This window comes from Hippocampus zosterae, chromosome 5 (genome assembly GCF_025434085.1).
Source record: "Hippocampus zosterae strain Florida chromosome 5, ASM2543408v3, whole genome shotgun sequence".
Classification (NCBI taxonomy): Eukaryota; Metazoa; Chordata; class Actinopteri; order Syngnathiformes; family Syngnathidae; genus Hippocampus; species Hippocampus zosterae.
The window spans coordinates 567,730-703,884 of record NC_067455.1 but is presented as its reverse complement, the minus strand read 5'-3'; the positions used below and the strand labels follow the sequence as shown (position 1 = coordinate 703,884).

General features: G+C 50.8%; 10 protein-coding genes and 1 long non-coding RNA gene across 19 annotated transcripts in view; 8 read left to right on the top strand and 3 right to left on the bottom strand.

Annotated features, from left to right (window-relative positions):
• Window positions 1-33,644, top strand: part of LOC127600986 (mannosyl-oligosaccharide 1,2-alpha-mannosidase IC) — a 264,345-nt gene extending 230,701 nt beyond the window's left edge. The window contains exons 2-12 of one of the 2 annotated variants that reach the window (XM_052065940.1): window positions 13,279-13,377; window positions 18,911-19,026; window positions 20,107-20,187; window positions 29,144-29,238; window positions 29,366-29,489; window positions 29,620-29,713; window positions 30,560-30,675; window positions 30,775-30,994; window positions 31,080-31,252; window positions 32,340-32,455; window positions 32,667-33,644. In XM_052065940.1, the coding sequence (XP_051921900.1) occupies window positions 13,281-13,377; window positions 18,911-19,026; window positions 20,107-20,187; window positions 29,144-29,238; window positions 29,366-29,489; window positions 29,620-29,713; window positions 30,560-30,675; window positions 30,775-30,994; window positions 31,080-31,252; window positions 32,340-32,455; window positions 32,667-32,799 (1,365 nt within the window). In that variant the 5' untranslated portion in view covers window positions 13,279-13,280 and the 3' untranslated portion in view covers window positions 32,800-33,644. The remainder of the gene's footprint in view (window positions 1-13,278; window positions 13,378-18,910; window positions 19,027-20,106; window positions 20,188-29,143; window positions 29,239-29,365; window positions 29,490-29,619; window positions 29,714-30,559; window positions 30,676-30,774; window positions 30,995-31,079; window positions 31,253-32,339; window positions 32,456-32,666) is intronic. The other variant, XM_052065939.1, reaches the window with a different exon arrangement.
• Window positions 33,645-40,112: 6,468 nt separating this feature from the next.
• On the top strand, window positions 40,113-46,516 carry ifnlr1 (interferon lambda receptor 1). The gene is made up of 7 exons (XM_052065951.1): window positions 40,113-40,351; window positions 41,342-41,468; window positions 42,026-42,198; window positions 42,275-42,459; window positions 42,696-42,837; window positions 43,396-43,526; window positions 44,568-46,516. Exons 1-7 carry the CDS (start codon window positions 40,309-40,311, stop codon window positions 45,384-45,386), a joined length of 1,620 nt encoding a protein of 539 aa, XP_051921911.1. The 5' UTR covers window positions 40,113-40,308; the 3' UTR covers window positions 45,387-46,516.
• Window positions 46,517-48,968: 2,452 nt separating this feature from the next.
• myom3 (myomesin 3) lies at window positions 48,969-74,301 on the top strand. Its single transcript, XM_052065909.1, has 37 exons — window positions 48,969-49,076; window positions 50,661-50,786; window positions 52,250-52,354; window positions 56,599-56,752; window positions 56,959-57,116; window positions 57,293-57,385; window positions 57,468-57,556; window positions 58,036-58,080; window positions 58,280-58,411; window positions 58,482-58,643; window positions 59,469-59,610; window positions 60,507-60,706; window positions 60,774-60,827; window positions 60,980-61,107; window positions 62,799-62,982; window positions 63,274-63,448; window positions 63,536-63,657; window positions 64,754-64,941; window positions 65,237-65,363; window positions 66,004-66,185; window positions 66,365-66,479; window positions 66,851-67,007; window positions 67,268-67,374; window positions 67,704-67,748; window positions 67,852-67,988; window positions 69,948-70,092; window positions 70,762-70,821; window positions 70,946-71,013; window positions 71,101-71,211; window positions 71,290-71,377; window positions 71,547-71,585; window positions 71,697-71,802; window positions 72,855-73,018; window positions 73,093-73,129; window positions 73,209-73,231; window positions 73,408-73,463; window positions 73,539-74,301. The coding sequence occupies exons 2-37, from the start codon at window positions 50,680-50,682 to the stop codon at window positions 73,809-73,811; spliced, it is 4,278 nt and encodes a 1,425-aa protein (XP_051921869.1). The 5' UTR covers window positions 48,969-49,076; window positions 50,661-50,679; the 3' UTR covers window positions 73,812-74,301.
• A 1,693-nt stretch (window positions 74,302-75,994) lies between these two features.
• Window positions 75,995-77,092, top strand: fabp10a (fatty acid binding protein 10a, liver basic). The gene is made up of 4 exons (XM_052066013.1): window positions 75,995-76,144; window positions 76,252-76,424; window positions 76,825-76,914; window positions 76,998-77,092. Exons 1-4 carry the CDS (start codon window positions 76,078-76,080, stop codon window positions 77,046-77,048), a joined length of 381 nt encoding a protein of 126 aa, XP_051921973.1. The 5' UTR covers window positions 75,995-76,077; the 3' UTR covers window positions 77,049-77,092.
• An 82-nt stretch (window positions 77,093-77,174) lies between these two features.
• srsf10a (serine and arginine rich splicing factor 10a) lies at window positions 77,175-80,913 on the top strand. 4 transcript variants are annotated; one of them, XM_052066009.1, is made up of 6 exons: window positions 77,176-77,406; window positions 78,860-78,927; window positions 79,053-79,545; window positions 79,653-79,815; window positions 79,925-79,975; window positions 80,359-80,913. In XM_052066009.1, the coding sequence occupies exons 4-6, from the start codon at window positions 79,664-79,666 to the stop codon at window positions 80,633-80,635; spliced, it is 480 nt and encodes a 159-aa protein (XP_051921969.1). In that variant the 5' UTR covers window positions 77,176-77,406; window positions 78,860-78,927; window positions 79,053-79,545; window positions 79,653-79,663; the 3' UTR covers window positions 80,636-80,913. The 4 variants fall into 4 exon arrangements, with proteins under 4 accessions (XP_051921970.1, XP_051921969.1, XP_051921967.1 ...); XM_052066010.1 differs by lacking the exon at window positions 78,860-78,927 and having other exon boundaries at window positions 77,175-77,406; window positions 79,450-79,545; XM_052066007.1 differs by having other exon boundaries at window positions 78,860-79,545.
• A 1,052-nt stretch (window positions 80,914-81,965) lies between these two features.
• pnrc2 (proline-rich nuclear receptor coactivator 2) lies at window positions 81,966-87,083 on the bottom strand. Its single transcript, XM_052066005.1, has 4 exons — window positions 86,529-87,083; window positions 85,650-86,357; window positions 85,092-85,373; window positions 81,966-84,339 (listed from the first exon to the last, which is right to left on the bottom strand). Exon 4 carries the CDS (start codon window positions 84,315-84,317, stop codon window positions 83,838-83,840), a length of 480 nt encoding a protein of 159 aa, XP_051921965.1. The 5' UTR covers window positions 84,318-84,339; window positions 85,092-85,373; window positions 85,650-86,357; window positions 86,529-87,083; the 3' UTR covers window positions 81,966-83,837.
• Window positions 87,084-88,600: 1,517 nt separating this feature from the next.
• LOC127601044 (uncharacterized) lies at window positions 88,601-88,927 on the bottom strand. The gene is made up of 2 exons (XR_007962470.1): window positions 88,796-88,927; window positions 88,601-88,727 (listed from the first exon to the last, which is right to left on the bottom strand). It is a non-coding gene; the product is annotated as an uncharacterized LOC127601044 (long non-coding RNA).
• Window positions 88,928-88,971: 44 nt separating this feature from the next.
• Window positions 88,972-93,763, top strand: akirin1 (akirin 1). The gene is made up of 5 exons (XM_052066002.1): window positions 88,972-89,440; window positions 92,445-92,591; window positions 92,772-92,900; window positions 93,068-93,139; window positions 93,216-93,763. The coding sequence occupies exons 1-5, from the start codon at window positions 89,233-89,235 to the stop codon at window positions 93,224-93,226; spliced, it is 567 nt and encodes a 188-aa protein (XP_051921962.1). The 5' UTR covers window positions 88,972-89,232; the 3' UTR covers window positions 93,227-93,763.
• Window positions 93,764-94,692: 929 nt separating this feature from the next.
• rhbdl2 (rhomboid, veinlet-like 2 (Drosophila)) lies at window positions 94,693-98,165 on the top strand. 4 transcript variants are annotated; one of them, XM_052065988.1, is made up of 8 exons: window positions 94,693-94,822; window positions 95,748-95,978; window positions 96,078-96,226; window positions 96,624-96,736; window positions 96,849-96,949; window positions 97,038-97,098; window positions 97,175-97,236; window positions 97,847-98,165. In XM_052065988.1, exons 2-8 carry the CDS (start codon window positions 95,760-95,762, stop codon window positions 98,027-98,029), a joined length of 888 nt encoding a protein of 295 aa, XP_051921948.1. In that variant the 5' UTR covers window positions 94,693-94,822; window positions 95,748-95,759; the 3' UTR covers window positions 98,030-98,165. The 4 variants fall into 4 exon arrangements, with proteins under 4 accessions (XP_051921948.1, XP_051921949.1, XP_051921947.1 ...); XM_052065987.1 differs by lacking the exon at window positions 94,693-94,822 and adding an exon at window positions 94,861-95,282; XM_052065986.1 differs by lacking the exon at window positions 94,693-94,822 and adding an exon at window positions 94,862-95,282 and having other exon boundaries at window positions 95,713-95,978.
• Window positions 98,166-98,457: 292 nt separating this feature from the next.
• Window positions 98,458-100,505, bottom strand: LOC127601034 (c-Myc-binding protein-like). Its single transcript, XM_052066015.1, has 5 exons — window positions 100,268-100,505; window positions 99,896-99,968; window positions 99,496-99,544; window positions 99,261-99,390; window positions 98,458-98,893 (listed from the first exon to the last, which is right to left on the bottom strand). The coding sequence occupies exons 1-5, from the start codon at window positions 100,280-100,282 to the stop codon at window positions 98,849-98,851; spliced, it is 312 nt and encodes a 103-aa protein (XP_051921975.1). The 5' UTR covers window positions 100,283-100,505; the 3' UTR covers window positions 98,458-98,848.
• Window positions 100,506-101,476: 971 nt separating this feature from the next.
• Window positions 101,477-106,526, top strand: rragca (Ras-related GTP binding Ca). 2 transcript variants are annotated; one of them, XM_052065970.1, is made up of 7 exons: window positions 101,477-101,995; window positions 102,923-103,126; window positions 103,288-103,487; window positions 104,257-104,371; window positions 104,454-104,596; window positions 105,440-105,588; window positions 105,870-106,526. In XM_052065970.1, the coding sequence occupies exons 1-7, from the start codon at window positions 101,813-101,815 to the stop codon at window positions 106,025-106,027; spliced, it is 1,152 nt and encodes a 383-aa protein (XP_051921930.1). In that variant the 5' UTR covers window positions 101,477-101,812; the 3' UTR covers window positions 106,028-106,526. The 2 variants fall into 2 exon arrangements, with proteins under 2 accessions (XP_051921930.1, XP_051921931.1); XM_052065971.1 differs by lacking the exon at window positions 101,477-101,995 and adding an exon at window positions 102,359-102,474.
• The last annotated feature ends 29,629 nt before the right edge of the window (window positions 106,527-136,155 follow it).

Here is a 136,155-nt window from a genome sequence, read left to right as displayed (position 1 = left end):
GTCACAACACGGTAATCACACGCACCGCTTGCCTCCACCCCGCCGGCGCTCTCGAGCGCAGCCCAGAATCCGCGGGAGACGCCCGAAGACGGCCCGCGTTGAAAAGGTCGCCGGCGAGGCCCCCAAGAAGTCCACTCGACTTGGAGTTTGTCTCTCACTTGCGCTGGACCGGAGACCCGCCGTCGTGCTCGAGCCCCTCCAAGAAAAATCACAAGACGCCATTGAAGAAGTGAGAAAGGCACAGGGAGCCCCCCCCCACCCCCTCAGCCCCCCCTTGTCCATTGAGCGCAAGCATGCATGTTGTTTTCTGACCAATTAGGCAGCCATAAAAGCAGAGCAGTTTGGACCCGCCGGCTTGGGGCGGAGGGGGGGGGGCGGGGGCTTCTTGCATCTAGGCCAACCTCTTCAACGCTCTTTTGTTGGCGGGGAGGCGCAAACGGGGGTGTTGGCTAGAGTGCCATTGCGTATTTTTGTTCAAAAACATCCATTGGGGCGGGGTGGGGGTCAAGGACACCTTGCCAGGCAGGGGGCGGCAAGCCACCCAAAAGGTCGCATTTGTCATCAGTGAGTCGGAGGCGGAGCGACCGATCGCCGTTATTGACGAGGCCGACGCACTCCAGACAATTACGGAGCGAAGACGGCGCGTCACGTCATGATTGGGCTTCGCGCTGGGGTGTCATCCCGGAATTTCTGGCATTTGATGGCCGAGTCCGACACGTGACGGAAAAAGGTCCAAGCATGGCCGAAGAATTGAGATCTGCAGGAATTTCCGGCACGTACGGACTTGTGTCTCCACGCGACCGTGTGGAGTATTTTTTTTCTTTTCAAAAATCCTCCAGTCTTGCGTCAGCTTGGTTCCGTGTCGACTTGTATTCCGGGTTGCCTTGGCAACAGCCCTTTTCTCCCACCCTCCCACCCTTCATCGGGGCCCCGAGTAGAATGTGGTGGCCAGACCGGCTTGCGATTGAAGCGCTTAGGGAAGCGGCACGCTGGCATGAATTTGAACGGCCGTTGCCGTCAGTGGGCCAACTCCGGTGACGTCTCCATCAAGAGCCCTCGCTCGCACTCGGCTCCGTTTGTTTTGGTGGAGGCCTACCTTTTATGTTGTCCCCCCCCCCCCCCCCCTTTCCTCTGCTTTGTTAGCACCCTTTAGCTCGCTGCGCTTAACTGGTGTGGAAAGGAACAAGGCAGACTTTGCCGCCGGGCCAGAAAGGGGCCAGAAAAAAAGCAAACCTGAGTTTTTGTCTTTTGAAGGGAAGCAGCAGCTCGCCAGCACACGTAATGGCGATCCCTGATGTCTTTGTCCTCCACGTGACGGCGAAAAGAACCGGGTTGCCCGCCGAGCACCGTCCGTCTGTGACCCGCATAAATGCCACTCCTCGAGAGTCTCGCGGGATTTTCTCAAATGTCACGTTTCCCGCCGCTACGGTACAAAGCGGCGCTAACCTTTTGCGCGTGTGACGGCGCGCCGCTGCCTTGGTGGCTCGGCAGTTCTCACCCCACCGCGGCGGCTTCGCTGCGAGTCCCGCGGGGGGATTTTTTTTTTCAGGCCAGATCAACTCGGAGTGGGCGAAAACAAGGCCGGGCCGCCCCCGCCCCTCACAAACCGCGGTGGAAAGATCACCAACAACCCCGATCAGATGAGATGAGCGGGAAATTGCCTCTGATGATTCAACCCAACGCTCGCCGGTTGACTTTTCAACTGACCCCCCCCCCCCCCCCACCCATAAAATTCACCGCTTGACACTTCCAAGTGTGTCCTTGCTCAATACCTCCGTGTCTCAACAACACGCACTTGGCTGCTGACCTCAGTCGATTGGGACTTGTTGCCGATGTGTGACATCACAATCTGACCCCCCCCCCCCCACGGCCCCTCTCCTCCCTGTTGCTGGCTGTGTTCTACAACAATCTTGTCTGATAGGCCTTTAGAATTAAAAACAAGTCTCTGTGTTATTGTCACTGTAAAACCAGCCAATGACAATCTGGAGTGACAAATGAGCGACCAAAGCCTCAGGGGGGGGGGGGGGGGGATGCATGCTGATGGTGTGATGGATGGAGGGAGCAATTCTGGAGTTTTATTTTAATTTTTTCTGACAAATTGTCTCGCGATGTGGAGAAATCGTGACTTGGTGTTCACATATGTGGAAGTGGGCTGCTGACACCCCCCCCCCGACCCCCGCCCCCTCCTACATCATCATGGCTGACATGAATAATTCATGAGCAGGCGACACGATGGAGCGAGCGCACGCACGCGCTCCTCTCCGATCCAATTGCACACGTCTCGCTGTGGATTTCACATCACTTGCCTTGTCCTTTCTTCCCGTCTTGCCCTTCTCAATATGGCCGTCTTGGCTGGTCACTTTCATCCGCCCGAGGTCTTTTCGCCGGAGTGTATTGGTGGTGGGCGGGGGCAGAGGGAAGGAGAGAGACAGATGGTTTTCTTTCACGTCGGTCTAAGGGGCGGACGGAAGCAAGCTGACCCGTCGAGGCCCGCGCCGCCTCTCTGGCGTTCCGATTTTCGCAATTTTCATCGCGTCCGTCTGCTTACCGGCGGTGTCACAATCGGCTCGGATGGCCATTTTGAGCTTTTTCATTTTGGCTTCCGCCTTTGTGCATGTGAAGAAGTCAGAGACCGGTCATGGATTTGCCCGGTACACGTCGTAGGTACGGTGTGGAAGAGGGTCGTCCGGCCCAGCTTGTCTTTCAACTACAAGCTGCTCCACAACCGCAGTGACAAACGCCGGCCAGTGGATGGCGACGTTGCGCCGCTTTGGATTTGACGTGGGCCCAAATGTGGCCCGCCACCGCACCAAAGCAAGTTAAGCACGTTGACTCGGATGACGCTTGCTAAACTCCAGACTTGAAATTCTCCGATGTCGTCGCTAAGACTTCAACTATCGTGGCTCAAAAGCCTCTTTCTTGACTTCCCCCCCGCCCCCACGGTTTCACAGTGGGTGGGAACGGCAACGACAATGTGGCCCGCGATGAAAAATGAGTTTGACCCCCCGAGCTGACAGCATCTGAAGCCAAGCGTAGCGTTGATCATGCTTTGGATTTATTAAGGCCCGCGTAGAAAAGTTTCTGGACTGAATTTGACTTTTGGGAGGCCCCATGCTGACAACAAGGATGTCATCCAACGAGCTGTCTGCGGCAGGATGTGCTCTCGTCTTTCTCACGTCTGCCGGGCGGGCCAGGAAACAGGAAGTTGAGTCAGGGCCGACGCTTTCGCTGGTTGGGGTCAGAGTTCACCCAGCACCAGTTCCCGTCTTCTTGGACTCCACGTGGGGAGATTTAGGAGTCATGTGACGGCACAGAGAAACATTCCGCGTTTCTTAGCTAAAGGCCACCTCCAAGTCACCGTTCATCACTTCAGTCTTTTCGTGCGCCTCATAATCCCAATTATGTTTTTTTTTCTCCTTGCGGGGGTGGGGGCGGGGGGGGGGCTTGAGATTTGTTTCTCACTGCCGGCTGCCGCTTGGGCCACCGGTTTTGGACCGGCGACCTCTGGTCATCACGTTAGTGCAGAAGCATCCATCCATCCATCCATCTTCTACCGCTTATCCGGGGCCGGGTCGCGCGGGCAACAGCTTTAGCAGGGAAGCCCAGACTTCCCTCTCCCTAGCTACTTCTTCCAGCTCTCCCCGGGGGATCCCGAGGCGTTCCCAGGCCAGCTGGGTGACATAGTCTCTCCAGCGTGTCCTGGGTCTTCCTCGGGGTCTCCTCCCGGTGGGACATGCCCGGAACACCTCACCAGGGAGGCGTTCAGGAGGCATCCAAATCAGATGCCCAAGCCACCTCATCTGGCTTCTCTCGATGTGGAGGAGAAGCGGCTCGACTCTGAGCCCCTCCCGGATGACCGAGCTTCTCACCTTATCTCTAAGGGAGAGCCCGGACACCCTGCGGAGCTAGCTCTTGGGACATGGAGTGCAGAAGCAGTCCGAAGAAAAAGAAAATGGAGGCAAAGTCGGAGCTGACGGCTGGAGCTTTGCCGCAAAGAAAGCGTGTCGGCTGCTATCTCTTTCTGTCTTTTCACAGGCGTGAAAAGACGCGTCCGCTCGGGCCGGCGAATCCATTCGTCAGCTCGGTACGCACGCAAGGGAGCCCAATTTGATCTGATCACCGTCCGGCTCTTTCTTCTACGTCGCTCCGACGCAAATTTTTCAACGGCGCCGCTGGTAAAGTGGCGGCGGCAATCAATAAAGTGTTTTTTTTGCCTGACGCTTAGCTTATTTACTCCGGTGGAAAGGCTGATTGCCGGTCGATACGTGACCGAGTCCCTCCCTGAAATGCGACCGTTGGCGCCTTCTGCTAAAAGGCCGCGACGATAATGCAAAAGCGATCCAAGCGACACCTTTTGCATAACTACATTCATGACCCCTTATTTCCCCTAACTCAGAATCTGTGTGTGAAGCATTTTTTTTTTTCTCGCCACGCCCCAGATCGCAAACGGCCGAGACCGTGTCCATGACTGAGAAAGTCGCGAGCCGACAGTCTCTGCGCCCATTTATTGATCGCGGCCGCCAAACTTCCGCGCTGCTTGTTTCTACTGCTCCGGGCCGTCCGGCGTCTTATCGGCCGTCTGAGCCGTAAGATAAAGTCCTCCGTCTTCCCGTTTGTGGCCAAAACATGACATTTGGATAGACGCGGGCGGAAGGACGAGAACAGCCGCTTCAAACGATAAACGCGGTCCGGAGAATGCGGCGTGGGGTCGTCGCTCGCCTTTGTGTCCTGGCCGAGACGTCTCCCGGCGGCGGGAAGGATCTCGCCACGACCCCATGCCGCGTTCTCGTCTGCGCCTGTCGCCGTCGGATCGACGGAGAGCGGACAAAAGATGGCCTTTGTTTTAGTCTCTGTTCGGCATGGAGAGGCGGGGGGGGGGGGGGTGATTACGTAGTCAAACAAGAAAAAACAAAAACACAAAAACCCGTTGGGGGCTGGGGGTCGTCTCGGCAAGCCACGTATTTGAGCAAAGGGCCCTGGGAAATAGCTCGGGGAAGTCGAAAGAAGAGGCTTGGAGTGATCATTCCACCGGGCATGACATCATGCCCCCCCACCGCAACCCCCCCATATAAAGCAACAATTAGCTTGAGCTTTTTTTTAGGCTTTCAGGCAGCGGCAGGAGCGGGCTTCAGCGCCTTCCAACTGCCTGCCAAGGTGCAGTCGGGGTGGTTGTTGGCGTGTGTGTGAGGGGCCGATTGGGAGGTGGCGTTTTTTGGGGTCAAAGGTCCCAACGCAAAGTCGGGTCTGAGCAAGCCAACGTTTTGAATTGACAGCGCAGGAAATGCAAAAGCCTACAGTAAGATTCCGTCACCGGTTCGGTCGGGAAACTGTCCGAAAATTGGCCAAAATGTTGCCGGTTTGGATTTTCAAAATAAAAGCCAGACTTTGCAAATGTATTCTTTGAGCGGTTATTCGCCAGACTGGTAAATTGGTTACTGCGCGCTCGTATCGTCGCTTTTCTCCGCGAGACATACAGTGTCGACCTCCGGGTATCGCCGCGTCCCTACTCGGAGTCCGCCCACAAGCATTTAGTATCAGAAAGGGGGACGCCGCCTGCGTGGAAGGGGATTTCGGGACATTTTGTTCCTGATGTGAAGAATTGCTCGCAACTTTTATGACTTAAATGCAACCGGACAGTTTCTCCTTCATGGTTGCGTGTTGATTTCAGTTGGAAAGTCGATGCTGCAGTTTGTCGCCACGCTTCCACGCGGCTCTTTGTCGCGCGCTCGCTCGCTCAAATTGGCTTTTTTCCGGGGAGCGGCGCCGGCCTTCGCAACAAGTCGACATTGACAATTGGCATCTGCGCAGCCTGCGTTTCAAATCCCGTCATCACGCTTCCGCTTCCAAGCTGCCTGTTTGTACGCTCATTAAAAAAAAATGGATGCTTCTCTCCAGAGGGGGGAGGGGGGGGTGCTCGCAACTTTTTCCTGGGTGTGCGCGCGCAAAATTGTCGCTTGAGTCGCTTCACCCTGAAAACCGCCAAGCCCCGGCTGCTCCCTTTTTTGTTGTTGCATCTTTTACGACTAATTAACGGGGCTGGATGCCGCACGTTTGCACAACATGAATATTGATGAGCGTGGAAAATAACACGGGCGGCAGCTCGTTTATTCCAGCGTCACGGCAGTTCATTAAAATGGGGGGGCTGATGCGTGAAAAGCCTGATGGCGAGTTTTTTTTTTTTTTTTTAAGATACTGTCTGCTTGTCATGAGCATGCAAAAACAAACAAACCAAAAAAAAAAAACACGTCACCACCCTTGCAAATTCCTGCCGCGCTCGTCGCCGACTCGTTAGCGCTTCATTTTGCGTCCTCATCAGTGATCAGATCAATTTGACAGTTTGGCAAAGGAGACAACGGAAGCTTCCTATTGGACGCTCCAACTGATGATGCTCAACTCAAGTCCTCCTGACCTGACGCGCGCTCACACCCTCACGCCCCCCCCCCCCCCCCCCAGGCTCAGCCAGTCTATTTTCTTGATGGATACGCTATTGACTTTATGGCTTCTCGCTCCGTCTGCACGGGAGCCGACACGCTTAGTTTCCTGTGTCGGGAGGGAGCTCGCTGAGGCGGACGGATGATGGCGAGCATCCATAACTCTCATTTGCCGTCTGCTCCCCTGGAAGTTTTATGGCCGCCGCGCTGATGGGATGTCGAGGTTGCGGGGGCCGGTGAAGCGAGGGGGGAAGGGGGGTCGCGCCCTTCAAAAATCTCCCGCTCACGATGAACGCGTCAGCTGAGGATGACGAGCGGGCCGGCTAAATAGAACGTTTTGGGCTCCCAAACGTTCGCAACGAGGGCGAGATGAGACCGGATGACGCTAACCGGTGCAGGCAGAACATTTGTTGATCTGTGTGAGGTTTTTGTGGACACGTTGTTGTTGTTGTTGTTGTCGTTTGGCGCCGCGCTGTCGAACGCCGTCTTCCTGTCTCGGGATTTCTGTCCGTCACAAGAAGCGCATTCATTTTTGATGATGCTCATCCTTCTTTTATAGCGTCAAACCAGACGGCCTCGCGTGGCCCGCAGGCAGCCAAGAAATAAGATTTTGGACGGATTTTCTGCAAATTAGGGGTAACCTGGCGTAAGATCACGAACATCCATTCTTGCCAGCCTACCTTGAGTACGCTTTTGCGCTTGATCCGAACCCGGGCCAATGCGAGCGGTTGCAAATTTCGTTTTCAAAGTCGGCTTCACTTTCAAAGCTTGCCAAAAATTCCCTCCGCCTGCGCTTTGTAATGGCCCGTAATCGACTCGTTTGTCTAAATAGCGAAATGTGTCCCCCCCCCACCCCCCCTTTAACGTTATTGATGGAGGCCGGCGGAGGAGGCGCAGGCGGGCTTTTGCCATTTGTTGTTTTTGTGCGGCTGGCGCGGACTCTTAATGGTCTTATTGGATCAATTAGAGCGGCGCTCTGCAAAGCTAACTCACCATTTAGCCAGCCTTCATCAGCTTATTGGACTCGTTAATAGGCTTAGTCAGCCCGACTCTGTGTTTGTACTACTTGTATATTTGGGGGGGGGGGGGGTCAATGATCAATAAAGGTGGAATGGGTGTGAAAAAGCCCCCATTTTGGGGGCTCGCAGGAAGGAAGCAATTGTCCCCATTGTTGATGTTGTTGCATTTGGATTTTTGGTCAAAGTCTCCACTTGCAAGTTTTTTTGTTTTTTTTTTTTACCAGAGGAATGAATCCATCGCACGGTAAATTCTGCTTTTCAAAACGTTGCCTCAAATGTTTGTTGGCTTCGTACTGGATTTGAGTTGTCGTCGCTGCAAGATTTTTGTCCGTTCGGACATGATGAAAGCGGAAACCGTTGGTTTTCATATTGCCAAATGAGCTGCTGCGGCTAATCTGCCTAGCAACCGTTGCTCATGTGACATCACGAGGCAAAATGGCCATCAGGAATCGGACTCATTTTCTTCATTGAGTGCGCTGAAGAGCGGCGTACGCAAATTTCTTTTTGCCTTTTCAACGAGCTCCTTTTTTTTGCTCCGCCGAGGTAAAAACAACAAGAGGTCGCCAGGAGGTAGTTCGACATGAGCCGGCGAATGAGCGAGCGAGGGGGAGGCGCGTTTGATCACGGCTCGCGCCGTCAAGGCTTATCTCCTTCCGTGAAAAAGCTCGGCGTGTTGACGCGCACGTCGCAAATGAGATTACTCCCGTTCCCAAACGCGCCGACTCCCACTCGCCTCCCCCGCCGCTCCGCGTTTGGGAGCCATTGCGTCCATTTTCCCCTCCGCACTTCCCGTCGCGCATTGTTTTGGATTTGAAAGTGCCCCGCGGCCCGAGCGTGTTGGAAAGCGACAGCGCGCTCGCCGTTCGGCGGCGTTCAAAGCCGGCGGCTGCGTCGAGTCACAATCGGAATCGTGTCCCCGCACGTTTGCGCGGCGCCAAAGCAGCATCCAGGTGCTTTTTGGCTTTCCTTTGGGTTTCTTTTGGGCCCTGCGTTCCGGAGTGATGACTCGCGGTTCTTTTACTCGCCATACGTTGGGAACGTGATACAGACCCTTGAGGGATCCCATCATAGGCCACATGATTTACTCCAGTTTGTGTGTGTGTGTGTGTGTGTGTGTGTTTTCGTTCTTTCTTAAATTGGGTCACCGACAAGTTCCGACAAGCAGGATGAAGGGGAGGTAAGAGGAGGGGGGGGGAGGAAGGTGCTCATGCTGATAGTCGCAAAGGCTAGATTTGGAAAAATCCGAGCCGTCCACTTGCGGCCGTTTCTCGCTCGCTGTCTGGCGTGCAATAAAAGTGCCACCTGCACGGAGACCATTTTGTCGTCATCTGTCTCGCGCTCGTCGGTCCGTGTTGACTTTGCAAACGGGCTCCATTGCCCCCCGACGTAAATTTCTGGACCGTAAATTCCAAACAGCTTTCAGATGCTTCCGCGACGGGCCGCACGCAAATCGCCGCGGAAAAGGTCGGCGCTAGCGTGCAGCGCCGAGAAAATTGTGGAATTGTGGCCAAGCCTCAAGAGTTCATCAAGCGGGTGCCCCCCGTTAGCCTTCACCCAGAAGAAAATGCATCGATTGGGGAGGGGGGCTTTTAGCTGCACGCTGCGTCGATGCTGTTCAGTCGTCCGCCGCGCGTGCGCGCAAGCTTGCGATCACGCGCCGCCGGGAACGAGCGCTGGAGCCACATTCCGGCGGAAGCAAAATAAACATGAGCCGGCTTGATCTGCATGTTGCTCGACCACGACCAATCGCCCTCCTTTTAATCTGCGCGGGCCCATCTAGTGCACGCGTACGTGCATGTGTGTGTGTGTGTATGTGTGTGTGTGTGTGTGTGTGTGTGTGTGAGCGAGAGAGAGAGAGGATGTGACACTGCCCTCATTCCCAACTCTCCCTCCATATTTCCCTAACTCCTCCCTTCCGCTCTCTCTCGCCCCCTAGTGACATTTTCATCAAGTTACACTTTTATTGTCCCTGAAGCCGCCCCCCCACTGCCTTTTTATTCTTGCCAAGAAGCTCATCAAAACTGAATGTCACAGACAAGTGCGACCAAAAACAAAACAAATGGAACGGACTCCCCTGATTTGATTTTGACGCCGACGTCGTTTTGTTCTTGCTTTTGCCCTTCGAAGTCTTCTCAAGTTTGACATCCTGCCAAAATGCACGGTTGCAAAATGCGGGGGCCGCGAGTTCGATGTCAGCGCGACCCGACATCGAACTCCACGTCCGAACTCGAAGGAGCGCTTTGCCACGAGACGACAAACTCATTCCGATATGTCAAGCGGGCCACCGTTAATGGCTGTCCGAGGGGGGGGGGCCGGGGGAGGCGAGAGCTAAGGAAGTGGGATTATCCCCATTTCATGGAGGGAATAAAGCATCTCGAGGGCACAAATCCGCTTTGCGTCCGCCGTGCAGATTTCCATCGCACTGATGTGTGTGTGTGTGGGGGGGGGGGGGTCGTCTCGGTCAAGCGCTTCGGGGCCTGCCCGTTAACGGCGTGTACCGTTGCTGCCCAGGCGCCTTCCCGAGCCATACGGCAGCTCCGGCACATTTCCCCGTGAGACGCTTTGTCCGCTGTCAACAGAATGCAGCATTTCCATGGGGGGGCGGGGGGCGAAAGTGCCGCCTGTTAACGAAGCCAGAGCACTCGGCCGCACTCCTTTCTTTGATGCCACACCGCTCAGTCTGGCCGGAGGCCTTTTTTTTTTTGTCCGGGCGAGTGCGCGCGTGTCATCGGTGTGGGCGGGCGAGCAGGTTTTACACCGGGAGCCATCGGCATCACCCGGTCAGGATGATGACATGCCATGAAAGGCGCGGATTCCCAAACAGCTCCAGGGAAGGGGTCAGGGGGGGGGGGGGGCTTTTACCCACACAAACAGTAACTCTTCTCAAGCAAAATGAAAATAAAAGCTAAGTCGAAGCATTGAGATCATCTTTTCAGGAAACAAAGAGCGCTTATTTCTTGGTTGCTTTGAAAAGCACGTCTTTGGAGATGACGAGCGAATGGGAGACTGGAGAGACACTGGCGCTCTTTCAAGTCCAAATGTTGACATGACAACAAAACGAAACAAACCCCCCCACCCCCCGCCCACCCCCAGCATAATACAAAGTAGAACTTTAAAGACCGTGGCCATGGTACACGCTTAAGACGAAAGCCAGTCCTAATCCTCCCGATGTGTATCCTGGCGTACTGGATTATATTAGACTACCCCCTGGTGGCCAATGTGGGCACATCAGAAGGAGCAACACAATAACATTGATTGAAGCATTCATTCATTCATTCATTCATCTTCCTAACCGCTAAGCATTCAGTGACAAATTGGTTCCTTCCTTAATGATGTGATTCTTTTGCGTTTATAACGCCCATGATTATATTTATGCTCTTTCCCATCTTAAAAGAACAACACTTGGGGCAGTAGGCAGGGGGGGGGGGGGGACACCCCCCGCCCCGGTTGCCAGCCCATCGCGGGGCACACAGAGACAAACTGCCATCCGCGCTCACGCTCACACCGGGGGACAATTTCGAGCGTTCTATGAACCCGCCACGCATGTTTGGGAATGTGGGGGGAAAGCGGAGTACCCGCAGAAAAGCCACGCATGCCCCTCTGCACTGTGAGGAGGCCTCGCTAACCACCGCAACACTTTATCCGTCAAGAAATAGGACGACGGGGTGATCATTTTGAAGGTCCAAAAAGGAGTCTCTGCTTCCCGCGTTTTTCCCACGCAGCTTTGTTGATCAAGCGTTTTTCTTTGCGCGAAGGACGGCTGATGAAAAGAGTTCCCATCCAATTGAAATGGACGCATTCAGACACAAGCGCCGTGGGCGTCGTCCTCTGATTGCGAGGAGGACGTCTCGTCTGCAATCCGCTGCGCTTGCTCAACGACGGCGGACATGTTTTGACTTCCTCCACAAGGCTTTGACTTCCAAAACAAATTCCGGTGCCGTGGCATCGCAAACGAGGAGCCGCGCCAGCGCCTCCGCCAATTAGCGCTTATCCGTTTTGTCACCTGGAACGCGGGCGTTGTTAAACTGAGCTCAGCGTTTTCAGCGGCAAACAGCTGCTGGAATAAATTTCCCAGGTGTCTCCGTGTTTCCCCATGCGCGGCGACCAGTCCTCCCCTCGCCCATCCTCGCACTAATTAGCGGCCTCCATAATTGCCTTTGTTTTCCTTGCCCAAAATGTTTAGCCACGCCTTTTTTTTTCATCATACAGCCGGGGCGGCGAGGGAGAAGGTCGCGCGCGTTCATCGGAGTGGGAAAATCGATGCGGCGATTGAATGACTGACTGTCATCTGGGCGCCCGTTCGTCTCTCCCAAGGGTGGAATAACCGGAGCGGTGAAAAGCGGCGGCGCGCTGCCGCAGGTCATAAATCCCAGTCGCTGGCCTCGGTATTCACCGCACGTGTTTGAGACGCACGGCTTCAGACGTCCATCAAGTCGGGGAGGGCGGGCGGTTCTCTCTCTCCGTCAGATTGCAACATTGCAACAAAACTTCTCTCGGAATGAAAAAGCTTCTGGAAAAGCAATCACAAGACCGAGACGGCTACTCCAGTTCTCTGAGTGCTCGTTGATAAACCGCCGCAGTGGCTGCTAGCTGAAAACTATCATTTCCTCATTTGGAATTTACCTTTTTTTTTTTTTTTTAATGTAAAAAAATTACAGGATTTTTTTTTTTTGTAAATGTAAAAAAATTACAGGATTTTTTTTTTTTTTTGTAAATGTAAAAAAATTACAGGATTTTTTTTTTTTTTTTTTTTTTGAACATGATGTGATTAGAATGGGATGAACCGCAGCTTAAAAGAATCCAAATTCATTTCCTTCCATGTACTGGAGAGAGAAAAAAAAAATCCACTCAGCAAAGTCTCACAATCTCTGGCCGGTGCGGTTACCGTGGCAACCCCCTCCGGAGCCGTGCATCGATGACGCGTGTCTGTCAGCCGTGACCTCCGGCATTCCATTTTGAGTTTTCATCGCCGGGTGTCGCATCTTCCGAGCCGCTGGATCCTCACGAGGGTCGCGGGGGGTGCTGGAGCCGATCCCAGCTGTCTCCGGGCAGTAGGCGGGGGACACCCTGAATCGGTTGCCAGCCAATCACAGGGCACACAGAGACGAACAACCATCCGCGCTCACACTCACACCTAGGGACAATTCAGAGTGTCCAATCAGCCTGCCGCGCATGTTTTTGGAATGTGGGAGGAAACCGGAGCACCCGGAGAAAACCCACGCAGACCCGGGGAGAACATGCAAACTCCACACAGGGAGGCCGGAGCTGGAATCGAACCCGGTACCTCTGCACTGTGAAGCCCACGTGCTAACCACTGGGCTACCGGGCCGCCCCGCCGGGTGTCGCATCAAATGGAAAAACGAAGGCCACAAGACGCTCCCAAAGTCACTCGCTCAATTTGGCTTGACGAGCGCCAAATCCTTTCAAGAGGCCGTTCCGGAAAGCGCAAGTCCGCCATTTTTGCTTTCAAGTTGCCTTTTCAGTGGCCAGCCCCGGCGCTCCAAAAGCCGTGAAAGGCATCGAGGCCCGTTGTCATCGTTTGTTGCATTTCCCACATTGGAACCCGACGGGCGACTTCAATCCAGTGCGAATGGTTTTGCCACCTCCACCTTGAAGATGCGACAAAAAGTCGGGGGCCCATCTCGCGCAAAAATTATGTGATTTCATTATTTATTCCTGCGACGCGGCATCATTTGCGCGCTTGTCCTCTGCCGTGCCGATCGATAAACTATCATTCCGGTCGCCCGGAGCTCGACAAATTTAATTACATGTGCGCTCCGTCAAGCCACTCACTGCTGTGTGTGTGTGTGTGTGTGTCTTTGTTTTGCAGATGATGAAGTTTGCCTGGGACAACTACAAGCGGTACGCCTGGGGCAAGAATGAGCTTCGGCCTTTAACTAAGAACGGCCATGTTGGCAACATGTTTGGTAAGTCTTTTGTTTTTTCGTCTTTTTTGAAACGATTTCCTCGGAACGTTTGTCTCGCAATGTTTTCAATCACAAAGATGGGCTGCGATTCCCCAAAGAAAGCACGTAACAGCAAAATTAGCAAAAATATGTTGAAATCTGAAAAAAAAAAAATCATACTTCCAACAACAGAAGAAGGAAATTTTCCTCGACAGGATTTGGGGAAACGAGAAAATAATACTTGGCTCATCTCCACCACGGCAGTCTTGAAATGTGCATTTTGTCATTTTTCAAGCTGCCGGAAGTCGGCGCCAATCTCGTAAGGCAGTCGTTGCGGCGTCGGAAATATCGCAAGTACGGCAATTTCGTTGGTGGGTAAAATTCCCGTACGCGGGTGGCAGGTCGCGCTATTTTCATGTCGGCTCTGCCGAGGTGCAAGCAAAACCTGTTCGACACTCAGCCGGCGTAATACTCGGCGCGTCCGATCGCCACGCAAGGGCTCCGAGAGCCGGGTGGACCCCTCCCCCTACCCTTACCCTGACAATGATTTTTCACGTAAAACTCAAGCTTTTGTCAAAACGATATTTTTCATAACAGAATCTGCGAAATTTCACTGCCCTGTTTGAGAGTGTCGATTCGGCTTCCTACACGGGGGTTCGGGTTCGGGTTCCAAGTCAATTGGACACTCTTTTCGCATTTGGTTTTTAAAGCAAGGCTTGCTTTTCAGCTCGGATTCCAAGTTGAAAAAAAGAACATGTGTTAGCCTTTCGAGGAACCTTGACTTTTCCATAGTTGTCGTGTTTAGAAGAGGAGGCTTGAGAGGATTACGGTGGGCCAAGGTTCTGGTTGACCTAAAAAAAAAAGAAAAAAAATGAGGATTTATTTTAAAAAGATGTGCGAGATTCAATGGAGAAGCCAAAGTTTCACGAGGGCGAGGACGGGATTTCTCAGGGAGGGCCTCCCAAACGGCGCCCATAGTCAAGTCAAGTCAAGTCAACAGTATTTATAGAGCACTTTCAAACAGCCATCGCTGCATACAAAGTGCTGTACATGGAGCGATTTAACATATACAATAAACAGTAAGACGAATCAGTAATAAGTAATAAGGCGGTAGAAAGCACCAAGCAGTAAAACCAATAGCAAATCTAAGTCATGCTGAGTCAAACGCCAAAGAATACAAGTGAGTTTTGAGGAGGGATTTAAAGATGGGCAGCGAGGAGGCTTGCCGAATGTTCAGTGGGAGGTCATTCCAGAGAGATGGACCAGCAACAGAAAAGGCTCGATCCCCTCTGAGCCTCAGTTTAGTTCTTGGTACGTCTAGCAAAGACTGGTCCACAGACCTGAGGCGCCGGGCAGGGGTGTAGGGGCGTATGAGCTCAGAGAGGTAAGGTGGCGCGAGATTATTCAGAGATTTGAAAACAAAGAGGAGGATCTTAAAAATAATTCTAAAATGAATGGGGAGCCAGTGAAGGGATGCCAAAGTAGGAGTTATATGCTCCCTCTTACGAGTACCAGTCAAGAGGCGAGCAGCGGCATTCTGTACCAGCTGAAGGCGCTTGATGGAGGACTGGCTGACTCCAAAGTACAGGGCGTTGCAGTAATCGAGCCGGGATGTGACAAAGGCATGAATTACTGTCTCAAAGTGTGTTCATGTGAGAGTGTTCATAGTGGTTAGCCTGTAGCATTAGCGTGCGCTGGCGGAGCGAGAGGCTGGTTACCGTACGGCCGCTTTGCAACTGCGGGCCTTCCCTTTTTACATCCCGCAGGCTCCCCGTCATGGCGCACCAGAGATCATCGGTCTCCGCAGCAACCAGCATTTAGCTGACAAATAGCTCTCGTGTGCACCCCCCCTGCCCCTGGGAGTTCAGCCACATCGCCTCTTCTTCAAGTCATCAAGTGGGAAGTGCTGGCTTGGCATTTTTTTGTATTTTTTTTATGGGATGGATGTGAATCTCCGGATGATGATTGGAATAACGGCAAACACATAGCGAGTCACGATTTATACCGGAGCGTGTCCGGTCGGCTCGCGCCGGCCGTTCGTCTTCACTCGAAAAGAAACGGCGGGACCTTTCCGCGGGCCACCGGGTCGATGGCCATCGACGTGTCGGGCGAGCCGCAATTGACACCGACACACGAGGACCGCGCATGATCGCGTGCAGTAAAATGAGCACGTCGGATAGATACGACGGATGATGATCGGGATCTTCGATAAGACACCGGCGGGACACAATAGACGGCAAGTCGGTAGGACAGAGCGCAGCAGGCCGCCGGACGAGACGATTAGATAGGCTACAATGGGACGGGATGGGAGGCGGAAGCATCCGACGCGGCGTGGTTCCATTCGATTGGATATGACAGAAGACAAGGGAAGAGAGGACGTTAGCTGACGGCAAAGGAGACGCTTTGCTCCGTCAAACCTCTCAAATCGTGGTTCGCTCCTTTCGTCGGAAAAATTGGCAACAAGCGCACGCGGGGGGCACCGCCCGTCGTTATCAACGCCACCAAATGTGTCCTCTTTCTTGCGGGGATTACAACAAGCCCCCCCTCCCCCCCCTCAGGGGAACGCAGGCTCGTCGTCAAGCCTCCGCCAAGGGATTATCGCCAAGATGATGAAAATCGCGCCGCTCCATGTATGACCCAGCTGCCGGATTACCCGCGGATTGGGCTCCGTTTTCAAGTCGGGGCTTCCGCGGCAGGCGCGCGTCAACGAGGCGGAGGGTCCGACGGACGCAAAGCGCTCGATGTCGTCCCCCCCCCCCCCGCCAACCTGATGGCCTCGGGGCATCGCGGGGGCGCTCGGCGCCGACGTCACGACGAGCAGAGATGTGCCGGCGACTATTAATAACCTCGGCATGATTTAGAGTTGCGTCAGTGCGCCGCGGCCTTGACGCTTAATCGCGTTGAGCTGCCTTCACGGGCAAATATCCGCTCATCTCCATAAAAGCCGGCGCGTTTCTCAGAGCATCGCCCTCGTCGAGCCGCTCGCTTGCTTGTGTCTCGCGCCTGTAATGGCGGCAGCATTTTTCACAGCCCTGAAAGGAGCATTAGCGCGGAGCGCCGATGCGGATTTGGAACTGGCAGTCGCAGCTTGGAGTTTGAAGCGGATTACGTGGGACAGGAGAAGTGAACGCATCTCTTTTCGTCAATGGAGGCTACAGCTTGGTGTTTGCTTTCAAAATTTAGCTTGTGGCAGACGTGTGCACGTTTTTGGCATGACGTCTCTGATCCACTGGTGAAAGGACACTTTGATCCTCTCCTCTTTCATTGATAACTGCTTCGGACAACAAAGCTTGTGATGGAAGAGTGGTTAGAACTGCACGACTGTCCGTGTTTTAGGTGTTGTGTTATTGTTGTTATTTTGACTTCAAAATGGCGGCACGAGAGTGGCTGCCTTTCCAGCAGCTCCTACATTTTCTTCTTCTACTTCTTCCTTTCGTAACTTTGCTGCTGTGAATTGGGAATTTCTCCATTGCGAGACTAATAAAGCTTTTCTTATCTTATCTTATCTTATCTTATCTTTAATGCCCTGCGTCATGTTTGCTATTCCCAGCCGGGTGCCCCCCCGTGGGGCAAGATGAAGGGGGGGTAGTGGGGGGGACAGAAATACAGGGCGAAGATGCGTGAAGTGGATCGGCGAGGCACCTCGCTCGGCCATCCGGGCCGCGCTTGCGAAGTTTTTTGATTGGAGGCGGGTCGGGAGTGATCCCAAGTGGCCCCGAGCGCCCTGGCAAGGAAGGAGGGCCGCGCCGCAATCAAACAAAGCCTTTCCTCAAGGCTCCGATGACAAATATTAGGCCCTTCGCATTGGCCGGGTGTGAAAATGAAAGCAAAGGCGGCGTCCAAGGCGTCTCGCTTTCTGCCTCCTGAGTCAAGTGAAGGTCAAGCCCCCCCTTCCGGGCTCATCCGAAGGCTTGCTGCTGTCTTTTTGTCTTTTCAGCCTAATCAGATCTCGGGGCTTTTACCTCCCGTCAGAGTTTGCGGCTGGACAAAGTATCAGAAGCACGCTGACCGTCGCCGCCGCCGCCGCCGCCCCAGAGTGTGTTTGATCGATGCGCTGGAGGCTTACGGGCGGCGGGCGGGATGCGAGCGCTCGATAACACGCTGTAATCTCATCCGAGAGGCTGTCATATCAGCCATCCTGACACACACTTTTTCCCCGGGGCGGCAAATTAGCCGATTAGATTGAGGTGGAACGCCGAGACTGGAACGCCGGCTCCAATCAAGTCTGGGCTGGTTTGCGTGCCGTCTTAACCTTTGATTTTGTTCACGTGCCCAAGACGTTTGATCGCGTTTGCATCTGGAGCAAAAGCTGCCGGTCGGGGAAGGGTGGAGGGGCGGGGTGGCGGGGGGGCTGTTCGGCGCCTGCTTGTGGGGCCCCGGTCAAAAGTGCCAGTGGAGATCTAGCCAAAGGATGACGCAATGTAAAAGGCTTGACTACAAGGTGTTTTTTTTGGGGGGGGTAGGGGGGCATTGATCACCTTCCGGGGGCGGGGTGATCCTGACGTTTCTCCTTCTCACTCAGTTTTCCCAGCCGATATTCACAATTGTTAAAAATGATTGATACGATTGATTCTTACGATCCGTCCGCCGAATGCGCCGCATTTATGTGTCCTGAATAGCAAGCAGCTCGTCGTCGCCGTCGCCCCCGCCGCGCTGACTCATCTGCACGCTAACCCCGCTCCCATGGTGCCAGACGGCATTAGCGCTAACAAGACGCCCGTTGCCCCCCGCCCCTTTCCGCCATTGATAATTGGATGGCGGTAACCGCTGGCAACGGGGTGGCGTGATGACTGTGAATCCGGGCTTCCGCGGCTATTAGCATCCGCGGCTATTAGCAAAAGGCTCGACTTAGCTCGCCGAGGCATCTGTTGGATGACACTGGATGACGCCCTTTCCAATCAATCCAAATTCATTTGGATTGATTGATTGATTTTCTTCCTTGACAATCCGTTCTATGCGCCTCGACGAGTCTAAACACGACATTTGGATTCATCTTGGCTTTGTGGAAATGCGAGTTGAGCTACCCTCTCCGGGGGCGGCCATTTTGCCTTGAACTGCCACCTGCCGTCCACTGAAAATGACATCACATGCGCTCAGGGCACAATCAATCACAGTTGAGCTGATTTCTGATGCGCTGGCGACAACCTCCGGCGCGGCTTTTTGGCATTTTTATGTTCAGCCATCGAGTAGGTGGTCATGGAGGTGTCGTGCATGAAACGAATGATAGTCCATCTTCCCGATGACGAGCTCTGTGTCAGGAGGCCGCAGAAAGTAAGGAAGGAGTAAGGAAACATGCTCTTGGCTGACATGGGCGCCCCGAGAACAAACATTGAAGGATTGTCCTGGCTGGCGTGCAATCAATCTTCTTCACTTAAGGGTTGTTGTTTTTTTCAAATTTCTCACATTACGGACCAAACTTTCCAACACGTCCGCGTTCGTGTACATCGAATAAAATCCGACATTATGCTGCACTGACAAGCGATGAAGAAATGAGCTGCGGCGACGTAAATCACGGCTTGGCGACACTTTGTCAATTTGTCCGCTGTGCTTCCAGGTGGCCTGAGAGGAGCGTCCATCATCGACTCGCTGGACACGCTCTACATTATGGGACTGTTGGACGAGTACGAGGACGCCAAGGAGTGGGTCAGGAGTGACCTGGACCTGACCTCGGTGAGACCACCACCTTTTTTTTCCGCCCCCGCCCGTCCGGGTTTTTTTAATCAGCCCATACATCATCAAAATAAAAATAAAAATAAAGTCTCCAGTTGTTATTACATTTATTTTATAAGATTGTTGGCAAATAAAAAAGTGAAACATTACAGAGTGAAATTTGTTTTCAATATTTTTTTAAGCAAATAGTGACATGAATTAAAATGAACCCAAATTGGTCTGGCCCAGCTCTGGGGCAGACACGGCACGTACCTCAATGAATGATGGTCCTGCAGTGGCCCACATCTGGCATCCATGATGTGGCCCGCATTCGGCCCAGATCTGAGCCGCATTGTAAAACCATATCTGGCCCTACTGCGGCCCGACGCTGGGCCATAACAGGTTCCTGATATCAGCCCGAATTCACTCTCAACTAAGCCCTCCTTCATGAGCTTACTATACATGGTCATTTTTTTCCGGCTAAAAACGCTTTACTACACATGGTTGTTTTTTTGGGGCTAAAAATGCCTTACTTATACACGGTCGTTTTTTTGGGGCTAAAAACGCCTTACTATTCATGGTCGTTTTTTTCTGGCTAAAAACGCTTTACTATAAATGCTCGTTTTTTTCGGGCAAAAAAACGCCTTACCATACATGGTTGTTTTTTTTCGGGCAAAAAACGCCTTACTATACATGGTCGTTTTTTTCGGGCAAAAAACGCCTTACCATACATGGTCGTTTTTCCGGCTAAAAACACCTTACTTATACATGGTCTTTTTTTGGTCGAAAAATGCCCTACTATACAGTGTGTGTGTGTGTGAGTTAGTGTGGCACAGATATTGATTGATGTCAGTCAGTTTGCGTCTTGAGTGAGCCTCTTTGAGTTGACTTCTGCAGTTGTCGTTTATGCGCTGATTTCAGCGCAAGGCAAATCTCAGACTATCTAAATATACACATTTTGACCAAAGGAGGCCTACGAGTGAATTTGATTGACGACATTAGAAATGATCATGTGTGTTAATGCTTTGCTGTCATCTCCACGCTGACGAGCCTGAGAAAGTGACGCTCTCTCTCTCGCTCTCCTTCTCTCTCTCGCCACAGAACGGCGAAGCGTCGCTCTTTGAGGTGAACATCCGTTACGTCGGCGGGCTGCTGTCGGCGTACTATCTCACTGGAGAGGAGGTAAGATGAAGAAATGTCTCATGGTGTTATCCCGCTGCACTCCCTCCCGCCGAGACCCCCCCCCCACCCCCAGTCCATAGTTTGACAGATGAAAAGACGTCCTGGGAAGTTTGTGACAGTCTCGTTTTTGTGTGTTTTGTGTGTGTGTGATTGCCGAAAATGGACTGAGAAATTTTAGGGTTTTTTTCCACCCGCATAATATGTCAGGTGAATTGGATCTAATGACATCTGTCTTGTGTTGTTGAGATGGAAGTGGAAAAATGGATTGAGGTTCCACAGGCTGGAAACGTTAGCATGAACACTGCGTGTCTGTTTCGGGAATAGGAGACCGAATTTTTCAATTTTTTACATTACATTTCAATTTTTACATTTTCAACATGCCAAAAACATATGGAATGGAGGAAGTGAGGTTCCCCAGTCTGACAAAGTTAGCGCTAGGGTCTAAATTATACGTTGACAATAAAAGTACAAAATACCATATACTTTATACCAGGGGTGTCCAAACGACGGCCCGCCATCCATTTTAATGCCCGCGATATGACATTTGACATGGTCCACGAGGTTAGTTAAAAAAAAAATTGAAGGTGGACTGTGGAACTTTTCTCTATATTTCAGGACGCAAACGAAGCATTTATGATTCAAAGAATCACACAATTGATCTCCAAAACACTGCCCTGAATCAAGATCATTCAATTTGAGAGGCAAAAATAAATTTCTTCCGATTTGTGCTCGATGAAGACTTTAGCGTGTTGACAAATTTAAAAGGGGTCCATTTTTCTGTATGCGGCCCTCAAACCCAAACGTCTGGACACCCCTCACACCAGAGACAAATGGAAAATAAATACTTGGCTTGTGCTGCACGAATATGAAATAGCACACACAGTTACAAGGACTCATGGAAATTGGGTGACGTTCCCCAAATTTCGCCTCAATGTATCAGCATTGCACTGACGATGACAGAACAAATTGCTGGAAATTCAGATCAAGATTTACAACATGCCCGAAGCATGCTCAATAAGAGCGACACAGCGACACAGCGACACAGCGTCTCGATTCTTGTCGATATAAACGATTAAAAAGGCTGAAATAGCGTTTGTTGCAATGCAACGTGGACACGTTGAGAAAGAATGCAGTGAGGTTACCGAGACAAGCCTTCATTATCTCTGAAGACTGGCAGGAGGTGAGCGAGGCAACCGTAATGAGCATCTCCCTGCAGCAAAGACCACCGAGCCCTCCGCTCTCACTGCTCCCACCCCCACACCAGGGGTCGACTATTTTTAACAGCGACCACATGCACCGGCTGTGTACGAGCTCGTGAATTTTAGCTAGGAAGGTGATTGTGAAGTTAGCGTCTTCCATATTGTGGCCGCTGCTCTCCAATTTGAAGATTTTCTAACCACTCACGCCACGCTTGCCGCACTATTAGGTTAGCATGGCAGCTATTAACATGTTAGCATTAGCTTCCGTTCTCGCTCACACTCACACCTAGGGACAATTTAGAGTGTTCAATCAGCCTGCCACGCATGTTTTTGGAATGTGGGAGGAAACCGGCGCACCCGGAGAAAACCCACGCAGGCCCGGGGAGAACATGCAAACTCCACACAGGGAGGCCGGAGCTGGAATCGAACCCGGTACCTCTGCACTGTGAAGCCGACATGCTAACCACTGGACTACCGGGCCGCCCGTTAGCATGACATGTTGAGGTTAATGAAAAGTAGTTTATTGTACAAAGTGTAAGATCACAAAAAAAAATCTGAAAGTTTGCATTTTTATGGAACACCAAGCGGTGAATTTTAGCTAGGAAGGTGATTGTGAAGTTAGCATCTTCCATATTGTGGCCGCTGCTTTCTAACCACTCACATTTAATACTCTCTTGCCGCACTATTAGGTTAGCATGGCAGCTATTAACATGTTAGCATTAGCTTCCGTTCTCACATCATGTATTACCCGACTCCTGGGCATGATTTTAAATGTATTACCATCGTTCCTCGGAGTTGTAAGTGTGGCTATCTAGTGTTGGCATGTGAGCGTTCTACCTACCGCGGCGGAAATCTGCAAATCTGCTGTGCCGCCATTGTGACATGATGGCAAAAGTGGTTTGGATGCACATTCAGACAAACAGACTCAAGCTGCACTTTATTTCCGTGATTGTGACTCCATATCAGATGGGGAGGACGCGAGCAGTCCGCGTTAGCCACGTAATGAATATCAATTTGTTGCGCACGGCGAGTGGAGGTCAAGATGAGACAAACACAAATAATGTGATTGCAAGGGCGGATAAAACTGCACTAAAACACGCTCAAAGTCACAGTGGATTCCAATGTATCAGGGTTTACTGTCACCTAGTGGCATTTTATAGGTACTACCGGGATCAATACGTGCCATAATATTTAACGATTGTTCATTTGGAAGGTCCTCTGATGGATGAATTTCCAATGTTATTCTTCAAATAACTAAAAGATGTAATGAAACCATGAAGCCTTTTTCACCTATTTAATGACATAATGAATTCATTCGAGGTTAGAAGTAAATCCGATAACGGATGGAGGGAAAGTTATTACTCATGACAATACAAAACGTGAATTATTTGATTGTTCACGACTATGCTGCTCAAAACAACAAAGTGCAACACATGAATAAGGGAAATCCGGCGTGAAAGACGTATGACAATGGTGGCCTTACATATTCTCGATGCTGTCCTTTTATTTTGGTCGATTGCTTTTTTTATTTGAACACGATTGTCTTCACCAGAGGAGCGACGCTCCTAATTTCGTTGTATGCGTGGCTTAGAATGACCATGCCAGGCTTTTGATTTGATTGAAGATTTTTCTCCATGACATCAAACAAGATTGACAGCTGCGCTCAAATGCGGGAACGCGCAAAATAAAGTCACGCTAACGAAGACAATGAAAGCCAAACTTGAAAGCGCTGGTCATCTGTTCGTTGTATTCTCTCTGGCTTCAATTCAAGGCTTTCATATCTTCAGCCCTTTTTTTTTTTGTTATCTCTCACACGCGTACACAAAACAAAATCAAAAGAAGTCGGCTTTGGCGGCGCGTAATAGTCTGCGGAGCCACTTTTCATCTGGTCCAATTCTCACTCGCTCAGACGCTCATTAGCCATTTTCAAGGCTCTCCCCCTAGTTTATCGTTCGCCCTCTCCCTCGCCGCCTCTTCTCTTTTCCATCCCACTCCATCTGTCTGCCTCCCTAGCTAGCTATCCAGTTGTCAGAAATAATCCTGAACAATCTGCCGCAACACTTCCTGGACTGAAGTTGCTATCTTGCTAGCTGAAAGCGTAGCCGTGTTTTGCCTTCTGCCGTTGGGCCATTTCTCTTTTCAAATGCTCTCCGATTCCATACAGCACGGCGCAGAGCGTATTTGTCGAGCGGACGTAGCTTTTATTTATCAGGTTGCTATCTCGGTAGCATGTCGGCGTTCGTTTTAGGGTGAGGAAAAGCGCTTCGAGCGCCCACCGCTTCACGTCGGAAATATGCCGTTTGGTTCTTGGAAGTGGCGGAGGACGCTCTTGTTACTCGTACCTGCGGGCGGGCAACAACATGTCGCTAATGCCAGAACGGCGTCGGAACATCAAAGTAGCGGCGCACTCGAGCGTGTCTCTTTTACCAAGCGACCATGGCCGTTATTTAAATGTGCATATAGCAGGTTAGCTCACTCCAACGGATCAATTGAAATAAATAAGGAATGAACCCCGTTTAATTATTCAACATGTTAGCTCGCGTTAAAGTCCTTGTGGAGCGGCAAATCTAGACAGGGTACGCTCGTGTTGAAAACAAACACATTAGCTCAGCTCCCGAGCGCTGCCTGATTGATCGGCTTCGTCATATTCGGCGTAGCGCAATTAGCTAATGGGAACACCCAACGTTGACGATCAGGAAGGATGAATTGGGTGTCACGGGGAAGGGGGTGTTCTCGCGGTGCCAATTGGCCAACAAATACCTTCTCGTCTCCACGCTAATGTCCTTCAGGATGTCCGTCAGAGAGACCAAACATTTTGTTTCCCTTGATAATCCTTCGGACACCGCGTAGCATAAGATTGCAGCATCCGGTTTGAAACCGTACCCGTTTTTAGCGGCGGGCCCGAACCAACTTTTTCTTCATTGCACGTGGACGGAGAACGGGGGCAAAGTTTGATGACTTGCCAAAGAGCTATCCATCCATCCATCATCTACCGCTTATCCGGGGCCGGGTCGCGGGGGCAACAGCTTTAGCAGGGAAGCCCAGACTTCCCTCTCCCTAGCTACTTCTTCCAGCTCTCCCCGGGGGATCCCGAGGCGTTCCTAGGCCAGCTGGGTGACAGTCTCTCCAGCGTGTCCTGGGTCTTCCTCGGGGTCTCCTCCCGGTGGGACATGACCGGAACACCTCACCGGGGAGGCGCTCAGGAGGCATCCGAATCAGATGCCCAAGCCACCTCATCTGGCTCCTCTCGATGTGGAGGAGAAGCGGCTCGACTCTGAGCCCCTCCCCAAAGAGCTACTTTCAAGCCATTTGTCTTCCAGTCCTTAATGGAGAGTTTGGAGCAGCGTGCACGCTTGCCGGCGCAGAAAATAAAACGTCGTCGCACCGCACCGCCGTGCTTTCAAATTGCAGCCGAGTTGTGTTGTGGCGTGCAAAATGTTCTTTTCCCAAGCAATTTTCAGCTTCGCAGCGGGCAGGCGTCTTCCCCGACGTTGCGGTCGCCATGGCAGCAAGCTGGAATGACGCGCTTTGTTTTCCTCCCTTAGAACACGGGAATCAAGATGCGGCGCGCAGGTATTTAATAGGGCGTCAAATAGGCTGGCAGATGCATGCTGGAAGCCTCCTTTCTCAGCGGAGCCTTTAACTGCTCTTCCTTTGCTCGCTGCCCCCCCCCAACCCCCCTCCCTCCAAGGTTCCCACAATCTGAACATTTCCAACCGTGAACTCTTCTTTGTCGTGAACGCAATTTAAGTTTGGGTAGAAGTCTGGGCCAAAAAAGCGGCCGTCGTATCGGCCTGTCGTGGTGAAGAAGGAGCAGAGCCCAAAAGGAAAGCTCTCGATTTACCGGTGGATCTCCGTTCTCGCGTAGCTCCTGACCGAAAGAACGAGATTGCGGATACAAGCGGCCAAAAGGAATTTCCTCCGCAGGGCATCCGGGTAAGAAGCTCGCTCGTCCGTTGAGCTGCCTCTGACAAGGGCCACCCACAGGAGGTGGCTCGGGCAGCTGATTAGGATGCCTTCCTGGTGAGGCGTTCTGGGACCGGAGGCCCCCGGGGACGACCCGGGATACGCCGGAGAGCCTCTTTGTCTCCCGGCTGGCCCGGGAAGGCCTCGGGATCCCCCGGGAAGAGCTGGAAGAAGTGGCTCGGGAGACGGAATCTGGGCTCCCCCTGCTAAGTAATCAAACGGGAGAAAACGGATGGATGGATGGATGGTCTGGGTGAAAACAAAAGACTTGATGCAATGGTCCGTTTTGGGCCCGAGGACGTTGTGTTGCACGTTGATTTGGTTTTGTCCTCAGCAAGCGACTGCTGCGTTGCCACTGTTCAAATGCCGCTAAAAAGTGCTTGCGCCGTTACTTTGTCAGATTGCTTTGAATCCCATCAGAAATCTCCTTTTCCCACACCTCAATTATTTCAATCCAGCCCCCCTGTTGGAAAAATGACGTCCGACGCATGGCCTCATCATCTGATGCAATTTTCCCGCTGAAAGTCTTTCTGTCCACTTTGAGTCGGCCGGCGAGGCGTTCCGTCTGCTGAATGTGACGTCGGTGGCGCAAAGTGCGGCGACGGGCGTTCGGCTCGCTCATTTCAAGCCGTTTACCTGTCAAGCCACAAACTGTGGAGAAAATGCTAAAGGCAAGATGATCTTGACAAAGAGCTGTCTTTATTTTTATTTTTGGGGGGGGGGGGGGTGTTACATGGCGGCGGCCCGGTAGTCCAGTGGTTAGCACGTGGGCTTCACAGTGCAGAGGTACCGGGTTCGATTCCAGCTCCGGCCTCCCTGTGTGGAGTTTGCATGTTCTCCCCGGGCCTGCATGGGTTTTCTCCGGGTGCTCCGGTTTCCTCCCACATTCCAAAAACATGCGTGGCAGGCTGATTGAACACTCTAAATTGTCCCTAGGTGTGAGTGTGAGTGGTTGTTCGTTTCTGTGTGCCCTGCGATTGGCTGGCAACCGATTCAGGGTGTCCCCCGCCTACTGCCCGGAGACAGCTGGGATGGGCTCCAGCACCCCCCGCGACCCACGTGAGGATCAAGCGGCTCGGAAGATGAATGAATGAATGAATGAATGAATGTTACATGGCCAGATATAGGATGACGCTGCATTCTGACAATCAGGAAAAAGCGCCCGCGGGGGCCTGATGGTCGCTGCTTTTAATTCTGAATGGATCACATTTACAGGGCACAAGAGGAGGCTTTGTTCACTCGGCGGAACGCTTGTGACCATAAACTGAACGGAATGACCGCCGTGTTTGACCGCCAAAAAAGCCTTGGCCGACACCATGATTTCTTCCTCGGAGTTCTTCCAAATTCTCTGCGGAGCCATTGGGGAGAGTCACTTCTTTTGAGAAGAGAAACAACGGGTGTTGACGACCTCCTTCCTAGGAAATGGAAACAAAACGTGACTCTGATGAGGTCATCAAGCATCGCCTGGAGCCGCGACGTTCCGCCGGGCGTCCCGCTCCGGAACGCGTCCGCTTGCCCTCCGGTTGATTTTGCCGGCCGTTTTCCTCCTTCGTCGCGCAAAGTGTTTCATTGGGGCCAATTGCGCAGAGCGCGGCGTTGCATGACGGCCGCTGATTGAACGCACGCCGACCTCTCATCATGAAACTTTTTGTCTTCTGCTCAAGCTGCGGTTGCACAATCACCGCTCGCTCAGCCCCAGCGCAAGCTAATCGCAGCTCGTTTCCCGCCCTAACAAACTCCATCTCGCTTTGATTTCGGCTGGGCCATTGCACCCATCGCATGAACCCGTCCCCGAGATGGGAGTTGGAAAACATTTTGGATTTTCTCTGTTTCTTGTCAGACAAACATGGGGGGGAAAATGCCAATTTGGCAGGCCGGCCAAGGCGAGCGACTGGCAAGCGCGCTGACAAATTCGGACCTGGAAATGACTGGAAACGTCAATTTTTCAAATCAAAAAATCTTTGAACACCATGCACGACCCTCATTGTTTTGGTGTTGGCAGAAAACAAAAACGTTTTAATTGAGCATAGTATCGGGCGGTACAAAGAGTAATCTAAGCCGTGGCTGCCATCTGGTGGGGACTGGTGTTATTGCAACTTAAAACGACACCCACTCTTCAAAGTACTGGTGTCAAAAATGATCCAATTTGGTCCTGCTTTGTGTTGGAATGTTACATCGCAATTCCTTTGTATTGTTTTGCTGCAAAATTTGAAGGAAAAGTATTCCAAATACAAGGCATGTTTTTTTTGCGTAGCGCTTTTTGGCGATGCAGAAATGGATCGCCGAAATGTTTTGACCTGTTTACCGAGCGTGTTTAATTTTTTTTTTCTCAACACCAAAAAATGGCCCTCCACCAAAAAGCTTTTCTTATTGATCCATTTATTGATTTGCAATCGCGTGTTGACTGTTTGGCAGTACGAGGTGCGTTTCATTTGGCAGCGTGAGAACCGAAATTTGCAATTTGCAGATCCGCAATGTCAATGCAACCTTCCGATTGTCATTTTGCCGCCGGCACGCGGATGGGCTATCAAATCCATTGCGGCGCACTGACAAATGTGAGAAATGGCTTGCACGTGGGAGACGACACTCAATGTCACTCATGTTTGTCTGCCTGGAGCCCTTTTGCGTTCCGCCGCCACCGAGCGCTGAGGAAACAGATGGCGGCTCATCAAAAGTCGCCGAATTGACGCCTTAAATCTTCCATCTCGGTGGAATTGGATGCGCACGCCCGAGTCGCGTTTCATTTCCTCCTGTTGGCCACCGGCGGATGTCGACGCCCCCAAAATAAACTCTGAGCCAGATGCTGAAGTCGTCACGTTCCGCAGCACAACTCTGCGATTGAGTTGAATGGGAATGCCCTTTGGGCGCTGGGCGCATTTCCAAAAAAAATCGAATCGAAATATTGCGCCTCGTCGTCCTGGGCCTCCCAGACATCCTTCTTTAAAAAAACAAAAACAAAACAAAAAAAAACGACTGAATTTCTTTCTAGTCTACTCCAAAACATTTGTTAGCGATCCTGCAAATGAATGACCCCCAAAAATAATAATAACCCTCTCATTTGAGCAGCAGTCATCTTCTTTTTCCACCTGATGATTCAAAAACATTAAAAAAGAGATTGCGCCGATTTCTTTTTTCTCGTTTTTCTTGATAACAACCAACAGTGAAATTGTTCAATGAACTTCCGGGATGGCTAACGAGGCCCACGGCGGCCTTCCCGAGCGCGGCCTTTAATTTAGCGCAGTGGACTAAATGTGCGAGCGGATGGCGTCCCGGGGTAGGGGCGTGGGGGCCGCCACTGGCCTGTGATTAAGCGCGTCATCTCCAAACGAGCAAACTACCGCCGCTGAGGGCCTTGTGCTATTTTTAGACACGCCCGATGCGGTTTGTACCTCCAGCGATTCCGCCTCGACCTTTGCGCGCGTCTGAAAAAGTGCGCTTTGAAGGTCGCGGCCTGTCAAGGTATCGATGCCTTTCCGGCTCGTCTCCCCGACCCTTTTGCGAGTACGTAGTGTGTGTCTATAAATATCTGTGTGTGCGGTGGGGGCCATTGATCCCCCAACCATCTCGCTTCAAATCGCTTCCAATCGAGCTAACACCTGACTCGACCCTCTTTGCTTCCAGGACACTAAACGCACCATTTGGCGATTGATGAGCCAGTAGTTTAGCTGACAAGAGGACGGAGACAGACAGACAGACAGACAGAGGGGGAAAAATAAGAAAAAAAAATGCTCTCTTCACGGGACAAATTTGAGTGTCTTTTTTTTTCTTTTGCGTTTGGTTCCCCCTCGCAGCTGTTCAAGACCAAAGTGCTGGAGTTGGGCGCCAAGTTGCTCCCGGCCTTCAACACGCCGACGGGGATCCCGCGGGGGGTCATCAACCTGGGCAGGTGAGCGATGGCGGTTGATTGAGGGTGCGCCTCGTCATCCGCCACTTGGAGTCGAAAGGTAAACCTCTACGTGGGGGGGGGATCGGCGCGGCGGCTCACTTGGTGTGCCTTTTGCGCGGCGTTGCAGCGGCGGCAGTTGGAGCTGGGGCTGGGCGTCGGCCGGGAGCAGCATCCTGGCCGAGTTCGGGACCCTGCACTTGGAGTTTGTCCACCTCAGCGAGCTCTCCGGCGACCCCGTCTACAGCGAGAAGGTACCGAGGGCCTTCACGCAGGAGCTAGCCATGCTCGAGATGTCGCTAGCTTTGCTAGCTTTGAAAATGTGAAAATGGCGGAGATTCTTGGTGAGTTTGGAATCTGGAGCGCTTTGCCGGTTTCTTTCAGGTGATGAACATCCGCAAGCTGCTGAATAAGATTGAGAAGCCTCAAGGCCTCTACCCCAACTTCCTCAGTCCGGTCAGCGGAAACTGGGTCCAACGTACGTTTTTCACCTTCTCGCAACAAAAACACATACAATGCAAGTGTGTGTGTGTGTGTGTGTGTGTGTGTGTGTGTCCCGGTTTCTGACAATTGCATTTCCTCATCGTGCTTGTCCTCACTCGTGCGGCGGCATCGCAAGTTGCAACTCTCGGATTGCGGCTTTTGCAGAACCGCAGGTGTCCCTAATGTGGTGGCCGTTTTCTCGCCATTCTTCTCCGAGCGCGCATTGAAATTCATCGCGGAATCTCTTATTTTGGCGGGGGCGTGCGCGCGAGCGACTCCCACGCGCCGTTCTCCCAGCGCTGCTCGCCGTGTTTGTCCTTGACAAACACACACACACACACACACACACACACACACACTGGCCGCTTCCGAGCGAGATAACGCCGACAACTAGCAACAATTAGCCTCCGTATTCATGTGGAATGAAGACAGCGCGATCATTTTCACGCCTTTTCGGCTCAATCCGAAGGGATCCAATTTGCCAAAGTCATTGAATTCATTATCATTTCAATAAGGCAAGAGCGGCAGGAGCCGCGCGGCCGCCGCCGCTTTGATGCCGCGCGTTCATAAGCGCCGCATTTGATGGACGCCGTCGAGGCCTCGGCGAGGCGTCGCCTTCGCAAACGGAACCACGCAAACAACGCATACGGAGAATTAGCCTGACTAGAAAATGTTTTATTTTGTTTTGATCTTTTGTATGTGTGTGATGTCACCAAAGGGCGTGGCCAGGAGGCGGGGGGGGGGGGGGGTGAAGCGGCCATTTTAGGGTCCTTTTGGTTTCATTTCTGCGGATTTGAAATTCTTCCGTATTTGTGAGCTAGTTCCTCACTGTCCCTCCCAGATCACGTGTCCATCGGTGGGCTGGGAGACAGTTTCTACGAGTACCTCCTCAAGTCGTACCTGATGTCGGACAAGACGGACGAGGACGCCAAGAACATGTACTACGATGCTCTGGAGGTAGCCGTGCAATTCAAAAAGGACGAGCGTCGGCGCCGCGGACGCCGCCAGCGAGCTAAGCGAGCTAAGCGAGCTAAGCGCGCGCGCCTTCTCCGGCAGGCCATCGAAAGCAACCTGGTGCAGAAGTCGCCCGGCGGCCTGACCTACATGGCCGAGTGGCGGGGGGGCATCCTGGACCACAAGATGGGCCACCTGGCCTGCTTCTCCGGGGGCATGATCGGCATCGGCGCCGACGAGGGCGCGGCCGACAAGCGCCGGCACTACCTGGACCTGGCCGCCGAGGTCACCCGCACCTGCCACGAGAGCTACGATCGCTCGGGTAAGACCGATCGCTCTCCGACGCAAAAAAAAAAAAACCAAACTGAAAACGCCGATTGACTTTTTGTCGTTGCGGTTCCCCACAGCCACCAAACTGGGACCGGAAGCCTTCCGCTTCGACGGCGGCGCCGAAGCCACGGCGACGCGGCTGAGCGACAGATACTACATCCTCAGACCCGAGGTCATCGAGAGCTACATGTACATGTGGAGGCTCACCCATGACCCCAAGTACAGGGAGTGGGGATGGGAGGCGGTGGAGGTAAAAACGCACGACAAAGGCAACGCCGAGAAACTAAATGCTTCGTGTTGACGGTCGAGATGGACTCCCGACGCTGAGGAAAAAAAAAACAAAAAACGGATGCAATTTTTTTAGAAATCACGTCAACTTGCGATTCTGAGATGCGGTTATGTCTCACGGTAGTCCGAATGAGGAAACCTTTGAAGTTGTAATTGATCTACAAAAGAAAAAGACTGTGAATACGTCACCCCCGTGTCTTTTCAAGACAAAAGTCACAACATCAAGTTCGCACCGCTGAATGTCTGCCGATAAATTTGGGATATGATCTCACTAGAAATAAAATCGTCGTTTCCTGAAGAAAGAAAATTGGGAGAAATGTTGTCAAGCAAAGAATTATTTTCATTCAATCATTTTTTTTACACAGATCGTTTTTAATATTAGGATTATTTTGCTATTTCGCGATATGCTTAATATGTTAATTTTTTTTGGAGTGTTTTCAATGCGCTGTATAAAAAAGTTTTTTTAAAAATTATTATTGTTATTTTTATTATTATTATTAATAATAATAATCCATTTTATTTGTGGGCGCCTTTCTAGAAACTCAAGGACGCCTTACAACAAGCAGTTAAAATCACAAATAAAATGTTAAAAACAACATCAAATAAGATAAGAAAAAAAATACAACAAAAATAAAATATAATTATTAATTATTAATTATAATAAAAATAATGGCTTTATGGTCCAAGTGAATAGGCTTAAAACCTCCCCCCCCTTTAAAAAAACAAGAGAGACAAAGTTAAAAATCTTGCGGTTTTTTGGAGTCCCAGTTGGAATTAGAATGAAATCAGGATGCTGCAAGAAGAAAGTGGTGTTTCTTTTTTGGGGGGGGGGGGGGGGTTTAATTAACCAGCACAACGGTTGAGGGCGGGAGTATGAGCGTGCGTGAGGCATCCCTTTGGAGCGCAGGCGGCGCTCGTCGGCGCCAGGGATTTGCCTGGCGCGCCGAAGCGCCCGCCCAGGTGCCGACGCCAAGTTGGAATCGGGCGATCATCCGCCTCCAAAGTCAACATGGCAAAAATTTCGATGTCGTTGCTTGCGGCGTTTTCAGGCGCTGCAGCGGCACTGCCGAGTGGAGTCGGGCTTCTCGGGGATCCGCGATGTTTACACTTTGAGCGACAGCCACGACAACATGCAGCAGAGCTTCTTCCTCTCGGAGACGCTCAAGTAAGTTGGGAAAAAAAGCTCGGCGGATTCCACTTTGGGGGGGGGCTGCGTAACATCTGTCCTTTTGTTCTTCATTTTCACGACTCGTTGTCATCCATAAGCTTTTCGGGGGGTTCTTGGACGGCGGTGGGCTATTTTTAGCTGTGGAGGCGGCGCCGTTGGTTTCAAGGTCGATTTGAGAAGTGAAATAAGGTTGATCCGGTGCTTTCAGGTATCTGTACCTGCTGTTCTCGGACGACGACCTCCTCCCCCCCGAGGACTGGGTCTTCAACACGGAGGCCCACCCGCTGCCCGTGGTGCGAAGGAGCTGCCCGCGGGACCCCTCGGCCGGCGCGCGGGTCTGAGCGCGAGGCGCCGAGGGAGGCCTTCCACTTGCTTTCCTGAAAAGGCCGCGGGGGGGCTTTTTTTCACGCCTGGATTGTAGATTCTGTCTTTTGCATACCCCCCCCACCCCCCACCCCGAGTGGACAATCAAGAGCAAACTTTTGCGGACACTTTTTTTTCCTCCGTGAGGAAAAGGAGCTCCTTACTGTCGAGGGAAAGCACTTTTCTGTTCGTCTTCTTTGGAAAAGATTTTTGGATTTTCTCCCGTGGCTGACCAAAGGATTTCTCGGAGCCGTTTTCCGCAGACAAAATTAAAGCGTTGAAATGTCACGACGAGTCTTGAGAGCTCCAAAATAGGCTGTTTGATGTCATGTTTCGAGCTGAAACTTTATGAAAAAAAAAAGTGTCTTATGCATCCTGGGACTATTGTGGGGGGGGGGGGGTGCTGGGGGGGGGGTGCAGGCACACAGCCATTCTGGTGATTCATCCCAAAACCAAATCAGTTTTCTTGTTTCTGTTCGTTTTCCGTTTTTTCTGACCAACGCTGATTTTTGTCGGTTTTATTAACGCTGTACATAAGAAAAGAAAAAAATCTTTCCCTTTTTTTTCTTTTGTGACCTTTTCTCTGTTGATTTGCTTCCCTCAGGTGTTTCCGATAAAAAGAAAGGAGTCAAACTAACTTTAAAAAAAAAAACAACCACAAAAGGTATTCAGATGCGAAGTCGACTTTTTTGCAGAAATTTGGATTTTTCTTCTTACGACTTGTTGGTTTTAACTTTGGTTGTTGAATATTTTTGAAATACTGATTCAGAAAAAAAAAATATCAATAAAAAGCTGTGCAACTTTGTACCTTTAAAAGAAGAAATGTTTTGTGTTGACGGACTTTTTAGACTGAAAGAACTCTCTGCAGACGGCTTTTATTTTGAAGTGCGAGTTAAAATGAATGCACGTGATACCGATGATTCCCACCAAGTCTGCGTCGGAACTTTCCAGCCACACCGAAATGAACAAAATGACAAACGGCGGCGTACACGTTTACGGCGGCATCACGACACGATTTTGCACGCGTTTGAAGCGGACGGGTTATTGATTATTTGAAGCGCATCGGAAGCTTTGGTGAAGCGCAGATTTCGTTCCGATCATTGTTGTGGATTAGCCGACGACTTCAGACTAGCAACGCGTATCCCATATGTCGCCGTCGTCGTCGCGTTTGGACGATGTGACAAGAGCAATGAGAGCAAAAGGGAGGCAGGCATCAGACGCGAGGCGGCGGCGGAGGCGAAGCGAGCGACAGCTCCGCTTTTCCTTCAACGCGACTCCCGTGTCGCGCGCCTTTTCGCCGATCAAAGAAGCGCTTTTCAAAAAGCTCTCAGATGTATTCTGGGACGACGACGACGGATGGCAAACAAACAACGCGACGGGAACGCCTCTTCTGCGCTCTTCTGCGCTACGCATTTGTCATCAGCCGACATGAAAAGTTTTCCAGCCCCCTCGCAACTCATCGAGTTTGACAAGCGACACTTATTTTGTCGCCTCGCATCTCGTGCGATCGCTTTCACGGCGCGTGGAATGGGCGGGGCTTTCGAAATGCAAGTCTACAAATATGTCGTTGCTAGAATGTCAAATAGGATTACAAAAGTTTTGAATCCTACTCCAAAAATCACAGTATGGGGGGGGGGGGGGTGGAGAGTTGCCTGCGGTGCCGCGCAAAAGGTGGCACGACACCTCGTCAGCAGCAGTCGGAGGGGGGCGAGGATGCGTCATCGGACGCTAACGCGGCTAAAAATAGAAGACGCCACCGTAAGCTCTTTTGGGCCTTCAATCTCACAGTTGCAGGGCCAGGCGGAAGTGAGGCCCGGCTGAATAGAACGTTCGGCGTCACGCTGGGTTCAGATTCACCCCCCCAAAAAAAAAAAACTCATTTTGCGTTGGCTCGGCACATTAGGCAGATCTCCTGCGCACGATTGTGGTGAGGAAAACAAAAAGGCATTAGTGTGCGTGGAAGTTCACGCCACAAAATTTGCAGGCGAGGCTTAAAAGGCTCATGTGACAAAACGGCAGGTGCAATTTGTGTCCTAAGTGTGCTGTTTAAAAAAAAAACAACAACAACAACAACAAAACCCCACAACGTTGAAAAACCGTTGGATGTTTTCAAGAAGCAAAGCCGAACCGCCGTCGGGCGCGGCTGGAGCACATTGGCTTTTCAATCAATCATTTCAAAGTCTGTTTTTGAAACTGACTTAACGCAAACACATTTGAGACGCCATTTGGACAAATTGCACGACTGGAACTTATTTTAAAGCCGTCACGATCAGTTGTAATGAATTTGTAAACGGCGTGACCTTTGACAGCCCTCCGGCACGTCGGCCTTTTCCCAAAGCAATCAAAGTCCCCTTTCATCGTCAAGCGAGCATGTGGACTTTTGAGCTTAGTTTTGCCTTCGTCGTGGGAATCCTCGCATGCTGGAGTCGCCCGACTCGCGAGGACGCGAATGAATTCCATCCCACCCGAGTCACGCGGCCAATCGCAGTCGAGCGGGGCACGGAGAGGTTATGGTTGCCGCGGCAACCGCCGAGAGGCCCTTCTCATGACGAGGTCAGTGTGTGTGTGTGTGTGTGAAAAGGGAAAAACTGAAGTGGGGCTCGAAAGAGAAAATCCGTGTACGTTTGTCGGCGGCGTGTCCATTTTTCCCATGGTGTCCGAGCTCGAATAAATGCGGGGCGACGGCCATCGAAGGCGTTTATCGAGAGACTAACCGGGAAGGTGATCTTGCGTGAACCTCCCCCAGCGTGTCCTGTTTTCCCACATATTCAAGAATCTGTGTGAGTCGAGGTTTGTTGTTTGCTTTTCTTTTCTTGCGTGAATTATACTCTGCACAACAAATGATGAAGCAATCAATGGGGGGAAAAAAAACAACAACGAAGAGCTCAAGTACGCAGATGCTATTTCATGGCAGCCATCACCCATTTTACTTTTTGGGGCGGTGGGGGTGGACTGCCTTTTGTTGTTGTTGCTTAAAAAGTAACTTTTCAACATGGGAATCACAAATGTTTTGAATGAGAGTCACTCATTGAAAGCAACTTAACAGCGACACCAGTGGCGTGCGGTGAGGTTCATGGTTGGTGAGGCACCGACTCCTTTAGTGTCAGATTTACAAATAAATGAAGCAAAAAAAGGGTCGCTTACGCAATTGGCTAAACATTCTATTTGCCACATGCAGATCTACGGCGAGCGGCACGAGCCAGTCGCATGCATCAACCCAGTTTGTGATGATTGCGCAATCAGAGGTGAGGCTCCGCCTCACCTGCCTCCCCTGACCGCATGTGACACGACTTGCGTGTCTCCGAGCGTCCATAACAAGTGCTCTGCGTGCAATTCCAAAGTCTTTTTTCTCCTTCTAACCCATTAACGACTCCTCAAAAGCATTTTGCCAACTTTGACAACAAGGATCAAGCGTTTGCGCTCACGTCACGCCACTTCCCGAGAGTGTCTTCTTCCAACTCCTGAATGTCTTCCTCATGTCAACGGCAAAGCTCATCAAATTCTTTTGTCTCGCCAGCATTTGCAAAAACCAGCGCGAGCGTGAAAAAGCACAGATAGCCAAGCGTGCCGGCTGTTTGTTGGCGTCTCGTCGGAAAAACAACACATCGGAAGACGAGCGACGGCGGGGAAACGAATCCTGATCGGCTTTGCGCTCCAGCTCATCACAGAGCAACCGGGGGGGGGGGGGGGGGGGGGAGAGCAAAGTTAGAGCCGGCAAACGCCACCAGGACCAAAACGAATACATTTGATCCAAAATAAACAGAAGCTTCAGCTCTCCCAAGTGGCTTATTGGTCGATGTTGTGGCTGCACCAGCAGGGGGCAGCAATTCATATGCACGCAATGTGAAAGTGTTCCCCAAAAAGGGGGAGAGGAAGTGTTGTTGTGATTTGGCAGTTTTTAATTTCACCGCACTCTCTTTTTTTCGATACCAGCGACGTATAGCGCGACTTTATACATAGAGCAGTCCTCGAACTTTTTCATCCTCGGTGTCCAAAGGAAGCCACACACACGTTAGGAAGTCACCTGGGAACGATTTCCACTTGGGACAAAGAAAAGCGTGTGGTGCGATCGGTCTCCCTTGAAGTTGAATCCACAAATGCTTTCAAAGCCTCAAAAAGCAAAACAATGTCGTGACCGAACGACTCGCCAAATGCTTGGACTACACGGCGAAACGGCGCCAGACTCGCTTGTTGTCGTCGTGATCATTTTTTAATGGCCAAGAACCCGTGGAGTCTCTTTTTTTTTTTTTCTTCCTTTCCCCGGAAAAGAGAGCGCACTGGAGATAAGATGTGACAGTTGGATTGCGGCTCACCGCTCTGCATGGAATACTGACAGATAGGAAGCGGTGGGGGGGCAAGGGGGGGTGGGGAATACGTGACCTTTTTTGCAAATGGATTTCTGTAAACTCACACTGGATGCCGTGACATTCTCGTTGCGGTTTTAATTTGCCAGTAGACATTTGGATCGAACCGGAATTGATCCCGGTTACCTCCGCACTGCGAGGCCGACGCACTAACCACTGGACCACCGGGGTGCTGCGTATCAACGGGTCTCGAATTTAAGAGATGCCCACGCCTAATCGATGGATAGATTAGTTGGATAAACAGACAGAAAAAAAATATTTTTAAAAATATACTGTATACATATTCATTCATTCATCTTCCAAGCCGCTTGATCCTCATTAGGGTCGCGGGGGGCGCTGGAGCCAATCCCAGCTGTCTCCGGGCAGTAGGCGGGGGACACCCTGAATCGGTTGCCAGCCAATCGCAGGGCACACAGAAACAAACAACCATTCGCACTCACACTCACACCTAGGGACAATTTAGAGCGTCCAATCAGCCTACCACGCATGTTTTTGGAATGTGGGAGGAAACCGGAGCACCCGGAGAAAACCCACGCAGGCCCGGGGAGAACATGCAAACTCCACACAGGGAGGCCGGAGCTGGAATCGAACCCGGTACCTCTGCACTGTGAAGCCCACGTGCTAACCACTGGACTACCGGGCCGCCCTGTATATATTTATTTTTTTTTTTCTCTAAAAAGTTCCTGAGACAAAATAGAATTGAAGTAATGGATCGGTATCAAGGAGACGCAATCGGAGGTTCTCTCAGGAAGTCCTCAAGAATGGCTCTCCTTTCTGCCACGCAAAGATGGATGCCGGCGTTGCGAGGGCGGCCGCGAATTGCTTTGGAAACGCGCTCGGATAACCTTGAGCGCGTGGTGACAGATGAGGTCCGAGTCCACTCCGAGCACTCGCCCCCCCCCCCCCCCCCTCCCGCACTCCCCCTCTCAACAGAAGGAGTCAAAGACCACACGCTGACTGAACATTTTCAAGACGGCTTATTTACTCGCGTGATGAATTGGGTTGAAAAGAGCACAACGCGAAGCAGGACGCGGGCGATGCGGACGAGTCTTTTGTTCCGCTGTGTACCTTTTGGCTGGATTTGATTTCAGAGTCGAGCGCGTTTGAAGGGCACCGTTATGCCATTGAAGTCAGCCGTGTCGTCCAAAGCGGCTTCGTGACAACACCGTCGTGCGCGGACGTGACACTTGACATGCACAGTATCCAAAGCATTCATTCATTCATTCATCTTCCGTACCGCTTGATCCTCACTAGGGTCGCGGGGGGTGCCGGAGCCCATCCCAGCTGTCTCCGGGCAGTCCTAACCACCAGCCTGCCACGCATGTTTTTGGAATGTGGGAGGAAAGCGGAGCACCCGGAGAAAACCCACGCAGGCCCGGGGAGAACATGCAAACTCCACACAGGGAGGCCGGAGCTGGAATCGAACCCGGTACCTCTGTACTGTGAAGCCAACGTGCTAACCACTGGACTAATGGGCCGCCTGTATCCAAAGCATTGCTCATTAATTCATGGAAAAGGGCACCTTGCCCCCCCTCCCCCCATTAAAAAAAATATATGTCATGAGGTGCCCATTTGCGGTTTGCCACCTCCTGACCTCGACCCGTTGTGCTGAACGAACTTTGTCTGCCATCGGTTGCCAACGAGCCCAGAAGATGGATCTTTGTCAAAAGGCCGCGGCATCTTTGCGCTCTGTTTATTTGGCCCGCCGAGCGATGGCCGTTTTGATTGTGCCATGCATTTGGAGCGCAGCCACCTTTTGTCTTTTGCTGCGTTTGCAGCCGCCTGCTTTTGAGCTGCGGTATCGGCTCAGCACAAACATCGGTCAGTTGCGGAAGAACGATGAGAAGCTCATCCTCGGGCTGAAATGTGGAAGTCGAACTGGGTTCCTTCTCTGTACATTGAAGAAGAAGGATCCGTTGACTTGATGTTTACATGAGCGACCATCTGTGAACTAACGCCGGGCGCCAGGGAATCCTCCCTCCCTCTGAAAATTGTGAAAGTCTCTCCTTTGGATCATCAATAGACGAGCCGTGGACAAAAACAACTCCAATTTGGTTGTCTCGCAATTTTCTCACGCCCAAAAATGGGACAGTACATTTTTGGTGCATTTGTTCATTCTTGTTTTTTGGTGCATTCTTGTTTGTTTTCTTTTGTTGTTTTTTTTGCTGCATTCTCCATCCGAAAGCGCTATATAAATCAGCATGTATTGTATTGTATTGGGGCGGCCCGGTAGTCCAGTGGTTAGCACGTGGGCTTCACAGTGCAGAGGTACCGGGTTCGATTCCAGCTCCGGCCTCCCTGTGTGGAGTTTGCATGTTCTCCCCGGGCCTGCGTGGGTTTTCTCCGGGTGCTCCGGTTTCCTCCCACATTCCAAAAATATGCGTGGCAGGCTGATTGAACACTCTAAATTGTCCCTAGGTGTGAGTGTGAGTGCGAATGGTTGTTCGTTTCTGTGTGCCCTGCAATTGGCTGGCAACCGATTCAGGGTGTCCCCCGCCTACTGCCCGAAGACAGCTGGGATAGGCTCCAGCACCCCCCGCGACCCTAGTGAGGATCGAGCGGCTCTGAAGATGAATGAATGAATGTATTGTATTGTATTGTATTGTATCCAGCGCTTTGTCGCCAGCCGGTGGTGGTTTTCAAATGCTCGAGAAATCCACCCGAGTTCCAATTTTCAAATAAGAGTCACAAAATTTTGGAAGCAATTTGCCTCAACAACTTTCTGCCGTTGGCCAGCAAACGGAACATTGAGCACATAGCATACCAACGCTGTGGGAGAACCTGAAAAACATGCTCGTGGCAGAGCGTCTCAAGGAATTGCATTTGAACTTTCAGTTTTGAGGGTCGGGGGGGGCGGGGGGGTCATGCATGTCTCAGGTTGCCCCAGACGGAGAATGACTCAAGAGTAGGAAAGGTGAATTGAAAAAAAAAAAGCGCAGTATCAGGAAGCAAGGTGACAAAGGTGCGCCTGCACAGCCGAAGGACACGGCTTCTTGGAGCAGGGCGCCCCGGCAGCGGCGGCGGCGGCGTGAAAGCCAAGGCCAACTTTTTACTCTCACCTTGGTGTCGGAGCGCACGTTGGAGGACATTTCTTGGCAGAACTTGAAAAAAAAAAAAAAAAAGATGTGGTCTGTCCAAGTCCTTCTTCTGCTTCTCTTCTACGATGGTGAGTGCACGCTTGTGTTGCCTGTCAATCCCACTTTTCCATCTGCGCTCAAAACACCAACAAGTCACTGCTTATTTTGTTCTTCATCTCGCGCAAAGAAATGAAAAAAAAGACAAATCGTGGAATTAAAAGCTAAGACTAAATTAAATAATGTGAAATAATACATCAATTCGTTTACATAATACATTAATATAAATGAATGGATGTTCTATAAGGCAGTCAGTGGTGGAGGGCCGGGGGGCGGGGGGGGTGTTTTATGATCAACTTCTTCACCTGACGTGATATTCCTGAACTCGTAAAAAAATACAAATAATCCAAATGGACGACTTCAGCCTTTCATCTGGCTCGACTCCGAAGGGCAATCGCGTCCAACGGCGATACGCCTGCGGCTCATTTGAATGGGGAAATATGCGACTTCTTTATTAGAAAAGAGAGCGGCGGAAGGGTCGGGCCGCGTGAACAGAAAAAAGTATTGCGTACTTAAGGACTCGAGAAGAACCGACTGATCATCCTTTGAAATGTGCCGTCAAGATTTCCGCTGGCATTTCTCGGCGGTGCCACTTTATGAGGCGAGGCACCGAAGCTTCTACGGCACCCGAAGCTTCGCGAACCGAATCACAAACGAATGCTGAACTTTGCTCAATGGCAACAGACGGAAATTATTCTTTCGGTTTCGATCGAGAATTTTGCTCGCCTACGAGCCGACGGTTTTTCGGACCGGCGCGAGACGCATCGCAATCGATGCATCCGTCTTGGAGGCGACTCCTTTCAATGGGGAAAAATGAGGTGCCATATGTATCGGAAGGAACCTGCATTGGTAGCGCACGCGTGGCCCGGCCACCACACCCCAGAATCGAGGCCTCACGCTTTGTTCCAGTTGTCATGTTACTGATTAAACACGTTTATTTGAAGCAGACGAGGAATTAGCGTCCAAACAGATGATTCAGCTCGACTTTGCCCCCCACCTCCCTGTTTTTGCCTCTCCGGCAGCTTGTCTTCCCACCGGTGACGGCAACGTGTTCTTTCGGTCCAAGAACTTTTACAACGTGCTCCACTGGCATGCGGCGAAGCCTTGGCCGGCGGACCGGAAGGTCCTCTACAGAGTCCAGTACAAGAGGTACGGAAAGCACGGTGCATATATTGCTACCGACCTTGGCTCGAAGATACCGTGAAAGAAAGTGCAGCTACCGCGCCGGTCCGTTCTTCAATCATTCTTCAGCCAGCAAGAAGTACCAAGAACTAAACTGAGGCTCAGAAGAGGCTCATCTTCAAAACTCACGTGTATTCTTTGGCATTCGACTCAGCATGACTTGGATTTGTTCTTGGTTTTACTGTTTTGCTTTCCACCGTCTTTATGACCGATTTGTTTTACTCTTTATTGTACGTGTTCGATTGCTCCACGTACAGCACTTTGTACGCGGCGATGGCTGTTTGAAAGTGCTCGAGAAATACACTCGAGTTGAGCAAAATCACGCTCCGATCGAGGAAATGCACCTTTAGTCAGAGTCAACACCTTGCCGACTTTCCTTTTTCGGGATCGTTTGTCTTCTTTTGAAGGGAGCGATCGATGCGCACGAGTGCAACTGCAACCGTGAGAAACGTTGAACTAAATGATCATCCATTAGCTAGAGCTCGGCGGCCTAGGCCTCATTTCATCTGCCCGAATCATTCCAGATACGGTTCGGGAGATCCTTACCGAATGAAGAGCGCGTGTCAGAACATCACAGCGCTGCACTGCGACCTGACTGCGGAGACGCCGTCGCTTCCGGATGTTTCCTACATGGCGCGAGTGTACGCCGACGGAAAGCTGCACGGGAGCACCACCAGTTTCAACCCCATCAAGAACAGTAAGTAAGGGACGTTCGTCGCCGGGCGTCGGAGGCGAGCCGCGTTGAAATGAGCGACGTTCCGTGTGCCCCGCAGCGACTCTGGGCCCGGTTCTTTTGTCTACCGGCGCGACGGCGGCGTCCTTGTTGGTTCGAGCCGCGCTTCCGCTGGGGCCCAACGGCGTCTCGGTGGCGGACATCTTCAGAAGCAGCAAAAGCGGACCCGTCGATACTTCCATTCAATACACCTTTAACCTCACCTCCCCCGAGTGGGCCCTACAGGTAAACCCCAACGGAGGAGCCGGAGTCGGGTTGGCCATTGCGGACCGGCGTGTTCTTCGATTTGTCCCGAAACATAAACGGCTTCGAAGTACATCGGGCACAGGTGCATGACGCCATTTTAAGTAAAAATGTCCAATTGCGCTTGTTGTCGCACGATGACGTCTTTTGGGGGATGGATTTGAAGGGGGCGCTCTTTTGAAACCTGAAAAAAATTCTTTTTTTCCGTGCGTCTCCAGTACGACCGCAGAGTGTCGGATCAGTTTGTCTTCAACTTGAAATCCAACGGAAGCAAGTACTGCGGCTACGTGGTCTACCGGCCTTTGTTCCTGTCGGGTCGTCCGGAGAGTGAAAAGGCCTACTTCTGTGCAACCCTATCGGGTGAGCATCCATCGCTTCCTTTGGATGGTTATTGTGCCTCAACAACAACAACAAAAGTCGCAGACGCTCAACTCTTGCGGTATTTCAGACCACAGAAGGTCCTGGGGCTTGCCCGGTGTCCATTCAGAGCTTTTTGGCCAGAGTTTGGAGGTTTTCCGCATGCTCGCATGGGCTTTTCTCCGGGTATTCTTGCTGCATCATGCAACCACCCCTCCCCCCAGGAAAAAAATAACATGTATGATAGGATTAGGGATGAAACGGTTTCATGGGCAAAGCGCGATCAAGTCACTTAACCCTCCGGCCAGTCTCAGAGCTCCGCCTCCGGCGCTCATGAATGATACGATAGGCCTGTGAGGAGATGCGGGTTGAGCAGCGGCTTATTTGAAGGGGACAGGACAGCCCCCCGCAAGCGGCCTCATTCCCATCCGCCTGGAAACAGCTGACTTGGCTCAAAGCACCGGCTGACAAGTGGAAAACACGTGTGTCACCGACACGTGTCGGTGATGCGTCGACAGCGAGCCGCAAGACCTGACGGCCGTCATTGTTTCTCTCACGCAGGGGACGCTGCCGAGATTTTGCCGTGGCCCCTGGCGGCCACCGCCTTGCTGGCCATCATTGTCACGGTGTCGGTCGGAGCCACGTGCGTCTACGCGAAGGGCGGCCCGGGCAAGAGGCCGCCCCGCTCGCTGGTAAGCGGTCGGGCGTCTTCGCGCTTTCTTCCTCCGTCGACTTTGCCAGCGTTTGAGCAACTTTTGTTGGGCCGGGGTCCGAGCCGCAGGTTCCTGATGAACCTTTTGCCAACAAGCGGAAGAGCATTCTGATCTTCCCGCGGGCATTATTCCGAGCAAATAAAATCTGTTAGATCAATCTATCAATCAATCAATCAAGACTCGTTTCAGACAGCGCTTGTCAAATGCGAAGAAATTGCTACCCTTATTTTTCGCTGTGTGTGTTTCAATGCACTGCATGTTTGCGCTGCGGTTTAGAGGAACAAAATTTCGTCTGTGCTGCTTGTTGCACATACACGAGCATATTTGACAATAAAGCTGACTTGACTTGACTTGACATTATTAAACAAACAAAACAAAAGAAAACAAAGGTCACATCCGTCAACGTGTGCAGGCACGCATGCACGCCGCCCCCCCCCCGCCCCACACACACACACACACAGATACACGCGCCACTGCGTTTGTACACTTCCACATACACGCGGCGCAATCATGAAGCGGATTTGCTTCATTTGCTGCCGCACGGAGGCTGCCAAACAGTGGTGATAAATAACCATCTCAAAATGTGACCCAACCGGAAAATCGTGGCACAGGATTTGGTGTGTCAGCCCGAAAGTTGAGGACAATGAACGCCTGTGTCAATATTTGCTTTAACTGAGTGAACAGAAATCATGAGGTAGCCAAATACTTTTGCACAGCGCCGGATTCGGGTGGACGTGGAACACAAGGGGAAACACGAGCTGTTCTCACATACGGTCGAACCTCGAGGGCCATCGCGAATCTGCACGTGATGGCCATTTCCAGTAAAAGGGCCGCCAACTCGGACGTCGAATACACAATGAACACTTCAAAGTGTAAAAACACAAACTCGTCGATTGGAAATAAAAAATTGAAACCAAGAACCGCCGCCAAATCAGTTTGGTGGCGGTTCACGTCTGTTTCCTGATGAATCGCCAGATAGCAAACGAGGGAAATTCATTTGTCTCAACGTGTCCTCGACAGGAAATCGGTGCTGCCAATCGCTCGACTGGACCAGTTCTGCAGCAAAGCCCGGAACGGAATCTGCTTATTTGCAGAGCGACGGTCTTCACTCCAACTCAGCAAACCTTTGCCCCCGAGTTTGTTCCCGTCAAGCCGAATCCGAAGGGGGCCTACGTTGGACCTCCCGGAAGCTATTCTCCGCAGGATGTCGCTCGGGTGGAGGTGCCCGACGGCCGGGCATCCGACAGCCGATCGTCTGTCGTCTACAGCGCCTTGGCGGCGGCCGCTCCGACCGAATGGAACGAGCTGCCGAGGGTCCTTGTGGAAGACGGGGAAAAGCCCTCGCCTCCGCCGCAAAGCGCCGCTTGTCTGGACGTGGATCTGTGCGGACAGCTGCAATTGCACACGGTGCGGGACGCCGACGGACAACTGAAGTTGCCCTCCCTCGCTTTGCAGGTAGAGAAGGACAGTGAGAGAAAACCTCTTACGTGCGACCGCCTCCAATCTGACCCGGATGGATGGCTTTTGGCTCGACCCAGGCGCTCGGATCGCTCCGAATCGTCGGACTCCGGGTGTGGCGACGTGACGCCGATGCAGACGGACTGCAACCAAATTCCGCTTGGAATTTACCGACCGCTCGGTCGCCCCGATCCGACATCGGGGTACAAACAAAACTGGATGCCTCTTGACACCGCGCCCAACAATGATCGGGACTACGTGAAGAGAAAGCACCCTTGGACTTCGGCCAGTCCTCCAGAAACGGAGGGCGGTCGGTGCGATGACGACGGAGGATTCCGACGAGTGTTTCTTGAAGATTGGGTGTTACAAATACAAGAGTAACATCTTACCGTTGAGATGAAGCTATTTCAATTTTTTCCGCTCGTCAGTGGCGATGGACTCACCCCACAAATAAACGTGTTCTGGGAATGACTGGCGACCGGTTGACGGTTTGTCTGCAGGATGTTGACCCTGCCAAGTTCTAGCGATCGGCCAGAGACATCGTCGGTCGGTGCCGTCAGGAGCCTCGAAAGCAGGAGCCCCCGTCTCTGATTTCTGTGATCGGAGGGCGGATGGATTCAACCGCTGGCACTCGTCGTCGGACAAATGTCCCCACGAGACACTCATTTGCAGCGTCGGAAGTGTACGCTTGGAATACCTCACCCCCCTGTGGGCTTGTCGTCGTCGAACGGTAAAAGGTGTTTGCTGAATCCAATTTCAAAAGTAAGAATGACCAAAGAAGTCCTCAAGTGTGACTGATTTTCTTGATATTTCTCGGTGTGAGTGACGCAGAAATATGAAAAATGGCGACTCAGTGTTTACTGTTTACCCTTCGGTCTGGCGCGTTCGCTTCACTGTTTGCCGTTCCCGCGGCCCTGCGTAAATAAAGCGAGTCAACAGACTGAGAACGAATCGGTCAAGGTTCGAGCGGCGCCGATAACAGAAATAGGTCACCCTATCGTTCCTATTCCAGCTGTAAAGTCATCACGGGAGCCTGTCCAAGATAAAACCGGGAGGCGGCTCGCGGAGGAGCAAACAAGAAAAGTCGCAGTCCGAGGCAATTGGTTGATTTGAAGGAGACTTTGTTTCAGACTAGTTCAAAACGCTTGCCAGGAGTGTCGGTCCAAGCACGGTCCACGCTCTACGCGGCCCTGCTCGTGTAAAAAAAAAATCAACGGCTCGCCGCTTGGTTTGATCCGGGCCAGAAGAGAGGCCGATGGAAATCTTGAAAAAGGGAATGTCTGAGTGTTTACACGCGACGAGATCACAGATTTCAAATCGATGAGAAACAAGTTGAAATCAAAGGAGAAATCTGAGCCGTATATCTCTGGCTTTCTCTCGCATCCCCACCCCTCCCCCGCTGGAGAGGTTTTATGATTCTGTGGAAATGACGTTTTCAAGCAACACGTGGACATGTATCATGATTTTCCATTTGCCTCGCCGGGGTTACTTCAAATAAAAAATGTAAAAAAAAAAACACACACGCCTATAGTTTGCCTTTAATTTCCCACGAGTGCAAGCGTAATTAGCGCTGGTCAGTTGGAGGTTTGCGGCCCTTTTGGAGGGTCGCATTTATGACCGCTTGACAAGAAATGTTCCTAACCAAAGGACGACATCACGTAGCCTTCCGTTCCCACTTGGACTTCAGAGCAAACGCAAGAGCGTCCGACTGGGGGAATAAATGTTTGCGGGGACCACAGACCTGATCGGCATAATCGTATTCATAATCCATAAGCGCCATTAGGGAACAAGCATGAATGATTCAAATGGAATACGCCGGTCACGTCGCACCCGCCCAAAGTCATGACATATTTGCTACCTCGGCTGATCTGCAAGCAAACACACTTTAACAAAAAAAAAAATCTGCAAGCAACAACACTCTTACCGCCACCTCTTCACAAAATTGTGACATCCATCTGTAAAAGTCTTTCAAATGAGAATCGGAATGTTCTGCGCGACCATTTGCGCCCGAGCACGGACCCAAGAGGATCGCGCGTTCTCCACAGCGGCTAGTGTTAGCTAGCAGGCTAGCCATTATGTTGTGCGAAATTTCCGAAAGCTTTTGGGATACATCTGGCGGCGTCTCACGTCAATGATGTCATGGGTTTTCAGTTGGAGTCATCGATGGTCACTTGGTTTCTCCTGGTGGCACAAATGATGAGAAGGTCCAAGACTTCCTTTGCCCAAATATGAATATGCGCTTGTGTTGCAGGCGGCCCGGTAGACCAGTGGTTAGCACGTCGGCTTCACAGTGCAGAGGTACCGGGTTCGATTCCAGCTCCGGCCTCCCTGTGTGGAGTTTGCATGTTCTCCCCGGGCCTGCGTGGGTTTTCTCCGGGTGCTCCGGTTTCCTCCCACATTCCAAAAACATGCGTGGCAGGCTGATTGAACACTCCGAATTGTCCCTAGGTGTGAGTGTGAGCGTCTCTGTGTGCCCTGCGATTGGCTGGCAACCGATTCAGGGTGTCCCCCGCCTACTGCCCGACGACGGCTGGGATAGGCTCCAGCAGCCCCCGCGACCCGAGTGAGGATCAAGCGGCTTGGAAGATGAATGAATGAATGCTTGTGTTTCTGGTTTGATGTTGTTTTTTGGCATGCGCACCCTTACCACCAACTGTGTTGAAGTCGAATGGAAAGCCCCTGGCGGGGGTGGGGGGGGGAGGGAGTTTTCCCCAATAAAAGGGGAGTCGTCTCAGCTGCTTTGTCTCCGTGGTTATTCTTAGTCCAACTGTCATTGCCGCTGTCATGATGAGACGGGCCGGCGCGCAAAGCCGAGCTCATATTGTGCCGCATATATTCCACGGGCAGGTGCGTGACCCCCCCCCCCACCCCCCCTCCGGGCCTTATAAATAACGCTCCAATTTTCCACATCGTGACGTGCCCTTGAGGGCAGCATTTGCATTTTTTTTTTTAACCCGACACCCCACCCCTAATAAAAAAAAAGTAATAAAAAATACAGCTCACACCACCAAAATGTCAACGCGGTTTATTAGTTTCTCTCCATTTTGATTGACTCTGATAGCACCCACCCAAGCCCCAATGAACCTTGCCAGTTCCAAAGAATTGGACAAAGTAGTGCAGATTTGGGGGGGTGAAAAAAAAAAACCCCACAGGCTGTCGGTCGACAGGTAGCACTGACCTCGACTGCCCTGCCCCCCCCTCCACGTATTTGAAAAAGAATGTTGTGTGCGCTGAACTGGACACTTTAGACCAGGCGTGCCCAAGTCTGGACCCCATCCGGCCTATTTTCGATGTCTCCCTCTTTCCACCCCCCCCCCCCCCCCCGATTCAAATAATCAGCTATCGGCAAGCTCCAAGAAGCTTGAAGGCGACCCGATAGCGACGTTCGGACTGGAAGGTTGGTCAGAGGGGCGTGCGATGAGACAAGAGGCCCGCTGACGGAAAAGAGTGACGGGTGCAAAAGATTCTGTGAGGACTAAAGAAGAGAAGCAAGGTCCAAACACTCGGCCACTTCCGACTTTTGAAGACCAGTCGGCCTGATGAAAGTCCAAAGCCCGTCCCCCAAATGCTCTGCAGTCCGATCCCAAGCAAGTCAACAATGAATGTTCCTCGCCAACAACACATCCGGGGCCCTTTGGGGCTTTGAACGGTGCGCCCCAAATCAGGGTTTGGTGACTAGCCTGGTTTGAAGTTCACACTTTGGTTCTTTTGAGGTGTTGGTGTGGGGGGGGGGGGGGGTGCAAAAAATAAAAGCAGGTTGATCCTCCGACACTTGAACCGAAGCCTCGCCAGCCCGTTGTTCTCCCGAGAGCATCGCGGCTGTCGCCGTCAGCTGCTCGGGTCATCCGTCATGTTCCACTTGCTGCGTCCCGCAGCCGGCGCAAGTCTTCTAATTCCGCCCGATGACTGTTGACGGGCAGGGCGGGGCGGCGGTCAGGGGGTCTATATTTGCCGACTTGACGGCGTGGGCGCTTTACAACAGGAGCTGCGAAGGGATACAGAAGGAGAGTGCTTGGGCTGCAGAGAAACCTTGCCCACCGGCGGATTCCACCCGCTCCCTTGAGCAAAAGAGTGAGTGAGGCGGCGCGGGAATTTGCACGTCCGTTTGCTTTGTTTTGCGTTGGGGCCGAGGGTCTCCCCGAAACAATCGCGGCCTTCCCTCCCATCGACGTCACAATCCGTCACCCACCGTCACCCACCGCGCATCTTGCAACATTCTGGCCGAGGAGATGGCGCCTGGCGTCGCTTCTTCAAACTCTCTTTTGACGACCGTTTTTTTTTTTCCGCACGACGTCCTCACTTCTTCCTCCCGGCTCGGATCTTTATTTCATCGATTGTGATGAAAATGTGTGAATGTAAGCGCGAGTGATTGTTTTGTCTTTGTGCGCCCTTGCGATTTGGGGTGTCCCCCCACGCTCGCTGCCCGAAGACGGATCGGGAGGGGCTCTGGCCCACTTCGCCACCCTTGTGATGATGAAGCGGTTTCGGAACGTGGACGGATGGATTTATTGATGATCTTTCTTGTATCCGCACTCCTCGGCAAAGGAAGATCGCCGTTGCATTTGGCCATTTCGGGAGTTGGCAAGAAAGCCACTGTATGATTAATGGCGGCGAGGAGGGCGGCCGACCTCGACGGACGGGGGGGGGGGGGGGGAGTCATTAGCGGCAAAACAAAGAAGCCCCGATTCATTTCATCAGGGGGGGCGGAAATAACACGTGTTCGCCGCCGCGGCCCGTTGACATTGATCCGCCAATGACCAAGCCAAAACCCGGCGTCTTTTTCCGCCTTTTTCCACAGAAACCAACTCGCATCGTGCGACGCATTTCGTGCGGCAACGGCGAAAAGAAACACGCATGTCTGCTCGTGAGACCAAATGTTGCAAATGTCAAAAAATCTGTCCAAAAACTGCTCTTGCTAAAACATTCACATAATGACAACGAAAAGAAACATTTTGGGGAGCTTGAAGACGTGAGACTTCGGGGAATCGGCATCCGTTGTTGGGGATCATTTGAAAGGAATTGGCCGAGAGTTTTAAGAGAAAGTTTGTCGAATTCAACGCAACAACTTTTGAGAAACAGATTTGAGAACTTTGAGCTGGGAAATTGGAGAAAATTTCTTTTGAGACCGTCTTGCAGCGCTCGGTGGTCCCAAAAGACGAAAGACGGGGAACAAAACCGTTCCCAGGGGGCGCACTTGTAAAACAAACTCCCTGACACCCACAAAGCCCCGAAAACGCCCCTCAACCAAAGTATTGAATGCAAAGAAGAAGCCAGGAAGGAAGCGCAGCGATCAGCGATCCGGCAGTCCTTTTTCACTGAAAAGGAGCAAAAACGTGATGAGCGACAGGTGCGACACCGGAGGAGAAGCCCTCTGACGGAACGCAAGCATGACGGTAAACGTTGAAAGGTAACCAAATCTCATCTGGGCAAAAACAGAATCCCGCCCGAGAATTTGAACAGAACATTTTGAGGAAGCCTCTGGCGGCGGCCCCCTCGTGCCCTTTCGGCCGTCGTGCTCAGCCTTTCACGCGTCAAAAATACGATAGCGGAAGTCATCATCGTCGTTGCAAGCTTGGCTGGTGACAGCGTTGCATTGAGGTGAGCTTGAGAAGAAAGAACCTCTCCCAACCTCTTCCCTCCCTCGCACCTCCGCAGGCGCCTGCTGGGGGTTACCATGGAAACCAGGACGGCGACGCGTCGAGAGCGGGAGGAAGCGTCGTGCGGCATGTCGAGCGGCGTGAAGGTGTCCTCGCATCGTCACAAGAAGACCTTCGCCTCCAGGTGCCCCACCCGTCAACGCCGCCATCGCATTTCCCTTCGTGTATCCATTTATTTGTTTGTTGATTTACTTTGAAGTCCTCGCTACTCCGCAAAGTTGGGACCGAGGTGTTGGATTCAGACCCCGGTGTTGTCAAGCGAGGTCGTTACGTTTTGCTGGACCCCCCGCGCGAAACCGCCGACTCGATGATCAGTCGAACCGTCTCGCGTCACTCCGCCGAACGTTCGCGGCAGGTTCGAAGACGGAGCCCGAAGGCTTTGCCCGAGACCGGCAATGCGACGGACAGACCGGGAACGACATTTGTAGAACGGTTTCATTGTAGAAGCGAGCGCATGCATGTCAGACTCGTATTTGTATTTCACCCCCCCGCCCCCCATGTAATTCCCCTTTCTGCGGGAAATTGAGGAAGCCGTTATTAACGTTGTCAAAGCGCAAACCATACAAGGTGGCGCGTTCCTCAGTCCTTTATGTGCGTGCGACGCCATTTGCATGCCGGAGCGACGCCGCCAGGTGCCGCGGGCCGCGGGCGACGTACTCTCAAAGGGAATTGACACAAAGAAGAAAGAAACAAAAAAATAAGCCCCCTCCCCTCAAAAAAAAAAAAGGAGAAGTTGCACCGCCATGAAACGTGATGAAAATTTCCCAGGCTTGCAAACAAAAAGAAAAAGGAGAAGCGTCACGGGGATGCCGAGCCGGCTGTGGCTAGCGAGTAAATAGCCGACGCCGTTTGTTTTGCCACCAATCGGCGTTTGCGCGGTGAAGGAAATGCACAAAGCGCCAAACGTGATCAGGGACGTCGATCGGCACGGTTGATTGTTGATGACCAAGAAGAAGAAGCAACCTTGGCAAAGTTGCTCATCACAACCGGGACTGGAGTTAGCATCTACTGACCGCTGGCCTAGCGGTTAGCGCGTCGACCTCACTGTGTAGAGGTCGTGGGTTGGATCAATTGCATTTTCTCCCCGAGCCTGCGTGGCTTTTCTCCGGGTGGTCTGGTTTCCCTCCTACATTCCAAAAGCACGCGTTGCCGGCTGATTGAACACCCTTCCGCCGTATCATCTCAGCTCCCGATGGACTGAGGTGGCGCGGATGAGAGCTAACGTGCTCGTTAGCTTCACCTCACCGAATGGAAAACGGGTCAGATTGGACTTTGTGCCGCAGCGGGACAGAAGAGAAGCACTAAAAACAAACACGCCGTTCGCGACGCCGCCGAGCCGCCTCGTCTAATCTCTCAAGGAGGAAGGCTTGGTTTGCGTGACGCACACTTGTGAAATCACAGAACGGCTCGTGCCCCCGCCCCCGAAGACCTCAATGCCACAACCTCCTTATTTTCTGCCGAGATAAGACTTGCCGCTTTTTCATTCCTTCTATTATGAGAAGATCAAGTGTCTGCTATTGTTTTGGTTTTTTTTGGAGGTTCAGTCGCCGTGCCGTATCAATGACTTTCATCCTCTCTATTTGATAGTGACGAGGAAGTCGCATACTCCGATGTCGTTCCCGTCATCCCTGCGGATGTCATGTCCGCGAAGGAGATCCTGCAGATGGAAAGCCTCCCCCGTCACAGGACATGGTGAGATATTTTGGCCGGTTAATGGCGATTGACGTTGACGGCGAGCGGTAGGGGTACCTCGTCAAAAAAAGGGACGTAAAAAAAAGACGCAATCTACGAGACGACGATGCGCTCGCGAGATCGATCCACCGGCGCTCTCGTTGGTCCGTGTGGCGCCGGGAACCAATTGCGTGGCAAAGCCTCGGAGTCGGCGCAGCTTTTGGTTCGGCGTGCACGGCAACCTTCTTTCCCACCACATCGACATGAAACAACGCGTTTTTCGGCAATATGGCTGCCGGTATGGCCGAGTTCCCTAAAATTCTTTTTTTTTTTTTTTTAACTCGTAAAAAGAAAAAAAAATCCCGCAAAAGACTGAAGCCCCAAAAGTTGAAGTGGCGAGGGATCGCCGTCATTAGACCGAATGTGTCGCAGATGCCAAAGGTCAAGAGCCAAAGGTCAAGAGCCAAAGGACAGCCGCTTGACTCGATTTTCGAACTTCCTATTTTCAATTCTAATGCGAAACACATCAACGTTGCCCAGGGGGAGCATTTGGAGCAAAGGTCCGAGTTGACGCGGCTCCGTGTTTTCCTTCCGACAACAAACTCGAAAAACTGGAAACTCGAAAAACTGGAAAATATCATGACAAAGTTGGCCAGCGCAATCCGAGAAGCTCATCGACCGTCAACCTCAAACCACCTTTCGATGTCGCTTAGGAAGCCAACAAAAAATCTTCGAATGTTGGACGGCGCCAACGGAATGCAATAAAGTAACGTCTTAATAGTCAAGTAGAAAAACGGCGCCGGAAAAGAAGATCAAGAAGAACCGCGGCCCCCCCCCCCCAGTCGGAGATTGAACGATGCCGGCAGGCGTTTTGCCGCCCGCCTTTCAAGCGAAGCCACGGGAGGCGCATTTGATTGCAAATCTTATTTTGTAAAAAGCTTTTTGCCGCCACCAATGAGAAGCGAATGACTTTCTTCCTCTTGGCCAGATCGCCGCTCGCTACTTTTGCGAGCGGCTTCAAATCGGGAAATGAAAGCGGGATGGTCACGTCTTTTCAGACGACGCCGTCTGTGGACAAAAGGTCGGAAACGGGGGCTCCTCATCCCCCGCCCGGGCCTCATCTATCTGCGGCAGGCCGGATTGTCCTCATTCAGCCAAAAGACCCCGCCAGGAGTCATCGAGCGCGGCCTTTTTGCATTTGCGCTGGCGGCTGCGCCCATTCATCCATCTCCAAAGGCATTTTCTCTCCCGCTTGTCCCGAACGGGGCTGGCGTTTGAACGGCACGCAGGAAGGATGGAGACTGTGAGCCAGACGTGCCGACCGGCAAATGGAATGAGTGAAAGACTCCTTCCAGTTGATTTCAAAATGCGGATGCTTGAAAACACCTTTTAAAAAAATAGCATCGAAATTAAAAACTAAATCATAGAGGGTGCGCGCGTGAAAACCAAGGTGACACGGTATTCGATTGTAGCCTAACAATTATTCCATGAGTTAAAAAAGGAAAACACTCTAAGAGCATTTGCCCCCCCCCCCCCCCTCACACACACATCCAGTCCCTGAATAGCAAACTCTTTGTTGTTGGAAAAAAAAAGAAGAAAAAAAAAACCCTCCACCGAAATCGAAATAACCTACTCCACTTTGCGCAGGTAAACTATGACCTTAGATCGGGGGGGGCAATTATTTTTTGCATAGGGCCACATGAGAACCAGAAAATATGATGGAGGGCCCGGATCAAAAGGGTGAACTCAATTCGACATCATATGAATTGGATTTATTTTTATTTTATTTGAAAAGCAGTATTTTGCATTTTTGGGCACGTTTTTCAGACTTTAAGAGTACATCATTCCGTCGTATCGAATGGGATTTGTTTGACTTGGCGCAAGCGCGGGCTTCCGTATGGTCTCCCCCTTCCTCCCAATGCTCTGCAACTTCAAGTAACTGCGCCACCTGGTGTTGAAATGCCCGTCATGAAAAGTCCAAATGAAATGAATGCAGTCGTTGACATCCAACCTTAATTGTGTACCAACCTTCGGCGGGCCGGATTAAAAAGACCAACGGGCCGGATTTGGCCCGCGGGCCGTAGTTTGCCCACCCATGCCTTAGAGAGAAGTTGAAAAAAAAAAGCGGAGAAACGGAAACGTGCCCACGGCGAGATTCATTTGCGCATGTCAACATCGTCGGCGTGCTTTCCCTTCAGTTGCTCTCAGGCGTAATGTTGGATTGACAGATAAGTGCGGGGATGTTTTGTCTCGACAGGAGCTGTCCTCTACATTGCTAATAAATATTCAGAATGTCCTCCAGTGCAGAAATTAAGCCATAAACAATCTCACTTCTGCAGGCTGGATGAGCTCTCTCGCCCTTTTGCTTCAGGACTGACAGACTTGATTTGAAAAAAAAAAATGTTTGTGACGGGAAAGGTCACAAATAGTATTGAAGTTGCGAGTACTTTTTGCAGCGTGGCATCCATGTGGAGCTCTGCCGTTTGTGCACTCGGCTGCCGATTATCGCGTTAAGCCCTTCACGCCAGAGCGGCCGCCGTAGATCAGAGCTGCGTTTGTGGATATTGAAACACCGAACGCACGGCCCTGGCGTCATATTTCAAACGTTCTACTTCTGCATGTTGAAGCGTGTGTCGTCACTTAGGCCTTCAGTGACGTCACATACATGAACGCGATATAGTATAGGCTCGTCAGGCAGCACTTCATTTCAGGAGCATTGAAAACCATCAAGTATGCATTCACAATTAAGAGCAGGAAACTAAATTTATAGATATTGTCCAAAATAAAAAGATTTTAAAAATACTAAATAAAATGCCACCCAAATGACACTGTGTGATCATCAGCAAGTCTGTCCAATAAATTGCGCAATGTCGCAGTTTCATATAAGACACCAAACACACAATAACAAGACAAACTATTCTTTGAATCAATACAATAAACATTTCAATAAATACAGTTGACTTGACTTGAAAATAAAATTAACAGATCATTTGCATTTTGAGAATAGGCTATACAACAGCAAATAACTGAAAATGTTGAGCAGCTGCGATTGAACTCACTTTCGTGCACAAAGCTGACTACAATGCGCCATTATAAGTTGCAGCTGAGCTGATTTATTTGATGCATTTTTGCATCTTTGTCATTTTATTTCGTGACCGTTAATACTAACGAAATAAAATAACAAGAATAAATATAAAAGAAAATTCATTTACTCACCAATGTAGTGCCTGTTCACTGAGCTGCAGATCTACCGAGTGTCCTCAAACGTTTTTAAACGCACCGCAGCTTGTGCCAAGTGCCCGGCCGTGCTCTGATGTTTCCTTGCCGCCTTGGTAAAACAACTTCAATTGGTAAATCCAGCGGAAGGTCCGTCTTGAAAATTGTTTGGAAAGTAGTCCTGCAACCAGAGCAACGTCTTCTCCTTCGGCCATTTTGGGTCAAAATGCAGCAACAGCTCCCTCTAGCAGGCGCTCATCCAATCACAGAACGCGCACGTCCAGCGTCGACGTAAGGTCGGGGCAGACTCGTAATCTGATTGGCTATTGCAAGCTGACCGTGCCCGTTCATTTACAGCGCACAGGGAGGGACCTGCTCTGTTTAATCTGCAGGGCCCCAGCAAGTTTAGTTTACCTGGCAACACAAGCTATCTGAAATAGGATTGGTTAAAAACTCTACAAAGATAAATAAGTTATTTATCGAGTGGCTTTCACTGTTATTTAAAATAACAGTGAAAGGCACTCGACCAAGTGGCAACAATATGACGTAAAGAATACAGAGAATCATTTTGTTGACATATTTATGAAAATAAAATAACATCAATTAAATTTATGTTATTCTCAGAAAAGTAAATGTATTAAATTTACTTTTCTGAGAATGTTTAGGCCAGCAGAGTAGCCCTTGCTGGCCCTGACAGAACGCCACTGTGGTCTTGACTTCGGTCAACACTGTCGGTGTCCGAACTTCGTCTTTTGCTCGTCGCTCGTCGCATTTGTTTTTTTGTAATCAGATCGTAAAAAGAACGGATTGAATTTTAAAAAATGCCCCGCATGCGAATGTAGCTTGTGCGAGTACGACATCTCGCAGCCGGGAAGAAAACTAAAAGCCGCGGCAAATTCCTCAATCGGCGATTCCTGAGGGGACTAATGACTGCATTTCGAGGATTTGAAATCTCAGCTAGGCTTGCTCGGGCCCATTTGTTTGTCACGTTTTCCGCTGCAATCAACCAAATTCTTATCGGGCCTTTCATCGACGATTGGGTCTGCCAGGGAAATCCTTCGGGAAACTCAAGCGGCCGACGAAGGCTACCATCGAGACAAGTGGACGATGTTTGGCAACGAGGCGGAGAAGTTGGAGGCGGGCGTGTTGCGGAGCCAACGTTTGCTACGCACCCGCGTGGACAAAACGGCCCTTCGCAAAGAGGTAAACGTTGGGACGTCATAACGCAGAATCCAAAATGTGGGGCGACTTTCTTAAAATCCTTTCACTAACTTTTGCGGTCGAACGCAATCACAGTTGCTGATTGAACGTTATGCCGCCTTTGTGAGAATTTATTGACGCAGAAACATTTGTTTCTGCCCTCATCATTTGTGACATTGTGGTTGTGTGTGTTTTTTGGAACGTTTCAGGCACAAAAGAAGGCATCCGAACACTTGGAGTATCTGGAGCGTCTAAGTCAGAAGGTGCCAGACTTCTCGGTGCCCCTGAGGCCTCACACTGTCTGGGAGGGCATGACGGTGCAGCTCGCCTGCGTGGTCCAAGGATGCCCGCCGCCTCAGGTCACATGGTAAGATGCTCGCTAGGCGGTCCGGAAGGCCCGCTCTTCTTTCTGTTCTCCCCCGAGCCGGTCAGTTCCGGTTGGTCTTTCTTGCATCAACTGATGCCCGTTGGTATGATCGCCGGACGAGTTGGGCGTATGTGTCGATTGCGTGGACCGGATCTTTGCTTCACCGTGTCTTGAAGGTACAAAGATGGCGCGGTGCTGAGAAAGCCAGAGATGCCGTGGAATTACGGGCTCTGGCAAGCATTTGGGCTGAATTACCTGGAGATCAGAAGGTGTGTCGCTGGAAAGCGCTTTGATGCCGATGTTGGGGAAATTCACCTTCTCCGCCGACTTTCCTCTCGTATTTCCCGTCAGATGTTCTCCCGATGACGCCGGCGTGTACAAAGCGGTGGCCAAGAGTCCCCTGGGCGAAGCCATGACCTACGCCACGCTGCTGGTGAACTGTGAGTTCTCATTCTGAAAGCAGTCTTTGGCTTTGGTCCGAGTGCCTCATGGGCGCCTCAGGTTCCACATTTGGGGCCGTCGTGTGGACGCGGCAGCAATTTCTGGCGGCGCGTTCCCCACGTAGTCCACCGCCGGTCGCGTCGGCCGGTGGGTTTGAACCGTTCGAGGCAACGCTGCTGCGTCGTACATCGAACGGCTTTCGCGGCCTTTTCGCGGCGAGCCAAAGATCTTCTAACTCACGTCCGTGATGACTTTTCATTGCTCGCTTCGTTGGGATGGAGTCGTCTTTTCATCATTGCAGCGTAAGGAGTCTGTGTTCTTCGCGAAAAATCCCACTTGCGCCCATCCCTGACTGTCGTGAACATGACGTGGGTTTGATGTGGATGACGCGTCACGTAAATGAGCTTGATCATCCACAGGTGCGTCCTCTGAATATGAATTTCTTTTTTCTCTCTCTCTCTCTGGTTTCACCACGCAGCGTACAAAGGAGCCACGGCTGGGTCGGATGATTCCCGGACTCAGGGTAATACCTGAAAATACCGTCAGATTTTTCAGCTGTCCTCCATCGGGTGGCAAAAGCAGTTTTCGGAGGGCTGAGAGACACTGTACTGTGGTACAACGGGAGGCTTTCGAAACCGATACCGGTGTCGTCCTGCCTGTCCGATCCAAACCCGAGCGCGGTCCTCCCGTACCCAAGGAAGTTTTTGAATTGCTCTTTGCAGCCTCGCAGCAAGCCGGCTTTGCCAGCGCCTTTCCACCAACGTGGGTGAAAGAAGGCGAGAGTCTCACCCTGCACTGCTCCTTCACCGCCCCTCTGCTGCCCTTCCAGCAGGACGTCACCTGGTTCCGGGACGGTAAGGCCGGAGACCGAGCCGGACGACTTTGGTCGGGTGACCGAAATGTCCGTGGATGTCGCCGTTTTAGGTACGCCACTGCCCCGATCTGATGCCGTGGACACCGAGACAACAAACGGCACGGCTTCGATGACGCTTCGCACCGTGTACAAGGAGCACGAAGGAGTTTACACGGTGCGCCTGAAGACCCGGGATGGATTCCTGGAATCTAGCGCCTACGTCTACGTTGAAGGTGAGGACTGTAGAAGGCCTGGCTTGCGACAGGAGCATGTTGCACGGACTCCTCTGCCGCGTCCTGGGAGACAAAATAGCTGCCACATCGCATTCGATCCCTCTTAAAATACAAACTCATCCCATCGCATTGCAGTCTGAAATGCGTGTTTGCATCCCAAATACGAGGGTGCAGCGGTTCTCGTCTTTTGATTGGATTTCCTTCGTCCGCACATTCTTTCCGGTGGGGAAATGGCACTGTCACTTCGGCTTCACGACCTTTCCTTTCTGAAACCATACGCCGTGTATTTTTCCACCGCCTGGTACTTTTTATGCGGATCGCAGCAGCCCTCGCGTCAGACCGTCTCAAAGCCTTTGACAGCGTTCGGCGCCGAGGTGACGAGAGGACACGGCGCAGATCCCAGATGACGCCTCAAAATGCTGAAAGTGCGTCTGGGGTCGCAGTCTCTCTGTCTCCCTCGTTACAAAGCCTGTACTTTGCCAGAGCCGCAGGTATTAATTAGTGGATCCGACGGTATTTGCATGACAAATACAAGATTGCGGAGACCAAAAACAAACGCGGGAGCCGCGGGAAAATAAACGGAGAGATGTGGTTTATCCCGCGTAACCTCAAGTCAAGACTTTGAAGCGGATTGCGTGACTTCAGTCAAGCCTTCCGTAAATGAAGAACGTTGCCTATTATGTTTCGGTTCTTCATTCGATCCACCAGCTGCGTCCAAATAGTTTGGAACACGGCACGGACAGCCTCTCCCGAGCGCCTGCCTCACTCGTATGTCTCAACTTTGTCGTGCGACTCAGAATCAGAATCAGAATCATCTTTACTCAGATGCGTCGGCCACAGTGGTCGGAGCTCCCGCGTCTCCCCTGTTGGTGCGGGTGTCGGATATCCACAAGGACTACGTCTTCCTCACTTGGCAGCCGCCCAGCGCTGACGGAACGTCACCCGTCGAGGGCTATGTCGTTGAGAGGTAAGAAGACGGAAGGTCGTAACATGGCCACGTGGCTCCCAGCAAACCGATGGTGAACCGTCACAGGAAAATGACGGTTGCCGACTCAAACCGGCGCGTCGGGCGGCCACTGCGCCGCGCAGATTGTCGAAAAACCGCAACTCTGTATCCCTTTTCAGGGCTCCGCATACATCCGGCTGGACGGTATCATTTGTTAGCCAACCACACAAACGTGGAGCGATTGTCTTGGAAGAAACCGTGGAACTCAACTTTTTTGCATCTTGAGTTGGCTTGGTGGGATTCTCGTCTTCTCGGGGAAATCAATCGGCGGATGCAAAAAAAAAAACCCCAGCAGGCCGGGACCGAGGAGCAACCGAGATATTTTTCATGAGATGAATCGCAGGCGTGATAATGATCAGGCCTCGACATGCTGGAGTCACAAACTCCTGCCGGAGAAACGGGTGCCTCTCGTGTGCTATGGGTCTAAAATCCGCTCTCGTGCTTTGTCTTTTGGGAGTCTTCTGCAAAGGCCCTCGTTCACTCGTGCTCGCCGGTTGCTTATTGTGCGTATTTGTGTTGGATCTCTTCTAATTGGAGTGGTGGATTCAATTCCTAAACATGCCCGCTTTCTGGCTTGCAGAGGACAAAATAGCTCCCCCAGTTCCCTAGCAACAGCCTTCTGCTCAGTGCAAATCCCCCGCTCATCTCTCTTTGTTTTCCCGAACGCCGCCATAGATTGGTCTTGAAGTTCCCTTCTCCGGGAGGGACCCACGTTTATCTTTGGAAAATAGGTTTTTAACGTGTTTGTTGGAGCACCGCGGTAATTACGGGCCTCGCCGTGACGTTAGAAAGTGAAACTCTGAAAAGAAGGCCCTGGTTTACGTGCACAGGGAGCCATAGCTCTTATTCTTTTGCAGGTGTGACCTGAGTCAGGGCCAGTGGGTGCGTTGCAACGAGCGCCCGCACAAAGCCTGCCGCTACCCGCTGTTCGGGCTGAAAGAAGGAGCCAGGTACCAGTTCAGAGTTCGGGCGGTCAATCAGGCCGGCGTGGGTCGCCCCTCCAAGGCGACAGAACCCATTCTCACTGAGGACCCCCTTCAACATGCCAGGACCATGGGTAAGGCGCTCCGGCGGGACTCCATTCGGGCCTCCCTTTTAACAGCCTACCTCTCCTGCTCCCCTAGTGGTCCAAATGCACGGAGGAAGGACCGTTGTCGTCACTCAAGGTGATCTGGAAGGTGAGAATCAGGAGTTGTCATTGCAACATTGAAGTGATGTCATGAGGTCGCCCGTAAAGCACCATCTGAAAGAAGAACAGCCCCCCAGTGGCTTCTGGGTCAATGCGTCTTTCACACCCAACCATATTCTTCATCTGCTCGTCACGCCACAGGTCATGTCCGCGTTCCCTTCGCCCCCACCAACGTCCACGCCTGCGAGCTGAGCGACACGTACGTGGTGCTGAGCTGGACCGAGCCAGAACCCCGAGGGAAGGAGCCGCTCACCTTCTACGTGGAGCGGGTGGGTGGAACTCAACTCTAAATGTATTCGCCGAGCTCGTTAAAACAACCGTCGCTGTCTACAAAGCGCTGGGCCGAGAGCCAAAAGAATTCAGACAACAAACAAAAACAGAGCATGAGGAGAAAGCACAAAAACAGTCCAACCACAAATCAAGTTTCATGCCGTGCTTCAAAGTTGGGCTTGCCCGACGTTCATACCAAAGAGAGGGGCCATAAACAGAAAAGACTCCAAGCCCACTGAGCCTCCGCTTAGTTCTCGCTACCGCGAATAGTGTCTGGTCCGTGGACCCGAGGCAGTGGGCAGGTGCCCAGCAGCTCCGAGAGATCAGGCATGTCCAGATTGGAAAACCGATCTGAAAGACGACTCGAAAATGTACGAACGCAGTAGGAGCGATGTGCTCCCTCTTACGAGTACCAGTCAAGAGGCAACTTGCAATGGCGGATCGGCTGCCTCCAAAGTCAAGTGCGTTCCAGGAATCCGGCCGAGATGCGACAAAGGCATGAAAGACTGTTTGAAAGTGCTCACCGGCGCCGCTTGAGCCAGCTGCCTAAGGTGGAAGAAGCCGCATTGAACAATGGCACCCATTCGCCGGCCCAATTTCAAATCACGGTCCACTTTTAAGGCCCAAGTCGAAGACACTGTTGGCTTCAGATGAGGAAGCAGGGGGCCCAAAGGCTAGACTTTCATTTTGAATGCAGCGACTTTGACTGTAGTGTCAACGTGCTCAGATCATGCGCCGGACTCCAGGATCGATGTCGTTTCATCGTGGCACCTTTCTTGATTTGAGCCCGCCCGGCGTCGGAATGTGTGGCCGACTAAAAAGCTCCCAACCGCAGCTCTGATCTAACGAGACGGCTGCAAGTGAACCCGCAGTAGCACACGCATCCCGTGCGCTTCAGTGAGTCCAAGGTTGGGTGCAGTTTAAGGTCAGCGCACTCATCACAGCCTTGCTGAGTGCAGCGAGACCGCCTTTGTTCTTTTATGCCAGACAATCATCCAAAGTTCAAAGTGATGTTGAAATAAGATGACCCCCCCCCCACTCCCCCTCTACCCCAAGCTCAGACGCCCCAACATTTTCTACCTCCATCAGGAACACGCCGCAGGAAATCTTTTTTTTGGACCGTTATTGGTTACTGAGGTAATAAAAGTGTCAGTGCTGTCAAAGGCGTATGTGAAATCCCAAAGTTTGCTCCTTGCCGTCCGCATTCCAATAGATCTCTCGCCCTCGAGCGAGCTTTCTATATCATTGTCCGTCTTTTCTGGCTCGCATTCCACCTCTGCCAAAGTGCCTCAGAAAGTCAAATAAGGGAGTCGTGTACATCGGCCGGCTTTTGAGTGAACTTTGAGTGATCAGAACTTTAATGTGCCAAATATAAGCATCGGGCTCAACAAAATCCATCTCGGTCGTGCCCCGGGTATTTTTTGATGCCATTCGCTGATGTGCAAACACTGACCTATCTACATAAGTTCTCCTCATAATTCTCAACATGGGGGGTGAGCGAGGGCTACCTGTTGCCCGTAGGCACCTTTTTGGTAGCATGAATTGCTCGGCCGTGGATCTCGACGGCATTACTCCGGAAGGAGTCGTCATCATACTTTGGCGGGTGGCTCGTCGGCGCGTCGGGATGCTGCTGAACAAAGACGGAGGCTGTTAGGAAGTGGTCTGACTCGTGTCTTGGGCTCGCTTTTAGTCGCAAGAAGGGAAGAGCGGCTGGGAAATGGCCAGTCGGGATGCTGAGGTCAACTCTCCCAGGTTTCCTGTCTTGGACCTGCTCGAGGGAACGCGGTACCACTTCAGAGTGCGAGCCGTCAACAAGTACGGTGTCAGTGAGCCGTCGGAGCCCAGCGGCCCCATCTGCCTGGGAAAACCGCAAAGTAAGAAAGTGTGTGTGTGTGTGTGTGCGGGTGTCCGAGCTAACAACCGACAAACCACTCGATCGACCCATGAGCCATTCAACCAACCAAGTAACCGACTGCCCAACCAACCAAATGACCGATTAGATAACCAAACAACCCCATTGGACAAACCAACTCATCCAACTGGCGCCGTCAACAGCCGACCAACTGACCAACCGTCCGCATCAAAAGCAGACAGACCAGCCAAGTAGGAAGAAATGTGCTTGTGCAAGGTCAGCGGGTTGATGGGAATGTTGCGCTTTGTCCTAGGTGCCCCCGCTCCGCCTTCCTCCATCCTGGCCTTCCGCGACACCGACTCCTCGGTGTCGCTTCAGTGGCAAGAGCCCAAAGACAAAGAAGGCGTCCTGGGATATTACCTGTACTGTAGAGAAAAAGGTCAAGAGGACTGGAAGGTCATCAACAATAAACCCATTAGCGACCCCAGGTGGCAGTGGACACAAATCCTCCCCCCCCCCCCCCCCCTCCGCACACACACATTTCTTGAACCAATTCTTCTTTTTGCCCTTTTCAGGTTTACCGTCCACGGCCTCCAGACTCTTAAGGAGTATGCATTCAGGGTGAAGTCAGTGAGTCAAGCGGGAAAGAGCGACTACTCGGACGAGTCGCTCCCCATCCTGGTCAAAGCCGCCATTCGTAAGTGCCTTCAGGTGTTTTCACGGACATCTCTTTGTGTCACGTTGCGTGGTGGTGGTGATGGTGCACCCCAAAAAGCAGGCAGGAGGGAGGAGCAGGGTGTACTTGACCAATTGTATTTAAAACAAGAAAACTAAATCGAAAACAAAGTCCAAGTAGCAAACAAAAACCATGACTTAAACAATCAATCAATAACCAAAACACTACTAGAACAACCATGACAGTAGCAAGAGCAAACAATGACCCGACGCGGAGTGTTCGGGCTGGGAGTCCTTTGAAAGCCCTAATGACCTCTTGACCAACAGGTGTGCAGCTGCCGGGGGAGCCCTACAGTGCCACCTGTTGGTCCCTAAACCGAATCATGACACTTTGACTTGCGATGCGCTTGGAGCTGGCCGCGGGCTCAAACTCACGAGAACCCGGTCAAGCGACGGACTGACGAAAGCCATCGATTGATTGACCGCCTCGCCCATCAATCTGTCAATTGACGGACTGATGAATAAACCAGGCCACCACCTAACCAGCAAACGATGGACCAACCAGATGACTGACCTCAACCGACCAATCAGTCAACGGACCGATGGATCAATCAAACAGCCAACCGACGGACGGCCCAACGAACCAAATGATGGACGGACTCGACGAATGGTCGGCTGACGGACGAACCAAGAAACCATTCAAACCCACTGGGACCGACGGCCCTGCCAACTAACCGATCGACCGATGACCGAGCCAATCAGCCGGCCGACCGACTGACCAAATGTCCAAGCGACCTTACGGCTGACCGACTTCAACAGTGGACCGACCCACCGAGCGTCGGGCCAAGCAAAGGTGCCCCCACAGTTTTTTGCATGCCAGCCGCTGTGCTACGCTGTGGCGTTTCGTGACCGATGATAATCTGCCCGTGCGAGATCCACCGGGCCTTTCTCGTGACTCCGCGTCAGCTCGTGTTTCTCATTTTCCAGCCCTTCACCCCGCGTGAGAATGAATGGCCTTCAACTTGAACGTAACCTCACGCGAACGCCCACGGGAAGTCTTTGGGGGACGCGGCTTCCCTGCCGGCATTTATCATCTGCTTTATTTCCCGGCGCGGCAGGCGTGCCCTCGGCGCCTTCGGCCGTGGCGTTGCTGATGTGCACGGGCTCAGAGATGGTTTTGGGCTGGAGGAGGCCTCGCCGGGACGGCGGAACCCCCGTGAGGGGATACTACCTGGACGAGCGGGAGGCGGGCACCGACGCGTGGCAAGAGGTCAACGTGAAGGCCATCAAAGAGAGGCAGGCCACGGTCAGTCCATTTCCTCGCCTCTTTGATGTGACAAGAGATTTTACGATTTTTAGGATGCAGCGGTGAGCTGTAATATGGACAAATGAAAAATGGCATTTTGCATGACTTCATTTACGAATGGAGGGCTCTCGCAAGTGCCTCAAACGTGGCACGGAAAAGACAGCCGCATTGCCAAGTCCAGCTCACTTTGCTTTGGTCAACAATTAGCACGCTCCACTCGAGTCATGATTTGGCCCTCGTTAGTTACCTGACTGAGTTTTTTTCTTTTTTTGGCTGGGGGGGTATGGGGGAATAGGTTTCCAACTTGAGCAGCGGGCTTTGGTACCAGTTCCGCGTGTTTGCCGCCAACATGGTTGGCGTCGGGGAGCCGTCGGAGCCCAGCGAGGCTTTCCTGTGTGAGGAATGGACCATGCCGGAGCCTGGTGAGTCGGGAAATGGGGACCGTGAAATGGCTGCTTTCCCAACATGCAATGTTGGCACCGGGCTTTTCAAAATACGATTCCCATGAAAGTTGTCCAGTTTTGAAATGATTTCTTCATATATTTGATACGTTGCTTCGTAGAGTTAGCAAATGACGAAATTGGCAACACTGCTTCTGCAAATGAACGTCTCTCAGTCGAAGCCAAGTTGTGAGCGTAAGTGGTGAACCTCAACACGGAACACGAATCTTGAGAATCCCCACACAAATGTTTCCTGTTTGAAATAGCCAAAGTGTCCCAGCTTAACTCGAAAATGTGAAATTGAGCCCACCCCCTTTCCGGATAGTTCCCCCCTTCTTTGAAACGGCAGTCTTGAGGCGGAGGTGGAGGTGGAGGTCGTCGCCTTCGTGCTGCCTTCTTCGAGCACACATGCCGTTTGTTTCCATCAGCCGCGTTTCATCACGCCAGTGCCTTTCAAATGCCGGTCGAGGTGCGGGAAGGTCACGGCTCGGCCTTCAAGAGTTGCCATGGCGACGACATGAAAGCCACCGTGTGACCAAAGCCCTCGGGCCGTGTCTGATGATCGCATAGAAAACGCGGCACGCTCGGCTCAGCGCCCTGCTCAGCGCTCGATTTCTCTCAGGTTGTCCCTTTGACTTGGAGGTCCGCGAGGTGAAGGACCACTCGCTGGTGCTCCGGTGGGCCGCGCCACTCTACGAAGGTCGCGGCCCCGTCACGGGCTACTCACTGGAAATCAGCCGGGGCGAGCGCTCCGACGAGTGGGCTGCCGTCAACGACCGGCCCGTCACCGACACTCATCATAAGGTGAGGAGATACAATCACGCCACGCGTCGAGGAGACCTGCCGCGTCCTCCGTAGGTTTAACCCAAGAAAGTAGTCCTCATCACCAATATGCCAAACCTGGAATGTGACCGGGACACTAGATCCTCAAGGACATTTTTCTATGATGACCACCCTGAGACGCCCTTTCTTCTGACGACCAGGTTTCAGGTCTTCAGGCGGGTCAGATCTACCGTTTCCGTGTGTCGGCTGTCAATGAGGCGGGAGCGGGAGCCCCCTCCCTCCCTTCGGAGCCAATCATGGCACTCACCTCGCCAGGTCAGGCCTCGCATCATTCCGTCGCTCCGTGCCAACGTGCCATTTCCATACATCAAGAATGCAAGAGACACCATATCCACTCATTACTGAATCCCTGCGATCAGATAAAAACAAAGAGGTTCCATTTTAATTGTTAAAGCAGAACGATACTGCCTAAAAGACTTTGGTATCATTTGGAACTCGTTTGACAAAATTACCCTCAGAAATAAATGGCTGGCACACCATTTGATGCGGCCTTGTAACCGCTTCTCCACTAAACTGAGCTCCTGTGGAGTCAAGTCCCTGCATCGCAGGTCCTTTTGGCGCCATCTTGTGGCATTTGATTTGAAACACATCACAACATCAATCTTGTTGCTATCGCCCATTCGCAGACAGCCCAAACATTGAGGCGGGCGTGGACGACGACGGCTTCATCTACCTGGCCTTCGCGTGCGATCACGTCGCCGACGGCAACGAGGGTCTCTGGACCAAAAACTACAGCCAGCCCATCGACGGCGCGACAGCTCAGGTCGACAACAGGGACGGCAGGTGGGTGCGGCCTGCCCGCTCTGTGCGGCTGTGATGTCACGGGGTCACCAACTCGGGTAAGAGGATGCGAGATGATGACGCCGGCCGGATTGCCCATCACGCACTTGACTTTGGAGTCAGCCGGTCCTCCATGAAGCGTCTCCAGTGGGTCCAAAATGCTGCTGCTGCTCTTGATTGGCACCCGTGAGAGGGAGCTCTCAACTCCTACTCTGGGTTAGATGGGACACTCGATGCAAGAATCCGTTTTATGTCTCCTCTAGGTCTGTCCTCACCTTCGGCGACCCCTCTGAGCAAGACCTGGGGCTCTACACCGTGGAGATGAGCGACGAGCCCAGCCTGTCGTCCAGCTACCTCCTCACTGCCGAAGGTTGGGCAAAATAGCCTGGCGACCATTCACAGTCTCTCTTTATGTTCTCTACCACTTAGAAAAACAACAGACACACTTGAATGCCTGATGCTAGCTTTGCAGGTGAAAAAAAGAAAAAAAATGGAGATGACGTTTCCACCGCATTTTCATGCTGTGCATAAAATCCGCAAAGGCAGGACTCACAATCGCCGGCGGGAGCAATTTCATCTCGTTGCATGGCAACTTGTCGCAGGGTCGCCGAGCCAATAAGCCGTCGTGTTCTCTCCGTGCACTTTTCAAAATGTGATCAATCAAGTCAAAGATTCACGAACCGCTTGTCCCTCTTGCAGACCTCGAGCGCCTCAAAGAACTCAGCCAGCAAGTCCAAAATCCACGTAAGCCTTTTTTTTTCTCATTATTATTGAACTCGTTCTACGAGGAGGAATTCAGTCATCGTTGTGGGAAACCAAAAAATGGGAATGTGTCATCCTTCGCCAGTGATCGCACTCAAGTCGGGTTGGCACGCGGAGGTTTCGGAGACGGGCGGCGCGCGTCTGTGGCTTCACACGGAAAGTCTGAGCGACGACGCCGAGCTGCGTCTCGTTTTCAACGACAAAGAAATCTCCAGCACTCCGGTAAGTGCCGTTGCTTGAGAAAAAAAATATATATACTGTATATGTCAGGAGGAAAAAATGGTCTGAACTTTGGTCCAGCGCCCCGCCCCCCACCCCACGGACATTGGCAATATGTTTTTATTTTATTTTATATGATGAATAATTAAGAGCAACAGGCTAACAGTCCAGCTGCATCGCCATGAGTCATTTGGCTACGAGGACATGATGAGCGAGCAGACAAAAGAGCAGTAACAAGGTGCGGCCGCCTCGTCGGCGCGTCTCTCCGCCACCAAGGCAACCGGCATCGATTCACGTCGGACCTCTCTCGCCGTCAGTCGGCCGGCAAAATTGAGCCTGACGCCAGCATTGAATTTCTCTTGGCGGCACGAGGTCGGCCTCGCGCAGGCACACAACGCAGCCTCTGATTCAACGACAGCTTCATAGCCTGAACCTGGGCAGCGTCTGGAGCAGGGGTGGGCAATTATTTTCCCGGGTTGGGGGCAAATGAGAAGCAGAAAATATTGTGGAGGGCCGGGCTAAAGTTAGAAATAGAAATAGAAAATAAAGAAGCTAGCACAATGTCTTTGTATGCCAGCAATAATGTAACATTCTCCTCCACCATCACACTCAGCATCGGTTCTCCTCAGGGATGTGTACTGAGCACCCTGTTGTTCACGCTCTACACATTTGACTGCTCTCCGACTCTTATTAGCGGTCCGGTTTACGGAAAGTTTTGAACACGAGAACAATCAAACCATTCTAGAAAATGTTCATTTACTCAAGCCGCAAGCAATTCACTCCGAGCATGGAAATTGCCAGAATCGGACTGAGTAAGAATCGCTTCCTTGTTTTTCAAAGTCTCGTAGATTGGAGTCTTTCTGTCTCCTGAATGTTTCGTACTTTGTTACCCACTTTGTTTAATCGGATACATATCACTTTCCCTTCCGTGGTCATTACTGTCTCCCTCTTTCTTCGTCTTTCCCTCCCTCCCTGCGCTCTGCAACTTGAACTAACTGCGCCACCTGGTGTTGAAATACCTGTCATTACAAGTCCAAACGAAATGAATGCAATCAAACCTTAATTATAATCTTCGGCGGGCCGGATTATAAAGACCAACGGGCCGGATTCGGCCCGCGGGCCGTAGTTTGCCCACACCTGGTCTTGAGGCTATTGAAAAGTGCTGGAAATTCCATAAAGATTTGGACGTGGAAGAACTTGAGCATCACGACCCCCTTGGGTTGTCAGCATGTCCCTTTTTCAGCCCGTCTGGGCACACTTGGACTGAACTCGGACAATCCTTCAATCCAGTGGCCTAGAAAGTGCTGCCCACGTCCATTTTTTATAGCCGCCGCGCGGCTTCTATCTAGCCTGGAGTTTGGCGCGTCGCTAGGCAAAGCGGGGGCTGGGCTTCCTGCGCGCAGGAAGACGGACAGCGGATTTGGCACCGGGTGAATCCGTATTTAGCCGCAACTTACTGCTAAGCCATTTCTCTTCCACTTGACCCAGATCCCATCAATACATGGCGGAGTTTCCGTATTTGGTCATCCTTGAGTTTCCCGACGAAAGACAGTAGAACAATTTATTAAGCGGGTACCTAAACACGACGGAGGCAAATGCAAGGGTGGCGTCAGCGTTCACTGGCTTACTTGCGTCACCTCTCTCGTCGGCAGCAGCCGGCGTCTCATTTGCATTGGCTCCGTAATCCGCCCGCCATCCCCCGAGTTCCATCTGAGGAGCGCTGATTACGCGCCGTTTCGAAACCATCACAGCTGAGGTTTGCGAATCCAAAAGGCCATTTGGCTGACGAGCGCCCTCGGGCTCGCCGTCCGTCAGCGCCGCGCCACCGTACGCTCCGCGTCGGGAACCTAAAAGCCCAAATGATGTTTTTTGCCATTTGCGTCCCGCGGGAGTCGCCAAATATGTCCGAATGCGCGCGGTCGAGTGGCTCTCACCTGGTCGGGTCTCGTCTCGCCGCCGCAGGGTCGCAGGATCCACTTTGACAAGGCCGGCGGTCTGGTGGAGGTGCTGATAGATCGCATGAGCCACGAGCACGAAGGCACGTACACGGCCCAGCTGCGCGACGGACGTGCCCGGAACCAGTTCACCTTGGTCTTGGTGGATCACGGTGAGTCAGCGCACAGATCGAGGCCGCGGATTCAAGCGCTCACGGTCACGCGTCAGTCACTGCTGGCGCCCAAAGCGCCATTCGAATCCGGAGATGTGAGCCGCCTCGGCGCTGCCACCCTGTGGACAGAAATTTGATAGGTCGCAGTATATTTCTTTTTCGAATTTGGATTCAAAAACAACAATTTCAAAGTGTGACGTGATTCCATCGTGTAAAAATGATGACAGCTATAATCAAAGGCTTTTGGGTTATGATGGTAGATTTTGATTGTAGTCAAAAATGTCTCCGTGTATGCATGATCGATGTGTTACGTGGCCTTATTTTCTTTTATTTTTCTCCTCCCCACGCTTTTTCGTAACGCTAATCCAAAAACATCGTTCGTATGTCTGACGATAAATGGAAAGCCGAGCCCCAAGAAACGTCACGTATCTCCAAAAGGACTGAGAACAGCTGAGCCGCAGGTGTCCCAACTCAGGGCCCGGGGGCCAGATGTGTCCCGCCACCTAATTTTTTATGGCCCTCGAAAGCAAATGGAGCATGTCAGCTTCCACCATGTTCTTGACGTGGCAAAAACATCCGAGTTCCTCTCCTCTTTGAGCCAAGCGTGTTGTGGGACTGCCTCGGCTCGCCTGACCCCCTCTGCGTCTTTTACCCCCCCACCCAACGCAGAATTCCGCGAGCTGCTCGCCCTGGCCAACGCCAAGCGACGCGACTGCGAGAGAAAGAGCGGTGAGACGTCCGCGCGTGGCTTTCTGCAAACACGCCGCCACCGCCGCCTCATTCCGAGAACCGACGGGCGGCGCCGGTGACCTTTCGGCGGCGTCACCCTTTGCTTCTCCCCGTCTTGCCGTAGGACCGTACTTTGAGGAGCTCTTGTCGTGGGACGTTAGCGAGGATTGCCAAGTGACCATAAAGTGCAAGGTACTCGATTGTGTTTCATCATTTTGACTTTAGCCGTCCCCAAATCTTTTTGCATCCACCGCGCACGACATGTCGTGACTTTCACAGGTGACCAACGCAAGCAAAGACACAACCCTCAAGTGGTCCAAGGACGGAGCGGCGCTGCCGCAGGCTGATTACGACCCCGGGTCAGGGGTCGGCGCGCTCACCGTCCCGCAGGTCATCCGACGCTCATCGATACGCGCCTCCCTCGCGAATGGCTAATGACCGGACACGCGTCTGCGTGCGTCCCCTCAGATTGAAAAACAGCAGGCGGGCTCGTACAAGGCGGTGGTGTCGGACGCCAGAGGAGAGGACGTCAGCACCTTGGCGTTGCAGCATGAAGGTGATGAAAGTTTTTTTCATAGAAACAAACGAAAAGAATTCAGAGGTTCAAAATGGCGCCTGTGAAGAATGAGCAGCGGGCGTGCGCGTGGGTGTGTGCCTCGATGGGCCGGCAGGCTCACCGTCGGCGCTTTTGTCCGTCATGAGTGAGACGTGCCGTTTCTTCACAGAGTACGACAAGCTTCTCCAGCAGCTGAGCAAACAATGCGGTGAGCGAGTCGCCCGCCGCCGGCCCGACCCCTCAAGCGTTGACGTGACGACAACATCTCGCTCCGTCTCACTCCGCCCCCCCCGGTCCCCGTCCCCGTCCGTCTCTGCAGGATTGTCAGCAGGTCCGCTGAGGGTTCAGAGCACTGCAGAAGGTTTCAGGCTCTACTGCTGCCTCACGTATTACATCAGCGCCCTGAAGACCAGCTGGGACTTCAAGTAAGGCCGAGCGGTTGCCCGCCTCACGCGTCAGCTTCGTGCTGGACTTTGTTCAGAGGCGCCCGTTCCATTCTTGGACGACAAAACGGCGCCAAGGGGAGCCCGAACTGGAGCTTTGTCTCCCACCGTGTGCCCTGCGCTGCGCCGGCGACCAGTCCGGGGCGTAGCCCGACGTCTCACCCAAATCACACTGGCAATGATTTGTGTCAAATGCAGCCAAAGGACAGTCTCAAAAGAGAAAGGGAGCTGCCGACAAACTTCATCGTGAATCCATTTTTTAAAAAACTTTGATCCCATAAGCGCATACCCGTCAAATCATACGGTTTAGCCATAGTTCATACGGATTTGGTGGTGACTCCGTATCGCACAAATCATACGGATTCTGAAAATTTTCCGTGTTTTTTTTTTTCGCAAAAGTAACGCAGGAATGCAACTCTGAACACAGTCATGCCACTAATTAGAATGATGATTAGACATTAAGCAGACATTGTATTATGGAGATCGACAAGAAATATCATTGAACATTTCGGGTTTTTTTTCTGCCGTTATTTTGACATATAAAATGCTATGGTATCTTATAAGGATATTTTTTTGGTAGTTTATACAAGTTGGCGCTCCGAAAATTTGACAGGTATGTCAGCGTATGCCGTCATTATTCGTGTTTGCATTCAGCAACCTCCGATTTTACTTTGAAAGAAAAGAGCCATTTCGATGACCTCCGGTGTTTTGGCTGAACCAGACAGCCCAAAGACAAATCTTGTCAGCACCGCTGTGCCTCGGACAAAGAGAAATGAGGCGGGGGGTGGGAACGTCATCGTCAAGTTTGAAACTGAGCCTGCAGCACCCCCTGCTGGCAAGACATTGAACGCACGGTGCACGCTTCCACAAAAAAAAAAAAAAAAAAAAAACAGCCCGCCGGACGAGGGGACTCGCTTGATATGGCGACCGGTCTGGGGATGGGGGGCGGGGGGGGGGGTGTTTTTTTTCGGCAAAAAGCCCCCAGGCGACGCCGTCATGAACAGGCGACGTGCGGATATTTGCTTGTCTCGCAGGGGAAAACGGATGGAACCCCAGTCCAGGATCAGGATGGGCAACAACGAGCGCATGGTTTGGATGGACATCTTCAACCCCACCGAGAACGACAAAGGCAAATACACCCTGGAGATGTTTGACGGCGGCGAGACGCATTGCCGTCACTTGGACCTGTCCGGGCAAGGTGTGTGTGTGTATGGGGGGGGGGCGCCCTTGAGATGGCCTCGTTGTAAGGAGATTCATTTCTTTCATTTGCAGCTTTTGCAGATGCCTTGTTGGAGCAGCAGAGACTGAAGTAAGCCGTCTCTTCTTTCGTTTTGGACGCGCTGCGCCCGATTGCTCGCTGATGCCGCGTCTTGTTTTCATCTGTGCAGGCAAGAGGCCGTCATTGAGAAAAGTGAGTGACAAAACTTACGAGAAACCACGAGGGCGGCGGACTGGTTTTGTTTCAACGGCTCGCTTCTCGCATCACTGTCGTTGGTCGTTTAGCTGACGTGTTTTAGTGGAAACATGTCAGAGTCAATTGAAAGCCAGAGAGAAAATGAAGCGTATTCAGTTGTGAGTTTGTTTCAGATCGGGCCAAAGTGACGAAAGGTCTGCCGGATGTGGTGGCCATCATGGAGGGCAAGGTAGCAACTCGCCTTCCCGCAGCAGTTGTCTGATTTTGTGCCTTTCCAAATTCCACATCGTTCTCCCGCCGGCAGTCTCTGTGCCTGACGTGCTTCATCGAGGGCGACCCCGCGCCGGACGTCTTCTGGCTGCGCAACGAGCGCGAGATCGCCGGCGAAGACCAGTTCTTTATCACAAGGGAGCGCGGCTGCACCACCATCACCATCAACGACGTGCGCACCGACAACTCGGGCAAATACACCGTGCTGGTGCGCAACCGCTGCGGCTCCGAGTCGGTGGAGGTGACGGTGAGCGTGTACAAGCGCGGCGAGGAGCCGCCGGCCGACGCCGTGGAGATGGGCTCGTGAAGGCGGCCCCGAGCCGCTCCCCCGCGGGCCCGCGCCTTTGCTCGCCGGCCCCCCGGGCTCCGTTATGTTTGGTGCAGTGTAGCCCCAAGTGCACGTGGTGTGCCGTGATGGATTCGTCTTGTTTTGATACGAGAGTATCGCGCGCTTAAGCTACTTCCTGGTTGACGGAGGCTGACGACTAAAATCCTGGTTCGGTACGTGCCGTCGTTTTTAAGGCCGCGGTTTGGGTCCGCATCGGGTACAAGGGAGGGAACAAAACGCACAAGCCAAAGGAGCCAGTTTGCACTCTCAAAGTGCAAACAGTCCACGGGGTCGTTGACACCCACCGAATGGGCCTCCGGGGTCACGTGAGGAGGTTCAACGGCACCGCAGAGAGAGGAAAGGTTGCGGACGTGTCCGAAGCCAAGCCCAAGTGGTGCCTTCCCGCAAAGAGCCGCCTTTATTTACTCAACTGCTCAAGTGGGAGAGGCCTGCTCTGACTGCTAGGATGCATTTTTGTAACAATTAATTCACCCACGCATCCATCCGTGTTTCTTTTCATAACTTCATTTGGCTTGCGTCAAATCTTACCGACTGGAGCCGATTTCAGCTCACTTTGGGCCCTCGGCCGCTCGCCAGTCTCCACATGATGCGTCTTGGCAGCCGCTGCTGTTTTGGTGAGCGTGAGCGCATGGGCCCAGCAGTTGGATGTCCCGCACCGGTCGAGAACATCCATCAACGGATAGAATTGATGAAGACGCTTATCGTTTGCTTATTCGGAGCACTTTTGCTTTGATTTCAGTAACATTAAACAATAGAACAATGAAAATGGCTGACAGGAACCAAAAGCCCAGATGCCCAAGCCACATCATCTGGCTCCTCTCGATGTGGAGGAGAAGCGGCTCGACTCGGAGCCCCTCCCGGATGACTGAGCTTCTCACCTTATCTCTAAGGGAGAGCCCGGACACCCTGCGGAGAAAACTCATTTCAGCCGCTTGTATCCGGGATCTCGTTCTTTCGGTCACGACCCATAGCTCGTGACCATAGATGAGGGTTGGGACGTAGATCGACCGGTAAATTGAGAGCTTCGCCCTTTGGCTCAGCTCCTTCTTCACCACGACAGACCGATACAACGTCCGCATCACAGCAGACGCTGCACCGATCCGCCTGTCGATCTCCCGCTCCCTCCCACCTAGATGAGGTGGCTTGGGCATCTGATTCGGATGCCTCCTGAGCGCCTCCCCGGTGAGGTGTTCCGGTCATGTCCCACCGGGAGGAGACCCCGAGGAAGACCCAGGACACGCTGGAGAGACTATGTCACCCAGCTTGCCTGGGAACGACTCGGGATCCCCCGGGGAGAGCTGGAAGAAGTAGCTAGGGAGAGGGAAGTCTGGGCTTCTCTGCTAAAGCTGTTGCCCCCGCGACCCGGCCCCGGATAAGCGGTAGATGATGGATGGATGGATGGATGGAACCAAAAGCTCATTCAGGTGGATGACACCAAGTTGCAGTCTCCTGGAATGCTGGGAAATCGGGGAAAATCGCTGGGAAAACACGTCGTCATCTATACGAGACTGTTCACGGGCCTCAGTAGGTGGAACAAAAATCGTCGATGAGCTGAGATCGTGCCGCGGGTTTATGGTAAACGGGAAGTGTTTCTTTCTTTGTGCAAAGCCATGTCAGGACTGATGGCTACGTCGCGATTGGTTTGGAAAGAAAATGCTTTTGCGTGCGGACGATGGTGCGTTGCCCGTTGCGTGTGCCTTGTGTTTCTCATTAAATCAAAGTTTCATATCATCAAATGTACGCACATTTTGTTCTTATAGTCGACGTACGGATTCAACTCAAAAGCACAGACAGAAATGTACTTGAGTCCAAAAGTGCATTTTTACTGTCCATTATATCTGCACATACTCAGGGAAGAAGAAAAATGCCCTTTTTTTTAAAGCAATGATCCACATTTGCCGACTCAACGAGTAGAAAATACAGAGCAAGACGGAGCAAAACTAAATACGACATCAGAAAAATACAGACGCCTGACATAACTGTCCGAGAACAGTAACCCGCGTATTTGTACGTCGTTACTTCCCACTGCTCCATGAATCCGAACCTCTTGATCCCAAAAGTAGCAAGTGAACTCGGGGTTGTTCAACTAACGTCCGATGCGGTTACTAATTAAACGCCTCGCCGGCGGAGTATAAAAGCCATCGCGCTGGAGCAGACTCTCCCCCACACGGTTGAGCTTCAGCACCCCCCCGTCAAAGCCCGTCTCAGCCTCCTTTTGGTCAACATGGACTTCAACGGCACGTGGCAGGTTTACGCCCAGGAGAACTATGAGGCCTTTCTCAAGGCCATGGGTGAGCCAAAAGAACTTGGGACGGGGGGGGGGGGGCACCGGTCCTGTCTCCATACGGCAATGAATAAGATGTGGGCTTGTTGTTGCTGCTGCTCTTTTGCTCATCAGAACTCCCAGATGATGTCATCAAGATGGCCAAGGACATCAAGCCGGTGACGGAGATCACGCAGAAGGGCAGCGACTTCGTGGTGACCTCCAAGACCCCCGGGAAGACCGTGACCAATTCCTTTACTATCGGCAAAGAGGCTGACATCACCACCATGGACGGCAAGAAGCTCAAGGTGAAGCGCGCTTCTGACAAAAAGCCAGAAGCTTTTTTTGGGGGGGGGGGGGGGGGGTTATGCAATGAAACGTAGCTGGATTCCGCATGCAGTATTGCAAAGGCATGGAACATATTTGGGGAAGCGTTAGGGGGCATTTTATGAGCAAATCAGATGGAAGTGTGATCATTTATAGATGTCACCATCCTATTTTAATTTGTATGGATTACTTTCTTGAACAGATACATTGGAAGAAAGAAAAATGATCAATAGGTGTCCGTTCATCTCGGTTGACATGTTCAAAGGAAGTAGGAACAAGTACAAAATCTAGTCACGCCTCTCGTTCTCTCGTAGTTTTCAGTGGTGTGCAACTGTATTTTACATATGGAGTACTTTATGCATATTTTGTGACGCCCCCCAGTGCGTTGTCAAGATGGAGGGCGGCAAGCTGGTCTGCAACACCGGCAAGTTCTGCCACATCCAAGAGATCAAAGGAGGCGAAATGATCGAAGTAACCATCACTCGCAACACGTAGTTAGATGTGCCGTGTTGTACATCTCCATCGTTATATTTTTCTATTTTCTCTCGTTTCAGACCTTGAGCATGGGCGCCGTAACTCTCGTCAGGAAGAGCAAGAAAATGTGAAAATTGGAAGGCGAATTTTGAAATAAATTTCTATTTAAATCGAACACGGTGTCGGTCTTCGTTGGTTTCATCTTTCGTTTTTTAAATGACGAACCCTTGAACGCATCACACTTGACCGCGACTGAGCATGCGCACAAACTGCGCCGAAGAGGACGAGCATGCGCATTGTGGTCACGCCATACCTTCCGAGCCTTTACTGTTCGAGCCGACGGTCGGGCTTCGCCTGAATTAACTGGGGCTGTTTAAAACAAACATACACACCCCTGCGGCTAGCTAGCAACTCGTCGTCACAAATGGCGAGGTATCTGCGACCCCCAAACTCCTCTCTCTTTGTCCGGAATATCTCGGAGGAGTCCAGGTAAGTCCGCACAGCTAACCCTATGCTAGTTACCTATAGCCCAACCTCTCCAAAAAAAACTAAACAAAAACAAAAACAGAGTCACCGACGTCGTTGCTGGACGTTGACAGCCTGATCCTAGTAACGTGCTTGACGTTCCGAGCAAATGTCGGCTGCTTTGCAGATGAATTGGTGGTTCGAGGAGAGAAAAAAATACGCCATTGTTTTATTTAGAAGGTAATTTAGTAACGTCCGTTACGCGAACAACGAGTTGCTATTTTAGCCTTGCAGTGGAGCTGAAACGTTTAAAATAGGTAACGTTACACTACAAAACTGTCAGTAACACCAGCACAGCAAGCAAAAAAAAAAAAAATGAACGCCGTCACCAGGCAAAAAATACAAACGGTGGCCGATGGAGATGTTGGGGAAGTTGAACATCCGGGTGCTGCGTGACGTAATCTTTCAAACTCAGTCGCCGCCATCTTGATTAAACTGGAATGTCGCCCGAAGCGTTTGTGTCGTTTTTTTAGACGTTTATTTATTTAACGCATATGTTTATTTATTACGACTTACAAAACTACAAATGTAACCATTTAAACAAATTCAGAACTTAACTGCGTTATTGTTTACATACTTCAAAAGTGGAAAGCTGCTTTAAGCCACTCAAATAACCTCCAAAATGTACTCAATCATGTTTCATGTTATTGATTGTAATCTGCATAAAATGCAGATTACAATGCAAATGAATTCTATTTGATACGTGGTATCACAATTCATATGCGAAGATGATCATTTTAAATATATATATAATTACTTGGTTCTTATTGACAAGATTGTTCTTGACTGTTTATTGAGACTCGTGCAAACTGCTGCGTTCTGGACATGGAGGACAGTTTATTAATTCTTGTCAAGCTTAATGTCTGTTCTTAACCTCCGGTGGGGCAAATTATACGTTTATCTACAGAACAGACCCGAATTAATAAAAATGACATCCCAGGAATATTTCTTTGAACTTGAACCGTGTGTTTTTGGGAGCGAGAAAATATTCCGAAATGCGGTAATTTGCAGCTTTTTGTCATCAGCTTTTATTCGGCTCTGGGCCTGTGAGATTTTTTGTTTCTTATTGCATGTTTTTCTTCATTTGAAGTTTTTATCCAAACAATGAACCAAAATAACTCCCACTGTGTACAGTCGGACCGCTTGTGCACGTTCACATAGTGAGCGCTATCTCGGGTGGACTCGTGTTTAAAAAAAAAAAAAGATCAAAATGTGCTCATTTCATTATTTCACGACACTTTAGGCCAGAAGATTTGCGGCGTGAGTTTGGTCGTTACGGGCCTATTGTAGACGTCTACATTCCACTTGACTTCTATACGCGGCGGCCAAGAGGATTTGCTTACATTCAATATCCTTTCTTTTTCTTCTCCTTTTTGTGTCCCATTTGTAACTACTATCTCTTCTGTTGTTACCTCAGAATGGTAAAGATACAGTTCTGGAGAGCCCGCCCTCCCCCACTACCGCTACACACAGAAAAGTTACCAGGTAGAGTAGCCAAAGATCAAGCGCTTTAGAAAAAAAAAAAGAAAAAACTCACACAGCAAAAGCATCAAGATGCAAAGAGGGGCGCGTGCAAGAGAAAGACAGAGCGGCCATTTTGTCTGCCAAAGGGAGCGCCTCCATTTTATGGGCCAAAGCGAGGAAAAGCGGGCGAAAAGTGTTTATTGGGCAAAGACAAGCGCTCCTCCGCCAAGGCAATAAAGAGCAAGCTCAAGTTCAAAGTTAAAAGGTAAAGAAGACAAGATTTTTTTTTCCCTTTATGTATCCTCTTCAAATCTGATCACCATATATTTATCTGTCTTGTCCACACAGTCGTCAATCGCAAGACCCTTCGGGGTCTTGCGTTTTGTGCTCGATTATATTAATGGTGTGCCAGCACTGATCTCCAAGCGAATGTGTACAAATGAAAACTTGGAAAGACGAGTCCATTTGTTTGGCTCGTCTGCGCGTACGTCTGCTGTCTTGTGTCCGACAATCAAAACCTTAACCGCGTTGGCACGTTTGAAGATGTCCGCGATGCCGAAGACGCCCTCCACAACCTGGACCACAAGTGGGTGTGCGGGCGCCAGATTGAGATCCAGTTTGCCCAGGGTGACCGCAAGAGTAAGAACCTTTTATCGCTAGCTCGCCATCGAGTCCGCGCAGTACTCGACGGGCTCCACTTCAATGTCGTTAATCCTGTTCCGTTGTCCCCCCCCCCCCCCCGAAAGCTCCCAACCAGATGAAGTCCAAGGAGCGCCATTCCCCCCGCAGTTTCTCGCGCTACGACGACGAAGACCGCCGCCGCCGATCCCGCAGTCGTAGCTACGAGCGCCGCCGTTCGCGCAGCCCCTCGTACGACCGGCGGCCGCGGAGGTCGTACAGCCCCAGGGAGTAGGTCCTTCGCGCTCTTCTGCTGAAGTGGATGACGCACATTCAAACCGTTTGCTCTTCATTTCGCCCCCCCCCCCCGGTGACGGTTGTTTCTCCTTTCCCGCACCAGCTCGCGCTCCTACGGCCGACACCGACGCAGCAGAAGCCGCGAAAACGATGGGTACGTTCTTTGATCGGATGAAACCACGCATCCATTGCGTTTGTGCGTCAGGAGTTCCTTGCTGGAAACATGACATTGTTCTTTAACGTGGTCTCTATCTGAATGTATCGAATGTGCTCAAATCAAAATTTAGAAACCTCGTTAATCATGACATCGCACCCACCCAAAGTGTGTTTAACAGCAAAGGTCATCAGCTTGAGCATGGTACAATTGCTCGAGGGAACTTTGGACATGAAGGCGCGTCCCTCAAAAAAAAAGACAAATGGATCTCTGTATTTGGTGGGCGCGATACAAGCACATTTGAAAGATAAAAGCCATATGATTAGGTTTGACAGGTCAGGCTGAGCAGTCCCAATGCAAGAGTCGTGTGTCTTTTTAATCAGGCGCAGAAGCGGCCAGCACGAGCGCCACAGGACCCAGCGCGAGGCCGGCTCCAGGAACCGCTCGGCGTCCCGCTCGCCCTCCCGCCCCAGGCCCAAGGGCCGAAAGAGCCGATCTCGGACGCACAGCCCCGCCGCGCAGGAAGAGGAATTCCACCTGGCTCCCGGTTCCCACAAGCGCTCATTTGGCCGCTCCCCGTCGCGCTCCCCGTCCCGTTCCGTGTCCCGTTCGCGATCACGTTCCCGCTCCTGGGCAGAGTACAAGTCCGGGGGGCGCTGAGCAGCGGTTCGCTTGAACACTACTTTACCGTCTTTAGGAACACATTTTGTTTATATGCGTTTTATGTTTTGATGAGGTCTTACACTTTTCCAAGTAGATTACCAGAACACCATGCGATGGATGGATAGGCTGGCCCAGGACCTACACTGGACTCTCCCATGTCCAAATCATTTTGTGGGCAGCAAAGTCATTTCCATTTCGGCAAATCTCACGAGGCCCTTTGTTTTGTTGGTCATCACTGGCAGTTTTATTAGTTGATAGCAGTTCGGTCAACATCGCAAATCCCAGCAGTACCATCAAAATACCACCAGGGCGGCAGTGTCACTATCTTCCTGCTGAGTATTGGGACAGGACGTTCCTTCTTGAATGTGACTTAAAATTTGCCAGGAAAGGCAAGTTTGAGCTGCATAACATGCTCACATTTTTTTAGATTTGAAAAGAAGAAACTATTGTCATTTTTGGGTTCTCCTGTATTGTTCCTCATGACAACACTGAGGCAACTGCTTCGAGCACAGGTGCCAAACTCGAGGCCGGATCCAGCCCGACACATCGTTTTCTGTGGCCCGCGAAAGCAAATTCTGTGTGTGCACTTGCGAGATCCTTTCTAAAATGTCATTGTCATGTGTAATAAATAACGTTGAGATTTTGCAATAATTTTGTTACCCTGTTTACACTCAAACTATTACAGTTGACTGATTCCAATAGTAGAATCCATTTTTAAGTGTCCAAGTAATAAATAATACGATGTGACGATCAAAACGTTTATTCGGTTTCAGTGTGGTAACGGCCCCCCAAGGAAAGACAACAAAGTGGCTTGCGACAAACGAGCTACTCGATTGTACAGTGGCTGGACTTACCTGTGGTCGTTCGAGAATTTGCCTCTGTCCCGTTAAGACAGTGTATTTCAAATAGTGAGGGGGGGGCGCTTGACCTCGGGGAACATGCATGATTTTTTTTACTGTCCTAAAATAACGTGCAGTTGCATCTCCACTACATTAGGGGGCAGTGGCGTGCTCATTGGCAGAGGTTGCGCAGGGAACATTCTCAGGGAGGAAATATGACAAGGCCTATGGAGCGCTTGGCCTCCAAGTGACTGCGGTAAGATCGATGTGCTTACTGTGTCTAAAATTGTGTAATTCTCTTACACGTTATGAGGGATACAGTGTTATGCAAAGGTGTACTTATAACAATTTTATAGACAAATGATACTATTTATATTCGTGCGGGGCGGGGGACCGAGATGTTTTCCTTGGGGGGCGGGGCATGACAGGAAGTAAGAGAACCATTGCGTTAAGACAACAGACACAATGAAATCAAGGCAGTCAAATGGTTTGGGGGGGTAAAGGGGGGGATTTTATTTTTATTTGTTGTCAAATCTAACTCATCAAATCAAGAGTCTTTTTTTTTCTCGGATTCTTCAAGCCAATTGTTAACAATTTTAAACGGGGCATTTTCGTCTTCACATACAATGACATAATCGCTGGGGACAAATTCAAATCCAATTAATGACAAGACGACTTCTAATTTAGCATGGGGAGACTGCAATGCGTGACTAAACTGGATAACCATAGTAATCGACTGTAAAAAAAATCAGCTGGCGGAAGAACAGCTGAGAGTTGTGGGTGCTTCTGAAAAAAAAAATAGGACAAGATTCAAATTGTTTTTCAAAAGGGGCTTGAACGCAGAGTTCTAAAGGTGAACGTCACGCATGAGCAAATCTCCCCAGTTCCAATTATCAACTCTTCTCTTTCACCCTACACTGCATCGTACAAAACATTTTTAAGAAACAAAACGTGTGCAAGATCTCCGGAAGGACTTCAGTGCAGGGCTCCCTCGTACTGGTAAATGCATGGTTTTCTTTTTTTTCTTAACAAAAATATTCTTCAGCATCGGCAAAGTTGAGACGGCATATGCGCCTCGTACATTCAGTGTTATCATGAGTACTAAAAATACTTTTCATCCGCAAGCCTCCTCCAAACCCTTGGCTTGCAACTGTATAATATGCTACAAGAATTTTATACATGTTGTCATGAGTCGTATTTACATGGCTCCTGAAAGACATGATCAACAAATGAGGTTTTGTCGTCTCTAGTCTGGCTATGAAGCAGATTCAGTTCTGCACGGGGGAAAGCAACAACAAATTAAAAAAAAAAACAGCTTACGAGAAGGAAAAACATCGCACGCAGCCTGTAACGATGACACATGTGGAGCAAGTGCAGTGCAAAATGGGCTCATGAACTCATGATGGAACGTAAACAACGCACACCGCTCACGTAACGTCACAAATTGGCGCCGCGGTCTTCTCTCTTCAATGCCAAATGGTGCCGCAGACAGGACCCAATGAATGGGTCCTCTTCCGCGTGCCTTAGCGGCACAAGTGGGCCTTACAAGATGAGACCGAGTCGGGGGAACATCGGGGTGGGGAAGAGGTAACAGCTTTGGTTGACGCACGGCCCAGCCAAAGCACAAGACCACTTGGACACCCGACAAACGCAAGCGACGCCGTGACTTGTCCGCCATTTTGCCCTTCACGAGGGACATTGACAGTGTCACACTAACTGAACGTCTGTCGCGTCTAATATTTGACTCAAGTGGGCGCCGCCCCCTTTGGGATGCTCCCTCCAAAAAAGGAGGACAACAAACAAGAGTGACAGAGGAAAAACTTTGTCTTTGAGAGGCAGCGTGAACATGAGTGCCAGCCAGGCCTTACAGCAGCCGCCTTCTGTAGTGCATGTGCGCACAGCGCGATTAAAATTTAAAAAAAAAAAATGAAAATAAGGAAGGATACACAGGAGTCGACTGCCTAAGGCCTGCGTGCATTAAAAACAATGTACACATGATTTCCCAGCAGAATCGCAGTTGAGTGTCCCACTGTTTGGAAACGAGAACACTGCGGTGGCTCTCGTTCTGAAATGTGCTACATAAAAAAGGAGATTGGACCGCGTGCCGGCAACTCGTTATTGAGTATCAAAATGAAAAATGGCTGTATATGTCCACAGAGGTGGACGGGAATTAACATGGAAAAATAAGTGCACACAATCTGCTTTGATAGCCAAAATAAAAAGAACGAAAACCGACGCAAAAAAAAGGGGGGGGGGGTTCCGCTTTGTCGTCGCCAGCAAGGCAAGAGAGTTGTAATGTGTGATTTGGTTTGGGGGAAAAAAAAAGCTCTTTAAAAAGTGTACCACGGCCATTCGCCCCGTCAGGCCGGCACCTTTAAGAGGCTCTTGAGCTGGAAGGTCATCATCTCCCTGCTCTCGCCGGCACTCATTGGGAAGGCCACCCAGTGACTGGGCGGCTTGGGCAGCACGCTGGGCGAGGGCGGCTCGCTGAACTTGGGCCCGGCATAGGCGGGGCTGCCCCGGGCGCTCAGCAGCGTGTTGAGGTGGGACACTGCCCCCTCCCAGTCGTGCTGGTAGGCGGCGGCCAGGCGGGCGATGGAAGCGGCCGCCTCGGCCTGCCGCGCCTCCGGGGAGCATTGGTACACCAGGTCGCCCTTGTCGTTGTTGCGGCGGCGGTGGTGGTGGTGGTGGAGGACGCCGGGCCCCGCGGACGACGTCACGTTGCCGTTCTGGTCGCGGCCCCTCTGCTTGCTGCGGCCCAGCTGCTGGTTCTTCTTCTTGGGGCGCTCATGGTGGGGGCCCGGAATGTTGCCGCACCGCTCTCCGCCTCCACCTCCCATGATGCTTCACTTTGATTGTCACCTAAGCACGCAGGTCCGGACGCGTTACTTTTATTCCACTTCATCATTTCAGTTTTGATTCGAAAGTAACTCAAACTGCCTTGTGATTTTGACATCTTTGGGTTGGTTGATGATGACCAGGCAAATGGTTAGTAGCTGTCGTGGACGGCACGGTGGTCAACAAGTCGGCTTCACAGCGGGGCTATCTTGCTAACTTGAGCAGTATCGCACATCTTTATACACTCACCTGAGTTGAACAAATCGGCAAGACCTAAAATGCTTGATTGCATCGGCACATTACAAGAAGTCTGCTCATTTCCCTTTGAGCACGAGGTGCCAGCCAGGGAGAGCCTGGTGTGTGTTATTCGTTTGTGTAGCTGCTGGTTGTCGCATTTTTTGTTCTCTTTTGACATTATGGCCTCCCCGTTTTTTTTTTAGGTCAACGTCGCGTAAACAAAGGCGCCAGCAGCTAGTGGCATTTGATTGTGAAGATCTTGCCCTGCGTACAAGAAACTCGTCACGGGAAAATTCACAATTCAGTGTGATTTCGAGACACCCCCGCCGCCCAAAAAACATCTATGTTTGCCGGCAACGAGTTGATCTAAAAACAGATTTTGAATAAAAAGTAGTCATTACCATTTCGTCGGTTTTTAAAGGGACGTACTTTTTATAATTGCGTAACAAATGTGCCCGTCCTTCGCCTACGTGCGGAAGCGCAAGCAGCGCCCGCCGCCCCTCCCCCATCAGCGACGAAAACAAGCAGCAGGCACGCACCTCTTTGTTGCCACCAAGTCGGCCAGGAAGAGATTCCTCTTCTTCGTCCTTTTCGTCTGCCTTGCGCCTTTTTTTGACAGCGTCCTCCGTCTCCGAGAACAACAGTCGACACCAATGATGTCGTCGCCGTCGGGTCGACGACTGCTGCTACCGAGGGGTCTTGGTCCCGTCGAGTCTGCCGGGCTGGCGGTCGTCGAGTGCCAATGGGCGTCGCTTGGTCGCGGAGTCGAGCTGAACATGAATTCACCTCGGCGCACACGATTCACCACGAAGCCGCGGGACCTCAAATGAACGACAATCATTACCGTTAGACAATACGTTTCACAATTGGCCATTTCGACGTACACTTCACGTTGTGACGTCGTTAAATGCCCATTTCATACCGGGCATTACTTTCTGCCGAGTATGTTACGACGTGTTAATTAATCGAGCAGTAAAGCGATATAATCGTTCAGTTCGCCCTTTCTGTTGTCGAGCGACGTACTTAGACGGGGAACAAAAACAACGACGCTTCGGCTCTGAAACGGAGATTGTGAGGAAAACAAATAAGTCTCTCACCGACTTCTACAGGCTCGATCGTCGAAGCCTTTCGTCCGGTTCGTTGTTTCGGCGAAACAGATATCCCTCTTTCGTATTCCCCACAAATTTGGTTGGTGGTCACCCTAGTTGATGGGAAAACAAACTCCGAGAAGCTATCGCCTCCTTTCTCTCTCGTCTTCTTTTCCGTCTGCGTCTGATTTGCTACAAAATGTCGCCCTCGGCTCGTCCCTGTTGCTGATGGCAGGCCGTCCGCGACCAATCACATCGCGAGCTTGATGGGCCCCGGCCAATCAGCGACGAGAGAGACGGACGCGTTCACTCTTGTTGCCAGATGAGTGACGTCAGTGACTGACTTGTCTTCCCCTTTGTGCTTTCCGCAATTTCCTCATAGAGAAGGCAAAAAACACGAACAACACACTACACGTCGAATGTACAAAGCTGTTTCGCTCTCCGAAATGTTTGTTCGGTAACGCAACGGGATTATACAAGCAGCACGGAAAGGACACGATAAACATCGGATTAAACCTTATGTAATGTCGATCCTTTGTCGAAATCGGCCACGTTTTGTTCAACACAACTATTTGAGGAGACAAGGCGTTTGAGTATCTCGGAAGCTTGTTTGTTCCCTTTTGTGTCGAAACAGCAGCAACAGGCTCGGAATAAAACCCTTCACGCCCACCCCCTCAACTCACCAAAATGTTTATGACTTTTTGGATACAAGTCCAACTGCATTCTCATCTCTTAAAATGCCTTTCCTTCTTCTACATGACGTTGGAATGTCCGAAGCACTCTCCCGCTATAAAAAAAGTGTGTAATAAGTAGCTAATTGATACGAAATGTCAACATCAATTGTTATTAAATATGTATACATTGTGTGTGTGTGTGTGGTTTCATTACCAGTGAAAATAGAACATACAGTTCATCATTAAAATATCTCATTTTATGCAAGGTGGCGTGACCGATGGTGTTGTTAGCAACCCTTTTCAGGTGACTTGATTCAACTTAAATGTTTTGAGCAGTACACGAGTCAGGTTTCGCACAAAGAGGTATTAACAATTAGTTAGAATAGACTGGAATGTCATATTTACTGTACCAACAAACGCATGACCTCAATCTAGACATAAAATGGACCTGTGGACTTAACAAACGAGACTCCCATTTTCTCAAAGGTATTTCGTTTACAACTATGCCAATGGACAATTTATAGTCTCCGGTAAACTGAACTTGCATTGTTTTAGACTGTGGGAGGAAGCCGGAGTACACAGAGAATCGCACGTAAGCAAAGGAAACTGTTTTTCAGTTGGCTATAAATGGTATGTTGGTATGGGACAGGAAGTGTAACTGCCTCACACTCCGGCCACGCGAATCTACTCAGTCATCAGAACAATAACGACAGCTTCCTAACAGCTTGCCGCCGTCAGTTTGGGACGCCCACGTTATGTGTACCCCCTTGTGTACATCAACGGCTCGCATGACCTTGAGCATCTTTGCACTGAAAACAAACAAACCGATCGACGTGTCACAAGATCATGATCTGTCAGCCATGAGTGGCTTTACTCCACTGAAGTGCGTAAGTGGATTTGTAAAAGTTGCACAACAACTGAGCACACTGTCAGGCTGGGGGCAGGGGGAGGCGGAGTCGGCAAATCAACAGTCTCAAACTATGGAAGGAAAGTAGGTCAGCAGGTCGCGTCGATCCAGCACAAGGCCACGTCACCATATATGTCGACGTAAACATGACACCGAGGGTACAAACACACACACACAACCATGTCACTTAATTCATAAAGCAAAAAGATGACAGACGTACCAACTTTTCCCTCGCAAGTTCACTCGAGGGCCTCGCTGTGTGACGTCTTGTTGACTGCATGTGTTCCATTGTTGGAGAGGCGTAGAAACTGTTTGAACGCGTTGTGATTTTGTAGCATGCTCAGACAGAGGTCCTCAAGGACAAGTGATGAAAAACAAAAACTGGTCCGTCTGTCACTCAGAACAACAACAGAAAGGGTTTACTCGGTCGGTATCTCTGTTTAAAGGTCATGGTTGAGTTTGCATTTGTTTCAGTAAGGGAACAAAATGCAAAGCAAACATGTTTTTCTTTTGTGTGAACAGGAACCCATTTCATGACATTTGAAATGAAAAAAAAAAAGTTATGGCCGTAAATTCTCAGATCAACAAACATAAAATATGAGGGTGAAACTTGTTTTTTTTTTTTAGCAAAGGACAAGATTAAGAGTTGAATAGTGGAAAAGCCCCAACGGTGTCATTCCATGTTCCAAAAACAGCAGTGGCATTTGTTTGAGTTTGAAGAAGCTGGGAGAGGCTGTTTAAACGCTGGCCTTTGTTTGCATCACTGTGCAGTCTTCATTTAGTTGCTGTGCTGGTTTCATGGGGAATGAGTGGACAGATTTCAAATTCCGCCCAAAAGCGTAATGCGAAGAATGATGTTGATTAGCCACAGGCTGAGCTGCACTGTATTTGTCTGTGGAACAAATGTTTGTCTCGAGAGCGGGGCAGCTACTTCCCACTTGCCTCTTGTCCCTGAACTAAATGGGTGTGAGAACGCCTTCCTCCTCTACCCCGGTCCAAATGTTTCATTGAGAAGGCTCACGACACATTTACTTTGCATCTTAGATCATGATTTGGAAACATTCTTGAAGGCGCTGGGGGATGGATATATCATTTTCTTCATAGCCGCCATGTGTTCAGCGTGATCATGATTTTATGTTGTTTGTTGCTTTGAGTTCTAAATGATTTTCCATTTTGCCTGAAAAATGTCAATGTTCCCTCTCAGGTCTAAGTTCAACATTGACAGAGAGGACACGTAATGATATTTTATGATCATTATTGTTGTTGTCCCCCCTCGCTCCCTCAGAAAGAAGCGTCCACCCTTAATTGCTGCGCTGAGTGGAAAAGGTTGCGCTGGTTGGCGCCGATGAAGCTTGACATGTGGCTGTTCTGCAACGTGATTACTTCTTACTTTTCATATTTTATTGCCGTGCTCGTGAAACGTCTATTTTCAAACACAATACGAGCGAGCCATTTTCCACAAGAACTTCTTTTCCCCATTTGAAACAGTCCATTCCAGGTTCAGTCCTAAAAAATACCCAAAGATTAATACCCCAAATTGATTTGACGATTAGTTTACATTTGATGCCACTTACCTGCACACCTCCACCTTCAGCCAATGACTTCGGTAAGGAGTTCAACTCAAACCATTACGCCAGTCGGCGTGGGGGGGGGCTCTGTAAAAGAACGTCGTGAAAAGTTGAGTTCAGGGAAAAATAACAATGTGTTAAGGGAAAGGACTAAGAAAATGTGTGAATCAAATTTATCGGTGAATCAGAAAGGACAGCAAAGAAGAGGTTGCAACCATAGGGTAACCCTCCCCCCGCTCTCCTTTGCTCATTGGTACGTTCCGCCATTGTGACGTTTGAAAAATTCAAGCAGACTCACTCGGCTCTTGGCTCGCTGACGAAAAGAAAAAGAAAAAGAAAAAAAGGCCGCTGTTGTGGGAAGCAAGACGGACGCCCGGCACCGGCATTAACACGGACTGAATTTTATTTCTATTAGTTTGACAAGGCCTTTTTTTTCGCCGAACATGGCCTGCGGGGCGACACTGAAGCGCTCGATTGAGTTCGAGGCCCTCCTTAGTCCCCAGTCTCCTAAGCGGAGACGGTGCAACCCCCTGCCGGGAACTCCCGGCACTCCGTCCCCACAAAGATGCAACAACCTCCGCGCCGCTGTCGACGGCCCGACGCACTCCATGTCGCCGCAAAGCATCGCAGGCGACAACAGACTCACGCCAGGTACCCTCGATGCGACCTGATTGCTTTGTGTGTGTGTGTCTATGTGTTTTGGGGGTGGGTGTCACGGGGAGGAGGGGATTCGGGTGGAGTTGTTAGCTTGAATCGGGGTTGGAAGCTAACGCTTAGCTTGCTAGGCTAACATCCGCGAGGGAATGTCGTCGTTGAGTTATTGTGGAGTCCTGAGCCGTATTCCGTCATGTGCCCATTTCAAAGCCTCACGAACGGTCCTCACCGTCAAATGCGTGACCGTGAACTCGAAATCGTTTTGTTCCCCTCAGATGCTTCGTTCGAAGTAGAACATTGCACTTATTAATGTGGACAATCTTCCTTCCGTTTGTTTTCGCTTATGTGTCGTCATATAAGATGTTGCAAAACGCCAATTAAAGGTTCGGCAAGTGAGAGCCGGCTAACAAGGATTGCAACATTTGAAGATGGCTCCATCAACTTGGATTGAGGTGGTGGTGGTGGTGGCGGTAGTGGTGGGGTTGTTCATTATTCCTTTCCTCCTGAGGGTGGGAGGGCATTGTTCATTTCCTTGATGCCTTTGCCTCACCCTGCTCCTCAATAAGCGGAGATTTGGAAGGAGGAATTAAAGCTGGAAACGGCAACAGAAGGAACCCTTCTTCTCCCAAGCACATCCTTGAAATGGTCGACCCTCTTTTGACGCCCCGCTCCACCCGTGGCCGGTGGTCTACGTCAGCCATGTTCAGCTCCGGTCCTCAAGGGCTACTTGTTGTCTTGCCAGTTTTTGATGCGTCTACCCCGCCTCCCTCCCCCCGGTACACTCCGGATTCAAATGATCAGCTCACCAGAAAGCTGTGATAAGCCTGAAAACGATCCCGATAATTTGAATCTGGAGGAATCTGGAGATCTGAATCTGTTGCAGGAGGAATGCATCAAAAACCCCTGAGGACCGAGTTTAGACACCACTGGCACGGATGAAAAAGCTTTGTAATTTGGCATCGTCCAGCTGTCTTGAACGGTGGCGGTGCGCCGTGTAGAAAGCAGAATGGCTCTGAGCAGAAATGTTGAAATCTTGACTCAATTAATTTCGACACTCAAATCCAATGAGTCTTGTCATTCTTCAAATCTGGGTTTTGGCCTGTTTTACTGCGCTGCTTCTCGTTTTATTTTATTTTATAGGAGGATGTCGTGCTGTGACATTTTGCTCGCGTCAAATGTGCGAATTGCTCATTTCGGGTTGGGGAAACCTTGCTTTCGAATGATTATTTAGACCAATGCCCGACTGGTTCACCCTAAATGGCTGTCTTTCTGTTGAATTTTGTTCGGTAAGGGCCATTGAGTGACAATGTGGCAAGCTTTCCTTGGAAGGACAGATTGTTAAAATGCCAGCTGTAGTCAGAATGGCCAACGCACCAAGAATTGCGAGAACCAGGTATTTATAACTATATTTTTAAAAAATAATTTTTCATTGAGGGCCTAAACGTGAACAAAAAGTCATCAAGGTTGGTATACCTGGATGGGGTATGTTTTTGTGTGACGTTACATTGCCTTTCCTAAATGTTTTTTAGGAAAGGCTAACCGACCGTATGCTCCGCCCACATGAGGTGTCGTTGCAGTTCACTTGCCTGCTTCTGTACGGCTGAATTCTCCGTTCATGGAAATGCAAGGCACAGCAAATTCAGGATCGGAACCAAACCAGTGCAGCCTTTGAAGCAAACGATCACTTTTTGTTGATCTGCTGTAACTTGAGCTGAGCCATCGTTATCTTTCAGTGCCCCACAATTTTTTTTTTTTTTTTCGTGCGCCCACACCCACACACGGTCTCTCTCTGGATATTCTCACAGTTCTGCCCATACGCCCTTGTCCAATCTATGTGCTGGATCTCATGTCTGCTTCATTGTTTGGTCAGCGTCTGAGGCCCTTTGGCCAGCCGTCCCCCGTCCCCCGCCCCAACTCCCAGCCGGCAGGAAGTGTCTGCGATGGACTGTTCAGCCTACACATTGTTTCTGAGCAACACCCCAGAGTCGAGTCAGCGCGACTGATGAGGATGCAGTCCCAACGTTCACGGGCACATCTTTTTCTCTCGCTCTCTCCTTCTCTTGCTTCCCCCAACAATAGTAGCCAGTCACGCGACCGCTTGCGGTAGACGTTGCACCAGTCAACAATCCTGCAAAGTTGAGTTTCATACAGGTGTCCCTTAGCATGTAAAATGGAGGTTCACATGGTGCCAAATTGATGGGACTGTTCCACCGAACTGGCGCAAGGTTTGTTTTTACGCCAAAATCCCTCAGAGCCAAAACGCTCTTCCCCAGTGATTCCGCGAAACGAAATAATTCGAGAGAAACATTCATTTCTGATTTTACAGAATCGATGCAAAGTTGAATGTTTTTCACAGAGGTACTGAAAAATTGTAGGGGGAAATTTTCAGACAAAATGGAGACTGCGCAAAAGATGTAAACATTACAGAGACCCTGCAAAATTGCTAAAAACACATTGCGCAAACAAGCCACCAAATTAAGCTTAAAAAAGTACGTTGAAATTGTACAAAACGGGAGAGGGAAAAAAAATATCACAGCAGCTCTCCAAAATGCAGAAAATGGTTTTGATGAGATCCTTGAAAATGACAAATATCTACAGGCAAAATCTTTTATTTAAAAAACTGTACAAATTCCCCAAATAAAACAAGACATCCAGCAAAATGTAAACATCACAGGGATCCTTTGTTTTTTAACACACGCAGAGCCATTAAAATTGGAAATGGCGACTTTTCCAGGCACAGATCAGCAGACCCCATTTGTTTTTCCAACTGGTGAGGAGAACGTTGAACCTTTTTAAAGGGCGACGTTAGCTTAGCGCTTGAGCGACGCATCCCGGCCCCCATTTTGGAAGCGTTCTCACTCCGTCTTCACAGCGGGAACACATTTGCATCGAATGATTTGAGTGACTCAGCGGCGCTGTTGCACTCTTGATGAGATGACGATGACTGAATGCTCCAAGTCCTCATCGGTCACGTTCATTGTTTTTGCTCGGCGTTCTACAGAGCAGATCTTCCAAAACCTGCGCCAGGAGTACAGCAGGATCCAGAGGAGGCGGCAGCTGGAGGGAGCCTTCAGCCAGACGGACGCCTGCGGACCTTCCGACGTCTCCAGCCCTTCTTCATCCCTGCACGCCCCCAGCTCCCCACCGGGTAGGTGAACACGGCCGGCCGGGGGCCCCCGCCGCAGGGATCCGACAGAAAGCCTCTCCTTATTAATTTTGCCTCACAATTACAGAATGCTTGCATTTTGTCGTGTTTTACAATTGCAGTGAGACTTTGTGGAAGGAAAAATGTCAATTTTTCTAATTTTTTTTGGTTTCGTTTTGTCAGGCGCCTCCAGACGGGACCAGCCCTCATTCACGCTAAAGCAGGTGAGCTACCTGTGCGAGCGCTTGCTCAAAGACCACGAGGAGAAGATCCGTGAGGAGTATGAACAGATCCTCAACACAAAACTCTCAGGTAACCATGACGATGAGATTCTCGCTTGATACACTTTTCACAGTGTTTGGAAGGGAAAAAAAAGTACTGGTGTTTTTGTGGGGGACCACATGGCACTCAAGACAGAAGTCCAGCGATTGATTGGTCAATTGAGATTCACCCCTTTGGCCTTTGGACTTTCTCCACAGAACAATACGAGTCCTTTGTGAAATTCACACAAGATCAGATCATGCGAAGATACGGCGCCCGGCCTGCTAGTTGTAAGCACGCCGCCGTATTCATTTGTTGAAACTGGTCTTTAAGGAGTCCTACTTACCGTCCTTTGCTATTTTTCAGATGTCTCCTGAACGCACCAAAACAAGTTCCCACTTTCTTCCCTCACACACAAGATGGCTGCCCTTCGAAGGCCTTCTACCACTTGAGTTGTCTCCCCGCCCCCCCAACACACACTCACAGTGCCATGATTTAACCGCTTTTTTCCAAAACAGTTGCTACTGGCCAAAACTCGAGAATACATCTTGAGAGACGACCGACCTTTGTCCTGTTGCTGCCCCCCGTCCCCTCCTGTTTTTTGTCTTTATTTTACGTTTTTAGTTTGTCGTCTCGTGTTCTCGCTGTCTCTTTCTAACTGAAAACGTGGACTGAAGCTGTGTCCGATCTCTGGCCTGGCGCTGTAGACTACAAAGTTTCTGCCGCTTCTTCTTTTTCTTGGCTCATGTGATAGAAGCTCATTGAAGTGAGCAGCTGTATTTAACACCTCATGTCGTCACTCCTCGTTCGCCCCGTCTCTCCTCCAACAAGAGAATGTGCTTTCCCCCCCTCGCCATCCCCTCATCTCCCTTTTGAAAAAAAAAATAAAGAAATCAAAGTTCTGTGATTTACAACCCCCAGAGAGATTCTTTCTTTACTTCAAATTCTTTTAAATGGTATGTTTCTCTCAGTGGATTCGGTTTACTAGCATTTAGCCAAAGGTTGCCATTGGTGGTGGTTGTAAAGCAAGGAGGAAAAAAAAGAATGGCAAACTTGAACAACCATATGATTGATGTACGGTAGGTTATAGTCGTAGAAAATGAATTTGCTGAAAATATTTTTAAATGTGCATTTCTGGAAAAGCAGTGTTTTATTTAATTTATTTTAATACTGGTTAGAATAAATCAGTTTGCAGTTGACAGAAACGATGTATAAACAATTTTTTAAAGTTAATTTTAACGGGTTACAAACTTATTTAAAGAATATCAGAGTAGGGTCGTTTCCAAAATTACTGAATATTTAATCACTCATTTTGTGCTGTTTGTGAATGTAAACATTAAGATTAGATTAACACAGAAATACTGTAAAAGGTTTACATTTTACACTCATGGTCGCTGTTGAAATAATGTTTTGGGTGACGGGGAATAAATGTGACAAGAAAAAAAAATCTTTTTTCCCCTCATTTTCTAAAAGTATACAATTGAAACCGTTAACGTACTCCTTGTACATCGTTGTAATTGTCCAAATGTAGCAATGAGGACAACAAATTCATCCGAATGTCTTTTTTTTGCACAGTACACTTAAGTTCCAAGTTTACTCAAAGGTACAATACGTAGATGCATTACATCTTAAAGAACCACTGTAGTTTGTTTGGACTTCGAACCCACTCAAAATTAGTTATGCATTTTTCCAAAAAAGGGCTACATGATATGGACTGTAGCGCCACCGTGTGGGACATTAGTCTACCAACACGTTAATTTCATTCCTTGTTTTGAATTGGCTCGGTCGGATTCACATGACTCGGTGGCCTTAATAATGAACTTCTTGTTTTTATTTCTGGTTGAGCGTGGGCCCAAGCTCTAGCCCGAAGACAGCTGGGATACGTTCCGGCACGCCCGCGACCCTCGTGAGAAGAAGAAGCTCAAGAGAATGCAAAGTTCCTTTTTCCAGTCGTTCATGTTCCGACTACTGAGGTATGCAAATCGAGTCGAGGCGTCGCTTCCCGGCTTCCGGGCGTGGCACGCAGCGAGAGGCGGGAGATGACAGGTCGCAGGTAGCGTCAGGTTGCTAACCGGCCTTATCAGGTAGAATCGCGTAAGGGAAGCAAAGCAACTACTAAAAGGCAAGCCTGGAACTTGTGAATAGGACGGTCAAATATTCCGTATTACGTGCGCCGTGTTTGTTTAGTCGCTGGGCGGAAGGAAGGGGGGGGAAACTCGGGGGAACTATAATTATCTGCAAGAGTCATTTTTCTCCTCCAATTTTCTTTGGAGACGGCGACGCTTGCTAGCAACGTCGAGGCTCGCAACTACTGAGCGAAACAAGAACAGAAACGGACCCAACTAATCCAAGAACGATTGAAGCGTTCACTTATTGATCCTGTCAAATAGCGACTTCATTGTTTGTTTGGCCGGCTTCCAGTTCAAGTTTGCGGTGAGTTTGCCTACTTCAATCACACTCATTTTGTTCTACACTGCATTTGAACGTACTTGTTGCTGTCTTGATAACACGGAACCTTTGCAGCCGATCCTCGGGGATGGGCTTGGGGGGTCGTCCAGTTCTCCACCTTGCATTGTTTGCCCCGAAAGAAACAAGCCAGTGGTTTTCCCAAATCTGAATGGAGGCCCGTGTTCTATATCAAAAATCAAACTAACAAAAAACAAACTCAAACACCATATCAAACACAAGGCCCGGGGGCCAGATTTGGCCCGCCACGTCATTTTACGCGGCTTGCCAAAGCACATTATGTGCAGTCATTTCATGTTTCTTGCTGAACTACCAAAATTGGGAATTGCCTTTGCTTTTAAAAACCTTGAAAAATATACGACGAGTAATTTGCTGTAACCGATGCTCTTCAAAATAGATTTGAGCAAACCGATTGTTTTGCCACCGCACCAGTACGCAGTGGTGATGGGCGACGTGGACCTAGAGCAGCAGGAACCCTTCCCCGTAGAGCGACAAGATGAGAAGCGGGACCTCCCCGACGGGAGACGCAAGTTGGGATGCTGCGACAAGTTCCAGCAAAGCGTCTCCAGGTGGATGCTTCCAGAAGACGCCCGCAGCACCTACCTGCAGAGAGCCAACTGCTGCCCGCCACCCGTTTTCATCATCGCCATCAGTGTCGTCGAGGTAGGAGATCCGGAAACGACAAATTAACGTTGACGGACAAAATGTTCTCAATGAGCTTCGGCGCACACTAACCCGTCGGCGTTGTGTTTTTGTCGCTAGCTGTCCATGTTCATTTACTACGCCGTGTGGAAGCCGCAGAAGCAGTGGGTGACTCTGGAGGAAGGCATCTGGAACAGCCGCCTCACCTACCGGGCCGAGTACAGGCAGGAAGCGTGGCGTTTTCTCTCCTACATGTTTGTCCACGCCGGGTGAGTGCGGCCGAACATACGTGTGAAGGAAAACAATCGGTGCATCTTGCCTTTGACCTCCAAACCAGCTGCTTGACCTTGGAAGCCTCGCTTTCAGGAGAAGTGGAGTGTGAAAAACACGGCTGCTTTTCCATGGAGGAAACCACCACCACTCACTGTTCTAAAATTCAAACCGAAATGTAAACAGTGGATCGTTAAAAGGTGCAACTGTCAGTTCCCGGTGCTATTTCTGTATTGAACACATATGCAAGACGCATTGTCCTACTGGACGCAGGCATGGTCAAATGTACGCTAGTTTGAACAATATGCTAGCAAGCACGCCCACACTAGCATATGATTTTGGTTCACTTCATATTTAACAACCGAACGGTACTAACGTTCCAATGATTCCATTAAGTGTGGAGCACATCGTGGGCAACCTGTTCATGCAACTGCTTCTGGGTATCCCCTTGGAGCTGGTCCATAAAGGCTTTGAGGTGGGAATGGTGTACCTGGCCGGAGTCTTGGCGGGTGAGTAACGCTCTCGGCACGTGACTCGGTTTTGACACGTTTTTAGAAACGTAGAGTACGTCCACGCTAAAACATCATTTTCGCCACGTCATCATTTCCGCCATCCACTCAGGCTCGCTGGCAAGTTCCATCTTTGATCCCCTCAGCGCCCTGGTGGGGGCTTCCGGGGGGGTCTACGCCCTCATCGGAGGCTACTTCATGAACGCCGTGGTGGTGAGCCGCCTTACGTGCACGATGGTCATTGAGGAAAGACTCAGCGGTAGACCTTTTTTTTCTATTTTATTTTTTTAACTTGATGCAGAATTTCCGAGAGATGATCCCGCTGCTCGGTGTCTTTCGCATCCTTGTCATCGTGATTATTGGTAGGCAGACATTTTGTATTTTCTTTCATTCGTTTTTTTCCCCCCCTTTTATTGAGTGGCATGTTGTGTGTCGCAGTGGGCGTGGACTTTGGCTTCGCCTTCTACAGAAGATTTGCCGGCGATGAGGGCGGTATGAAGGTACGTGCGGCTGCTTGCTGTGTTTGCTACATACCCAAACGACTCGCCTCCAGCCCGCCACGCCCACCTCTCCCACTCAATGGCTGACGCGCTTCTTTAGCTTCCTTTCGTGGTACATACGCTGATCAGGTTTCAACTTGATTCATGCCGCCTGTAGCTTCTCATCTCTGAAAAGCATTTGAGAAGTCAACTGCGCCTCCACGGGTCGAAACGGCATGCTGATGAATGTTGCATTTGCAGAATACAAGTTAAGCAACGAAATGCATCCCTTTTTAGCCATCTCAGGGAGGGGCCATTTTGCCACTTGCTGTCGGCTGAAAATGACCTGTTGCTCAGGAAGTTAACTAATTTACTAATGAACAGCCAACTAACCAGTGAGCTTTGCCAGTAATTTCAACTACCCAAGTGTCTAAAATAACTAATCTTTCTGATTAGCTGGTAGCTTGCTAACTTGCCAACTAATAAATGGCTGAGTTATTTACTAACAATGAGCTAACCAACTCTGTAAAGAATCAAATGGATAATCTCATAGCTAGATGTCAAGCTAATGCTTCACTGATAGCAGGCGCTTGAAGTAGTTTAACCCCGCGGTGGTTCCTGTGGCGGCCAGGTGTCGTTCGTGGCTCATTTCGGTGGGATCGTCGCAGGAATGACGGTGGGCTACGTGTTCTTTAGCGACTACAACAAGAAGCTGCTGAAGGACCCTCGTTTCTGGATGTGTATCGTGGGCTACCTAGTTTTCTTCCTCTTTGCCGTGATTTTCAACATTTTCATCTCGCCCGCTGCATCTTAGCATAGCCACTCAATTATTTATTTGTAATTCATTTCTAGGTTGATACTGTACTCGGTGCCTTACCTCTTTACCATTTTACACATAGCATTTTATTGTCATTTAATACGTCATATTAAAAAGTGTCCCATTTTCAGTCCGTCTGTGTTACTATGACGCTTACACATTAGCTAAAATGTGATTGTAGGTTACAGCTAGCCAATTTAGTAACCCGCTTACTACCAGCTAGCTAGCAGCCATTTTCAATACCGTAACTCGGGTATCACTCATTTTTTGTCGCCGGCCACTTCGGAGTTACGGCTTCCCTCGGAGGGCCGGCCGATGAAAAATCTCAACGACAATTTGACATTCCGGTCCAGATTTCAGCAAGGATCGTGAAAGTTGAAACATGATTTGCTCCAGCCGTTCACCAAAATAATTAAACCACTAAATAGCATGTGCAAAACATGTTTTAATAATTTCATAAACTCACAGAAAGGTGACAAAATGTAAGATCTACTTTTGTGTCTATTTAAGTCAACCACAACAAAAATATACAGCCCTTAGTGAATACAGTACAGGTACTGCGGTTCTACATGCAAATGACTTCCATTTTGGTGTTCTGCTTCGTTGCAATGAGTTACAATCACTTTACGCTGTCAAGATTTATATACATAGGTAACATTACAACCTGATCATATTGGTTTTACTCTGGAAGTGATTTGTGTGTCATTAAATATTAAGGTGTCATAATGTGTGTAGTGACAAAAAAAGGCACTTTTTTTAATTACGCCAGCAAACTTAAAAAAAAACGTAAAGCAACTCCACCCCCCCATCTGAAGTCTATTCCGCAACAGTGCCGTCTTCAGGTGGCTCATGGCGCTGCAGCTAGAGGAAGAAGACATGATGAACAACTAGACAATACAACTGAAAACTAGTGAATGTAACAAAAAAAAAAACCCACCCCCAAGAAACCCCAACCCTGAAGTTGGCCATAAACGTGGTGCAGTTTATATGTATAACATCAAACTTAGAACGTTGACTCTGGCGAGGTAAATACATAAAATTCTCTGAATTTGGGAGCTTTATTTTGAAAATTTCACTGGCAAAAGTCTGACATTGTTGCAATGTGGAAATGGGATGTGGTAACTACTTTCCAAGATGTGGCCCGTTCAAGTTTGGAATGTGAATGAAGGTGAACGTTGTCGGTTGAACGTCTGGAGAAAGTGGCAAACTGGGAACATTGTACACTTACTCTGGCTTTGAGGTCAAGGTTCTCCTCCTCCAGACGGGCACACCTCTGCCTCAGGTCCACCACTTCCTGCTGCAGAGCCTCCGTGTCAGCCTCCGTTAGGCCGGGCGTGCCAAGGTGCTGCTTGACAAATCTGGACGTTTGGGGTTAAAGAGATCTACAGCGGTCTTCCTACTGAACACAGCACTTATCTTGACGTCATTTAGCTTTGCCCTGCTTTGTTTAGCAACGAGGATACTCCAGAGCGTTGGTAGGCTTCTCTGGTTGTTCGTACAGCGCTACTAAAACTGAAATAGATATGGATTAATACAAATACAACACGCAACATTACATTACATGGTGGCTGTTTAACTTGCATTAAAATGAAGAGTGCAATGAATTTTGTTTGCTTTATTAAACAAAAATTATGATTAAAAAACGAATAGGCTTATTTTTCCGATTTTCTGAGAGTTCTAATAATTAAAAAACAGGGTTAGCATTAGTCACTTGTGAATGGACAGGCTGATATCAGGCGGGCCGCTGTTCAGGATTAAATAAATCAATGGGGACGGGAGCATGTGCAACTTTGGATCCACAAGAAAAAATATATATGAACAGTATATACGTGCTATATTATCTAAAAACAATCGTTATCTTACCACTGGTTAGACTGTCAACAACACCAGCTTTTTCCAAATATCGCCGAAACTGCTCTCTCTTATGGTCTGGAGCCTGTCGACGTGGTTACGGGGGGAAGAAACAAAGAAATAAAAGAATGAATGAATTCCGAAATCACGAAAACCAAACATGGACGTAGGTTTCGTCATAAAACTCAACTTTGGCGTACTTTGTAAAACTGAAACGATATAAATTCACACTTCTTCAGTATTTTGTTGCCAACAAACGTAATCAAAAGTGCAGGTGCGCGACTGATTGTTAATTGAAATGCTGAAATGATTGTTAATCGATGCTGGTGTGCGCATTAATAATAACTCCCCGTCAACGGTTTGAATAAAATAAAATAAACTTGCCTTATAATGTGACATGTTGACGCAGAATGTACAAATGTGTCACCATAAATACGGCGACTGTATTGTTTTGCTTTCGTCCGGCTTGGAAACGAAGCTCGCCGCCGTAGACTATTGCAGATCTGGAGTCAGCGATGGCAACATCCGATTCAGACCGGAAGTAGAATTATTTTCAAATAATTTGGATTACTCAATTGTATTGTTTTTTGGGTTTGTGGTGTCTTGCTACATCTTATTACGGTCAGTAAAAAACTCAAAACAATCCAACCTGTTTTCACATTCTTGTTTCGTCGTACTAATAACATCACCGATGTTCGACTCGATTCTCACTTTGAAACGCTGCCGTGTCGTCGCGCTAGTTTCTTTTATTTACAAGTATACATACATGATAAGTGGCGTGCGTTGTTTTAAGTCTTTACGATTATTTGACTGTAAAAACGAATAACACTGACGCAGTATCTTACGTCATTTCTAAACTTGTTACGCAGACTGAGTCTGTGTTTACTCATTGTGTTTGTGAAAGGTGATCTACTTGAGATAGATACTCATAGAAATAATATATTTACTGTCAAAAGTTTTCACTTCCAGAATATTTGATTGATTGAACTAACACAACATCCAGAACAAAATCAAAGACAAAGATACACAGTGCATATCTAAGTTCAGTGCAGTTAGAGCCTGCCATGCATATTTTTGGAATGTGGGAGGAAACCGGAGTACCCGGAGAAAACCCACGCAGGCCCGGGGAGAACAGTCTAACTCCACACAGGCAGGCCGGGGCTGGAATTGAACCCGTACCTCTCTGCACTGTGAAGTCGACGTGCTCAACACGACGGGCCGCACGCACCTCAATCATTTCTGATATTTTGACGAGTCCTTGAACGTCTCAATGTTTTGTCGCCATCTGTCGGTGCCGCGTCCCCTCCCATTTAAGTACTACTTGAGGCGTATATTCAGTTTTAGAAGTTGTTCCGTAATTACGAAGATGAAATAATTGAGATTATGCCAGGTAAGAGAATAAGATTAAAAAAGTGTGGAAGAATGCTTATTTTGAGCGTCGCAAGCCAAGTCACGAAACAAGTCAGGTGACAGCGACTAGCACACTCTGGAGTGACAAGTGATCTGGACCAATCGCATTCCAAGTCACGAAACAAGTCAGGTGACAGCGACTAGCACACTCTGGAGTGACAAGTGATCTGGACCAATCGCATTTCACTATGGAGGCCAAGGCTAATCTTATTTCGTATTGGAAACCAGTCAACCAACCAGAACCGAGAAGGGCGGGATAAAAGTATTTCTTTTTCCAAGGGAGAGGAAATCCGAAGGAAACGTGTGGGTTCGAGCGCCGTGTTTGTCACTCCAATGGAGCAATAAGTACCCTATAGTCGCACTGTCTGGCGGCTGCACGTGAGGTGAATTCCGTCGCTGAAAACACGGGCGTGTTGGCCGACAAGTGAAGGTTGGCGTGGGGCCCGGGAAGGAGGAGGAGTGGGGATATCAGCGGGGATACCACCCGGGGGATAAGGCGACCGTCGCTTTTGGCCGAAAATGTCGATCCAGTACGAGGTGGAGCAGCTTGCCGGCAGTTACGGGGTAGCCGACTCGTTTCCCAAAGACTTCGGCTACGGGGACGAAGAGGCGGATATCGAGGACAGCCCGGCGCCGTCCGACAGCAAGCCGAGGATCCTGCTCATGGGGCTGAGGAGAAGTGGCAAGTCATCCATACAGAAGGTGTGCTAGCCTGGCCGACAAGCTCGCTTCGTCGTGGCACGTCGCTCCAAATATCACACGCAGTCACCAAAGTACAGCACTGTTCGCGACCGGCCAGCTAGCCCCAATGCTAAGCTAAATATCGTCTCCGAGTGGTAGTGGGTTGTAAATGATTAACTAGCGGGCCAGAGGGGGCTCAGTGCATCTCCCTGATTATGTGGACATAACATCATGTGACTTTTAAACGGTATTGAACAGTTTCCTCACTGGCCTCAGCACACCAAAACAGCCGCACCTTCCCCTTCCTGTCAGGTGGTGGTTCTCAAAAGTTTTGACACAACGTTGCACTTCTAAAAGTACTTCTCTTTGCGATTGCTGTCGTCACAAATGACATAAAAAACAGTAGTGTAGTCCCCCCAAGTGTTCATCAGAAACGACGGCATTCTTGTCTTGACTCAACCATGCGGCGCAGTTTGAACTGTAACACTGCTCAAATAGAGGTAAGTATAATTGTTGCGCTTGAAATTAAAAAAGGGGGGAAAAAAACACTTGTGTGCTATTTTTAAAAGAGACCCGTGGGTTTTTTACATGGTCCTAGGGTGCTACCTGGTGCGTTGGTGACCCTGCACTAGAGGGGAGCTTACATATTAGTAATACAAAGTTGGAGAATCGCTTTTGAGGCATCTTAAAGGTTCTTGAATTCAAACTGTTGAGGAACGGCATCCGTTTGACTAGACACGGCCAGTTCTGTGATATTTTTCATATTGGTGGACAAATGTAGCACACGTCCAGAGGTGGGCGCGCAGTTTCTTTGCGGTCATCGGCTCTGAGTATGCCCGGCACACATGCGACATGGCTTTTTGGCGCCTCACCGGGCACACGCTTAAGCAGCGGTGCCAAAACGGGCTGAAATGTTGTCAACACGGTCTTTGGTTTTGTGCCTTGCAGGTGGTGTTCCACAAAATGTCGCCGAACGAGACTTTGTTCCTTGAGAGCACCAACAAGATCTACAAGGATGACATCTCCAGCAGCTCTTTCGTCAACTTCCAGATCTGGGACTTCCCGGGCCAGGTGGACTTCTTCGACCCCACCTTCGACTACGAGATGATCTTCAGGGGAACCGGAGCCCTCATCTTTGTCATCGACGCTCAGGTGACGCCCGCGGCCAAACGGCCTGCAAAATACACGGGCGGAATTCCTTCTTGCTTAATGCGCTGAAACTTCCTGGATGGCCAACCCTGAAAGCGCTCTCGAAAGGCTGTCGAGTTGAGGACGAACCCGAATGATTTCTTCCTCGTTGTGTTTCTTGCCAGGACGACTACGTGGAGGCCCTGGGGCGACTCCACTTGACTGTGTCGCGGGCGTTCCGGGTCAACCCGGAGATCAACTTCGAAGTGTTCATCCACAAGGTGGACGGCCTCTCGGACGACCACAAGATCGAGACCCAGCGGGACATCCACCAGAGGGCCAACGACGACCTGGCCGACGCCAGCCTGGAGAAGCTCCATCTCAGGTAGGCCTCGCCGAGCGTTGGGGGTAGGCTGGAGGCCACGAGGAGTTCATGAGCCGGTGCGACATCGACGACGGTATTTGGGATTTGAGCCGTTGGCCGTAAACGAAGCACCTTCACGTGAAGCTCATCAATCGTGTTGGCGAACAGATCCAGACGTGATATTGCGCTGGAGATTCTCATGAGCTTTGCAATTTGCCGCGTCGCTGTGACATACCATTTGTTTGCTCTAACGGGGGAAACCCCCCCCCCCCAACTCATTTCTAGCAGCTGTCAGGGCTTCCTTTGAGCATGACGCACACAGTAAACACTTCTGATTTGCTTATCACTGATAAGATAAGATAAGATAAGATAAGATATCCTTTATTCGTCCCACAATGGGGAAATTTACAGCCTCCAGCAGCAAGAATGTATGTAGAAAGAATAAAGAATTCCATATTTATTATTATTTCTGCCTTTATTGTGTCATTGGGTTAGATGGCAGCAGGGAACTTTCCATCATTAGCCCCCCCCCCCCCCCCCCAAAAAAAAAGCATGCTTGCTGCAAGGTGATGATTGCCGTTCCCAGTTGATGCTTCATGCCAACACAGGTTGTGTGCAGTATTTTCCAACTTTTACCTCCAGTGATTGCGTCGAGTGACTCTCAACGGCTCCCGTCTCGTCACACCGTCGCCACGTGACCGTCGGCTCGTTTCTTATTTTCAGGATGTGAGCCGCTTCCTCGTTTCCTTCTGTTCCTTTTTTAATGTTGGTCTTTTTTTTTTTTTTTTAGCTTTTACTTGACGAGCATCTACGACCACTCCATCTTCGAGGCCTTCAGCAAGGTGGTGCAGAAGCTGATCCCGCAGCTGCCCACGCTGGAGAACCTGCTCAACATCTTCATTTCTGTGAGCGAAGCTTGTTCGATGCCTCTCGCCGCTTTGTTTGTTGCCCTCAATGGCTGAAAATGGCGCGTTCCTTCCCTTCCAGAATTCAGGGATCGAGAAGGCCTTCCTGTTCGACGTGGTGAGCAAGATCTACATCGCCACCGACAGCTCTCCTGTGGACATGCAGTCGTACGAGCTGTGCTGCGACATGATCGACGTGGTCATCGACGTTTCCTGCATCTACGGGTGAGCGCTGGTCTCGGGTCATCCAATCAAATTCAAGAAAAGCCGACTTGAACATTTTAACTTGGTTTGGAGTTCAACAGAGGCACTTGAAATTGCGGCGGCTTTGTGCTAACTCATTTTTACACGACTTTGAATGGGACAGGGTCATTCTGAACACACTTGTGCAACCACATAGCAATATGATCCCCCCCCCCCCCCCCGACCCCCCCACTTGAGTTGTTAAGCTTGTAGGTCACATTAAAGGTGGAAAAAGACAACGATAAATGATTGATCTTGGAATCCTTGTTTATATTCATTCATTCATTCATCTTCCTAACCGCTTGATCCTCACTAGGGTCGCGGGGGGTGCTGGAGCCCATCCCAGCTGTCTTCGGGCAGTAGGTGGGGGACACCCTGAATCGGTTGCCAGCCAACCGCAGAGCACACAGAGACGAACAACCATTCGCACTCACACTCACACCTATGGACAATTTAGAGTGTTCAATCAGCCTGCCACGCATATTTTTGGAATGTGGGAGGAAACCGGAGCACCCGGAGAAAACCCACGCAGGCCCGGGGAGAACATGCAAACTCCACACAGGGAGGCCGGAGCTGGAAATCGAACCCGGTACCTCTGCACTGTGAAGCCCACGTGCTAACCACTGGACTACCGGGCCGCCTTCCTTGTTTATATTAAAAAAAAATACATTTGACCTAGGGTGTGCAGACTTTTTCTATCGATTACATGAAAGATGAAAAAGAGAAATTAACAAACAAGGAAGCATCACCCTTTGTTTATCATCTTCATAAGAAAATAAAGAAGACCACAAATCTTTTGCTCTCTTTTTTTTTTTCTTCCCCCAGGCTGAGGGAGGACGGCAGCGGCAGTGCTTACGACAAGGAGTCCATGGCCATCATCAAGCTCAACAACACCACCGTGCTCTACCTGAAGGAGGTCACCAAGTTCTTGGCGCTCGTATGCATCCTCAGGGAAGAAAGCTTTGAGCGCAAAGGTATGCCCAAACAAGTCGCTTTATAAAAAACAAAAAATTCAAATGGTATTAAGACAAAGCGGAATATATTCATGGCGAGAATATTTCTTTCAAGTGACATTCAAAATTGATTTTGTTGTTTTAAAATAAGTGTAAAAATGTACAAATGGCAAAAAAAAAAAACGCTTAGGAAAAAAACAACATGAATTAATCTATGGTTTTAATTGAGGGAAAAAAATCGGATTGCAAATTGTCTTTGTAAACGCCAAAGTTTCACGTCACCTGGGCCCCTCTCTTGTCAGGCTTGATCGACTACAACTTCCACTGTTTCCGCAAGGCCATCCACGAAGTGTTTGAGGTGGGCGTTTTGTCGCAGCGCCCGCTCGGGACGCTGCCCGCGGGCTCGCCGGCGCGCGGCAAGGCCGTCGCGCTCAACGGCACGCCGCGCAACACCGTCTAAGACTCGGGACACTCGCAAAAGACGCTCAGGACCAGCCAAAGGAAGAGGCCGAGGCCCCGGGCGCTCAGCCTGGCCTCAAGCGGCTCCCCGCAGCAGACCGGGATTTTCTTTCTTGGTCGTTTCAAGACGACCGTCGGGAGGGACCAACGGTCGCCCGCGTCGGCGGGATGCTGACGCACCCACTCGTCCACTTGTCAAGGAAATCCAAAAATGAACACTGAAGGTAAGGCACGTGGGAACGATGGCCTTACCGAAGCATCCGAGTCGCACCTCACCCCGCCCCGCCCCGACCCCACCCCCATTGCTGCCGAGACACCGCTTCCTGTGATTGCACGCGTGGAGAGAGCACGCTCGAAAGAGATTGGATGTGTGTGCGCGACTGCACCCGAATGCACGTGGGAAGATGCCTTTGTGTGTCGGGTTGAGCTGGTGTGATTTTGTGTGTTGTTATTGTTGTTGTTGTTCTTCTTCTTCTTCTCAATAAAGGCAACTAATTCCATGCTCGGAATAATGATTGTCGTTTGTAACGCACTTGACTTTGGAGTCAGCCAATCCTCCACTCGGCGTCTCAGCCAGTTGGTCCAGAACGCTGCTGCTCCAGAACATCGCTCCTACTCTGCCGCCCCCCCGCCCTCTCCATTTTAGAGTTCTTTTATTGACTTTCAAATCTTCAAATGGCCTCACCCCACCTCACCGCTCTGAGCTCCTTCCACACAATGACGAGTTTTTTTTTAATTTAATGGATGCCTTTTTTTTATTATGTCAGGGTCTATTTATACAAATCAACATTCATAACTATTTTTTGGGGGGGGTTAAGTATGAATTCTGAATTGCTTGTTTGACCTTGTGACGTTTACCCCGTGACTTGTTCTGAAACCGCGAGATGGTGCTGTCGGACCGTTTGAAATATTGCAGCTTCGCCAGGCCTATTCGTGTGGATCAATAATGCGGGGGGGACAAATAGCATCTTTGTGTATATATAGAAGCATACACGTCCCTCCATTCTAGCCCCAATTGAATGCCTCGTTGCACCTTGAAAATCTGTCTTTCACGTTGACTGAAAGAACATTCCAGATGACAGCCATAATTCGTCCTTGATGTGAGTCGATGGCACGAGACGAGCCATTTCATGTTCCGTGCACATAAAAGCAACAAGTGCAGAGTCCAAAAATCCTCCCAATCATTGTCGGTGTCCATGACAGCCGACGCTTCACACACAACTGAGCCGCAATAAAACACAGATCGCTATTTCTTTTTTTTTTTTTTTTTGCCCTTATCCACTTCATGAAGGCAGCCATTTATTGAGGGAAAATACACGCTGGCTTTAATCGCGTTTGTCGCTCTCTGGCGTGGATTCTCAGGCGCTAATATCAGCTCAATTATGCATCCGCATGCGGCCAGGCCACGTTGGGGGGGGGGGGGGGGGGGGGGGGAGAAAGGGTGGGCTCGTGAATTCCGGCAAACGGAAGCCTCCGCTCACATGATGACGACGCCGGTCGTACTCGACGTGTCGTGATTTGTTTGTTTAAAGGTCACGTTTTGAAACGGGAACAATCTGACGTCACAGTACACGAATTGCTCCTTCCCAAAGACAGCCACGTTCACTTTCGCTTCATTTCATTCATCGATTACGATTCGTGACCCCATCGAGCTCGAGCAAGAGCGAACGTGTTGACTGGCGGTTCTCTCCGTCCTTAATCTGCTGCGTGACGCAACAGCAATAAAAGTTACAAAAGTAAAATTCAGTGCAGTCATAAAAGTAAAAAATATATATTTTCAAGTTTAAAAAGTAGTGGAGAAATTGTTGTCGGCTTTACCTTCGTAAAAACAGTAATTTAAAAATTACAAGAGCAAATAAATTGGAAATATACAGCAATTAAAGTCACTGCAATAGAATATGTGGACAAAGTTACTGGAAAAAAATATTCCTGTGTTCCTTTCATAACTATGCATATCTTTATTCCAGCTGTCTTTGAAATGTTTTTTTTCTTCACGCGATGGCTCACTGTCCATATGTGTCGTTCCAACCATTAGGCTCTTAATAAATCGCCGCCGTTATCTGCCATCTTTTATTAGCTGCTGGGGAACGAGGGCCGCAAAATGAATTTTACAGCCCAATACAAGACGCGTGACTTCATTTGTTAGATTATCCGGCAAATTATTCACACATACGGTAAACCCATATTTCGTTGCAGTTCGGTCATTGCATATTCACAGATTGGCGATTTGTCATTATATAGTTAACTTTTTTATTTCGCTTTGACTTTCTTTTTTTGTGAATTCTTATTCACTTTATTTTAATTACATTTTAGAGCAGGTTTCTCTTCTCTTTGTCTTTCCTTCTGTATGGATGTACTGTACAGCAATTCTGAAATCATTACTCTAAAAATTAACCCCAAAAGCTTATGTATGATATTAACCGAGAAAAAGTTTACGTTTCATTTTCGATTTTAGTTTATTTTGGGGACGCGTTTATTTGTTTCAATGTTAGTTTAGCGAATAGTTCTTTGTTCGTGGGTGATGTGACGTCATTTTGTGCTAGTGTTAAAAGCAGCATGCTAGCTAAAATGATCAACGAGCCTCATTTAAAGGCAGTTTGTTGATTACATTCGTTTCTTTAACACGGCTTCCTTGTTGTGTACGTGCTCGATGCACTGGTGGGCGCTTGATGATCCTCTTCGTTTTAAGTGTTGTGCCGCCATCTTCTGGTATCGATATGCAATTCCAAACCCCTTTTTGGGAGGATGCCCCAATCGTTTGTTGATTTTTTTGTGGCAAGGCTGGCTACCGAGCCCCCATTTATGATGGCGGCTCACCGTGCATACGAACAATTAAAAAAAACATTTTAAAAAAGTGCTTCAGTAAACATAATGCAGAATGCTCAGTGGGGTCTTCATTTTGCCGGGCGTTTCTTCTGGCGGCAATTGGAGGCAAGGATGAGGTTTTGTTTGTGTTTTCGTGTTGGTATGAAAAGTATTTGACATACTTCTTCTTCGCAAATTAAGCTTATTAGATGTAACGAGGACACACCATTAATTCAATGGCCTCTCCTTGTTGACAATTTGAAAACATTGGGAAAATGAGCTTTAAAAAGAAAATGCTTGGATACCCCCCCCCCCCCCCCACACACACCCCCATCCCCTTTCCTTCTAGTTGATTTGAAGACGGCTGTCTATTGTGAGTCACATGGGTTAGAAAAAAAAAGATTAGCATGTCTCCCTCATAGTCAGGAAGTCAGCCGGGCCAGATTCCATCTTCCTACAACTTTAATGATGTCGAATATTTGTCCGTGCGGTAGTTAGCAGGTCACGTTCTGGTTGGCGCGGAACGATTCTAAACCGTTTCATTCAGGAGTTACCTTTCACAAAGACTTACACTTCAATGACTCCAAAATTTGGCCACAGTGGTGAGCAGGATCCTTTACATCCAGCTTAATCGCTATGAAGTATCATGCTTGTATCAGCGATATTGCCCCTGTATGGATTTAGTATTGGATCAATAGCCAATTTTGCAGTGTTAGATTTAACAATTTGATTTGGGTCCGCCTGAATTATTGTCAAATACGGGCGTCAGTATCGGCAATGCTGGCCTTCTCGTTACAAATGGGCAATACCGGCGTTGTATTGACACAAGACCACTTCAGCCACTCGGAGTGTCGGGTTTGGCAGTGAAGAGGCCTAAAAATATCGCGATCGGCCACAGCAGCTCTGTGATGACTTGGTGTCAAATTGATGCAAAAATCCTGCAGTATCAGATTTAAAATTTGGATGATGCATTGAGCGTAATTATTAAAAAGAATGAGGTATCGGTATTGTTTTAGTCTCGGAGTGATTGCAAATCCTGCAGTATGAGACGGGACTCAAAGGGCACGCCTTGCGCTTTGTATTGACTTGGGCGATTCGATGCTGACACCACTAGTGTGTATGAGAGACGGTCACATGATCGAGCAGAGTCCAAAAAAGGTCTCCAGAGCGTATGCGTTTTTTTCATGCATATCGCCAGCATATCTTGGCCTTGTTACACCAACACAGACGACGGAGCAGTCAGCCGTCGCTTCGCTTACAATGCACGCGGCCTCGGTGAACATGCGTGTGGCTTTTTCTTTCTTTTTGTTCACTGCGAGGGTGTTTGCGCACCCTCGTTAAAATAGGCGTCGCTCAGCCGAGGATGTTCTGCTCGTTTTGCAGGAAGCAGAAAATAGTGAATGTCAAAGAGGGAGCATATGAAGTGGCAGCTTTGCGCGACCACGCGGTTATCGACAGCTTGTCAGCAGCCTGCAGCCATTTGTTGGGAAATTTGAGAAAGGGGGGGGGGGGGGTTAAAAATAAATATTTATTCTTTTCTCAAAAGGCTGCTGCGATATTGTGTCCTGCTGCGTCTTCTTCGTCTACGTCTTGCTGGATAGCGCGCTTCAGCTTCGGCAGAAAAAAGAGAAAAAGAGAAAAAGAGATTCCCCTTTCATTTTGTCGCATAGTGTGTTTAAAACAAATCAACTGCTGAGAAGCATTTGGGAGCAAGATGGCGGCTTTAAAAAAAAGAAACAAACAAAAAATGCTGACAATGCTTCCCAAAAGTTCTTCAAACTAGCTTTTGAAAACATCTGGTCCTCATATGATGAATTACAGTTTAGAATAATCAATAAGACCCCCTACGTTCCCCCTCCCCCAAAAAAAGAAACAATACTAATTTCCTTCCGGTTTGAAAGTAGCACATAAGTAAATGGGAAGGGAAATAACCCACAAAGTATTCATCTTTTAATCTATATATTTAATATCTATTCTGATATGAATAAACTATGTTGGTTGGTTTTTGACCAAGTTGGACGTTTTTCGGGGGTAAACGAGTGAAAACGAACGTGTCTTTAGAGCGATTTGATTCCATTTCGAAGGACCACTTTAACGTCCCACCTTGACATGGGAATCCACGAAACCTTGGCAACAAATGCTTTGAGGAGTTCACGCGTTCATCGCCTTTACAATGTTGCACTAATAACTACACTTGTGTTTTCCTCTTTGCCCGTTTGTGACCAAGCCCCGCCCCCCACACATCCCGACAGCGTGGAAATATCGACCACGCCCCTTCACGTTCATCAAGCGGTTCGGCCCACTTAACGCCAGGTGAGGAGGACGCTTCCCTCATCCCGTTTGCGTTACAGCGGAAAAGCGAGAAAACAAAGCAAAGCAACTCAAAAACGGATTCATTCAAAGAAAGGCGGACGTGAGCTGACCGTTCATGGACGTAAGCCACAAAATGTCATCGACAACGGACGATTGTCGGACACTCCGAAACGTGCTTGGTGGGGGTTCCTCGTTTCCAGGAAAGACCTTCTCGTCCCACTGGAGCGTTTGAGAAAGGTAAGCAAGCGTTTTTTTTTTTTTTGGGAAAGAACCCACGGCGGTCTGCTCGCATGGTTGCAGGGGACGTTTCCAATTGAACGTTGACAGTGACGTCACGACGCGACAGGCCTCTGAACGGGCGACCTGGCTTGTGGTTTGCTCAGGATTTTTTTGTGCGTCGTTTCAGCCCCCCTCCATCATTCCTGGCAGCAGTTGTTCATTCCTGATTGATTTTTTCCAAAAGCCTTGGACTGCAGCTTTTTTCATGTCCTCCGTTTTTGGTTTGCTTGTCCAGCTTGGTGCCATGAATAATTGACCTGGAAATAGCCAATTGTCAATTTTATGTTTATGCTTTTGTGGGTTAACTTGTTAATTCCATTACAAAAAAATTCTACAACATAGCGTGCAGATTGTTCTGGTTTACAGGCTGCGGTGGATTCGTCTTTGGTATCTTATGACGGAAAATCAGTTGGTTCTCGAATGGGTCAATCCTCTGTTATCTGCCCATGTCTGAAAATGTGCCACGTGAGCTGTTGTTCGAAACGATGCAACTGATTCAGGCGATGGGTCCCAGTCGATCCCACTCGGCTCCTCCGTCGAGTGACGATCGGCTCGGCTGAGCTAAGATCAAGGGTCTCTTTTTCAAGCTGCGTCAGGGATATCCACATTTTTTTTTTTTGCCTAAGCCTCACATCAAGAAAAATAGAAGAAATTGCGATTCGCAGCACTGCATTTAATTGGTATTTGTGTCATAATCAAATATATTGAAAATTGGCAACATTCTGAAAATGTAGAAATTTTCATTAAACTTGTTACATACAGTAAAATGCAAAAATTAAGGGTTGACCAGGTACCATTTAATGGGCCACGGGCTGGACTTTTGCCACATCCATGGTGTCTGAACCAAAGGGTAAGCAGAGCTGCATTGAGTTTTATTGGCTGCACCGTGAGCAGCGTTTGCTTCCGACAGGTGCTGCTCAATGTGGTTGTTGACGTCCACATGCACACAGTGTAGGATATAAAGTCCTGCAAGTAAAAAAATACGCTTATTCTCTTGATGGATCCTCATCGCGCCCCCCCTCCCCCAACCCCTCGCCCTAATTTTTCATATCCAAGCTCCACTTGAGTTGAATTCAGGACTGTCCATTGGCCCAGCATTCTATGCAGCCAGTTTCCTAAGCGCTCATGTGCATGAGACGGGACCACCCCCTCAGATGCATGTCATAAAAATTTCTATTAAGATGTCTTGGAACTATTTTAAATCGTGAAAAAAAAGTGTGTGTGTGTGGGGGGGGGGCAGGGACATATGTCTCCCTTAATGCGGTTCTGCATCACACAACTTGCTGGATCGTGGCCTGCACTGGAGCCTCTTGCTCAATCTGCATTTCATCCCTGCTCTCAACCATCGTGTGTGACGTCCTCGGTTTTGTATTCGTGCTTCCACGCACACACACACAGCAGGAGTTGGGCCTACAGCCCTCCTGGGTGTTTTGCGGGTCGGATTCACATCGCTGACTCCTCTGACTGCGCCATTGTTATTTAAATGTGCGAGGGCGATCAGCGGCGGGCATTAATGGCATCCGCAAGACACACACACACACTCACACACACACACACACACTTGAGTGTCAGCCTTGTGGCTGCACCTTGAGGGCCACATGAATAACAAATAGCAGGCGACTATTTTCAGCGTTTGGGCCGCATTAGTCAGCAGTCTTCTCCCCGCTGCCAAACATTTGAAAGCGGGAGGCTTGTAATGGTTAAGTCGGGACGCGCGACTGATTAAAGTTGGTCCAAGTGGGATGGGGGGGGGGGGGGGGCGGGATGATTTTTTAAAAAATTTGGTCCCGTCAAGGCTAATCAGAGGTCAGTCGGAGCATGCGAGGTGATGGTATTGTTTTAACACCGGTGAAGATTCCCAGCAACCCCCCCGCCCCCGCTTCCACTCACTAAAATTGGATGAGACAGGCACCTGTGGCCATAAAAACCTCACTGCTGTTGGAATTGGTGGACGCACTGCTTCTCAACTTGGTGACCTGATACAATTATAGGAGGCTTATTGATCGGGCACAGGAATTTTGGGCCTGCCGTCCATTTTTCAGTGTTACAAATGAGATGGGACATGCCCAATAAGAAGAAGAAATAAAAATAAAGAGGGCGGCGGTGGGCAGAGTGAGACCGTAGGGTGTCAGAAAAAAACAGGCCGCTGTTAAAAATAAACAACTAAAAAAAAAAAAAATGAACACTACCGCTGGAATTGTTGTGCTTGTTGCATGTTTATCATTAAATTCGGCTTATTGATCAATGGCAATCAAATTGCCATTAGGCTTTCAAACTCAACTCCCGTGTCGAGACTTTGACAGCAAGTCGCACGTGAGGTGTTGGGGAGATGGGCGGGGTTTAGGTTTCGGAGGGGGGCGGGGGTGGGCGTTGACGAGTGGCGTTTCAAGTTCGTATTGTGGTGCGCGGACGAATGTGCTTCGGATGCCGATGGTTGGTGTTGATCCGAATGTATCGGGGAGGTGCGCGGAAGGCGTGGCGTGGCAAACGCCCCAAAACAAACTTTGTTTGCGATTCTTCCCGAAGGTGACCTTTCGACCCATGATTTCCATTTCTGTCAAGTATTTTGTCCTGCAACTAATTGCTGCCTCACCATAAAACAAAGCCAACTAACATGCAAGAGATGATGACCCAAGCATTGTTCTCGCTTTTTTTTTTTTGCCCCATCGTTGTTTGTGTCGGACGGTGTGTGTGTGTGTGTGTGTGTGTGTGTGCGCGCTTGGGAGTGTTGTCACAAGTGATCCCATTTTCATTACTCACCGGCTCAAAGGAGGAGGTGAGGCCCTGGCTGGCTCGCCACAGTGATAAATGCATTATGCCAATAAACCCTGTCACCACCAAGGTACCGAATGCTGACCCCCCCCCCTGCCCCACACACACACACACCCCAAAGTGAGAAAAGAAGAAAGAGGCTGCCAGCAGGGAGAGCGATAGATAGATAACGGGAGTAAGGAGACAAGCAAATGGGAAGAGAATGATGAGATGAGAAAGAGAAGATGGAGGGCGAGGAAGCAAATAAACAGATGCGGGGGTGGGGGTGGGGGGTGCGGTTGAAAGGAACAGTGACAGATACTGACGAGCGACAGGAAGGAATGGTGACGGACAGGAAGTGGAAGGGAGGAGGTGGGAGGTAATGGAGCTTGAGGTGGAGCAAGATTGTCCGCAAAAGTTTTTCCTTTTGATGAACGGAAGCGAAACGACGAGCTTGCGTCAAAATGGACTTCGATGGCGTCCACCCGACATTCGGCTTGTCTTCTTGTGCTTCATTTGGGATTTAGGTTGAAGGCTTCTTTTTTTTTTTGGAGAAACTGGTTTTTTTGATGGGCGGCCCGGTAGTCCAGTGGTTAGCACGTGGGCTTCACAGTGCAGAGGTACCGGGTTCGATTCCAGCTCCGGCCTCCCTGTGTGGAGTTTGCATGTTCTCCCCGGGCCTGCGTGGGTTTTCTCCGGGTGCTCCGGTTTCCTCCCACATTCCAAAGACATGCGTGACAGGCTGTGGTGCAGTGGAAATCCAAGTTCCATTGTATACACGGCACGGTTCGCCCTCCCTTCTCCTCAGCCCCCCCCCCCCCCCCCCCCCCATCTCTTCTCTCACCTTGGGCCTCGCCGCCTCTGGTAATGAGGTGAAGGTGGATCGGCACCCTTGGTGCGAGCCGGGTCCCGGTCCCGCTCCCGGCCGGGCCTTCCCCTCATTAGGCCGCCATGGCAGGCTGGCCGCGGCCCAAATCCAACCAGCGCAAGCGAGGGAGTTGCTTCGTGATGGCCAAAAGTGGCCGCTTTTTTTTTTCCATGTCTTTTGGGATGCTTGAGGTGGGGGTGTCGGGTACAGGGAGAGCTTGAGAGAGGGGTAGAGGGCAGCATACAATTAAACAGGACCAGGGAGTAAGGAGGGATGGGGGGGGGGGGCGGGGCTGACCTCGTCATGTGAATCGAGTGGGTTTGGAGGGGCGGGCTACGTGCGCCACATCATGAAACCTTGAACTCTTGAGGCGTCCCGGGTCGGCGGAGCAAATCGAGTCACCTTCCGCGAGAAAGGGGGGGGGGGGGAAGGAAACAAGAGGCCACCCGGACGACTTGAGGACGGGCGCAGACTTTAACGAGGGAGAGCCAAGGGGGCGGACGCCGGCCCGCTTCCCTAATAGGCGGCGAGCGTGGCAAGGGAGGGAGGGCGGCCTCGCCCCCCCCCCCTCCCCCTCGCCTTTTGCCTGCCACGGGGGCCTGAGTGACAGAAATTAATAATTAGTGACAATGATTGACAGCGCTCCCTCCATCTGCGGCTCCTGGCCTCCGCGACGGCCTCCGCCGGCAACCGCCGGCGCAATGAGCTCCGGAGGGATTGCGGGGAGACGCGCGTGATTGACATCTGCCTCCTGGAGAGAGACCAGGCAAGTGGGGGGGGGGGGGGGGGAGAGGGAGGATGATGGTCCTCTCCATCTCCTCCCTTTGCCCCCCCCCCCACCTCACCCCCCCATCACACCTCCTCGGACTGCTCATCTCACCGCCCCATTTTGTGGCGCTCCACGCCATGCCATTATGCAAAAAGTGACAAATTGACCACGGGGGGGGGGACAAGTAAAGAGGAGAAAATGAGGAAGGAAAAGGCCCTTCAAGGCCTGGGCGACTGTCGCGAGAGGTTTCGTAAACGGCCATTTGTCACTTGTCTCTTCTCCCGTCCCGTCCTTCCATGGCGGCGACGTAGCAGTGACATCATCGACGCGCTTGACCCCCAAAATGGCCGCGTATGACGGAGACAAAGTGGCCATCCACTTCATCCGTTAGCTTGGATTTCCCAATTTCCGGATGCAAGTTAGCGGCGAAATGGCGTTTTCCCCTCCTGGCTACGGTATGCCGCCGCTCTTGCGCTTAGCTAACTGAGAACATCGGGCGTTCGTCGGAGGCACGCAAGTTGCGCGCTCTTGACCGTCATCACTCATGTGATCAATGAATGCTTGTTTTTCTTGACTCGTCGGTCGCCAGCTTCAAGTACGCCGTCGATCAATCGCAGAATTTTGCGCGGAAGGCAATTTGAAAGTAAGCCGGCGTTCTCCTTGAAGTTCCACTTTTTTTTTTTTTTTTTCCATCCGGCCCAACTCAAGTGGATAACTTTGCTGCAACCCTTGGAAGGCGCCCGCGCCGCACAGACGGCTCGGCGTGCGTGCCGAGTTGACAGCTGGGGAGCGCGGGGGCCCGGCAGGTGCAGGGCGCGGGGGTGCGCGGTGCGTGTGCTCCCGGAGGCTTCCTGACTCATGGCCACAGAAGCTAGAGGGGGGGGGTGTCTGTGTGTGTGTGTGTGTGTGTGTGTGTGTGTGTGTGTGTTCCAGCCCGGAGTCGAGTTCGCTTCAGCTCTGGTGATTGATAAGAATTGTCCCGGACGTGAGCTGACGTATCGCCTTTGGCCACCAGCTAAATCGCATCAATAGAAGCGCGTCTTCCTCCTCTTTGTGTGCTTTGGCGGCCATTTTGTTTAACTTTGAAAAATCCCCTTTTGTTCGGGGCTTTTAGTTTTTTTTGCGATGCCACCCACAAAACGATTGTAGCGATGGCAAAGGTGTGAAAAAGATTTTCGGGCCAGGTCTGGAAAGTCACCTTGTGAACCAGGACCGTGGGGGCTGGAGCGGTACCGCACTACTGTATACCTGTTTGCTTTTTTTTTTTAAACGCTGCAAAGAATTATTTACTCATGAGACATTTTGTACTTCATCCGTTGATTGACTGAGCATATGCAGGTGGTTGTCGAGCGATCTTCTTTTGTTGCTCGTCTACTTTGCTTTCCTGCGTCCCGCTTTAGTGATATGATGCTTGTCAGAAGTGCGCGCGGCTAGCGCAACACACGCTAGCTTAGCATTCGGCCCGGTTCTCGAGTTGAGTGGATATTTTGCTATTTTGCTTGTCGCCGGTGGGAGGCCGTCGCTCCCGCGGGTGGGATGTCATGACTTTGTCAGAACTTTGGCGGCTTGAGTCCACCTATCTCCTGTGTAGCGCATTCGTGGTACAGACACACGATCGCGAGAGAACCTTCGACTGTCGTAGCGGAGGTTAGCTTACAACATTCAATCTCGGTCAAGCTAGAAAATCAGAGCATCAGATTTTATTCGGAGACTCCAGTGTCCGATAATAACGCCGCCGCAATCGCCCTGACCGTAAAGCCGATGGGTCGCACGTTTGTACGCCGGAGGAAAAAAAAAAAGGTCCGATCCTCTGGCTTTCTTTCTCGCTCGCAGTCCGAAGCGGCGCACTCGTTCCCCCGGCGCTGACACGTTGAAAGGCGCAGCGTCCGCGGCGCACAGCTGGCCCGGCCGGCTGCCTCTTTTGCTGGCGGCTCACCTTTTGTCAGCGCCGTGTTAATGAAGGCGCCGTCAATGTCCACCTACGGCGCGGCGGGGCGCCTTTTAATGAGCGCGGCGTTTGATCGCGACGGACGCCGGCGCCGACTCGCTCTCGTTCCTCTCAAATGAAGAGATCGGAAGCCTCGGACGAGGAACGCCGGCAAAAGGTTAGGTCGGGATGGAAAAGGAGGATTGGGAACCTGGAATTCGAGAGAGCTCACGGAAGACGAGGAATGTCGGAATGAAATGGAACATTCTGGATCAGAGCGGCACAATGAGTGATTGAAGCTTTATGGCAAGTGGGGGGGGGGCGCAGGTTAACACTTGTCATGTGCCGATAGAAAATGAAGACGAGGTACGCGACGAGCTTTGGACTAAGAATGCTTTAAGGGAAGAAAGCGCCGGCTGGAGGACTTGGAATGCCGACTCGGGCGGTTCGGAGTTCCATCCATCCATCCATCCATCATCTACCGCTTATCCGGGGCCGGGTCGCGGGGGCAACAGCTTTAGCAGGGAAGCCCAGACTTCCCTCTCCCTAGCTACTTCTTCCAGCTCTCCCCGGGTGATCCTGAGGCGTTCCCAGGCCAGCTGGGTGACATAGTCTCTCCAGCGTGTCCTGGGTCTTCCTCGGGGTCTCCTCCCGGTGGGGCATGCCCGGAACACCTCACCAGGGAGGCGCTCAGGAGGCATCCGAATCAGATGCCCAAGCCACCTCATCTGGCTCCTCTTGATGTGGAGGAGAAGCGGCTCGACTCTGAGCCCCTCCCGGATGACTGAGCTTCTCACCTTATCTCTAAGGGAGAGCCCGGACACCCTGCGGAGAAAACTCATTTCGGCCGCTTGTATCCGGGATCTCGTTCTTTCGGTCACGACCCATAGCTCGTGACCGGTTCGGAGTTGGAATGTCGTAATGGAAACGGAAATTTTGGGCTGGAGCCGCAAGATGAAGTCGGACGCGCGATAGAAACTCGACAAAGTGAAGGTTAGAACCAAGAAAAAAGCAAGAACGTAATTTTGCGTTCCTCCTCCTCCTCCTCCCGCTGCTGCTGTACCCGAGTGCGTCGCAGCCGAGATGAAAGCGGTCCGGGGCGAGGGGCTCCCGACAAAAAAAAAAAAAAAAAAAAAAACAGTGCCAAGTGATCACAAACAAACCTTCAGATGAATCACATCAAAGGCGGCGGCCCAATTGTCGGCCCCCTCGTATCTGCGAGAAATTGGCTCATTAAGGCCGAGAAGGGGGCGTGGAGGGGGGGGAGTGACATTGTTTACATTAGCCGAGGCCCTGATTAGCGTCGGCCATGTTTGTTGTTGCGTCGGCTTACGCCGAAAGGCCACTCGAACGGCGGCGGAACACAATCGGGCCTTTGAAGGCTTTCCGAAGCCCAGCGAGAGGAAGAAAAGGCAGCCGGACGCCCGCAATTGGCGTCGCTGTCGCGCGGACAATGGCGCGCCGCCGCCTTTTTTCTCTTTTTCTCTTTTTACCGCTCGCCTCATCAGGTCTTTAGGACTAATTAGGCCGCCCGCGCCAACGGACGGGACGCCCCCCTCCCTCACCCGTGTTTGTCTGGCCATTGTTGCCGATCAAGCGGGCAAGATGAAAAGGCCCGCGCGCGCCTTTTGTAAGCCGTCCTCGTGTCTCATCCGCCGCTTGGAGACGCCATTTTGCTTTGCTTGAAGTAGCGCGTTTGATCCCCCCCCCCGGCCCGACGCGCCGCCATCCTTCTGCGGCAAAATTGAAGCTCTCGTTTCAGGCGCGCTTATTCGTCGTGACGCTCTCGCGTTGAAGTGCGAAAGCAAAATGGCCTGCACCTTGACAAGGGTCTTTCTTTTTTTTTTGTTGTTTTTTTTAATCCATTGGCAAAATGTTGCTGGCGTATGATCCACAAATTCAAACGATATTTTGCGATTTTGTTCGGGCCCTTCACTGCCAGCGCACCGTTCCGAACGCTTCCGAATCGGGTCCCGTTGAAATCTTCCATTTCTGATGAAACGAGCTCGCTCAATGATTGTCCTCCAAAATGTCTTGATTCATCTTTTTAAAAAAATTTTTGGTTCGTTTTCCATTCATGGTTACACATTTGACCAAAAAAAAAAAAACTTTTGCCCTTCTGAGTTGTCACTTATTTCGGCAAACTTCTCCGGACAGATCGTTGACGAAATATATTAAAATTCAGAAGACTTTCATTTTTTAAAATTTGGTTCGGCATGGCAGTGAAGAAGAGTGAGACTGTGTGTGTGTGTGTGTGTGTGAAAATGAGGGGTCAACAGGTCACGGCGCCTCGCTAACGACAGCCGGCAACCCGGCGGGCGCCTCGCGTTAGCCTTCACCTCCCGTCGCTCCCCCAGGCCGCCTCACCTTTTGCCCCGCCGGCGAAACGGAGTCCAAATGATAATCGCCCAGCTCGCCCTCCCCCTCCCCCGTCCCCGCCAGCGCCGGCCCCCGGACACTCGGCCCCGGGTGCCCCTCGGGGTCAGCCGGCGCATTATGAATCCTCTCTCCTCGTGAACTCTGACTTTGCATTTACATATTTTCTGCACAGACTTCCCATCTTTCTTTTTTCTCGTTTGAGGCGCTCTTTAACGGAAGGGGGGGGGGGTCCTCATCAGGCTATTTTGATTTTTTTAAAAAAAAGGAATGCTGCACAACCTTCAGGTTTTTTGTTTTGTTTTGTTTTGCACTGAAAGGTTTCGTGAGCCCGAAATGGGCAAATGGAGGCAGGACGGCCATGACGTTGAAACAAAGCGAATGTGACCTTGAAAGGTCGCGTTCTAAAAAACGGGAGTCGTCGTGTCATCTGGACGAATGGCCCAGATCAGCTTGGCTGGAGAATGAGGCCGTCCTCTTTGGCACCTTTCGTGCGGCGTATGGCAAACGATATGCGCCTCCAAAGTCAATTTCCAATCGCGGTTCCCCGTCGAAAATGTAGCTTTAGCCGCACATAAGCGGCTAAAGCTTTCCGCGGGCGACATTCGGCGATTTTGGCGCCACATGCGGTGGACGCCTGCGCTATATCGATCTGTAGATATCAATCGATCGACGTGTATTTCGCGAAGGTGACCCCCCCCTGTGTCTTTTGCATGCCTCGTTGGTGTCCTGCCGCCGCGTGCGTCGTAACAAGCGTTCTGGAAAGAAGCGTCGCGCCTCTGCGGGAGGACGCACGTGTTTGCCAACACGCAGCCGTTTGCTCGGCGTTTGGATTTTTAAATTTTTTTTTATTTCCAGGGGAGAAGGCGATAGGGCGGCCCCACTTCCATTTGTCTTAAAAGGACCCATATGGAAAATATAAATTGGGCAACAGCGGAGAAAAAAGGCTGAGGCTGCCGCTGTTCTTGAATTCATGAGGTAATGCCGCGGCTTTCTTTTCGCCTCGGAACCAAAGAATGCTCGCAGGAGGGGAGATGCCACAAAAAAATAAAAAATAAAAATAAGCGCGCAGTCATCCACTGCACCCGCAGCATTTTGCAAAGAACAAAAATGCGAGAATAAAAACATTTGCGTTGATAAATGAGGCGGCGTTACAAAACTAAAATAAAGTAAAAGTACTCCTTGAAGAAGCTGGAGCAAGTTATGCGCTCACTCTGGTTTTGGAATTCCCCCCCCCCCCAAAAAGCAGCTTTGAAATATTCATTGTATTCTCTTCGGTGCTTCATGGTCCAAATGTGACAAATATCGTAACCCCCCCCCCCGCCCCCCAATAAACGAGTAAACACGCGATATCCAATGATCAGACGTGAAAGGAACGGCACTCTGGAAAAACAATGAAAGGCTCCCACGGGACCATTTGACACGGCCGTGCGCTTTGTCGCCTCCCCCCAGTAAGCGAAGGTACGCCATTCCCCCCGCTTGCCTTTTTGTAATTCGCTTCCCGTTGGCTGACTCGAGAATTTAAATGACAATTTCATCCCTCATTAGCGTCGGGAGTTCGCACGTATTTGCTTTCTGAGCCGTTCCCCTCGGAAAGTATCCCCAAATACTCGGCAAATTCAAACCTTGTCACCTGCGGGGGGAGGGGCCCCTCGGGAGATGAAATACAATGCCACGCAAATACGCTTGGGGGGGGGGGGATGATCAAAGCATCGATAAATATTAGGAAAAACATACCCAACTGGGAGGAAAAAATTGACAAAAAAAACAACAAATTAATTGTTGAACAAAACATTTTTATTGATGAATGGGTTGCACCTCCAATCATGAGTCTGGCTTTGCAATCCAGATTCCTTTAGTGTTTGTTCAAAAATACAACAGAGAAGATGACTTTGGAAAAACATCCGCATGTTCATCACAATGTCTCGGAGGGGGGTTGGGGGGGGGACAATCGCAATGAGGTAGAGATAGAGAAGACTGGCTCGCGGCTTTGGGCGGGGAAGAGGTGGCGTGGAAGATGCGGGGCGGACCAGGGTTGACGGCGGGCCTCGGAGGGGGCCACCCATAAAAAGGGAGAGGGGGGGGGGCACCAAGCGCCGTCCTTATCCCGCTTCTCTTTTTCCCCGATGCGCCTTGCCGAGTCGCCGCTATCTGCTTAAATGGAGCATTATGCAAAAACCGGGAGGATTTAGGCATCGGGGGTGAGAGGGAGAACGGTGCGGTGTTGCTGTGTGAAAGAGGCTTCGTAAAAGTGAGCGCTCTTTCATTCTATCAGAGCCGGCCGGACATGTAACTCATTTTGAGCGTTTGCCGAGTGGGCAAATCAGCCGCCAATTGGGTATCTTTCTCAATATAAGCCACGGGCCACACAGGACCCCCCGGCCCTTTTTTCTTGTGTGTGTGTGGGGGGTGTCTGCACAATAAAGGCCGATGTAATTTGGCCGCAAAGAGAATTTACCAGGGCGAGTTAAAGGATAAAAATCAACTTGACTTTGAACGGGAAAAGAATTTGGAAGCCATTTGCAAAAAGTCATTGCGGAAAATCACATCCAGCCACTTGGCTCACGAAGGTCGAAGGTCGGTCGTATCCCCTGCACAAGCCAATAATGCATTTAGTCTGCCGCCACCCGTTTGGGGGGGGGGGAGATTTGTCGGAAAACAGGATCTGAGTGCGTAAGGATGGGTGCACCGTGGAGGAACGTCGCTGTTATTGCTCAAGATGGCCGAGATAGGCTATGCCCCCCCCCTCCCCCCCGCCACCCTCGTGAGGACAAAGCGGATCAAAAAAACGGATGGACGGATTCGGCACATGGTCCATTTTGGAGAAAATTTCAGACTTCGTCGCGGGGTTGTGAAATGTAAAGCCGACTTCCTCCATCTCTTTACGTCACACTGATGACTTGCCAACCCGTGGGCTCAATCCCCCCCTCCCCCCCCGAGTGGTCCGCCCCCACCCCTCTAAATTAAAAGAAGTCACCCCACTCTGGCAAATTCACGCACACACATTTGTGTCATGGCGTTTATGTCGTGCTTGAGGGATCCTCGGCTTATTTGAATGGAACTTTAAAAAAAAAAAAATCTTCCCGTTCAAGTCGTGCGTCACTAATGAATAAATAAAACACACAAGCAGCGCATTGACTTTCATGCATGGCTGCGCCCACTTTGATGACTACCACACACACACACACACACGCACAGGTTTCGCACAAGCGGTTGAGTCACTCTCGGCCCAGCCGACTCCAGCCGTGCGCCGTGAATGCTGATGACACCCCCCACCCCCCCTTAAGTTTTACAAGGATCAAATGACACTAAAGAGCAAGCGATTCACAGGCTTAAGCGGCTGAGAAATCCACACCACCCGATAAGGCTTCTATTACCTCCCTCAAGGCAAATTTCACGCATGCGTTCGTGGGCGAGATGATCAAGAGTGCCTCAAATGGATTCAATGAAACCCGGTCGGGCGATGGATGAAGCAGGGGGCAGGACAAACCTCTTCAAGTTCCGGTTGGGTCCGATCGAGATGATGGAAAAAAGGTCCCGTCGTGTCAAGTTAAAAAAAACAACAAATTTTTTCAAAGTCAGTTTTTCTTGTTGTACTTTGCGCGTCCGCAGAACAAATGTCCAGAGCCAAAGAACAAAGGTGGGCGTCAAGGCGGCGCCGTCGGAGCGTTTGCACATCCCCCCCCACCAACGACATGTGATTTAAAAGTAGCCCGACGAGAAAAAATGATAGGCCCACCGGATTATTTTTCATCCCGAGGCACCAGATATGCAAAAAAAAAAAAATCCCCCCTTGCTCACGGACGGCGGTTAAATTTAGTCCAAGCGTCTGGATTTAGTCACAACATTGCGAGACCTTATCAGACACCCCCCCCCCACACCCCCCAGAGTATTTTGCGCGACGTGGCTGAACGGTTTCCCGGCAGGGATCCAAAAAGAGTCTCGTTCGCTTCCGGAGCCTTGGCACAGGTCGTCCGATTGGCGTGCCAGTGCAAGTTCAGCATATTTGGCGCCATCTAGCGTCGTGAATGGGTATAATGTCGAGACCCGAATATAAGACGATGCCCACTTTTTCAGTCTTATTTCAACGCAAAAAAAAAAATCTTATATTCAGGCCAATACGGTTATGTCGCTTTGCGCCGTTCTAACCTGGGGAAGCCGGCCCCCCCGTTGCATTCGGCTTGAGGGACTTTCAAGTTGCCGCATCTAAAAATGTTCTCCCGACCTAAATATTAGTTTTGTTTTCCCTCGCATGAAACATTCAAACGCTCACCGACGTGGAGAGTGCGCCCAGCCTGCGGATGATTCAATCACGTCGTTAAGGTACGGGTCGGTCCTCCGACCAAACGAGCCGACTCGGAGAAGCAATTATTGGGGCGCGGCGCGTACCTGAGCCCTGCGAATCGCTATGTAGAGAGGAGGCATTATTCAATTAGGCTGGCTGGCGACGCGGGCGCGGGCGCCGTTGCGGCCGTCTCCTCCTTATGAAACAACCTATTTTAGCGAAATCAACTCCCGCTTAAGAGCGGCGGTAATAAGCGCGCGCCCATGCTTGCCGGCCCGCGGGGGCCCATCCGTCATGCCCTAATACGGGAGTCGCGATGAGTGATAACGCTTCGTCCTGCTACACAGACTTAGCCGCCGCCGCCGCCATTACCGCCGCGGGAGTGTTTCATGCACGCGGCAGATAATAGACGGTGCGAACGCCGTTTACGCGTGCGGTTGCAAGGCTGACGAGTGGCGCTCGTCGGCCGTCGCAATTTGCTGGCGTTCGCCAGCAGTTAACATGGCGTGCAAGCGCTAAGATGTGAGCTAGCTGACTTGAAGCGGCCACGCGTGGGCCGGCGCCATGTCTCATTCCGTTTGTGCTCGCTGGTCCTTTGGTATTGCGTAACCAAATAGTTCATTGGTGTCCTTTTGGGTTGACGCTTGCGTGCATGCTCAGCGAGCGCCCGCCCATCCTCTCGCTTTGAGGTCTTCTGCCGCCATCTTGGCGTCGTGGATATCTTTGCCGGCGGGCTGCAACTTCCCATGCGCCAATTTTTTTTTTTTTCCCCCCGTGCATCTAAACTCTTGGTCAGGACTGTAGCGAGGTCCGCCTTTGTCGAGTTCAGGTCAAGTCCGAGTCGCACGCTTCCCGGTCACGCCCGAGTGGGCGGGTCCAAAGGGGCGGATTTTGTGTCAACGGGAACTACCATTTAAAATGCACACTTGATCGTCACCGTTTCCAATCATCCTTTTAGGAAAGCGTTCCGTTTTCAGAGTCGACGGGTTTGCCCCCCCCCACCCCAAATGGAACATCCTCAATGTTTATATGCCCGCTGGGCCGTTCAAGGTAACCGTCTTGGTGGGCAGCAAACGAAAACGGGCAGAAGTTGCGGACGAACAACAAAGCATTGTGGTAGCCCGACCAAGAGGCGGGTGCGGGTGGGCCCGGTGGTGGTGGTGGGGGGGCAGTTTGACCGCTGAGCGTGGTGTCATTCGAGAACCCGGGCATGTTTACGTTTTATTTGCTTTGCGCCTGGCGCGGCTCATCGGTGTGCCTGTCGACGGGTAATGACTCCCACTGTGGCGCGGGGCCCCTTTAAGATTTAGGTAGCGGGTCTCCCCCACCCCGGACGCCCCCCCTCCCCGCGCCTTCCCCCTCCTCCTTGCCCCCATCCATTATTCATGGCTCGCAATCAAATGAGGCAACAACGGTTGGTAGCGCGAGAGGTGGAGCGTGGCTCTTCCTCTTCCAAAAGTCCCCCGAGGTGCCCCAGTCTGGTACCCACCATCGATTCAGCTTACCCACCACCCCCCCACTGCCCCAAGCCCTCCCTCCCCCGATCTCCCATCTTCTCTCCTTGACAGTTTATTTTAGGGGGGGTCAAGGCACTTTGATTCCAGCCCTCCACGCGACCTCGCTTCCCCGTTTTTGGGCTCGTCATCACTTGGGGTCTCCACCTCCGCAGGGGTGCGCCCAAATCGTCTGCCGCATTTTATTTTGGAGACGAGACGTGGCTTTGGCAGCCACGGCGAGCTCTTTTACTCTCAGGACTCGACTTGAGTGTACGTTGACGTCGCAACCTCCTCAGGGCTCTTTTCTTCCGGCGTGGACTTTGAGAAAGGCGCTGCAAAAAACAATCGAGAAGCTAGCAGGCTACATAGAAAAAAAAATATATGCATGCGTTTTTCCACCAAATTCACCAAGGAAGTGAAATCGATTGGCTGCAATTGAGGTGAAATTCTGAGAATGGACAACCGGGCTTCGGTACGACACTTTGGAAGCGCCTCGGCTGCATGCAAAGTCCTGAAAAAGAACTTGAGGATGTTGGCTGAGCCGGCGAAGGGAGGCCATCTTGGAAGGGACGAGCGGCGGCGCGTTGGACCGACTGGAGACGCTTGATGGAGGATTGGCTGACTTCAAAGTCAAGCGCGTGAGACACTTTGGTTTGGGGTTCAACTGAAAAAAATTTGCCGAGCCTTTGAGGGAGGGGGGGAAAAAAAGTCAAATAAAAACTAACCGAACTGAAAAAGAGATTTGGATGGCGCCTCACGGACGATTTGTCTGCCGCCGCAAAGTGTCTCGGTATCCATTCCAAGACGCCATCACGCTTCTCTTATTATGCTCATTAGTGGGGCGGCGGCCCTCTAATGCAGGGTCTAATGGTTGTGACCCGTGCGGGACACAGGTGGGCCCCGGGACCGCCTTTGATTGGCTCCAATCTATCAAGCCACTGGGATGGCGGTGAGGGTCCCGGGGAGCGGCGGAGGGATCCTTTCCCGAGGAAAGCAATCTTGGCCGCTTTGTTCCGTCCTAATGCCTCAATTAAAAAGGTTAATTCCGAGTGGGACACCCCCCTCCGCGCCCCCCCCTTCAAATGAGCGCCCCGAGCTAGGCTGGCAATCGCGTTGGAACCGGACACGTGATAATCATGTCATCTTTTGCCACTCATCAAGCCGTGATATCTCACGCGTACTGATGTCATATTTGATAGGCTCAGGGGGGGGGGGGATATGACACGTCAACCTTGCCATTAAAACCCAAATGTGACACCTGATTTTTAATTTATTTTCCCCCATGCCCCCATGCCTGACCTAAATCCTTCCTTGAGCCCGCGTGGACCCCCCCGCCCCCCCTCACCCCTTCTTTGAGAGCGTAACTTTTCATTTCCCGGCCAAAGCTCAACTCTGGCTTGAATGCCAAACTGGAAATTGAAACCCCGTCTCAAAATCATACCCGTCGACTTTTCGGAGCGCCAACCTGTATCAAGTACCAAAAAAATCCTTAAAAAGACCAAAAAAATCCTTAGAACATACCAAAGCATTTTCTATGTACGGCCATATACGGAAGGTTCACCACAAAATCCGTATGAACTATCGGCTAAACCGTATGAGTTGACAGGTATGCAAACGTGCCCCCCCCCCCCCCGGTCTTGAAGCTCTCCTCCGCCACCCTCTGCAGTTGATGGCAATGTTTTAGTCGCCTCCACACGGGAGCCGTTGCCTCTTTGCATCCCCCCCGCCACAGCACACGCCGCACGCACATTTATTATTCATGGCAATCAAATAAGTCAGAAAGTTTCTCTCTTTCTTCTTTCTCCACTCGCCACCTGCGCAGAATTGCTCGGGCGGCGGCTGGCGCTCGGCGGCGGCGGCTGCCGTGGGCCCGAGCGTCCCGCCAGCCCTCCTCCTCCCCCGCCCCCCGTTTTGGGGAAATGAGCAATTCTCTCATTGTAATAATGCGCCTGTGTCATCTCCCCATTATCGGCGTGATAAAAGATGAAATATTCAGGGAGGCTGGCCTCCTAACCTGATCTGGGCCTGATATTGGGCCCGTGGAAAATGAGTTTTATCAGCTTTAATATACTCCTTGGCAGACTGACCCTTGAAATTAAACATTATTACCGAGCGGATATTTAAAAAAAAAAAAAAAAAAAGAAGCGGGGCCACAAATGACATCAAAATGAAAATATTAAGGAACATTACAGCTCCATCAAGTGGCGTTTCTGCCTCCTTCTCCTCTCTCGCCCCCCCCCCCTCCCTTTCCCCCCACACCTTCAACCAACCGCGATGCCGTCGCCGTCACTGCGCTTGCGTGCCAGCCGCCAGCGGAATAATAACAAATTCCGCCGGTCCCGCCCGCTTCATGCGTCGGAATAAAAACTCATTTCGGCTCCACGCGCTCATCGCCCGCTTTATTGACAATGCGGGCCGGGAAACGGGGAAGAGCGCGCGTACCTTTGATGTGTATGCGTGAGAGTGACGGCTGCTAAAGGCGGGGGCCCAACGCCGCGTCAACCATTAGGAAACTTGGGCTAGCTTGCGCGCCGATAAGGCGGATGACACCCCGAAACGGTCGGCGGTCAGTCGCAGGACGCAGATAGAGACGCACGCTCACTCGCACGCTATCTCCCCGGATGGGAAGCGATCGGGATCGCACCCGCACGCAGCATCGGCGACTCGCTGGGGAAGCCGACCACCCCCCGCCCCCCCCCCCCCTTCGTCACTTTCAAGCCGAAAACCACCAAGGTGTCGTTCGTTAGGTTTTGCCGAGTCTGCACCGATTTGTCACTTTGCGACGGGCCGCCGCTGCCGTCGCTGCCGTTGAGCAAGCTCCAGCTGGGGGGGGGGCCCAAGTGGCTCCTGAAGCCGCAGCGACCCGCATAACTGCAGACGCGCTTGTCGGCTGTTGACTGGGAAGAGTTTTCTTGTGTGCGGGCAGCGGCGAGGAGATGCCATTTGAATAGATTTGCCAGCAAGCCGGGTAGTCGGATGAGGTAGCGCCGTCCCCCGGGGAACGAATTAAAAACTTTACTTTTGGTCACGGCAAAACCCCCGACAGTGCCTTACAATCCGTCCGCCCCCCCCCTTCGTCCCTCCCTTATAGTGCTCGCCGCCTTATCGTCTAAATAAACGCTTGTGTGTGTGCGCGTGCGCGCGTTTGGTCACGCCAACAAGCAAAAGAAGCCGACCGGAGCGCGCCCGGAGGTGATGGGGATGCGCATGCAAGGCCCCCCCCCCTCGCCCTCGCCCCCGCCCCAGCGCCAGGCCCGGATGAGTATTCAGAGCGGCGTGTCAGTCTTCCTGAAGCCGGGGAGCTTTGCATATCCGCGCTCCGCATTTTATCGCGGCTGTCCCCGAAGTTGCCTTCGTTTCATGCTGCAGCCAAAAGCTCCAACTTCCTTCCTTGGTTCAAAAATTAGAAAACCAGTTTCAAGTTAAGCTGACGGCTTGGCCGATTGGGGTTTGGAGAAGGGGGGGGGGGGTGGCAAATTGGGGATTCAAGCGATGGCAAAATTTGGCAGAGAAATGAGCCAATTGGATTCAGGCGAGGAGTTTGCATTTGGCTTTGCGATTTCCAGTCGGAGTCGCAATTCTAGATCTCTCCGGAATGATGAAGCAGATTGAGGTCTGGGCTCTGGCGGGGACTTTTTCTTTGTCCTTAGGAGTGCCGGCTTGCGGGTCAGGAAAAGGCTGCGTTGCGTGATGAGGCCGCGCGTGGAAAGACATGAAAAAAAACCAACCAGGATGAAAGCGGGCAAAAGAGGAGGCGAAATGGAGGGGGGGGGGGGGCGGGGAAAGGAAAATGCGGGATCAACACCATGGGGCTTTGTCGCCGGGAGGGGAGAAACACAGGAGAGGGATAATGCTTTTCACCCCCCCCCCCCACCACCACCACACTCCCCTCCCACTTCTCCCGCTCTCGCTTTCCCCGCCACTTGATTCATTATGCTGATATACACACTATTTGCTTCCCGAGTGGAACCCCGCCGCCCCCCCCACACACTCACACCTCCCTTTGTAGAACACGCGTCCAAATCGACACTGTGGCACGCGCTCAGAAAGCCACGACGAGGCGCCGCCATCAATATGGCAAACGACACGGCCGGCGGCTGAGCAAGGTCAGCCCGGGCCCGGGATGACGGCGCCGTGGGCGCTGCGCCCAGCTCTCGTTACCGATGCGCACGGAAAGCTCATTAGGATCCACCCCAGAGCCCCCCCCCTTTTTTATCCACCCCCCTCCTGCTTCCCAAGCACATCCAAACAGTGCTGACTGTTTAATGGCAACGCTAACGTCCACGTCGACGCCTCATTTCAGCGCCGATGCCATTTTGTGTCACAATGACACTTTGTGCTGTCGAAAATGCCCAAAAATGGGCTGTCATGACCTGCTGCCATGGAAAAGGCGACTTTGGGCCTTTCTTGATCATTCATTGCCTTGCCGATCTCTCGCAAAAAATAAAAAAATCGCCTGGGGCACAAACTTGGCGGCCTGCGGCCACGCACGACTCGGGAGTGCCACCCACTAGATATCCTCGTCAGGAATCAGTCTAAGCCCCATTCAGCCGCCCCCCCCACTTTATTGATGTATTTAAAACAGAAAATTGTTCACAAGTAGCGGCTGTCTCCCAACACAATTCCAGTTGCCGTGTTTGTTCCGCAGTGACGCGAGTCTTTCGCTTCTTAGCGTAGCTTAGCTTCGGGCAAAGGGCGCCAAAGTCGGGTGTTGGGGTGCGGCTTGCTATCATGTGGGACAAATGCTACAAACAGCCTTGTGGGTGTTTTTTTTTTTTTTTTTTTGACTTGATCTCGGGGTGTAATGGGGGGGGGCTCGGGGGAAGTTGTAAATTCATTTTATCAATCCGTTGCGAGGTATCTTGCAAATGCATTCAAAGCAGTTTGGCAGTCCAAAATATTTCTTCCGCAGTGGCCATTGCATGCCTCCGCGCGTATGCTTGTGAGGTGTGTCATAATTTTATTGGAAAAAGAAGCAAAGTCAAGGAAATTATTCTCTCAATTATTTGAAATCATGTCACGGAAAGATAATTTTCTTCTTTTACAAAATCAGAAGCATCCATTCATCAAAAGAATCCTTGCCGGATGAATAGACGATAACGAGAATCGTTTGTATGAAGCTGGAAAAATGAAAAATGTGCAGCTAATCCACCTCATCGCCATTGGAATTGGAAGATCGGGATTGGAATCGGCAGTAGAGAACTTTGATCGGAGCCCTGCCGCTAGCTGGAGTGTGTGTGTGTGTGTGTGTGTGTGTGTGTGTGTGTGTGTGTGTGTGTGTGTGTGTGTGTGTGTGGACATGGAGTGCTTGGCTCATGCTCCGGACACGCCTGAGAAAATCTGTGAGTGTTGCACGCCCCCCCCCCCCCTTGCAAACCCAATCTCTCCATGTCTCCCCCCCCCACGACCCCCACCATCAGACACATGCTGAGACACACACACACACACACACACTCTCCGCTCGTTTTTTTTCATTTCATCATCAAGGTACAATCCTGTTGTGGGGCATTCAGCCTGTCAATTGAATCCCCACTTCTGGGTTCACAATTTTGACATTTTTTTTCTCATCTCTGAGGAATTTTAAGTTGGGAGCATCGCCGTCGTGCGCCACCGCGCCCCCCCCCCCCCCCCGCTTTGCCAGGACGCGGGGCGCAGAAAAAGCATCGAATCCCCATTGCCCCTCCCTGCTCGGCCTTGGGGGTGGCAATAGTGGGTTGGTGGGGTGGGCGTTGTCAGTCTGGCAGGCCCCGGGGGCCCGTCAGGCGAGCGGCGGGCCGTGACGGGCGGCGGCCCCGCGTCCCTCTCCCCCCGCAGTCTGGCGCATGCTGGGCCCAGCTTGCCAAAGTGACCTCGCTCCAAACTGGGAGCGGCTCTTAAGAGGCAAATCAAAAATTGGAAAACCCACTCCAAATTAGCCCGCAAGGGGCGGGGGGGGGGGGGGGGGGGGGTTTCGGGGCGCTCCCTCCCCAGCCTGCCGAGTGGCCGGCGTGACCCTTAAACGGTTCACCTCAACAATATTAAAAGGCAAGTGCATCATCAACTTTTTGAATGTACAGACCCTCATCTCACTGAGAGAACGTAAAGCCCGCCCCCACGCCCCCCCCCCAAAAAAGGAAGTCTATACTTCTTTCAAGCGGAATTGTTGTTAGCTCTGCTATGCCAAAACCTCCATCCAAGTTTCTGAAAGGGATCGGCCCGTGCGCCAATTGACCTTGGGGGGAGGAGGAGGATGGATGGGGGGGGGGGGGGCGGTCAATCCAAGAGGCAAACCATCATTTCTATGGTTGCACCGGCAAGAACATTCAAACATTTTAACTTGGCTTCACGCCCGCGGCCGCATGACTGCATCTTTGGAGTCGGCCGATCCTCCATCCAGTTGGTCCAAAATGCCGCCGCTGGCCTCGTGACTGCTGCCCGTGATCAGGATGTTTGAATGGCGCCCAGGACGAGCGTCCTACCACTGCAAATCCAAAAGAATGTTGCAGGAAAGAGCCAGCAGCGCATTACACAACCTCCCCATCGCCGCAAAAACACCATCCCCCTTGCCCCCCCCCCCCCCCCCATCTCTCCTCCTCCCTTCCTTCCGCGCATCCCAGAGCGGGTGATGCAGGGAGGTGACAACACCAAGGAGGGGAAGCGGGCGCTTTTTCCCCTTCCGCGTTTTTCCCGGCGAGTCCTCCCGACTTCACATCCACTTCAAGTTGCGTGCGTTTTCCTGGCAAGCCCGTAACTCCTCCCCTTCCCGGTAGCCCGCCCCCCTAGCTCAGCCCCCGCCGAGATGCGTCGGGGGTCAGGGAATATGAGGAGAGGAACAGAGGGAGGCCGCACTCTGCGACTTGAAAGGAATTGTAATGAGGCGGCGGCGGCGGCGCAGTCGCGCTCTCTGCCGCCGCCGCCCCCGCCGCCGCCTATTCCCACGACGACGGGCTCCAAACAAATAGCTGCATTTGAAGTCGCCACGTTTTATGGCTTTGAAAATGTTGCCAGTGTGTATGCACGCACTTGTTGTTGTTGTTGTTGTTGACTGAGTGTGTGTGTGTGTGTGTGTTTGTCCCAAGAGCAGCTTGGCTTTAATGTCTACACCGAAACGACTTCATTATGATGACGAGAAAAAAAGAAGTCAGTCACTACGTTAATTGTTACCGAGCGCAGTCCAGCGGCGTGCCAAAGACGCTTCGTCGGTGCTCCAACTCCCCTTTCGATAGGAGCACGTGCAAATTCTCACTTTTCATACGTGACAATTTAGCACAAGCGGGGAAGTCCGTTGAGCACCAAAGAGCAAAAATCAAATGCGCGGATAAAAACAAAAGAAAAGACGGAAAGACCAAAGTAAAGAAATATGAGGGTTCGACCGTCGGAACGGGAAACGCTAGCCGGCTTTTTGTACCAAAATCCTGGGGCCCATTTTCTCCGTCATGACTCGATCTCGGTGAAAAATCGGCAATGCTTTGAGGGAGTAGAAAAAACAAGAAATCCGCGACGGACCTGGCGAGACGTTATGTCGACGAGTGTCACTTTCAAGGAAAATAAAGTGGCCGATTAATGGGTGCGCGCGCGTGTTACTCGGCCGCCCGCATCAATATTCATCTCCACGAGCCGGCCGCCCAAGCCCGCCCTCTCCAGCCCCCCCCTTCTTTTATTTCTTTATTTGTTTACAACCTCGGGAGGCGTGTACAACAGCCCCCCCCCACTTCTCCTCTTGAACCTCTCAATGTCTTGCGTTTGACCACATACGGCCCGGCCCCGCCCCCTTTTTGGATGTTCGGCAACGGCGGCCGAGCTCGTCCTGAACCTCCTCAGTTGAAGGCGTGGAAACCAAATCAGGAAGCAAATCAAAGTCGGCGCCCCCCCCCCCCCCCCCCCCGAGTTGACATGAAATCCTGTTTTGGACAAAGTCTTCTTTCTGTGCCGCCGGACATGAAATGTTTTGGCCCTCCTTCCGATTTTTTTTTTTCTCCCCCCCCCTTAGAAAATGCTTCCTGCCTGGAAACGAAGGTGTCGGCGTGCGAATGTCTCGATATGTAGCAGGCGTGAAGGCCAATCACAGAATTACGAGTCGGGTCTCGCTTAAGCTTCGGCCGCATTTACTCCGTATTTGTACCGCGCGCAGCCCGGATCGCCAAGCGAGGAGAGGTGTGCCCCCCCCCCCACTCCGGGGAGTTTATGCTATTAAATAAGAGCTAGCTTTGGCACATTAGCGGAATTCAATATGTGCGACGTAATTACGCTGCTCAATAAGCCACCGGAGGAAGATATTCCATTTACACGCTCGGCGGCGGGTCGGCCTGCCGCTGTTTGACGTTTGCGCGGGAACGCGCGGAACGCTCGGCGCGCTAGCGGCTCATTTCACACACACCTCTGAAGAAAGAGAGTCCGCAAATCGCTTTTGTTTACACATGCAAAAAGAGAGAGAGGGCGTCGAGGGGGGGGGGCGTGGAACAAAGACACAAAGCGGTTGTTAGACGGCGTGCTTCTATGATCAAATGTCAGTTGAGTTGGAAAGGAGAATTGCAAACGCGAGCCGGCGTGAAGTTTGCGGCCTTCCCGACACATTTGTGTGGATGGAGAAGAAACGGTACTCCATGGAGTGTCTCCAGTTGGTCCAGAACGCTGCCGCTTGCCTCTCGTTGCGGGAGCGCATCACTCCCACCCTTCGCCGACTCATTTTGGAGTTCTTCCGATTTGTTTTGCACTCTTGAAATGGCCCGCCCCCACCTGACCTTTCGGAGCCCCTCCGCGGCTGACCTCTGCCTCGGGTCCGCATGGGACCGGACACTGTTCAAGATCCTAAGTGGAGGCTCAGAGGGGCCGGAGACGTTTTTGTTGGACGTTTTTTGTGCTTTCTGCCATCTCGGTTATTTTTTAGTTTGTTGCCGTGTGAATTCTTTTTGCTCCGTGTCGGCACTTTGTGGACGGCGCCGGTTGCTTTCGAGTGCTTGACAAATACAGCTGAGATGAGTTGAGGCGAGAGGACGGACACCTCGCCGGACAACTCAGATTTGCAATGGCTATGGAAATGAGACGTCGCTGAATTCATTGCTTTTGTTTTTTTGGTTATTATTATTATTTTGTTTTTTTGTGTCCCCATGACAACGTTGCGAACCTCCTCAAGGATCTTTGATGAAAACGAGCGCAGGCATTTGTTGGAAATGCAATCGTGTCAAACCAGCTGACGAGACGATCTTTCAATCTTTCAATCTTTTATCTTTCTACTAATTATTTTTAATAGTTTATTAAAAGTATCGCCCGCCCCCCCTAACCCCGAATAAAATAAAAAAGAAGAAAACGACACAATGGACGGTGTGTTAGTTTGCGAAAGGAGCGTTTGAACTGCTAATGTTTGTCGACAGTTGACACGTGTCCCTCGTTGCGAAGCCCTTTTGGGACAAAATCCGGACGCGTTGCAGCTTGTACAATCATGGGCTGCAAATGAGACGAGATTAAGGACGGCTTCGTCTATTTTCATGAAGGAACAATCACCGTGTTTCGCCCGAGGGCTTGTTCTCCATCTCGGCCTGATGTGCCTCTGGAGGGTAGTACCGACCTCCACCTCAAGATGGCAGCCAAAACCTAGCTAGTCGTGGCAATCTGCAGGCCCCTTTTTTTCTTCTTTTTTTTTCCTGCCACATTCCGGTCAACTGTGGGTTTTTTTTTGGTCTTATATTTATTGTTGGATCAAGCCTCAAGCCCCTGCGTGTTTGTTTCACTTAAGCACAAACATTGAAAAAAATGCACATTGAAGCCGTGTCGTGGGTAACTAGGATACATTTTCATCTGTTGTGCGAGCAAGACGGATGACATCCCAAAATTGAATGGAATCATTGGACAAGGTTTCTGGTTGGCTTTTTCTTTTCTTTTTCTTTTTTTCAGAATTGATGCCGTACGGCGCCTGATATCCAAGCTGCTCGAAAAATGTGCAGAACCTGTGCTGGTATGAAGTCGAGCGTATTTTGGATGAAATCGATTTGGGAAAAAGTCACTTTTTGGGTCTGGCGTTACACAAGACAAGTTGTAGGACTGGATCATGTTCTCGTTTGCCCGATTCTTGCCCTCTACCAATTAAAATAAAAAGAGCCTCATTCAAAGTGAAGCCATTTATTGCAGTGTCATAAGAAATCTGCCTGGGTGGCAACGTGAAGTGCTCCTCGAGTGCGCGTGTGTGTGCGTGCGCTCCAGACGACCTCCCTTCGGCTCTTGAACATTTCCGCTTTTCATCAGACATCAGAGAATCGGGCCTCTGTCGAATTTGGCGGCGAGGGA

What these genes read in the sequence shown, in the direction of transcription:
- ifnlr1 (XM_052065951.1), top strand. Translation starts at nt 40,309, where the DNA reads ATGTGGTCTGTCCAAGTCCTTCTTCTGCTTCTCTTCTACGATG. An exon ending in CCCCCGAGTGGGCCCTACAG is followed by an intron (nt 42,460 to 42,695) that starts GTAAACCCCAAC and finishes GTGCGTCTCCAG; the next exon opens with TACGACCGCAGAGTGTCGGA. An exon ending in CTTCTGTGCAACCCTATCGG is followed by an intron (nt 42,838 to 43,395) that starts GTGAGCATCCAT and finishes TCTCTCACGCAG; the next exon opens with GGGACGCTGCCGAGATTTTG.
- myom3 (XM_052065909.1), top strand. Translation starts at nt 50,680, where the DNA reads ATGGAAACCAGGACGGCGACGCGTCGAGAGCGGGAGGAAGCGTCGTGC. An exon ending in CCTGGTCAAAGCCGCCATTC is followed by an intron (nt 63,658 to 64,753) that starts GTAAGTGCCTTC and finishes CCGGCGCGGCAG; the next exon opens with GCGTGCCCTCGGCGCCTTCG. An exon ending in TTGGAGCAGCAGAGACTGAA is followed by an intron (nt 73,130 to 73,208) that starts GTAAGCCGTCTC and finishes TCATCTGTGCAG; the next exon opens with GCAAGAGGCCGTCATTGAGA.
- fabp10a (XM_052066013.1), top strand. Translation starts at nt 76,078, where the DNA reads ATGGACTTCAACGGCACGTGGCAGGTTTACGCCCAGGAGAACTATGAG. An exon ending in TGGACGGCAAGAAGCTCAAG is followed by an intron (nt 76,425 to 76,824) that starts GTGAAGCGCGCT and finishes GACGCCCCCCAG; the next exon opens with TGCGTTGTCAAGATGGAGGG. An exon ending in AAGGAGGCGAAATGATCGAA is followed by an intron (nt 76,915 to 76,997) that starts GTAACCATCACT and finishes CTCTCGTTTCAG; the next exon opens with ACCTTGAGCATGGGCGCCGT.
- srsf10a (XM_052066010.1), top strand. Translation starts at nt 79,664, where the DNA reads ATGAAGTCCAAGGAGCGCCATTCCCCCCGCAGTTTCTCGCGCTACGAC. An exon ending in AGGTCGTACAGCCCCAGGGA is followed by an intron (nt 79,816 to 79,924) that starts GTAGGTCCTTCG and finishes TTCCCGCACCAG; the next exon opens with CTCGCGCTCCTACGGCCGAC. An exon ending in AGAAGCCGCGAAAACGATGG is followed by an intron (nt 79,976 to 80,358) that starts GTACGTTCTTTG and finishes CTTTTTAATCAG; the next exon opens with GCGCAGAAGCGGCCAGCACG.
- pnrc2 (XM_052066005.1), bottom strand. Translation starts at nt 84,317, where the DNA reads ATGGGAGGTGGAGGCGGAGAGCGGTGCGGCAACATTCCGGGCCCCCAC.
- akirin1 (XM_052066002.1), top strand. Translation starts at nt 89,233, where the DNA reads ATGGCCTGCGGGGCGACACTGAAGCGCTCGATTGAGTTCGAGGCCCTC. An exon ending in CGACAACAGACTCACGCCAG is followed by an intron (nt 89,441 to 92,444) that starts GTACCCTCGATG and finishes GGCGTTCTACAG; the next exon opens with AGCAGATCTTCCAAAACCTG. An exon ending in CCTCAACACAAAACTCTCAG is followed by an intron (nt 92,901 to 93,067) that starts GTAACCATGACG and finishes CTTTCTCCACAG; the next exon opens with AACAATACGAGTCCTTTGTG.
- rhbdl2 (XM_052065988.1), top strand. Translation starts at nt 95,760, where the DNA reads ATGGGCGACGTGGACCTAGAGCAGCAGGAACCCTTCCCCGTAGAGCGA. An exon ending in TCGCCATCAGTGTCGTCGAG is followed by an intron (nt 95,979 to 96,077) that starts GTAGGAGATCCG and finishes TTTTGTCGCTAG; the next exon opens with CTGTCCATGTTCATTTACTA. An exon ending in CCTTGTCATCGTGATTATTG is followed by an intron (nt 97,099 to 97,174) that starts GTAGGCAGACAT and finishes TGTGTGTCGCAG; the next exon opens with TGGGCGTGGACTTTGGCTTC.
- LOC127601034 (XM_052066015.1), bottom strand. An exon ending in TGTTGACAGTCTAACCAGTG is followed by an intron (nt 99,545 to 99,895) that starts GTAAGATAACGA and finishes TATCTATTTCAG; the next exon opens with TTTTAGTAGCGCTGTACGAA. An exon ending in ACCTTGACCTCAAAGCCAGA is followed by an intron (nt 98,894 to 99,260) that starts GTAAGTGTACAA and finishes TTCTTCCTCTAG; the next exon opens with CTGCAGCGCCATGAGCCACC.
- rragca (XM_052065970.1), top strand. Translation starts at nt 101,813, where the DNA reads ATGTCGATCCAGTACGAGGTGGAGCAGCTTGCCGGCAGTTACGGGGTA. An exon ending in GCAAGTCATCCATACAGAAG is followed by an intron (nt 101,996 to 102,922) that starts GTGTGCTAGCCT and finishes TGTGCCTTGCAG; the next exon opens with GTGGTGTTCCACAAAATGTC. An exon ending in CTGGAGAAGCTCCATCTCAG is followed by an intron (nt 103,488 to 104,256) that starts GTAGGCCTCGCC and finishes TTTTTTTTTTAG; the next exon opens with CTTTTACTTGACGAGCATCT.